The sequence below is a fragment of the Canis lupus genome, chromosome 5 (assembly GCF_003254725.2).
Source record: "Canis lupus dingo isolate Sandy chromosome 5, ASM325472v2, whole genome shotgun sequence".
In the NCBI taxonomy this organism is placed as follows: domain Eukaryota; kingdom Metazoa; phylum Chordata; class Mammalia; order Carnivora; family Canidae; genus Canis; species Canis lupus.
In genome coordinates, this window is record NC_064247.1 from 76,002,812 (window position 1) to 76,109,119 (window position 106,308).

General features: G+C 45.1%; 1 protein-coding gene and 1 long non-coding RNA gene across 4 annotated transcripts; one reads left to right on the forward strand and one right to left on the reverse strand.

Moving 5' to 3' along the window:
• The first annotated feature begins 28,302 nt into the window (after window positions 1–28,302).
• FA2H (fatty acid 2-hydroxylase) lies at window positions 28,303–73,688 on the forward strand. The gene is made up of 7 exons (XM_025426829.3): window positions 28,303–28,647; window positions 51,496–51,588; window positions 61,527–61,669; window positions 62,677–62,783; window positions 68,962–69,134; window positions 70,554–70,806; window positions 72,199–73,688. The coding sequence occupies exons 1-7, from the start codon at window positions 28,378–28,380 to the stop codon at window positions 72,276–72,278; spliced, it is 1,119 nt and encodes a 372-aa protein (XP_025282614.1). The 5' UTR covers window positions 28,303–28,377; the 3' UTR covers window positions 72,279–73,688.
• LOC118354715 (uncharacterized) lies at window positions 58,681–65,782 on the reverse strand. Of its 3 annotated transcripts, XR_007410506.1 has the most exons (4): window positions 65,604–65,782; window positions 62,717–62,842; window positions 61,103–61,351; window positions 58,681–60,124 (listed from the first exon to the last, which is right to left on the reverse strand). It is a non-coding gene; the product is annotated as an uncharacterized LOC118354715 (long non-coding RNA). The 3 variants fall into 3 exon arrangements; XR_004815685.2 differs by lacking the exon at window positions 61,103–61,351; XR_007410507.1 differs by lacking the exons at window positions 58,681–60,124; window positions 61,103–61,351 and adding an exon at window positions 61,580–61,716.
• Window positions 73,689–106,308: the final 32,620 nt, after the last annotated feature.

Below are 106,308 nucleotides of genomic sequence, written 5' to 3' on the forward strand. Positions count from 1 at the left end.
CTATGTCTTACTGGTCTGGCTCCTTCACTCAGTAGCTGTGTATCTTAGAACTAATTTCTTAATATCTTTAATCCTCAGTCACCTTATATGGAAAGTGAGTATAATAATGGCACGTATTCACAGGGTTACTCTGAAGATAATGCAATAATCCAAGAGTAGCTTTTAGCATAATGCCTGGCATGGTGTAAGGATGAAACATGCAGTACAGTCTGATTTTAATTGTTTTTATTATGATGATATGGATATAAAGTGCTCAACATAGTGGCTATTGGGTAATAGATGCCCTAAATCTATACTGTGCAATATAGCAGTCACTAGCCACTGGTGGCTACTGAGCACTAGAAATGTAGCTAGTCTGAATTGAGATGTTCTATGAATATAAAACTCATACTGAATTTCAAAGACTTAATATATTGATTAAGTAATAAAATATCTCGTTAAATGTTTCTATAACCAAACAAGGACACTGCAAAAAAAAAGAAAATTATAGGCCAATATCCCTGATGAACCTAGATGCAAAAATCCTCAATACAATAGTAACAGACCAAATTCAACAATACATTAAAAGGATCATACACCCAGATTAAGTAGGGTTAATTCTAGGGGTACAAGAATGTTTCAACATATGAAAATTAATTAATGTGTTATACCACATTAACAGAATAAGGGATAAAATATCAATAGATGCAGAAAAAGTATTTCACAACATTCAACAATTTTTCATGTTAAAAACTCTCAATAAACTAGAAATAGAAGGAAGTTATCTCTACCATAACAGAGCCCATGACTCTCATCACACTCAATGGTAAAAAACTGAAAGCTTGTCCTCTAAGACTAGGAATAAGACAAGGAAGCTCACTCTCCCCACTTTTATTCAACATAGTATTGGAAGTACTAGCTATAGAAATTAGGCAAGAAAAAGAAATTAAAGTTACCCAAACTGGAAAGGAAGAAATAAAACTGTCACTATTTGCAGATGACATGACATTATACATAGAAAATCTTAAAGACTCCACCAAAAACTGTTAGAACTAATCATTTAGCAAAGTTGTGGGATACAAAATTTATATACAAAAGTATGTTGCATTTCTATACATTAATAGTGAATTATTGGAAAGAGAAATCAAGAAAACAAGCCTATAAAAAATAAAAAAGAAAGAAAACAAGCCTGTTTACAATTATATCAAAGAAGAACAAAATAGGGGCACCTGGGTGGCTCAGGAAGTTAAGCATCTGACTCTTGATGTCAGCTCAGGTCATGATCTCAGGGTTACGGGATGAAGCCCCACACTGGGCTCCATGCTCAGTGCAGAGTATGCTTGGGATTCTCTCTCTCCCTCTCCCTCTGCCTGTCCCCCTGCTTGCTCACTCTCTAAATAAAATCTTTAAAAAAAAATACCTGGGAACAAATTTAATCAAGGAGGTGAAAGACCTGTACATTGAGAACTATAAGGCATTGATGAAAGAAATTGAAGACACAAATAAATAGAAAGATATTTCATGTTCATGGATTGGAAGAATTATTGTTAAATAATTGTTAAATATTGCTTAAGTGTCCATCCAACCAAACCAATCTACAGATTCAGTGCAACCTCCATCAAAATTCCAATAACATTTTTCACAGAATTAGAACAAATAATCCTAAAATTTGTATGAAACCACAAAAGACCCCAAATAGCCAAAATAATCTTGAGAAAGAACGGAGCTAAAGTATCAAGCTCCTCAATTTCAAACTAAACTGCAAAGCTATAGTAATCAAAACAGTATGATATTGTCATAAAAACAGACATCTAGATCAATGGAACAGAATAGAGAGCCCAGAAATAGACCCACACATTTTTTTTTCAATTCATTTACAACAAAGAAAGCAAGAATACACTATTCTTTTCAATAATTGGTGCTTCAAGGACGGTCTTTTCAATAAATGGTGTTGAAAAAACTGAACAGCCACATGCAAAAGAATGAAACTAGATCACTACTTTTACACCATATACAAAAATTAACTAAAAATGGATCAAAAACTTGAATATAAGAACTAAAACCATAATCTCCTCTAAGAAAGCATATGCAGAAAGCTCCTTGACAGTGATGTTAGCAATGCTTTTCTGGATCTGACTCCAAAGATAAGAGAAACAAAGCAAAAATTTATAAATGTAACTGCATCAAATTAAAAAGATCTGCACAGTGCAGGAAACCATCCACAAAATGAAAAGACAACCTTCTGAATGGGAGAAGATATTTGCAAATCATGTGTATTTTTTAAAAAGATTTTACTTATTTATTCATGAGAGGCAGAGACATAGGCAGAGGGAGAAGCAGGCTCCATGCAAGGAACCCAGTTAAGGACCCAATCCCTGATCCAGGGATCATGCCCTGAGCCAAAGGCAGACGTTCAACCGCTGAGTCACCCAGGTGTCCGGAAAATCGTATATCTTATGATGGGTTAATATCCAAAATATATGAACTTACAAAACTCAATAATAAAGAAACTCAATAGTAATTTAATCCAATTAAAAAATGGACAAAGGGAATCCCTGGGTGGCTCAGCGGTTTAGCGCCTGCTTTCAGCCCAGGGCGTGATCCTGGAGACCTGGGATCGAGTCCCATGTCGGGCTCCCTGCGTGGAGCCTGCTTCTCCCTCTGCCTGTGTCTCTGCCTTTCTCTCTCTCTCTCTGTGTCTTTCATGAATAAATAAATAAAATCTGAAAAAAAATGGACAAGGATCTGAACAGACATTTTTCAGAAAAAGACATCTAGGCGGCCAACATGTACATGAAAAGATGCTCAACATCACTAATCATCAGGGAAATGCAAGTACAAACCATAATGAGATATCACCTTAACCTGTCAGAATGGTTATTCAAAAACACACACACAAAACAGGAAATGACGAGTGTTGGCAAGGATGTGGAGGGAAAGGAGCCCTAGTGCACTAGTGTGAGAATGTAAATTGGTATAGTCACTATGAAAAACAGTATGCAGTGTCCTCAAAAAATTAAAAATAGAAATACTATACAATCCAGCAATTCCATTACTGGGTATCTAACCAAAGAAAATTAAAACATTGATTAAAAAAATATATGCACCCCTATCCCTATTTTCTTTCTTTTTTTTAAGATTTTATTTATTTGAGAGAGAGAGAAGAAGCAGCTCCACACAAGGAGCCTGACATGGGACTTGATCCCAGGTCTCCAGGATCAGACCCTGGGCTGAAGGCGGTACTAAACCACTGAGCCACCCAGGCTGCCTTGCACCCCTATTTTCATTGCAGCATTATTAAGAATAACCAGTATATGGAGACAACCTAAGTGTCCCTCAATAAATGAACATATAAAGGAGTTGTGGTAAATATATATAGCAGAATAATACTCAGCCATAAGAAAGAATGAAATCTTGCCATTTGCAACTACATGGATGGATTTTTGAGAGTGTTATGCTAAGTGAAATAAGACAAAGATAAATAGAGCATGGCTTCACCTATTTGTAGAATCTAAAAAACAAGACAAAGCAAAACCCAGACTCATAATACAGAGAACAGATTGGTGGTTGCCTGGGCAGAGAGTCCAAAATGTGTGAAGGGGAAAAGAAGTACAAGCTTCGAGTTATAAAAAAAAAAATAGGTCATGGGCATGCAGAATATAGTCAATAGTATTGTTATAACTTTGTAAGGTGACGGATGGCAGCTAGTCATTGTTGTGATCATTCCTCAATGTATACAAATGTCAAATCACTAGTTCTTACACTTGAAACCAATATGATATTGTATGTCAAGTATACCTCAATTTTTAAGAAAAGGTTTCTATAGTGATTGCATATTGTTTTGATAATATTTTGTATATATTGAGCTAAATAAAATATATTATTAAAATTATTTTGACCTGTTTTTATCTTTTTTAAATGTGGCTACTAGAAAATTTAGGTTTTCATAGGTAGCTCATATTTGTAGCTTCCATGTAATTTTCCATAAAACGTACTTTATTAAGCTTATGTTTAACCAATTTATTGAATATCTACTTTGAACCAGGCCATGCAGAGAGGAATGTTCCAAGTACCATGGGAGAACACAGAGAAGAATTATGCCCAAAGCATCAGGGAGTCTTTCTTGGAGGACATGGTATCTGAGCCGGGGCTCACTGTCTCCAGAGATAAGCAAGAGATTCAAGGGTACTGACTAGCTGTGGGCTTTGCTCCCTTTGGAAGCTTTGCCCACATTTTAAAACCTGTGAAAACCTGAAGCCAGACAAGTTCTATCTGCATATGGCCTTCTAGCCACACAGGAAGTCTCCTTGCTCCTCTGGTAGACACAGCCATTTATGCCCACATTACACATGCCCCCACCACAACAAACAACTCTCTGCTTCCACTCCACATTGGGCGTGGAGCTGACTTAAAAGGAGTTTTTTATAGTCAAATAATACCCTTCCTATTTAGCAGTGAAAAGAGGAGAGATGGTCACCTGGTGCAGTCCTTGAGTAAAGCAAGGCACAAAGGCGTCATGGCAGTGGAGCCAGCAAGGCAAGAGGAATGATGCTTCTGCACCTGTGTCCTGGGGTTTGAGTTGGTTTTAGCCTTGTCATTTGTGTTTAGGGTTGGATTGAGGTGCTACTGGTCTGGAAGCTTCCTAGGGTTACAAGTCAGTCACAGAACAAATCCTCTCTTTAATCCCCAAACCCTTAAGCCAGCCTCACAATTGACTCAGTTTTAGAACATTCTAGATGTTTTTCCTAATCCAAATGATTTTTCCTAACCTCCTTTTCCTACCCCCAACCTACTCCTGGACCTGATTGGCCTCCTTGGGACACATTGCTTAGATATGCTAGAGTAGGTACTAGCAGGATTAATTGGGTTTCTTTTGTTTGTTTTTTTTGCAGGATTTCTCAGAAACTTTATTATGAATTTTGACACTCCAGGAGAGGAACAAAATTTTCAGAGATCCCCACACATACCCAGAGGTAAGGGGGTCTGAGCTGTTTTACACTCTTATCCATTAGTCATTGGCCAGAGGCTGCCCCTGGAGGGTGGAACATAACTTTCCGGGCATCTCTCAGCAAGGAAGCTCTGGCCAAGGACAAGAGAAGAATGTAGGTGTGTGGCTGTTGGCTGCCAATACCCAGAAGCTGGAGGAGAGGAGCCCAGGGCCAGTTAGGGGAGCTGGGCAGGGCACCAACAGATCTGCTAGAGTCCCACTTAGCGAACAACCACATCAAGCCTCAGTCCTCTCAATCGCTCTGTCACAAAGAATCAGACTAGTCTTCGGAGTACCTGACATTGTTCACCCAGACATTCCTACTCCACATCCTCATTATTCCTAAGGGAGAGATAAATTGTCTTAGCGATAACTTACCAAAATGAAGGGGAAATTTCATCTTGATGTTACAAGACCATGAAGGACAAAAGGTTCTTATCAGTGTGCATGCACATATAGAGTAGAGGAAGTTGCTTAAGGAAATGGGCTTTTAGCCAAAAAATGGACTTTTTTGATTTAGAATGAGCAGGTGGGGAGGGCAGAAAATTTCTCATGCCCCGTGATCCATTTTGGAACAACTCAGAGTCTGGTACAGATGGGAGCTCTGCGCCTGATTCCTAGGGGTGGCTCCACTCCCTGAAGCAGAGCAGGCAGTACTATTTGGAACTTCTGGGGTCATGCGATGGGGGTGGTGTGGCCCCAGCTTTTGAGAGGGCAGAAAGATGCACAATCCTCTGGTTGAGGATCCAGATCAAGGAGGAGCTCCCAGTTTCTAATATTTAGCTCTTGTCCAGCTCTCCTCCAGGACAGCACCAGACAACCATTAGTCTCCTTTCCTTCACTTCCTCTAAACCAGTTCACAACTCCCCTTCCCTGCTCCATGCCCTCAAAGTGAGTTGGGGCTCTCTGGGCAATCCTGAGGCCTGAGCTGTTTCAGGGTGCCAATGAGGTTTGCATCTTTATCCCTTTGACTTTATGAGCTTTTGCGTATTGGCATGTGGAGTCTTTTGCAGATTCTTTGGAGGCTGCTGTTTGGCTTCAACATATTTGTTTCTAGTAGAAATTTGGGGAGCAGAAATGGGGGATTTCCTGCCCACTCCCTGGCCAGAAGAATTGGGGCTGGAGCAGATGCAGACCATTATGAGGATTTGTTTCTGATGGTGCTGAGAAACTCAGATGGTCCTAAAAGCATTTAATAGTGACTTTGTGAACTTGGGTACCTGACCAAAGGATATGAATAAAGGGGGGAAGTGCCTTATGAAGGAAAATAAGGAGGCTGAGGGAATCATTAGACCCCAATGTAAGTCCGAGCCCAAGTGGGGACAGAGATGGATGGAAGAATTCTAGACTGCCAGGCATCTGAGGACGGTTTAGCCAAGCCTTCAGAAAGTTCTTGAGCCAAAGCTGGTGGCCACAGGAGTTCTGTGTTCACTAGGAACAGGTCTGCCTCAGTGTAGTGCTGTGTGTGATCACGGTGGAGAACAGCTCACGGCAGGCATGGCCTCAGTGCAATGACAGTGATGGATTTCAGAGCACCATAGCTGGGACACTTGTGACTGTGGTGGGTGGCATGCAGGTCTGGGTTTCCTGCCTACGTAGCTGACTTTTGTCCTCTGGTTTTTCAGGAACTCAGGTTTAGATATACCATTTCCACCCTGTGGTGGACCACTCTGGTCTGTCCAACTTTGTGACTTGGTAGGTGCAGTCTACTACTTCACCTCTTCCAACTTACCCTCCCTGCTCTGCTTTGTGGTGCTGAGCTGAGACTCTGATGTCCATATTTCTGTTTTGCCAGCTGGCTCCACAATGAGATCTGCCAATTAAGGTGCAAAAGGGGACAGAAATGCGGGGATGGGGAAGGAATCCTGTTCACTCTCTGTTCTACCAGCATCCCCATGGTAACTGTGCTTTTCCTAATGGGCACTTTCTACATCTCCCAAACTAGCTTCATCATACTCCCTAAAGATAACAGCCTACTCCCTCGAAATCTGGGGCCCATCTCTGGAGGGTCCATTCCTCAGCCTTTGAGGTACCACATTTAAACTGGTGGGGACTGTCCCCCAGACTTCTGAGCTGTAGCACCCTGGACCCCTCCCTATAATCTTCTACATCCTAATAGACTCTATGTCTCTCCTTTTTTCTCCTAGCCCTTGGAATGGGGAGCTGCGTCCTGAAGTTTCAATGTCTATGTTATGTCTATATTCCCTTTCACCTTTTTGCTGCTCCAGTACCTACTGAATTCCCTATATTGAATTCTCTCTGTTGAAATAACTAGTGTGGTTGCTGTTTTCCTAAATAGACCCTGATTGTTGGTCTTGCTAAAGATTGAAACACTTTTTGGAGCTCAGATCTAATGAGATAGATTGAGGCAAAGATCAAGGCCAGTCTTGATTGGCTGGGAGCCTCACCTGATTTGTGGGGAGCATCTGGAAGAATTACTGTTTCTACCTATTCAAATTCCCTAGAAGATCCCCCAACTCATCTTGTCTCCTCAACCTCTTCCTAGGCAGCATCCCCACAAACCCGCCCCTGGACCTGTGTGGTAGGACCTGTCTTGTCCTCATTTCTACTTTCCTGTGTCATTGTGCATCACCTCCACACTTAGGCCTCACCAGACTTATGGGCACTACACCAGATTGGTTAGTCCACTGTGGGGGACTGCTGGCACTTTATTCATTGCTGTGATGCCACTGACTGGCCCTTTACCCTGTGACTTCTCTTGGTTTGTCTCTGGCCTCCCACCAAGAACAATTTCCTTCCAGCAGGTTCTTTCCATGCCCACCCCCCATCTGTGTGTGACTTATCAAAAATGATCATTTGCTCCAAATTTTTAAATTATCCAGCAACTGAGACTAGAAACCCACTGGGTCTGGTAGGCCTTTCATTTTAATGCTTTTTTTCAACAGGGAGTCCATTAGACAAAAATAAATATTTGCCGCTGGAGTGGTGGGGGCGGAATTGCAATTCAGAGTTCTGTGAACCTAGGCTTCCATGTCTTCCCCTTTCTTACATACCCTATGACCGTCACTCCCAGTGTCCAGAAGTGGTTATGAAACATCTTTCAGTTATAGGTAGGGCTGACTTCGTGGATGTATGACCTGTGTGATTGTGCAAGGCTTGGCACTTGGTTTAATGCTCTGCCATCCTTGTCTTGAAATTCTTAGTAATTTTTGAGCAGCTCCTGTGTGGCTTAGTCAGTTAAGGGTTTGCCTTTGTTTCGGGTCATGATCTCGGGGTCCAGGGATCGAGCCCCACATAGGGTGGGGGTGGGGGTCTCTTCAGCAGGGATTCTGCTTCTCCCTCCCCCTCAGATATCCTCCTGGCTCAGTCCTTCCCTCTTTCACATTTTGGCTCAAATGTCATTTTTCTCAGGGAGGCTTACTCAGAGCATCCCTACTCCCAAAGAAATGAGGCTCCCCACCATGGCTACTTGGTGACTTCATAAGGCCCTAGAGAGCCCCCTAGTCTGCTTTAAGGAGATCTCCCTCATTGTGTCCCTCTCATTTTGTCCTCTAGGCCCAAGTGGGGAAATGGAAATGAAGGGCCTTTGGCTCTGCCCTGAATGAGTGGTAAGATGCTGGGCACTTACTTCCTCCTGGTCCCAATGTCTGGCAACTGAATGAGTGTGCCTGGATGTTATTTTAGGCTCCTGGAAATCTTCACTTTTTCTAGGAGTGTCTCCTGAGACCCTGGTGGGCTGGATGCTGCCTTTGTCTAGTGCTGCTCACAGCCAGCCTCATGGGGTCAGTGCTGAGGAAGCACTGAGCACTGAGCTGTGACAGGACAAAAAAATGTTTGGCATGTCCCACGCAGAGGGACTGAGGTGTCCCTGCACACACGATTTAAGGCACTCAGTTTAAGCTTTGCCCATCTTTACCATCTTTATTTTCACTAAGGGCTTCTTAGCCTTGGGTTTGCAGATAGAATTCATGGAATCCTTACACCTGTATGAGAAAATGAGTTTTTAGTCTACTAACCTCTACGTGATATTTAAGATTTTCTTCCATGATGGATATACACAAAAAATAAACCACATTGATATCAGCAATACCAGCAGAAATTGGAGCTATTTTCATGTCATATTCGTCATTGCAGAGATCTAGAAAAGTTGCTTATGCCGCTTTTTTGAAATTCCTAGATCTTCTTATTTATTCCTATATATTTTATGAGTTTGGAAACATCCATTCAGGGAGGGTGCCATAGCTTCGCCAGGCCTCTAAAGGAGTCCAAGCACAAAAATGGGCAAAGAATCCCCAATCGGGATCATTTTCATTTTCTGGTGCACCAGGTAGCTCTGGGATTTGTTTTTGTTTGTTTGTTTTGTCTGTTTTTATTTTCTTCTTTTATTTGAGTAGAGTTGGCATACAATGTTAAGGTTAGTTTCAGGTGTACAACATAGTAATTTGACAAGTTTGTACATTATGCGATGCTCACCACAAGTGTAGCTGCCACCTGTCCCATTGCATGACTACTACAGTATCATTGACTGTGCAGTATCATCTGCCTCTTTTTGCCTGTGACTTAATCATTCCATACCCCAAGGCCTGTATCTCCCGCAACCCTTCACCTATTTTGCCCATCCCACCACCACCCTTCCCTCTAGCAACCATCATTTTGTTCTCTGTATTTATAGACCTGATTCTGCTTTTGTTAGTTTATTCATTGGTAGTTTGTTTTTAGATTCTACGAATGCATGGAATCATATGATTTTTGTCTTTCTCAGTTTGACTTACTTAACTTAGCATTATGCCCTCTAGATCCATTCCTTTTGTCTGGGATTTGGTTTTGAGGGGAAATGAGACTGACTTCCTCCCGCAGAGTCCCTGGGCAGGTCAGGCCAGGCCAAGTGCGTGGCTTGTTCCCGGCGGCCAGTATGAGTCCGCCACCTAGTGGTGAGGGGCAACAAGGGCAGGCGCCCCACCGACAGTCTGCAGCCAGCCCAGGGGCGGCCCAGCCACCCCCAGGACTCCAGATGGCCACACACAGGCTCCTCCACCACTTGTGCAGGGCCCTGAATTTAAATTTTCTCCCTTGAACCTCCCTTTGGGGGACACAGGGAGCAAGGCAGAGAAGTTGGTGGCATCTCAGCATTCAGCGGTAGTGCTTTAAGGGACCAGCTGTGCACACCAGGTCCTGGGTTAGGCGCTCTGAAAGCGGGAGGAATAGGCTCTGACTATTGATGGGCATTTTGGAGGACTTCTCCCTTTCCCCAATTAGATCTACAAGCTCATTTCCCCGGGCTGAAACTGAGAAGCCCCTTGATATATTCCCTGGATGTGTGGTTGGACTCAGGGAAGCTATAAAGCTGGGTCTGATAGCAGACAGGAGGGAACTACTTGCTGGGCCTCCTCCCCACAAATTAACTGTGTAGACAATTCCCTTCCTAGCAGGACCCTGCCATAGTGTTTGTGTTGGGATTCAGCCCTCAGAGCTACTACACATTGATCCATTCAAGACTTAACCACAAGACTTCCAAAGGAGGGAAGAAAAAAAAAAAAGACTTCCACAAGAGAGAAGAAAAAGAATTTCAATATGGATCTGATAGAGATTAGAGTGAACTAAGGTACTGAATGGGAGTGTGTGTGTGTGTGCATGTGGGTTTCTGTGGAAAACCGCAGAACTCTCAGCATATAAGGACTCCATTAAATTCTAGGATGGCTTCTGGTGGCCTCAGGCCATGTTCCCTAGGATTAGTGTGCCTCCCTGCTCCTGCCCTGTAAAACACCTGCCAAAGAAAGCTCAAGTCTGCTAGGAAATTTTACAGTTTGTTCTAGGCATTTGACAAAAAACATTACTTAGAGCATTTACTAAAAAGGGCTTACAATTAAAACAGTGAATCCTTCCTCTGTCCTTTTGAGATGTATATGTATCTCCTGCAACTAAGGAGTGTCTTCCTCAAGGATCTGAAAGTGATTCTGATAGTAAAGGATAGGGTCTCTGTCTCTGGGTCTCTGCGGGAAAATGGAACCTAACTTCGATAATTGCCAGGTAACAGAGCTAGCCTCATCATATTTACATTGACCAACCCTTTGCCATTTTTTACTAGAGCCTTACTTTCTTTCCCTCCTCTCTCCCTCATCTCCCTTTAAAATATCTGGTCAAGGGGTGCCTGGGTGGCTCAATTGGTTAAGCGTCATGATCTCGGGGTCTTAGGATCCAGCTCCACCTTGAGCTCCCTGCTCAGTGGGGACCTGCTTCTCCCTCTCCCTATGCCTACTGCTCCCCCTGCTGTGTTCTTTCTCTCTGTCAAATAAATAAATAAAATCTTTTAAAATAAAATAAAATACAATACCAGGTCATGTCTGCACAAATCAGAATGGAGCTCAGCCCTTTCTCCTATGATCAGTAATTACTGAGTAAATTCTATTTGCACTGTTTTAATTAATGTTCTGCTTTATTTATCTTTAATAATGGGTATAGCTATGTAGACAGATGTTTATTTTTATGTTTAAAATCCAGTTATTTATTGCCTTATGGATAGCCCATTTTATATTCGCCAGTTTATTTCAGAGTTCCTTATTTTCTTTTTTTTGTATATTTTTTTATTAGAGTTTGATTTGCCAAGATATAGTGTAACACCCAGTGCTCATCCCGTTAAGTGCCCCCCTCAGTGCCCGTCACCCAGTCACCCCATCCCCCTGCCCATCTCCCCTTCCACTACTCCTTGTTCGTTTCCCAGAGTTAGGGGGTCTCTCATGTTCAGTCACCCTCTCTGATAGTTCCCACTCATTTTCTCTCCTTTCCCCTAGACAGAAGTTTATAGGCAGATGTTTATACCTGTGCCTGCCCAGTTGATTAGAGCTAAGGGGTCAGGTTAAGAGGTCATTCCACTTAGCTTATGTCTGCCCTTATTTTTTTTTAATTTTATTTATTTATTCACAAGAGACACAGAGCGCGAGAGAGAGAGGCAGAGACACGCAGAGGGAGAAGCAGGCTCCAAGCAGGGAGCCCGAAGTAGGACTCGATCCCCGGTCCCCAGGATCAGGCCCTGGGCTGAAGGTGGCGCTAAACCGCTGAGCCACCTGGGCTGCCCCTCTGCCCTTATTTTGATAGTGTTTTATTAACTTAAACTAGGTCCCTACTGTATGTCATAAATTTGGGGTAGAGTATGTGGAGAGATCTCCAGAAAGTTATCCTGACCCCTGGAATACTTCTCAAGGTCTGTTTTCTGATAGTCCACCAGAAGTTTCTCTCTGTAGGCAAGGAAATATATATTCTGTATCCAAATCAATTTAACAACATTCCTAGAGTCACTACTGGACTGTGTCAGTCACTGGAAAGTGCTACGATATTCACAGATTTACTAGACCATTGAAGGCTTGTCTCTGGTTAAAGTCATCATTGTGTGTGTATATAAACATAGTGTTACATGTGATTATTTAAATCTGTATAATACCTACTAATAAACTTGGGACTCCACCCAACAAATAGCATTTCTAGCAGCCAGCTGTACAGATCTGCCTAAGTGGATGGCCTATAATCTATAGCACCATCGGTAACCTACCCCTTCCTTTTGGCTCCAAGCTCCACCATTACTTGGGGTCTTACTTCATCTTTTATTGAGAAAGTAACCATGTTAGACATGACTCTATGGCCACACTATCCAAATCATCTGCTTACATGCCAGACTCTCTCTGCCATGGATGAAACATCCTTATTCCTATTACAGGCCATGCCTTTCCTTTGTTAAAACAATATATATAGTCTATAATATATATATAGACTATATATATAGTGTATATATATATATATACACACACGTATGTATCTATATATATTTATATGTATGAATGTAAAACAACAAATATATGATTGGACCTATAACATTATAGAAATGTAATATACATGTGATAACAGTACAAAGGAGGCAGATAGAAGCAAAGCTATATTGGAGAAAGGAAATGATACCAGACAGTAATCACAATTCATAGGAACAAATAAAGAGAAAAACTAGAAATGGTAAATAGGTTACTATAAGTCTATAAATATATTTTCTGTCCTTTCTTTTTTTTTAAGATTTTATTTATTTATGAGAGAGAGAGAGAGAGAGAGAAGCAGAGACACAGGCAGAGGGAGAAGCAGGCTCCATGTAGGGAGCTGACGTGGGACTCCATCCCAGGTCTCCAGGATCACACCCTGGGCTGAAGGTGGCGCTAAACCACTGAGCCACCCAGGCTGCCCCTGCTTTCTTTTTCCAGCTTCTTCAATAGACAAAATTATATAAAGGAATAATTATAACAATATATTATAGGGTTTTAACACATACAGAGATAATTGTATAACAATAATGGCACAAAAAATAAGAAGGTGGAACAGAACTATATAAGAGTAAATTCTTGTATCTTTCTCCAATTAAGTTAATATATATCTGAAGTAGACTCTGATAAATTAAGATGTATCTGTAAGCCCTTGAACAGCTATTGGAAAAGGAACACAGAAATCTGAAAAAGAATTGTTAAAAGAAATAAAATGTTACACTAAAAAATATTCACTTAATGCAAAATAAAGTAGTAAAGAAGGAATAGAGGAACAAAAAAACTCTGAGACATATAAATAACAAAAAGTAAAATGTTATTTAATTCCAACTATATCAAAAATAACATTAAATGTGAATGAATTGGGGCGCCTGGGTGGCTCAGTGGTCTGCCTTCGGCTCAGGTTGTGATCCCGGGATCCTGGGATCAAGTACTGCATTGGGGTCCCTGCATGGAGCCACCTTCTCTCTCTGCCTATGTCTCTGCCTCTCTCCCTCTCTCTCTCTCTGTGTGTGTCTCTAATGAATAAATAAATAAAATCTTTTTTTTTAAATACATAAATAAAAAGACAACTACTTATGATTCCACTTACATGAAGTACTTAAGAGTAATCAAAATTATAGACAGAAAGAGTAATGATGGTTGCCTGAGGCTACGGGCAGGAAGGAATGGGGATTTGTGTTTAACAGATATAGAGTTTCAGTTTTGTAAGACAAAAAGAATTATGAAGATGGATGGTGACAATGGTCATGCAACATTATGAGTGTATTTAATACCACTGGACTGTACACTTAAAAATGGTTGAGATGGTAAATTTTATATTTTGTGTATTTTACTACAATTTTAGAAATTGAAAAAAATGAGAAATGGATATTTGATTTTGTCAGGTGCTTTTTCTGCATTTACTGAAAGGATCATATGGTTTTGCATTTTTCAACTTGATAGTATGGTCATGTTATTGACTGAGTTATTAATGTTAAGCATGAATTCCTGATAGACTCCATTTGGTCCTGATGTATTTTTTAATGGATTGCTGTGTTTAATTTGCTTAAGTTTTTAATTAATTGACTTAAATTTTGTTAAGATTTTTCTGCACTGATGTTGATGAGTAATGCTGGCCTGCGGTGATCATTTTCTTATGATTTGATTTTATTATGATGATTTTTTTAAGGAATCAGTAATATGTATTCGGTGCCCCTGGCATGTAGAGGGGCCGCAGGCCGGGCTAGGTGTGGCGGAGAGGCAGGGAGGGGCTCTGACGGGCCGTTGGCGACGTCTGCCCTGGGCTCAGGTGCGGCCTGGCCGGCGGGCGGAGACCGTCCCTCGGGGTCGGACGCTAACGTCTTCCGCTCCTGCTTCCCTAGGCCTGGCGCCCTGGGGACGGGGAGTCCGAGGACGAGGAAAGGAGCGCGGTGTGGCCGGAACACGGGCGTGCGCAGACGGGCGCCCCCGCCCGGGCCCGCGTGCGTGGAAGCGGGACGACACGCGGCAAGGGCTGGGCAGAGGTGTGCGCGTGCGCGTGCGCGTGCGTGACGTCGGTGCTGCGTCCGTGCGGCATCGCGTTCTTGTGTGATGCGGTCGCCTGGTCGGTGTGACGTCACTGCCTCTGCGCGTGACGTCACTGCCTCGCGCGTGACACCGTCGCGGTGCGGCCCGCGGTCGGCCAGTCGGGGCCGCCCCTCGGTCCTCAGGGGCCGGAGCCTCCTCGGCCGGGCGCAAGCTCTCCCGGAGCGCGGGGCGCCGCGCGGGCCCTGGGCCTGGCTGCAGCGCGGCTGGCCTGTGCCCCCGGGGCCCCTGCCCGCACCTCCCCACCCCTCAGAACTGCCCCAGGGCCCCCTGCTCGTTCTCCCGACGGGTTTTCCAAGGCGCCTGCCCCTCTTCGCTCACAGGCCCTGGCTTCCCTGGACTATAAAACCCGGTTTTGGTATCACAGTAGTGTCGGCCTCAAAGGGTAAGTTAATGGATTGCCTCCTCTTCGATTTTTGAAAGAGTTAGTGTGGAGTTGGCATTATTTTTCCCTTAAATGTTCAGTAAGATAATGAGTGAAGACGTTTGGTGGAATTAACCAGTGAAGCCATCTAGGTCTAAGATTTCCTTTATGAGAAAGTTTGGGGTTTTAAAAAAATATTTTATTTATTTGATAGGGGGAGAGAGCACCAGCAGGGGGAGCGGGAAAAGGAGAAGCAGGCCCTCTGCTGAGTAGGGAAGCTGCTGTGGGGCTGATCCCATGACCCCAGGATCATGACCTGAGCCAAAGGCAGAGGCTCAACCAACGGAGCCACCCAGGCGCCCCATGGGAAAGTTTTAAGCTACAAATGCTCTTTTGTTAATAGCTACAAGGCTATTCAGGTGATCTATTTCTTCTTAAGTTTTGGTAGTTCATGTCTTTCAAGGATAAATTAGTCCATTTCATCTAAATTGTCAAATTTGTTAGGAAAAAAATTGTGATATACCCTTATTAACTTTTTTAAAAGATTTTATTTTATTTATTTATTCATGAGAGACACAGAGAGGCAGAGAGATGCGCAGAGGGAAAAGCAGACGGCCAGTGGGGAACCCGAAGTAAGACTTGATCCCAGTACCGGGATCACGCCCTGAGACCAAGGCAGACGCTCAACCACTGACCCACCCAGGCGTCCCTACACTTATTAACCTTTTTAATAGCAGTAGAATTTGTTTTAAGCTCACCTCTCTCATTCCTGATATTGTTAACGTATGTCTTCTTTTCTCTCCTTTATCAATCTGGCTGGAGATTTATCAATTTTGATGATCTTCCAACTTTGGTTTCATTGATTTATTCCATCTTGAATGAAAGAGGATGTCTTCACATCACCCTGTTTTAATTCTCTGATTGGTGCTTTTGATTCTCTGACTTTCTGTTTATTTAGTGATTTATTATTTGGTGGTCTCCACCAGAATGTAAACTCCTTCAGAGAGAGAACTTACCTGTCCTCTTCACCACTGTATCCAAATCCCCTAGAACATGTCAAATTTCTCCAGAATTTCTCATACCTAATGTTCAGTGATGAGCTCAACATATGAATATATTTGTTAAGAAAAATCCTCCTCTGATGATTCAATATATCCCCTCTTCTTCAGGAGAAAGTCATTGGTATAATATCTATAATCTGTTTTTTTTTAAAGATTTTATTTATTTATTCATGAGAAACAGAGAGAGAGACAGAGGCAGAGGGAGAAGCAGGCTTCCCATGAGGAGCCCCATACAGGACTCCATCCCAGGACCTCGGGATCACGCCCTGAGCTGAAGACAGACACTCAACCACTGAGCCACCCAGGCATCCCTAATATCTATAATCTGGTAAGGAGGATGACTTATGAACAGTCATAAATAATGACAGTCATAAATAAAGACTGTAAATTTGAATGGGGGAAATTAGGGTGGATATTTAAGCTGGACCCTGAGGTAGAGACAAATATATAAATTCATGGAAAGAGAATAACTGCCATCCCCCAAAGAGGGCAACAATGAGCAAACCCTTAGAGGCAAAAAAGAAGAACAAGAAGGAGAAGAAGAGGGTTAATGAATCCAGTCTGTCTGCTCTTCTGATAGATGGATAAGAATTGGAGACACAGATGAAAGGTAGATTGAGACTGATGGCAGAAGCACTGCATACTAGAAGAGGAGTGTAAGTTATAATACGCGAGCTTTAGCAGCACGCTAAAAGATTTTTAACTTGGCAACAGTCAGTATGTAAGGAGTATTTAAGTTGGAAGAGACTTGCATAGAAAGGCTTTTAAAAAGTTGCGCTGATTCCTACTAAGAGAAATGCAAATTGACTACACAATTTCTCCCCTCAGCAAGCATTCTAAAGTTTGACCACCCACTGTTGACTCCCATGTATTACTGGTAGGAATGCAACAGGGTGTCTGTGGAATAGGATTTGACCCTATCTAATACAATTTTAAGTGCATTTACCACCTAACCCAGCAATTTCATCTTAAGGAATTTACCCTGAAAATATTCATCTAAGTCATATAAAAATAATATGTATATGATTACTCATTCTGGAATAATTTATAATTGCAAACTACTGATAATAATCTAAATGTGGGATCCGTGGGTGGCGCAGCGGTTTGGCGCCTGCCTTTGGCCCAGGGCGCGATCCTGGAGACCCGGGATCGAATCCCACGTTGGGCTCCCGGTGCATGGAGCCTGCTTCTCCCTCTGCCTACGTCTCTGCCTCTCTCTCTCTCTGTGTGACTATCATAAATAAAAAAAATAATAATAATCTAAATGTACATATACAGAAAGGAGACTTTTAATAAATTGTGTTATATCCACCCACTGAAATACTATGAAGCTGTGACAGAAAATGAGGAAAATCTCTACAAGTTGATAATGGAGTGATTTCTAAGCTATAGTTTTTTGTTTTTGTTTTGTTTTTTGCTTTTTTAAGTTTATTTCTTTATTTAAGTAATCTCTACACCCAACATGAGGCTTGAACTCGCGACCCCAAAATCAAGAGTCTTATGTTCTTCTGACTGAGCCAGCCGGGCACCTCCATTTCTAAAGTACATTGTTAGCTAGGAAAAAAAAAGGTGGGGATATGGAAACAGCCTGTTGATAAAATGTGTCTATCAATGGATGAATGGATAAAGAAAATGTGTGTGTGTGTGAAATATTAGGGAAAAAAATACAATGGAATAGTATTCAGCCATAGAAAGAAGGAAGTTCTGCGATTTGTGACATGAATGGACCCTAAAGAATTGTGCTAAGTGAAATAGAGAAGTCAAATATTGTATCATCTCACTTCTATGTGGAACATAAAGAACAAACAAACTTATAGATTTGGTGGTTGCCAGAGGCAGGAGAGGGGAGAGTGTGTAAAGTGGGTAAAGGTGGTCAAAAGGTACAAATTTCCAGTTATAAGATTAAAATAAAAGTCCTGGGGGTATAATGTAAAGCGTGGTGGATTGTAGCTAACAATACTATACTATATATTTGAAATTTGCTAAGAGAATAGATCCTAAAAGTTATCACAAGGAAAAAATGTAATTACATGCAATGATGGATATTAAGTAAATTTATTGTTTCACAATATACCCATATGTCAAATCATTATGACATATAACTGAAATGAATACAATGTTATATGTTGAGTTTTTTAAAGTGTAGGAGCACCTGGGTGGCTCAGTCAGTTAAGTGTCTCACTCTTGATTTCAGCTCAGGTCATGATCTCAGGGTCATGAGATAGAGCCCTGAATCAGGCCCTGTGCTCAGCAGGAGTCTGCTTGGGATTCTCTCTTTCACTTTGTCTCTGCTCCCTACCCACCCAGTTTCTCTCTCTCTCTCTCTCTAAAATAAATAAATGAATAAAATCTTCAAAACCTGGGATGCCTGGGTGGCTCAGTGATTGAGCATCTGCCTTCAGCTCAGGTCATGATCCCGGGGTCCTGGGATCGAGTTCTGCATCGGGCTCCCTGCATGGAGTCTGCTTTTCTCTCTGCCTGTGTCTCTGCTTCTCTGTGTGTGTGTCTCATGAATAAATAAATAAAATCTTAAAAAAAAATCTTCAAAACCTGAAAAAGAAAAAAGAAGTATATGTGGAACAGGGTGGGGTTGGGGAGAGAACCAGAAGGAAATATGCCAAATTGTGGACTGTGGCTACCTCTTGTCCGGGAAATAGAATTGGGGGCCTGGGCTGGGGGTGTGATGACTGAAACAGGGCTTACCTGACTCAGTGTATAAACTTATATATTATATAACTCTTTAAAGTCAGGTTTATTGGGATACAAGTTACATACAGTAAAATTCACCCCCCCTAGGCAGTTTTGACAAACACAGTCATGTTACCACCACCGAAATCAAGACTTAGAATATTTCTATTGACTACAGAAAGATCTTTCTTGACCCTCTATAGACAGTCCTCTCCCTCATCCCCAGCCCTTGATCTGATTTTTATCCCTTGCAAAACTTTTATATAGTAATAACCCATCTGTGTAGCACTTGTATAAATAAACGTATTAATCTAAGTAAGGTTTTTTTTCCTCAACCCATTATCCATACATGCTCATTTCAGGAAAAAAAAAAAAAAAGGGCAGGAAATATAAACAAGGACCCTGGTGTCATGACCGAGCTAAAGGCTCAGTGTTCAGTAGCTTAAGAAACTGGCTAATGTCACTGGGTCCAATGTTAGGACCCAAAGTAGATTCAGGGCTTCTGACTCACAAACCAATACTTCCAGCCCTGGTAACCATAAATCCGATTTTTTTTTCTCTGAGCTTGGGTTTTTTTTTTTTTTTTTTTAGATTCTACATATAAGTGAGATCATACAGACACCTTAAACTCACACAGAGCTATATATCAATTATATCTCAATAAAACTAAAAAACAAAGAAACGAAACCCAAACATAAGGCTTCATCTGACACAATGCTGCCTTCAGCAAACCAATCAACCAGACAACAAAAAACCTAGGGCTTGTCCCAGAGTGAATGAGGTATGTATTCAATGACATGTGGAATAAAAAGATATTATCTTCAGATATCCTAATATCAGCAGTTTAGTGTTCAGATGGGTGCTTAAAATGGGTGTGTATGTGTATATTTTCTATGTGCACACATACGCTAGAGGCAAATGTCTGTTTATATTTTACTGGCATAATTATTAGCAGATATCTGTTGATCTTTCCTATATACTAAGTGCTAGAGATTCAAGCACTTCAGGTCTAGTTAGGACCTGGGTAGCAGTACAGGACACTGTATGTCGAGAAGACTCGAGGGGAAGGTGGCCCTTGTATGTAGGGGTCAGACCAACCAGGTGGAGAGATAGAAGGATGTTGCCATTTGAAGGAGTTTGAGGAGGTAAATAGGGCTTGCATCCCAGACTGAATTTGGAGCTCCTCGATTTTGCAAGAGGGAACCTCTGGCAATCTCTGAGTTGAAGATAAATTGGAAGGGGTGGAGCTTGGAGGAAGAGAGAATGTCAGGGACATTGCACTAGTTTCGGCAGGAGGGGAACATCCGAGTTACAGAAAGAAGTTCAATTTCAACAAATATGTACTAAGCACCTCCAGTGTCGGAAGCTCTGTTAGGAGCAAAGCAACAACCATATAGGCAACAAGGCTCCTTGAATTGCTCACACCTAGTGGCAATAGAAGAATGGATATTAAAGTTTAGAGGGAGAGAACTTGGCTCCCAGCCGTCCTCCTCACTAGCTGTGTGATCTCGGGTCTTATTTTCTTCATCTATCAAAGGATAAGATAGAGCCATATTCCTTCTCTTGGGTCACTTTTAACTTTAATGTTTCTGAAATGAAAAGGAAATGAGGGGCACCTGGCTGGCTCAGTCTGAGGAGCCTGTGACTCTTCATCTCCGAGTTGTGAGTTCGAGCCCCACATTGGATATAGAGATTCCGTAACAAATGAAATAAATAAACTTTAAAAAAATTTAAATAAAAAATAAAAGGAAAAGGAAATGAGAATTACAGGAGATGCCTTTTCAAGGAGGAGGCTGAGGCATAGGTTTTGGGTGATCTAGGGTTTTGCCTATGTAGGGATTAGATAAGTGGTAGTATCATTCACAGAAATAAGGCAATCTGGAAGGGGCTACTGATCTACAGAAAGTTGAATTCAACTTTTCTTTGAAATAATTTTTTAAACTTTCTGATTTTTTTTCTTAAAGATTTATTTATTTATTAGAGAGAGAGAAAGAGAACATGTGCATGTGTGCGTGAGCAGGGGGAAGGGCAGCGAGAGAGAGAATCTCAAACAGACTCCCCACTGAGTGTAGGACCTAACCCAAGGCTCCATCTCACCACCCTGAGATCATGACCTGAGCCGAAATCAAGAGTCAGATGCTTAACTGACTGAGCCTCCCAAGTGCCCCTAAGCTTCCTAATCTTTAAAAGACAAAAGGTGTCAGTCGAAAACATTTAAGAACCCACTGTTAACTGATTATGAGAAGCCTAAACATATGTTTATGGAAAAAGTAAAAAAAAAAAAAAAAGAGCAGGAGCAAACACTTACTAGGCTTGTGCTAACCAAAATTCAGCTGGTATAGGAATATTAAATATATGTAAAAGCAGAAATCATTTTAAGAGATGAAGAGGTTTTACTCTGTTCATGACAGAAGATCAAATTCACTGGGAAGGTGACATAACTTTGAATTTTTTTCAATAATGTGGCCTCAAAATATGTTATGCAAATATTTATAGAACCACAGGAGAAATAGACAACCTACAATGATGGTAGAAGATTTTACCAACTTTGGTAATATATAGCTTAAATGCATATGTTAGAACAAAAGCTGAAAATCAATAATTTAAGTATATATCCCAAGAACTTAGAAAAAGAACACCAAACCAAACACAACATAATAGAAGGGAAGGAATATAAAAGTAAAAGTAGCAATGAGGCGCCTGGGTGGCTTAAACATCTGACTCTCGGTTTTGGTTCAGGTCATGACCTCAGGGTCATGAGATTGAGTCCCATGTCAGGGCTCCCTGCTCAGTAGGAAATCCACTTGTTCCTCTCTCTTCCCCTCTGCTCCCTCCCTGGCTCCCACACTCTCCCTCTCTCTCAAATCAATAAAATCTTTAAAAATAAAAAAAACGAGCAATTAAGAAATAAAAAACAAAGGTATAATCTATAAAATCAAGAAAGCCAAAATTTTGTTCTTTGAAAATATTAATAAAATTCATTAACCTCTGGCAATCTTGGTCAATAAAAGAAGAAAGCCAAGTTACCAAATCAGGAATATTTAATAATAGCCAACTTTTATTATAATAGCATAATATATTTATAATATTAGCTATTATGTATTATAGTATTATGTATGATATATATTACATAGTATATATAGCTATATATTCTATATTAGCTAATTTACATTATGTATTTTATATGTAGCTATATATGTTATATATAGCTATATTAGCTATAATATATGTAACATAATATATATAAAATAGCAAAAAGTGTGTGTGTGTGTGTGTGTATATATATATATATATATATATATATATAATCACATATATATATATATATATGGGATCGAGTCCCACATCTAGCTCCTTGCAGGGAGCCTTATATATATATATAAAAGCAAAAAACCTGTGAAATTCCTGTAAATAAATCTAAGAGAAAATGTACATGCCTCTAAATGGAAAGTTGCAGAAAACACTGAGGTAAATTAAGAAGCCTAATATAAATGTAAGGATATACCACACTGACAGATTAGAAGATTCAACAACATGAAATTATTTATTCTCTCTGGCCTATAGATTCAGTGCAATTCCAATCAAAATCCCATCAGCTTTTTTTTTTTCTTTTTTTTTTTTTTTAGTAGGCTCCAAGCCCAGCATGGAGCCCAACATAGGGCTTGAATTCATGTTCCTGACTTCCAGGGTCAGATGCTTAACCGACTGAGCCACCCAGTTGCCCCAAAATCCCATCAGCTTTTTAGAATGAAAATGAAAAACCTGATTCTAAAATCTACATGGAAATTAAAGGGGCCATGAACAGTCAAGATAATCTTGAACAAGAAGAACAAAATTGAGGGATTTATCCTACCAGATTTTGTGATTTATTAAAAGTATATAATACTTAAAGTGGTATGGTATTGGTTCAAGAGTAGACCAAATAGGGACGCCTGAATGGCTCAGCGGTTGAATGCCTGCCTTTGGCTCAGGTCCTGATCCCGGAATCTGGGATGGAGTCCCGCATCTAGCTCCTTGCAGGGAGCCGCCTTCTCCCTCTCCCTATGTCTCTCCCTCTCTCTCTCTCTCTGTATATCTCTCATGAACAAATAAATAAAATCTTTATTAAAAAAAAAAAAAAAAGGGACAGCCCCGGTGGCGCAGCGGTTTAGCGCCGCCTGCAGCCCAGGGTGTGATCCTGGGGACCCGGGATCAAGTCCCACGTCAGGCTGCCTGCATGGAGCCTGCTTCTCCCTCTGCCTGTGTCTCTGCTTCTCTCTCTCTCTCTCTCAATCTGAATTAATAAAATAAATCTTTAAAAAAAAAAAGAATAGACCAAATATATTAATGGCATAGATCTGAAAGCTAAGAAACTGACACCACAGAGAAATGGAGAAAAGACTGCTTTTTTTTCTTCCTTTTTTTTTTTTTTTTTAGATTTTATTTATTTACTCATGAGAGACACAGAGAGAGAGGCAGGCAGAGGGAGAGGCAGAGGGAGAGGGAGAAGCAGGCTCCATGCAGGGAGCCCGACGTGGGACCTGATCCCAGGACTCCAGGATCACAGCTTGGGCTGAAGGCAGGCACCAAATCGCCAAGCCACCCAGGCGTTCCTGCTTTTTTTTTTCAATAGCCATTGTTGAACAAATTGAATGTCCATATGGAAAAAAATGAATCTTGACCCATATCTTATACCATTTCCAAAAATCAATTTCAAGTTGATTAGAGATCTAAATATGAAAAGTAGAACAACAAAGCTTCTAGAAGATAATATAGAAGAATGTATTTATTATTTGAGGCAGGTAAATATTTCTTAAGTAAGATACAAAAAGCTCCAGTCATAAAATAAAAGACTGATAAATCAAACTACTTTATGATAAAACAAAATGCATGTTCTTCAAAACCATTAAGAAAGAAAAAAGGCCATGGGTGTTATGCGCAACTGATGAATCGCTAAATTCTACACCTGAAACTAATAATACACTATATGTTAATGAACTTGAATTTAAACAAAATCTAAGAAAGAAAGAAAAAGAGAAAGAGAAAGAAGAAAGAAAGAAAGAAGAAAGAAAGAAAGAAAGAAAGAAAGAAAGAAAGAAAGAAAGAAAGAAAAGAGAAGAAAAGAAAAAAGAAAGAAAAGAAAAGAAAAAAGAAAAAAGAGGGATCCCTGGGTGGCACAGCGGTTTAGCGCCTGCCTTTGGCCCAGGGTGCGATCCTGGAGACCTGGGATTGAATCCCGCGTCGGGCTCCCGGTGCATGGAGCCTGCTTCTCCCTCTGCCTATGTCTCTGCCTCTCTCTCTCTCTCTCTCTCTCTCTCTCTCTATCATAAATAAATAAAAATGTAAAAAAAAAAAAAGAAAGAAAGAAAGAAGCCACACTTGGTAGAAACTATTTGCAATACCATAGCTGACAAAGAGCTCCTATTTAGAATAAAAGAGACGCACCTGGGATCCCTGGGTGGCGCAGTGGTTTAGCGCCTGCCTTTGGCCCAGGGCGCGATCCTGGAGACCCGGGATCGAATCCCACGTCGGACTCCCGGTGCATGGAGCCTGCTTCTCCCTCTGCCTGTGTCTCTGCCTCTCTCTCTCTCTCTGTGACTATCATAAATAAATAAAAATTTAAAAAAAAAAGAGAGACGCACCTAATTCACTTTTCAAAGACGCTCAACCACCAAGCCACCAGGCACCCCAACTGTGGCATCTTCATATAGTGGAATAGTCTACAGCAATAGGAACATACAAATGATTACTATACTCCAAGACATGGATGAACCTCACAAACATAATGTGAGTAAAAGGAGGTAGGTACAAAAGAGGATACTCTGTATGATTCCATTATGTGAAGTTCAGGGGCGCCTGGCTGGCTCAATTGGTTAAGTGTCTGCCTTTGGCTCAGGTCATGATCCTAGACTCCTGGGATAGAGCCCCATATTGAGCCCCACATTAGGCTCTCTGCTCAGCAGGGAGCCCGCTCCTCTCTCTTCCTCTGCTGCTGCCCCTGCTTATTTTAATGAAGTCATTTACAATAGCAAAAAACCAAAACCCTATAAGGTATACTTAGGAATTAATTTGCATATGTAAGTCCCATATGGGAAAAACTTTAAAATTTATGGAACAATGTTACATATGACCTGAATAAGTACAGATTTAGCTCACATTCATAAATCGGAAGACTCAGTATTGCAAACATATTATCTCCAAATTAATCAATAGAGTCAATGCAATTCCCTTCATAATCCCAGCAGGCTTTTTCATGGACATTGACAAAATGATTCTAAAGTTTACACGAAAAAAAAATCCAAGATAAAACAAGACACTCTTCAAGGAGAACAGGGTATGGATAGTAGGCTTACCAGATCACAGGATTTATTATAAAGCTATAGTAATCAAGACAGTGTGATATTGGCAAAGGGAGAAGCAAACCTGACCATTACAAAAAGCCAAATTTCACTGTATATAAATTATATCTCAATAAAAGAGCAAAATGACCTTGTATGTTCTGGACTTTTTTGTTGCATTGATCTATTTGTTAGTTCTACCCTGAATACGTAGTTTTAAGTCTTGAAGTCAGAAAGTATAAGTGCTGCAACTTTGTTCTTTCTCAATATTGTTCTGGATATTTTAGGTCTTTTATATTGCCACATACATTTTAGAATTAGTTTATCACTTTATCAATGTGAAAATGGGTAAATAAGTTCATATAGCGGAATATGACCCTGCATTGAAAAATTGGTGAGCTACAGTGACCCTCAGCAACAGAGATAAATCTTAAAATGATATTGAGTCAAACAAGCAAAGCTACAGAAAACAAAATACAGTATTGGGTGATTTTCATAAAACTGAAAACAAAGCTAATCTAAATAACATATAGTATAGGCATATACATAGATGTGATAAAATATTAAAACTAAAAAGCAGGGGATCCCTGGTTAGCTCAGCGGTTTGGCGCCTGCCTTCGGCACAGGGCATGATCCTGGAGTCCTAGGATCAAGTCCCATGTTGGGCTTCTTGCATGAAGCCTGGTTCACCCTCTGCCTCTGTCTCTGTCTCTCTCTAATTCATGCTCTCATGAATAAATAAATAGAATATTTTTAAAAAATAAAAAGTAAAAATAAAAGGCAAAGGAAGGATAAGCACCAAGGTCAGGACAGTGGGAGCAATGGAAGTTTTGGGGTGCCAGTTTTTGGAATGTTCCAGCCCCTGGATTGGGAGGCAAATTCATTGAGTTAGACTATTTTTGCTTTGAAAGTTACAAAGACTCTTTTGCTTGCATTCAAAATATTTGTAAAGATTAAAGAATTGAAAATAGCAAAATAATTGTTAGCACACAATATACAGTTGTTTTCCACTTCTAGTGTCCTGGAAGGCAGCCCTGGTGGCCCAGCGGTTTAGCGCCGCCTTCAGCCCAGGATGTGGTTCTGGAGACTCAGGATCGAGTCCCACGTCGGGCTCCCTGCAAGGAGCCTGCTTCTTCCTCTGCCTTTGTCTCTGCCTCTCTCTCTCTCATGAGTAAATAAATAAAAATCTTTTAAAAAAATATTATTAAAAAAAAAATATATATATATATTATTCCCCATTAGTACACACAGATCTACCTCATTCTTCCTAATGGCTACATAGCATTTCATTATCTGAATCCACCGTCAGTTAGTATTTAGTCAGTCCTCTGTTATGATGAACATTTGGGTTGTTTCTAGTCTATATATAAACAGTGTTGCAATTAATATTATTATATATACATCCTTCTACAGTATATCTGTAAGGTCATATTTCTCAAACTGAAGTTACTATGGGAAGAAATGTGTTATAAATCTGAATAGGTGCCTTAAACTTCTTGTTCAACTTTAGTTAATACTTTAAGGCAATGGTGAGAAATGCAAACAAGAGTTTCCACAAAGATACCAACAAGGAGTACCTGAGGACACCTGTGAGTATGTGCCTGACTGCTTTTGCACATGCAAGATATTTGGAACAGAGAAGGTGTGTGTATGGGGTGAGGATGACTATGCATTCACCACTTGTGAAAAGCAACATTTGTGACCTAAGGCCTCCAGGCCTGTTGGACAGCAGTTCCGTTCAGATCCACAGACTCAGCCCAACTCTTGCCTACTCCCTGGATGCCCCAGGAGAGGCCCGGAAGGTGAAAGAAGAGACAGCCATCCTGATCTTGGGCACATCTATTGTTGTGGTAGCCTTTGAGGCATCTGGCCAGGCTTTCTCGCAGTGCTGGCTGGGCATAGGTGCCCAGTCCCAGAACGTAAACAAGAGTGACCCTTAAAATAACTTTTCCTGAGAGAGACAGAGCCCAGCTGGATTCTCTATTCTACCCTCAGGGTCCTCCCCCCAGGGCGAGATTAGTGTTTTGCAAGAGAGGTAGTCACTCAGGGCGCAAAATTTACACCCACACCAAAAAACTTCATAATCAAGATAAAGAATATTTTAATGAAGTATTTTAAAAATTCAGAATTAATGAAAAAAAAAACCCACAATGAACACAACACCAAAATTTTAAGTACTAAGGACAAGATCAAACCCTGCACTTTACCACCTTGCTTGTCTTGCATTATTAGCCCTGGTTCCAATAAACCTTTATTTACAAAAACATAATCTTAAAAAATTCTTTATTATGGGGGCGCCTGGGTGGCTCGTTCGTTGTGCCTTCGGTGGGCTCAGGTTTGGGGATTGAGCCACAGTAAGGCCCGTGCTGGTCGTGGAGCCTGCTTAGGATTCTCTCCCTTCCCTCTGCCCCTCTCCTGCTCACACGCGCTCTCTCTCTCAAAAGAAATTTTTTATTACATATTGCAATAACTATTGTTACTGTGATAAAATGCACATAATGTAAATTTTACCATTTTAACCATTTTTAAGTGTACAGTGTGGCCTTAGGTACATTCACAGGTTGTTGTGTAACGATAGGATTTTTAAAATATTACACTGAAATATTATATATTGTGATTACGGAGTTTGGGGGCGCCCGAGCCCAGAGCCTCGCTCGCCTTACTCTAGTCCTCGCCCGCCTCCCCCACCCCTCGCCCCCTCCTGGAGCTTGAGAATCAAAAACTTCAGGTTTCTCCCAACCGGCAGCACCAGGAGTTACTCCAGGAGCGATCAGGCCACCGAGGATGTCCGTCCATGCAGCCACGCGCGACAGGAAGAGTTGCTCCGCCTGCATCCGCCCGTCCCCTTCGCTCTCCTCTTGCGACGGGACACACCTGGCGGGCGCGCCCTCTACCTGCCTAGGGACACCTGGCCGGCGGCCCGCAGCGGGTGGCCCGCCCGGCTCGGTGGCCCGGGCTTCCCCTCGGCCAATGAGGAAGAGGGAGCCTCCGGGCTCGGGCCGCGTCCGGCCGAGCGGCCAATGGGAGCGCGGCATGCAAATGAGCAGGTGCGGTGGCGGCCGGCCCGTCAAGGCGGCCGGGGCTCGGGGGATGTCAGAGGAGAGCCGCGCGGCCTCGGAGCAGGAGTCCGGGCTTCCAGCTGCGAGCTCCGGTTCCCGCCATGGCCCCCGCGCCGCCCCCCGCGGTCTCCTTCTCCCCGGCCGAGGTCCAGCGGCGCCTGGCGGCCGGCGCCTGCTGGGTCCGCTGCGGGGCCCGCCTCTACGACCTCACCGGCTTCTTGCGGCACCACCCGGGGGGCGAGCAGCTGCTGCGGGCCCGGGCCGGCCAGGATGTGAGCGCCGACCTGGACGGGCCGCCGCACCGGCACTCGGCCAACGCGCGCCTCTGGCTCGAGCAGTACTACGTGGGCGACCTGCAAGGAGACCCTCAGGTAGGTCCGGGCCGGGGTCACCGCCCCCCCACACTGCCCGCCGCCCCCCCCCCCCACTCACCCCAAGCCCAGTACACCTGCCCTCTAGGAGGGCCCAAGGTGACAGCCTGCACTCTCACCTTCACTTCTCCCTCTCTCCAGGTAACAGGTCACTGCCCGCCTCCCGCCCCCCCGGACTTGGCCTTCCTCTCCAGCGTTTCTCCCGACCTGAGCCTCTTCTATCTGCTACTTCTACACCTCCCCAGTTACTCCCTCCTTCCCACTTGTTGCTTCTGCAGCCTCTGCCATCTGACTCTTTGGATCGCCTTTTACGAGCCCCTCACACTCTCAGTCTTTCCTTCCTGTTCCCTTATCAGCCTCTTGCTCTTTGCAGCTATTCTTCGTTTCTGTTGGATAAGAGCGTCCAACCTCAGCTGCCCTCCCCTCCTGCTGCTGCTCCCGAAAGTCACAGATCAGTCACCCTTCTCAGCCAGTTTGGATTTCCTAGTGCTGTCCGAGTCTGCACTAGGACTTCCCTGGGTAGGTGGAGAGGTTGGGGCAGTGTCTCTGATGGACTCTGTCCTCCCATGCCTCCGACCTCCCTGTATTTCTTGTCTTGCATGCTGGCATAAGTATCCAAAAGAGCAAAGTGACAGGGGTAAGCTGGTGTTTGGGGGGCGCGAGGATTAGCACTGTGAACTGCATGTTGCTGGGCAGGGCAGCCTCATGATGCTATGTAAGCCTCCCACCGATCCTGGGGTACGTTCTGTTATCCCCATTTTAGGATGTGGAAACTGAGGCTCAGGGAGGCTCTGCAGTTCGTCCAGTCAAAGAGCTAGTTAGTGGAAAAGCCAAATGTATCTGACTCCAAACTGGATGCTGTGTCCATCACAAGATCTGTGGATGTGGGAGATTGCCCCTGTCCACAGGGCTCCAGGCAGGCTGAGCCAGAGGCAAACTGACTCCTTCCCCAGGTTTGACTGTGGAACTGATGATAGTGGGATCATCATACTTGGGCATTAAGCCAACAGTTGTTTCCTGTTTTCAGGGTGGCCCCAACAAGTGTTTTTAGACTTTGGATAAAAGGACTTGCCTCTCACTGTTCCTGGTGGCTCCCCACAGGACCATCTTGTCTAATACTTCAATCATTTATTCACTCACTCCCTTTGTCCTTTAATGATTGTCAGCACCGAGCTAGGTGCCAACCAATACAGTCTTCATGGAGCTAACAGGGTAATGAGGAAACATTCTAATGTCACAGTAATTAATTACCTGATACTATCAGAATGTGGATTTGGAGGTGAGGAGTTCAAGGAGAGCTTTCTTGAGAAAGTGACATATGCACATAGAGCTAAATGATGACTAGAGGGTTAGCCTGGTGAAGAGCGACAGGATGAGCGTTCCAGACAGAGGGAACAGCATGTGTGAAGAAGGCTCTGAAGGGTAAGGACTTGGCAGTTAAGGGACAGAAATAAAACCAAAGGGGAAGGAGGCCAGAAATCAGCCAGGGCTACATCATGCAGGGCCTCCTAGGCTATGGGCAGGATTTGGTACTTGAGTCTAAGAACGACAGGAACCCAGGGAAGGGATTTGAACAGGGGTGTGTTGTGGTCAGATTTGCATCTTTGGAAGAACACCCTGGCTTCAGTGCCAAGAAGGAATGGAGGGAGCCAGCTGGGTGTGAGGAGACCATGCAGGAGGCTACCGCATAGCCTGGGCAAGAGGTGAAGGTGGCTGAGACCAAGGAGTGAAGAGGGTTTTGAAACTGGGAGATTTCATAGGTAAAATGCCAGGGCTCAGCATTCTGCAGTGGGAGCACAACTAATCTTGGAAGTTGGTGTTTGGTTTCAGGTCATGCTGAAGGTGCAGAGGTTTAGCTTTAGATATAACTACAGCTGAGTGCAGGAAACGAGACGTTGGGACCAGATGACTAGAGATTTCCAGGCTTGTGATGGCTAATGGGAACCATCCTACATTGTAGCTGCGTACTATAAACAGGAGCCTTAGGGTGTGGCTTCTCTCCCCAGATAGCGAGGATCACTCCAGGCCAGCTGCCCTAGATGGCTCCACCTCCCAGCTCTGCTCACCACCCCACATTATGGTTTGCTTTGGCTTTGCTTGGCTTTGCCTTACCTGACCCTCAGGGAGGACTCAGAGAATATGGAGACCATATTTGCTTCCTACCCCTACACTCACCTGTTACCCCAAGAGTCCCCATGTGGCCATGTTGCAGGCATCCTTATATCTGGGCCCCAATCTGAGGATGTGGGGGAAAAACTAAAAACCAGCAACGCATTTACTACACCATGGCTCAAACTTGACCAGTAGCCATACTTACCCAATACTACAGTTGCCTGTCAGCTTCTGTCTACAGATTTCTCTTCTGGAAACTAGTATAGCGTTGTCTTTAAATTGAGGGAGAAAGGTAGCCAGAGGAGAAATCTGGAATGGGATATCCTGTACAGAGAGAAGTCCTCTCCTTACAGCCTGACCGGAGACATTTCTGTCCTCCTTTCTGGCTAAGCCCTTCCAGCAACCTTTATATTGCTTTCTTCACCTCCCTTCTCTCTTCCTGCTAGATCAGAGATGTTGACATCTGCAGAGCTTAGAGCCCAGCTCCTATAATGAAAAGACCAGGAGGGGTGACGGGAAAGGGAAATGTCGGAACCAGCTCTATTTGTTTGGAATTCCTTTCTTTCTTTGTTTTTTAAGATTTTATTTATTTGAGAGAGAGAGAGCATGAGCAGGGCAGGGAGGGGCAGAGGCCGAGGGAGAAGCAGCCTCTCCTGCTGAGCAGGGAGCCCAATGTGGAGCTCCATCCCAGGACCCTGGGATCATGACCTGACCACCCAAAGGCAGATGATTAACCAAAGGAGTCATCCAGGCACCCCTGGAGTTCATTTCTGAGTAGTACTCCTTCTAGGAGTCCTCCTTCCCCAGTGTAGTCCTTGGAGGGGGGCGTCCTAGAGCTCTGCTGTGAAATTTCCAGGGAGAAGCCCTGGTGCCTTTGGTTTCCCCTGTTCCCCAATTTGTCACACCCCCTCACACACTCCTAGGTACTCTTGCACGCACATTCACACTCACACAAAGGCACACACAAACACAAAACAAGTCAAACTCGTTTGAGCCAACATACTGTCAGGATGAAACAAGGTCTGCTGTGGCTGTGGTCTTGGACTTGAGGAAGCTGAGCTGCACGCCTAGAGCGAGTGAGAGAGCTATGGCTGAGCAGAGAAGTTAAGCCTTCTTCTTATCCTGACCCTTGAGGGGGAGGTGGGGGGGCAAGCAAACTCCTCACTCCAAGCTCAGGTAAGAGCAGTGTTCTTCCAACTGTAGCTCATGTTGTTAGTGGGGTGTGAGGCCCATTTATTGAGCTGCAACCATCATTTATTTATTTAAGATTTTATTTGTTTATCTATTTTAGAGAGGGAGAAAGAGAGAGAGAAGGCATGTGGGCAGGGAGATGGGCAAAGGGAGAGAATCCCAAGCAGACTTTCCACTGAGCGCAGAGCCCAACGTGGGGTGCGATCTCACAACTCCGAGATCACTACCCAAGCTGAAGCCAAGAGTTGGACGCTTAACCCGACTGAGCCACCCAGGCAGCCTGCGCAGCAACTGGCATTTAAAAGGAATAAATAAGAAAGGAAAGAACTTTAGGTTCAAATCCTCCCAAGGTCTGTGGGAGGACCAAGTCTGTGTTTCCCAGACTTGGGTCATCCATGAATCACTGTCGAGTTTTTTTTCTGAATTGGTATACCACTTGAACATACTTAATATTTATCATTAAGTAGACTCACTTTTTACACCGTAGCCAATAATACCGGTGCAATCACAAGTTTTACATGCACTTTAAAACAGATGGAGAGCTATTAAGATAATTGCTCATCCCTTGTATCCCCTAGGATCATCTTGGGTACCATCAGTGGAGTAAATATCATACTTTGGAAAACATACAAAGCAGAGCTTCTTTTTTTTTTTTTTAAAAAAAAAAAAAAGCAGAGCTTCTTAAACCTGGTGTTCTGTGGATCGTTTTCTGGGATTGGTGAATGAGATGAAATTGTGTGTAAAATATACCTGGTTGTACATTTGTCTAATAAGAGAGCTACAGCTTTTATCATAGTCCAACCAGAATCCTCCCCTCACTCCAAACCCGCCACCAAGAGGCTAATAACTGTGAAAGGGTGGCTCGTCCTTCCCCCATCTCACACGTGCAGGCCTCGGGAGGTCCTCCCACCTGCAAACATCTGGCCCTGCCTCTGGAGAGAAGCCCTCCAATTGAGAAGACCCTGGAGGAAGGCAAACCCCAACTCCCCAGCCACTGCTGTTGGGATAACTCTGATGTTCTGGGTGCTGTGTCCTAATCCTACAAGGTGCATCCATCTCTGAGTGGCTGAGAAGTCCCCCTCTACTACCACGGGGGGCTTTGCCAGCCTTTGGGGGGTCTGGCCGTGCAGAGCTTCAGGACTTGAGTAATTCGATGGAGTAGAGCATCTAGGTGGAGGAGGACTCAGAGGTCCCACCCCACCGCTGAAGCTACCCTTACCAAGGTCATCGGGACCTTTGCCTCACTGAACGCAGTCACCAGTTCACACCTTACCTCACCTCCTCTGGCAGTAGCTCTAGATGCAATCCCCACTCCCCTTCCTTGATACACTTTCTTCACTTGGCTTCCGGATACCACGTCCTTTAGTTTTCCACCTGCATTAGTTTTCTGTGGCTGATATAACAAATCACCATAAACTCAGTGGCTTAAAGCAACACAGATGTATTCTGTTATAGTTCTAGAGTTCAGAAGTCAGAAGTGAGTCAGCATTTGGAAAAATCCATTTTCTTGCCTTTTTCAGCATTTATTTACTTGATTTTTAAGGTAAATAATAAATAAATAAATTTTATTTATTTATGTATTTGACAGAGAGATAGAGCCAGAGAGCACAAGCAGGGGGAGCAGCAGACAGAGGGAGAGGGAGAAGCAGACTCCCTGCTGAGCAGGGAGCCTGTTGTGAGGCTCGATCCCAGGACCCCAGGATCATGACCTGAGCCAAAGACAGACGCTCAACCAACAGTGCCACCCAGGTGCCCTTATTAATTTATTTTAAACTATGGTTTTGATTTATTTTTTTAAATAGGCTCCACCCCCAGCGTGGAGTCCAACATGGGGCTTGAACTTGCAGCCCTCAGATCAAGACCTGAGCTGAACTCAAGAGTTGGATGCCTAACCGACAGAGCCAGCCAGGCACCTCCTTTTCCAGCTTTTAGAAGTTGCTGGTATACTTGGCTCATGGCCCCCAGGCAGCAATTGCGTCTCTCCAACCCTTGCTGCCTTCTTCTCTGACTCTCCCGCCTTCATATTTCACTCCTAAGGACCCTTGTGATTACACTAAGCCCACCAGGTTAATCCAGTGTAATCTCCCCATCCCAAGGTCCTAAACTTAATCACATCTGCAAAGTTGCTTTTGCCATGTAATGTAACATATTCACGGGTTCCAGGCCTGGGGACATAGACTTGGGGGCAGGTGGGTGCATGACTCCACCTACCTCACCACCTATAGCCCTAGTTAGTTCTCAGTCTCCTTTGCTAGTTTCTCTTGCTTCTCATTTCACAGAGAATTTTGCAAAGTTTAAATGGAACCATACTATGGGTACTCTGCTAGATGGCTTCTTCCACTCAATACTATGTCTAGGAGATTATCTGTGTTTTCCTTACTCTTTTTTTAAATAAAATATTTATTTATTTATTTATTTATTTGAGAGAGAGGGAGCAAGAGTGGGAGAGGTGGAGGAGCAGAGGGAGAAGGAGAAGCAGACTCCCCGCTGCCCGCTGAGCAGGGAGCCCCACATGGTGTTCGATCCCAGGACCCTGGAATCATGATCTGAGCCTAAGGCAGATGCTTAACCGACCCAGGCACCCCTTCCTTACTCTTGATAGCAACTGTCTCCACTGTCTGCTCTGAACTAGAGAGGCCATGAGCTACAGAAAGGAAAAAATGGAGAATAACTGGGGTACAGAGAGGACAGTTTGCACAGACCACACACTGATCCTCATGAGCTTCCTTAGTCTTCCTTCCAGGATATCTCCCCACTTCTGCTCTACTTTGGCCAGCGCCCCCCTAAGCTCATTCTTGCAGCAGTCTCCTGGAGAGGACTCTCCCTGAGACCTTTTCTAAAGAGAATTTTATTATATCACAGCAGTATTCCTAACCTCAGGGCCCCCCACTGCCACCTGCTCTGGGTCCAGCTCCAATGTTACTTCTTTCACAGAGCTTCCTGCCCTTTGCCTATACCTACATTACAGAGTTCATATTGCTCTTCCATATTTACTGTGTTTTCACGACGTATCTTATCTTCTCAACTAAACTATAAACTCTCTGATGACTGGAATCATCTGATTTCATCTGGGTTCCTCTAGGACGCACTAGCACAGTGCCGTATGCCAACATGATCAGTGTTTGAATAAATGAAGAGTGAGCTGCTTGGAAAACCAAGACCTGTGCATAATTGAGAAGGAAAGTGGTAATCTTAGCACATACTAGATTCTTCAAGAATTACAAAGTAAAAAAAAAAATCTCTTGCCAGTTCTTTGTTGGCTAAAAGAGCTGGGAATTTGGTGAAAAGGATGGAAGCTATCAATTGGGTCTCTATTTCTTCCTTTGCCCTCAGTTATTCTCAGCCAGAGAGTTGACCAATGTCTTCCATGTAGGCTACACATGCCCATGAGTCCCCTACAGGGGTAATGTGAAGTTAGTGATGGAAAATGCCAGTCGAAAGCCCTCATTGCTGTCAGGGCTGTGACTGGACCCACATGGTTCCAAGTGTCTGCATGACATGCACAGGCAGGACCCAAGATGTCTGGATTTCCAGTTCTATTTACTCTTTCCTGGGTCTTTTCATGCAAATTTCTCCAATGCATATGGTTTCAGAACAGTGGGTCTCAATCTTCTCTAATTGCTGCTTGTCTAGGATGATATGATATATAAACTTCATACTCAAGATTTTTTATGGTGAAGCACAATTCTCCAAATATTTTGTATTCCTGCCTTGATAGTATATTGCAAGGTATTTAAATAGCGGTACCAGATAAACAAATTTGGGGAACTCTGATGCATATGAATATGTTGTAAAGTCCTGTCATAAGAAAACTAACAGCCAGAAATTCTGTTGACTACACACATAGAGTAAACCATGAGATCTACAACAAACTTGGTTGATAATTACCTACGTGAAGTAGTCTTAATTTCTTCTTTAAAGGGAATAGAATTGGGGATCCCTGGGTGGCTCAGCGGTTTAGCACCTGCCTTTGGCCCAGGGCGCGATCCTGGAGTCCCAGGATTGAGTCCTGCGTCGGGCTCCCTGCATGGAGCCTGCTTCTCCCTCTGCCTGCGTCTCTGCCTCCCTCTCTCTCTCTGTGTCTATCTTGAATAAATAAATAAAATCTTAAAAAAAAAAGGAATAGAATTTAAAAGAAGTAGAGTTCTAGTTCTCTACCTTCTTCAGTGCCCTGTAGAACCTTCCCAACAGTGCTTAGCTCAGATTTCCCACTGGAAGGTGGATCTCTAGTAATAGCTTTGGTTTTATAAGTTCCAAATGTTTATGTTCCATAGTAACCCACTTAGTCACTAAGATCTAGTCCTTAGTCTTCTTTAATAACAAAAGTCTATGAAATGGGCATCATTTATCCACAGGGATGAAAGACGGCCTCAAATTCTTTTAAGTCAATTCAAGGCCACACTTTGAGACTGGCTGCCATGGAGAAATAAGGAACAACTACACTGGAATGAATAGAGACAGTTTCCGTGATCCTGTACACCACTCCCCGGAAGCCAGGCACAAGGCCAGACTAACCTGATTTAGTGGTTGCTTTTTCTTATCCTTGGACCTAAGTAGGAAAGTTTTTGACTCCCAGGAAAAAAATTCACTTGAAATGAATCTACTTTATTTCTTTTTAAAGATTTTTATTTTTTTTTTTTGAGAGACAGAGGTGTGTGTGAGAGAGAGAGAGAGAGATCACAAGCAGGGGGGGGAAGAGCAGACAGAGAAGCAGACTCCTTGCTAAGCAGGGAGCCCAATGAGGGACTTGATCTCAGGACCCCAGGATCATGAACTGAGCTAAAGGCGATGCTCAACTGACTGAGCCACCCAGGCACCTAAAACGAATCTGCTTTAAATGAAGACTAAATTTCATAGAAAATGGGACAGGGATTTCGGAGAGGGGAACTTAATATCTTTCATAATGAAAATGAAGGGGCGCCTGGCTAGCTCAGTTGGTAGAGCATGCAACTCTTGATCTGAGGGTCATGACTGAGTCCCATGTTGGGTGTAGAGATTACTTAAAAAAAAAAAAAAAAAAAAAAGGAAATTAAAAGAAAAACGTAACCAAAAATTGTTCTAGTTTATTTTAACCTGACAACAAAATTGAGATTGCAATCGCATTCAGGTTCTCAAATTGAGCAAATAACAAATCAAGTAGTGTGGGCTTTGTGCACATGTATGGTTTTTCTGACAAAACTGTGTGAAAGCACAGTGTGACATTCCAAACTTCACATTGGCTTTCCACAGCATGATCATAAAGAGTCTTTTTGCAAGAATATTTAAGAGCTGGGGATCTCTCTTGATCCTTTGATAAACAGGTTATTCATTTTTTTTAAGAGCCCCGTCCTTTGCTGGTTGCCTGTGTTTCAGTGTTAAACAGCCTGACTTTGCCAGATCTTTATTTTGCAATGGAATTGTGAGTAAAACAGTTTCCTATCAATTTCACGGACTTCAAGAAATTTTTTGTATTATTAGCATTGATTTTTCAATTTCACTTTGCCTGGAGTTTGCATTTTGTTACGTTGTATGTTGTCAGATGACAGCAACCCCAACCATCACTTTGCCTAGACAGACTACAGAGAGTTGGGGGAGGCAGTGGTCAATGTTTGAGCAGGAGCTAAGCTCATAAATGCTGGGTTGGCTTGTGAATAGTTGCACATTACGGTGATTTTTGCTGTTCTTTGCAACTTGAATCTTTAGGGACTCCGATAAAGAACACTTGGATAATAATGATTCCTCTAGAACTAATAGTAACACATCCAAGTTCGTATAGCGATTTACATTTCTCTAGCTATTTCTCATAGATTTGTATTTGAACCCTTAAAATAGGTGGGGCAGACATCAGTTCTCCCATTTCATACATGAGAAGCCTGTAGTTCTGAGAGATCCTGGAATGTGACAGGTCTCCAGGTACCCAGTATTTCCACTGCACACACATAGGGACAAATCTTAGGCCTGTGCTTAAACCAAGGTGGGTCTTTTTCTTACTGATTTATAATCACTACTTATATATAAAGAGTATTAGCCCATTTTCCATCATACCTATTACTATTTGTCCTTCAGTTTTCATTTGTCTTTTGACTTGTTTAATGTTTTTTCTCTATCTGAACCTTTAAAATGTCCATGTTGTAAAACATGGTTTTATCATTCTTAGAAAGACCACTTCCAATTTAAGATTTTATACATAAAAAATATTTTAGGATCAGGGCGCCTGGGTGGCTCAGTCGGTTAAGCATCTGACTCTTGATTTTGGCTCAGGTCATGATCTCAGGGTTGTGGGATCAAACCCCATGTAGGGCTGTGCACTCAGCAGGGCGTCTGCTTAAGATTCTCTCTCTCTCCCTCTCCCTCTGATCCTCTTCCCACTCACACATGTTTGCACAGGTGTTCTCTCTCTCTCTAAAACAGATAAATAAAATCTTAAGATATTAAGTATCTTGCTAATAATGTTATGCTTTATGTTTTTGTTATTTTTTCTTAAATTTATCTACCTGAAGTCTTTTTGGTTTAGGAACAAAATAGAGATTATTTTAGGTTTATATTTTTCTGAATGACCAGTTGGTTATCCTCATAGATTTATTGAATAATCACATTTCCCACTGGTTTAAAAAATACCTTTATCACACATCGATATTAGAAATATTTTGGTCCATTTGGGGACTTTATTCTGTACCAATGAAATCACTCATTTTCTATTAGGTTTTAGCCTTTAGGTTTTTTTGGTTTTCCCTTCTTTCTGTTCCATTCCAGCTGAGATTCTGCTCCCACCTGCTCCACTAGAGAATGCAAAGGGCAGGGCGGGGCTGAACATCATTTCTGAGCCATGTTGCTGGCCTTGGGGAAACAGTGTGACTTTCAGGGGCTGGGGTTGCCTAACATGCCCTGGACACTGAGATTGTGTGGCCAGAGCAGGGAGGAAGCAGCTCAAGGAAGCCCACGCAGGCGACAGGCCCCAGTCACCAAGACAGGAAGGGAGGGGGGCATACAAAGTGGGTGTCTAAGCGGTCATGGAATGGTAACAATTTCAGCGGGGAATGCAGGAGTGGGGAGGTGTGTGGAGGGAATGCCTGGAAGCAGCCTTGAAGCCACAACTCTGGGCAGGGATGGTCCTGTGTACCCTCCCTGCATTGTGTCCACAGCCTATGGTTGAGGCTAGAGGAGCAGTGAAGCAGCTGTGTTTGCTAACAGAGAACCTGGTGTCTTTCTTGTAGAGCACTATAAATCTCACACTTCTTGTCCCTCTGGCCAAGAGAACTGGATACTTATCCTCCTACCTTCCTTCATCAAAATCAAATAAGGAGCTTCTTAAAAATACATTTCTGGTCTTTCTGGGATGATGGAAATGTTCTACATCTTGATTTGGACATTGGCTACAAGAAGGCATATAATTGTCAAAACTTATCAAACCATATGCTTAAAATTAGTGATTTTAGGGGTACCTGGGTGGCTCAGTTGGTTAGGAGTCTGCCTTCGGCTCAGGTCATGATCCTAGGGTCCTGGGATGGACAATTAATTAGCATAATATGTTATAATATATATTTATGAGTGTGTGTATTTTATATATTTTTCCCCTGGGAGACTCTCCAAATCTATAAAATTAGAATCTCTGGGAGTGGGGTGCGTGGGTAGCTCAGTTGACTCTTCATTTTGGCTCAGGTCATGATCGAAGCGTTGTGAGATGGAGCCCTGCATCAGGCTCTGTACTCAACAGGGAGCCTGTTTGAGATTTTTGTCTCTCTCTACCTCTGCCCTCCTCAAATAAATAAATAAATCTTTAAAAAAAAAAAAACTCTCTGGAGGCAAGACCCTAGAAATCTATATTTTTAACAAGCATGCTGTATGGCTCAGAAGCACGGTAAAGTTTGCAGCCCACTGTCCTAGAAGGCTAAGGGCAGAGGGAATGGGATGGACAACAGGAGGCATAAAAGTTGCTCCATGGGCAGATCTCTCAGGATTACTGAAGAATCAGTATCCCCAAGCTCCTAGCGTGGGGCTTGGCGCAGAGCAGTTGTACAAACAGGCCACCTTCCCTTCCACCCATCCAGAAAGAGGAGGGGCCTGGGGTCTGCAGCCCAAGATCTGTGCCTAAGAGTTGTGTGTCTCATTGGCTGATGACGCTGTATGTGTCATTTAAACTCTCCCAGCTTTGGTTCTCTTATTCCCTGCATCACTATAGGATTTATGTGGCTACGGCGAGATCATGTGAGACCTGAAAGACAGAACATGTAGATTAAACTGAATCAAGATGATTATAAGTCCCCTCAGCCCCAGCTTTTGCTAGGAAAAGGTAGATTCCTGTTGAGCGGTGAGAGATGGATGTTTTCAGAACCTAAGTTGCTCTGTGCTCAGACCCTCTTGAGCAAAGCCACACCCTTCCCTCCTCCCTCCCCCAAGGAGATAGATATTCCCATCTCTCAGTATTGCCCCTCCCCTCAGCTAGGGCCTATGGGGTCTGTTCTGACCTGCTGTCCTCATTCCATCTTTACCTGGACAAGGGCAGAACTGGACCAGGGAACTCACCCCAGTCAGGGATAGACAGTCTCCAAAGATGAGGCTGGCAAAGGCTCCAAGTGGTCCCAGGAGCATACAGGGCCACCTTTCCCTACCACTGCTTCTTCCTCTATTCAAGCACAAATATAGTAGACATCTCCTCATGCTCACACTGAGCTCAGTGCTGGGGATAAAAAGACAACTTGTAGCTTCCCTCATGGGGCTTACCTGTGTGGAGGGAGGGGGACAAATAGGACAATTATAGGTGGTTGATAAGAGTTACAACAGAATATTTTATATATATGTTTTTATATGTGTGTATATATAATAGTCTATAGATGTATTATACAACAGAATAGATGATATATTTTAGAAAGAGGCTGCAACAGAGTGACAGCTATAACTTCTGATAAGAGTAGTCTGAGGTGTCTTCTCTGAAGAGCTGATATTTGATGGATGAAAAGGAGTCATCACAAAGGAGAACTGGGTAAAAAAAAATTCTATGCAGAGGGAACAGCAAATGTAAAGATACTGGAGTATGATAGGACTTGATGACATTAGGAATCCAAAAGGAGGTTCTTTAAAATATATATATTTATTTTAGAAGGAGGGAGAGAGAGAAAGAGTGAGAGCAGGGGGAGGGGCAGAGGGAAAGAGAGAATCTCAAGCAGACTCTGTGCTGAGTGTGGAACCTGACACAGGGCTCAGTCTCACGACCCTGAGATCATGACCTGAGCCAAAATCAAGCACTGGACGCTTAACCGACTAAGCCACCCAAGCACCCCCAAAAGGAGGCTCTTATGCTGCTAGATAGAGCATTGCAGGTGAGAGGGAATGTGGTGTGGGGTGAAGCGGGGGAGGGAAGCAGGAGTCTTGTCTCTGTAGAGCTCATGGTCCTCGGGGATTTAGATTTTATTCTGAGAACACTGGGCTGGAAGATTTTAAGTGGAAGACTGACAAAGTTGGTCTGTATTTTACTATTTTGTTCTGGTGGCCATGTGGAGGGTGGACTGAAGGAGTTCAAGAGTGGAGGCAGGAAGGGAGCTAAGAGGACATCACTGTCGTTGACAGAGGGATGTTGCCTGGACTGAGCCGCCGTTGAGACAGAAGGAAGTGGATAGGAATTGGAAATGTTTTAGAGGTGGAACCACTATAACTTGCTGATGGATTAACTGCTGGGAGTAAGGGAAAGAATTGAGGATGATGCCACGGTGACTTGAGCAACTGGGTGGTTCAATATATGGAAATGATGAATACTGGGGTGGAGACCCAGGTTTGGGGTGAGGTAATCAGAGTCTATTGGTTTGAAATGGACCACATTAGGTTTGAAATGCCAAGGAAATACTCAGAGATTTTCAAATAGTAGTTGAATATATGAGTCCAGCGCCATGCTATCCAATATGGTAACCATTTACCACATGGGCCTATGAATTTTAAATTAATCAAAATTCAGTACTTCAGTTCCATGAGTCACATTTCAAGTGCTCAGTAGACATATGGGGCTAATAGCCTCTCTATCGGACAACAGATCTAGAACATTTCCATTATTACAGAAAATTCTATGGGGCAGCATTGGTCAGAGCTATGGCCCCGAGTTGAAAGGGATTTCTCTCTAGGATCATGGGATCCTAATCTGGTGACTCTAGTCCAGGAAGCTGGCATCCCAGTGCTGTTCACAAATAGCTCCTTCTTGCCCTTGACCACACCAGATTGTGTATTAAGTGATATCCGGAGCTCTATCAGAGAGGCACTGACCACCCGGAAGGGCAACTTACCCTGCGGTTGTTCTTCAAGGACGTCGTCTCCTGGGGCTAAAGCACCTTACAGCGACAAGTATAAACGTAGCGTTCAATGAGCATAAAACAGGGAGCAGAGGCTGTCACTCACTGGGAGACACCTGTTCTACGACTCGTGGTGGCGATTTGGCCAGTAGTGGGTTTGGAATTCGGTTAAACCAGGGGACGAGAAGACACAGGCTCAGAGGCCAACAGTCTTGTGTTCTAGAACTAGCCATACCGCTGCAGACAAGCCAGCCAACCTCCCTGAACTTAGGTTCAAGAACATTCCATGTCCTGGCACAGAGAGAGGGAGTTGTTTTAACCGGTAGGTTGGAATCCATAAAAAGTCGCCGGTGTGAGGCAGGTGCATTTTTGTCGTTGTTCTGTCTGTTCGGTGCCTCCTAGTGTTCTCAGCGCCATACACCTCCCTTTGGGCCTCTAGCTGCTGGGGGCAGCTGGACACAGGGCCTGGGCAGCATCTCACTGCAGAGAGGGTTTTCAGGCCACCCCCAGGCTGCGGGATAAAAGGCCATCTGTGCGGCCGGTCCAGCCCCGGCTTTCCCGAACAACATTCCTTTATGCCCCTCTTGCCGCCCCCGCCCCCGCGCCCCGCCCGCGCACACTGCTTCCTTTCACGCCTCCGGTCGGCGTGTTTGTTTGTGGCGCGGAGGGCAGGCTCTGTTGTTCTTTTCTCTTCTCTCCCCGTCCTGCACCCGCACCCTCTGAGCAAACCCTCTCTGGGGACCCCAGGGTCCGCGCCCTGGAGGAGGGCTGGGCCCCGAGCATCCCGGGAGTGCTCCCCGCGGGCGGAGGAGGGGCGCCAAGAACCCGGGGCACCGCTTCGTCCCAGCAACCCTGGCACTGCCTCGGCCCCTCTGTGCCTCTGTTTCCCCCATCTGCGGAATTCCTCCTGCCTGCCGCTCGGGGAGACTCGCCGTGAGGGCCGGGAGGTGCCAGCCACCCCAAGGGGTGTCAGCGGGGCTGGGGGGGCAAGCACAGGCCCCAGGTGCCCCCGGAAAGCTGCAGGGGAAACTGAGGAGCGACTTGGAGGCCCCGAGGAAGGGGACGGAGGCCAGCCCCGTGGCCACAGCAGACAGCGGCCTGGAGCCTGCCCCCCCCCCCCCCCCCCCCCGGGGCTCTGTGCAGGCTGCCAGCCATCTCGTACCAGGCCTGCGTGCTGACAAGACCCTGGCTTCTGCGGTCTCAGCAGGGGACGCGCCCGACTCCTTGGCATGAGCCCCGGAGGCCTCTCCCAGGGCTTGTCTCTGCCCCTTGAATGCCTTCTCCCACCGCGGCCCTGTCTCCGTCCCAAAGGACACTCCAGGAGGCCTGCTGCTAGTTTGCTAGGGTTGCAAAGTCCCACAGACCGGGTGGCGTGGGTGACAGAGATTTGCTGTCTGTTCTGGAGGCTGAAGTCCCCATCAAGGTGTCCATAGGGTGAGTTCCCTCTGAGGGCTGTGAGGGAGAGTGGGTTCCAGGCCTCTCCCTGGCTCCTGGTGGTTTGCTGGCAAGCTTTGGTGTTTCTTGGCTTGTAGATGCTTCACCTGCATCTCTGCCTTCGTCTTCACTTGGTGTTCCCCCTGAGTGTGTGTCTGTCTTCAAATTTTACCTTTTCATAGGGATATAAGTCACATTGGATTAGGGCCCACTCTAAGGACCTCATTTCAACCAATCAGATCTATGCCCTACCTCAAAATAAGGTCACATTGTGAGATACTGGGGGTCAGCCCTTCAGGATATGTGTTTGGGGTGGCGTAGGAGGGGACATAGTTCAACCCCTTACAGACCTCTGTGCTGGAAAGCGAGGTCCTTGGCACATGGCCTATGTCTTCACTGTGATGCCTTCACCACCACAGATTTTGTCTCCTTTCCAGTCACACAAGGAGAAAGAGATCCAGTAGAAATGAGTGTCTACCAATCCATTTCTGCTTTCTCTTGAAGCCAATCCTCTCTGCTAGACTAGAGGGAGGAGCAGGCTGAGGGTCATCCCTCCTCAAACCTTGCTGGGGCTCTGGCACCCAACCCACCCAGCGCCTTGGTATAGCTGACCCTGTAGGCCTGCCCCATGTGGGTGCAGCCCAGGCTCCACCTAGACCCCCTGTTCTGGGCATCGCATCAGAGGACAGAACCCTGGCTCCTGCCTGTCCGAGCGCCTCCTCCCCTGTGGCTGTATCATGAGGCAGGAGGTCTGCAGCTCACCCAGACATCACAAACTGGCAGACCAAGGACCGCGTTTGTATTCAGACAGGGTGGTTTGGCCCACACCCTTTGTTTGTTTTAAGTGCAAAGAAAATTTTAAAATCAGGAAAGTTCACGTAAAAATCTGGTTTTCCAGCTCTCCTTAGAAATTGGAAGGTCTACGACACTGAGTTCCTTCCTCACCTGACCTGACCCTAAGTCAGGGCTGCTTCCTTGCTTCCAAACCGGGCATGATCCCTCTGGTTCAGTGCAGTCCACTCCATTCAAGACCAAGTGACAGTGACCTTTGGTTACAGCTGTCTGTGCATTGCCTTTTTTTCTTTCATCTCTAGCAAAAGGGTGCTTCCTGGTTTTGTGGGGGGGGTTGTTATTTTTTTGTTTCTTGGTATCTTGTGTTTCCAAAATGAGAGTGAGCATCTTTCCTTGTGGACGTGAACGATATTCCTACTCTTTATTATGCAAACAGAGTGAGTCTGCATTATGAGCCACACCCTGCCTGCTTCACGCATTGGTGTCACCTGCCCAACCTCTGAGAACAGGGCAGGAACTCGGGGTGCCCTGTCAGGGGTGAGCAATTTCTTGTTATGAGTATCACATAGCAAGATGATAATGCAGCCTGGACTAGAACCATGTCCTTCAGTCAAGGGTCTGGAACCTGCAGCATCTAGAACTAGAAGCTGGCTCCATATTCTTTCCCCTGCCCCTGGCTGCCCTCGAGGGCTGCCTCCTGGAGAGATAGGTGTGTTGAGGGCATCGGCAGGAATCTTAGGGAGCTGGCAGGAATAACTCCTGGGTCCTTTATGAGTTTGAGTCTGAGGGTGCTAAACTCAGTGTGTGAGAGGGCAGAGGGTGGAGTGCAGCGGGGGGGACAGTGGTGTCCACAGGACTCTCTCCATGAGAGGAGAGCTGTAGCTTGAGCTGACCGGAGAGGACATGATGCCTCACGACCAGCTAGGAACTGGCATGGCATAGGAAGAATCTAGGGCCAGCACTGCTCTCCCCTGGCTTCTCTCCCTGCAGCTTTGGGCTGTGGCTAGAGCACCCAAGGAGATAGAAACCCCGCCTGTATTGCCCAGCAAGTTCAGAGCTTCTCACCTCAGAGCGGGCAGTGCCTGCCCACCTGGTCTCCTTGGCAGAGCACATTGGCCGTTCTTGAGCACGTTGACCTTCTCCCCCCAAGTACACACACAGGCTTTGGAAGGCACTGGGCAGCTCTTTTTCTACCTGCCCTGCCCACGCTTTGGTGGCCTTTCCAGGCCTGGGTGACTAGAGCCTCAACAGGCCACTGTCTACTCCTATGGTATCACCGAGTAAGCATTCAGTGCTGGTCCTGTGCCAGCTACTGGGAACCTAGAAGTGAACGAGATAGGGGGACCTCTTCCCTCATGTTCTGGCTTGGGAGACAGTCACAGGGAAATGCATAAAGAGAGCAAGACACTTTCAGCCCCAGTACCACCCTGCTCCACTTGTTAGGCTTCTTCCAAACAGCCTTGGACCTGATGACAAAAGTACTTGTAGCTGTGCTCTCACCTGCCTTCCCAGGGTGGAAAGGTCAGGAGGCCCCAGGACGAGAGGGTGAGTCTTCAGCTCCATTCCTGCTGCCCCCATGACCATCTGTGTCCTCGGATGGACCCCCTAAGAAAGCTATCACCTTGCACCGGTGAGTGGCCCACCCCATGTCAAGCCACGTTCGTTCCCACTTGGGCTGACCATTCCCACAAAAGCCCGTGAGAGGCTCCCTGCCGAATGCTCACTTCCCTTACCAAAATACTGAAATGCATTCAACCTGAAGGCAGAACAATTTCCAAATACTGGAAAAGAACACACACGTTCTTTGCCTTCTGACACTGTCTGGTTTTTAAAGATCTCTCTGGCTTACTTCCAGGATCAGGAGAGTCTTTTAAATAATGCATCGTGGAAGTTTCCAAGAAACTTTAAAAAAAAATCTTTTAAAGCTTGAGTTATAGCCCAGTTCCCAGGAGTGACCTTTACACACTTCTGATTCATGGACGGTGTTTGCCTGTGGAATTCAAGGGTGAGCCCGGCTCAACTATAAAATAAACACTGGGGCATGGAAGGCTGGAAAATGTGGCCCAGACCAGTGCATGCAATCCGGTGGCTCCCAGGAGGCCTCATTCCTAGAACCCCCTGCGCCCAGGGTCAGAGGGGAGCGGCCTCCACAGTGGAAATGGGAGCCCTTCTTCCAGAGGGTCTTTGTCCTCTTTGTGTATGGACAAGCCTTTTAGGTCTTTTGAAATCTCACGACTAGACTCCAGAAAAATAGTCAATGAAAGACACACTAGAGGACACTTCCTGGTACCTGTGTGTGTCTGCTCCTGGCGGTGCCAATGTGCTGCTCGCCTTCACTCCCCTTGAAGTCTCCTCCTGGACCAGAGATGTGTACAGTCTTGTGATTAATAACTTGGGCTCCTGCCAGGGGAGGGGTGTGGTCCCGCTGAGGCCACCCAGAGAGCACCTTGCTTATGCAGCCAGTCTGAAATTTATTTGCCAAGAGCATATCACCCACGACATTGCTACCTGCTGGCTCCAGCTCTCTCAAGCTGAGATTAAGCTGGGGCTGCAGAAGGAGAGGAAAGAAGGACGGGAGAAAGTGGTGCCTGCTGCCTCCCCAGCCTCCCTCTTTACATCATCCTCCACGGGTAGTGCTCCCCCAGTGCCAGCCTTCACACAGGCCTGGCCCAGGGTTCAAGGGCCTGGTCCTCAGTGAATCCCTGGCCACTCTGCGCTGGGGATGCAAGCCAGTGAGCCATCCGCAGGACATGGCTCTCTTCCACTTCCCTCCTTGGAATATTTCCACTTGAATGAAAAAATAAAATAAAATAAAAGTTCTGTTTCCATTGTAAGCCAACACCTGTCTGTGAAACTGGGTTTTTAGTCATTTTTAAGAAAACCTTAGGGGCGCCTGGGTGGTTCAGTGGGTTGGATATCCCTACTCTCTATTTCAGCTCAGGCTGTGATCTCGGAGTCCTGGGATCAAGCCCCACATGGGGCTCCACGCTCAGAGGGGAGTCTTCTTGAAGACCCTCACACACACACTCTCTCTCTCTCTCAAATAAATACATAATTTAAAAAAAAAAAGAAAGAAAATATCACTTCACTGGAACAAGTGAACATTTGCTCTACTTCCTGTTACATGTAGTTTTTAGAATCCCACAGCAGCTATTTGAACCAAGAAAAAATTTAAGACATAATTTTAGGTTGTAATCTTTCTGCATCAAAAAATATTTACAAATAGAACCCTTTAAAAAAAAGTGTCAATGTAATGTTGCCAAATGTCCTTCCTTAAGAACTGCCTTTTATTCTGGAAGTATGTGTTTTCTACCTACTTGGTACTGAAATTTCCTTTCATTTATGAAATGCTGCTGATGGTAATTTTTAAAAATATTTTTATTTGGAAAAATAAAATGCTAGCACTACTTTCAGTTCTGCTTATCCCGTTATACTTGGTCAAAGGGCACCAAGAATATATGGCGTAGATTATTGTAGTTTTGACCCTTGTATCTGGGCACTGTTCTGTCCAGACTGGCACTTTAGGGTGGTGTGTCTAATGTCCTGGGCCACTTCTCTCATCTGAGGAGATGTGTTTTCCATTTCTAGGAAGCATGAGCCCTGCAGAGCCTGAGGGCTTTATGCCCAGCAGCCAAGCCCACTGTACTGCAGGAGCCTCAGGGGACCCTAGACATGTTGCAAAGAACATTGAAACACAGCCCCACTCGAGAATTAATAAGTGGAGCATTTAATATTTCCAGGAGCCATCCTAGGCACCCTAAGAAAGAGGAAACGTATCCTGCCCTCTTGGAATCTGTAACACCATTGCACAAACAAGATAATTGCCCAAACATACAAAAACAGCAAGAAGCAGAAAATTATAAATACCAACTGAGGCAGTGGGACATATGGAAAGTATGATTTTTTAAAAGTTGGAAAATGAAGAGATCATATAATTCATACAGTTATTATGAAGATTACAGGCTGGGTACGTAGTAAGCCTTTGTGAATATTAACCTTTGCATCATCCTGGAAGGATGACATTTAACAAGGAAAATACGGGCTAGAGGGAAAAATTAGGGTTCGTCCAAGGGCATAAAGCAGAGGAGTTTGCAAACACAGGGGAAAGAGCCTAAATATAGGGAAGTAAGCCGTAAGCCGACTCAGAGGGGATGATACTATGTTAACTTTTTGGAAGTGGCGTCAGAGGGAAAGCGGGGCTCCTGGGTCAGACTATGATGTGGGCAGTAGGGAACATTCCCCAGAGGCAAGGAGTGAGGCCAGGGTCAGAGAGCATCTTCCAGGCTGATGCTCCAGCACATCGTGGATGCTCAAACGTGTGTGCCGATGGACGAATCTAGGAAAGCAGTGGCTGTGGATCCAAGCCGTGTGGGAGCAAAGATCTAGGAGAAGAGTGGGGGGATGCAGTGATACTGCCCTGAGACCATCAGCCCCAAAGAGAAAGCTCATATGGAGCCAAGGCTCCCTGCCCCTGACACTTGCCCTTGCAGATCTCATTTTCAGGCTTTCTCTGATTGCCACTGCCTGCCACTCTTCCCCCTTCATCACTGTTCTGGGTGTCCGGTCATCACACATCTTTTGGGGCCCTCCAGTGAACAGGCATGCAGGTCCAGATCACCTCCTGGACCGTATCAGCTCTGCACACGATGCCAGCAGCAGCAGTCCATGCCAAAGACTTCAGGGGCCATGAACTAAGTGAATGACTGCAAAGGATGGCCACCGAAAGGTCGGGTGGGAGCTCAGTTCCCATGACATCCCACACCAGGGAGGTGCAAGCCTTGCTGGGTTCTGTCCTGGTCCCATTACATCTGCCATGGAAGGGGAACAGCGGGCCAGTACTTATGCTTGGAGACCCTGTTATGTCCTCAGAGTGTCGTGGACAAAAAGCAGGTGGCGGGGGGTGGAGTGTTGGCTGTCCTCAGATATGTGTAAGGACAGCGGGTGAAAAAGAAAAAGTGCACAGTCCTAGAGGGAAGGAACCAGGAGCGCTCCCTGGAAAACCAGAGGCAGCCAGGTGGGCAGAAGGAAGACTTTTCCAGGGACTGGTACTCTCAGAGAACAGCCCAAACTTGAGTGAGCAGAAACCTGGGGTGGTAGATGAGTGCTCTGTGCCCAGTACCAGGAGGCGATGGCCCTTCTGCTTCCAGTGATTGGACGGATGTGCCCAAACAGATTTGTGTCTGCCATTCAGAGATGTCTGAAAGATGTAACCCCAAAATATTAAATGATCATCCGTGTGGTGACCCCTCCCCTGCCCTGTTTGGAATGGGCAGGCCCCTAGAAGAGCTTTTTGTTGAGAGAGATTGATGGAGTTGCAATGAGTTGGGGGGTTGGTAGGTGCAGAAAAGGATCAGACTATCCTACTTAAGAAAGGATTTGGGGGGAATCCCTGGGTGGCTCAGCAGTTTGGTGCCTGCCTTTGGCCCAGGGCGTGATCCTGGAGTCCCAGGATCGAGTCCCAGGATCGAGTCCCACATCGGGCTCCCGGCATGGAGCCTGCTTCTCCCTCCTGTGACTCTGCCTCTCTCTCTCTCTCTCTCTCTCTCTCTCTCTCTCTCTCGCTCTCTGTTTATCATAAATAAATAAATCTTTTTTAAAAAAAAAGGATTTGGGGTGCCCAGGAGAAAATAACTTTCCAGGAGGGAGGGATAATCAATAGCTCAGTCATTAGGGGTGCTCTGGGGTATTTTGAGAATAGAACAGAGCTAGAAGGGACAGGTTTAATATATGACATTTATATTGGATACTTAGAAAGGTTCATTGCATGATGTGCTATAAAACCCACTCTTTGTCCTTAAGAGGTCACCCTGGTGCTTTTTTAAAGAATTCAGGTACCAGCATAGTGGCCCAGACTAAAAATACTGAGATCTCCACCCCAAGACAGGACCACAGAAGCCTACATTTACTTGGGTAAATGTGAGTTTCCCCAGAAAATGCCAGCATACTGACACCACCAGGTCCTTTTGATCCAAAGGGCTCCCCAAACAGGCTCCTCAGTTCCTGCCAGTACCCTGTGTCCGAAGGCCCAGCCAAGGCCACCAGCACCACAGTTCCCTTTAATCATAGGGACTCGGAGGCCAGGCCTCCCACTAGCAAGTGCTCTCCCCACCTTCCCTGCAGAAAGACGTGAGTTTCACCTACACACCGGCCTGCCCTCTCCAGCCTCGCCCTGTGTGACGTCAGGGCCAGCTGCAGCCATGTGACGTTCCTAGTACATTCCATTTCCTTCCAAGTTAGCCTCTCTGCAACTTCGATTTCACCTTGAGCCCATCTGGGCACTTCTGCCAGTTCCACCATGAACACGGCTCCTGACCCATGCATGGGGCTCCTGAAGGGACCCTCTCCCCACTGATGGGCACACAGTCCTAGTCACCCCAGCCTGTGACCCACAGGCTCTGAATTACCATACCAGGAAGGGAGGGAGCTGGGGTAGTCATCGGAATGGCACAGTGAGCCTGCCAGGTGCCAGGGTGCCACCCTGTGACTCCCTCTGCCTGTCACCTGCCAGGGACCTAGAGAGACAGAGAGAGGCTGGCCGGGGGCCCCCTGGTCCACAGTGTACCCACTGATGACTCTCACTTCCCTACAGCCTCTCTGCCAGCTTCTTGTCTCTCCCATATCATTCTGCCTCTTGTTTTTGCAGAAATCATTCTCTTTTTTTGAAGATTATATTTATTTATCCATGAGAGGCACAGAGAGAGGCAGAGACACAGGCAGAGGGAGAAGCAGGTTCCCCGAGGGGAGCCTGATGCAACACTTGATCCCTGGCACCAGGATCACACTCCGAGCCAAAGGCAGGCGCTCAACCACTGAGCCACCCAGGTGTCCCAGAAATTATTTTTTTAAAGAAGAAGAAGAGTCCAGAGAATAACCCAATTGGTGTCCACCTATTTTCAGATGCACTCAGTGCCCTTGATTCCCACCAGCCACACAGCCTACCCCCTGCCCCAGCACGGAGCTCTCAGCACTCCGGGCTGCCTCACTGTGGGGCGGATCCCTGCTCCCCACCCCTTTACCCCCACCCCACACAGCACTGTGGGTAATTACCTGTATTTTCTCTCCCCAGGGCTCCGTGGAGAATGGCACTGTGACCTCTGTGAACACTCGGAAGTCAGACCCTTTCATGGAGCCAAAGCTCAAAATGGTGGACTGGGACCAGGTAGCTGGCACAGGGCGGGGTGGGGTGATGATCCGGGGCTCCTGGGGCCAAGGCGGCAGGGTGGGGAGCCAAAGGCTCTGGTTATTCATAACATTTTCCCAAGAGGGATGAGGATGGGGAAGCAGGTGCTCACAGCTCACAAGCATGATCTGGGGTGGTGATAGATGTGGGGAAACTGTGCACAAAGAGGTGTACGCAGACCCCGGCCCCGAACACCCCAGAGAGTGGTCTCCTCCAAGGACCTAGAGCTGAGAAGAGCATGATGACCAGTTCAGAGGGTCCAGACACAGGGCAGAGCTGCCCCCCTCCCCAGGTACCAACAATCACTCTCAAGAGTCGTGAGCCCATACGAGCTTGGGAGCCTGCTGAGGCAGGGGAGACAGGCTGGAGCCATTCACAACATTGGTCTGCAGGTGCCTGGGAGACCAGGGGGGACCAGACCTGAGTGTCATCTCCCTCCAGCCTGGGTGGGGGGACTGTCCCAATACTGAAATAGACACTACCACACACCTCCACCCATGTATCCTACCTGTGTTGGACACCGGGGACAAGAGACAAACAGGACAGGCCCTGGCCCCCAGGGAGGGGGGCAGGGAGGACAGACCTCCCCCACCAAGTTATTACAACATGGGGAGATGCGAGAAGCACACCCAGAGAGCACGGGTGGCCGGATGTGGGGAGGACTCCACAAAGCTGTTTTCTGGAGCCCTTTGGCCGGGACCCCAGGAACTCAGAGACAGTGTCTGTCACGTGAGAATTGCCTTGCCTCTGGGGGAGCCCATCAGCCCACAGCAAAGACGCCTTTGGGTGCCCTACTAGAGAGGTCGGGACAAGTTGTTCTGGGGCCCATCCCCCTCAGAGAAGCATGGAAACCAAAAGGGAGATGGGCCAGCGGGAGGGAAGGCTTGTCACACAGCGTGTCCAGAGGGCTTACCGGAACTCAGTGTCCTGACCTCAGCCCCTAGGCTTGGCACAACTGCCAAGATCTGAGGTTGGAGGGGTCTCGGTACAAGTGGCTGACTTCTCTGGAAGTTGCAGGACCTTGAGCTTCTTCTGCAGGTGGATAGGATGTGGGCGGAAACTACCAGCTTAAATGCGACAAGGACCCTGGAGGCTGTGGAGTCAGGGCCTCAACCTAGAAAAGGAGGATGTGCAAGGAGATGAGGACGGGTTAGGGAGGATGGCAGGACCAGAGGGTGAGCTGCAGGGTATCAAGCTTGGGGGCTTAGTAGCCAGCGGATGGTACTAAAGGAGGGATCCTTGGGACCAGCATCTGTGGGCCTGGCCTGGGGATTGAGTGTTGGAAAGAAAACACTCTAAGGAGATTGCTGACCAGGGCTGGATGCATATGGGCAGTCCTGTGGTGCAGAGGCAAGAAGGATTCATCCTGGAAGGGAGAGGGCTGTCATAGAGGCTGGCTGGGGACAAGCAGCTCCTGCATGGCCAGCCCTGCCTTGGGGAAGGGTCCTCTGAGGCTCCCCAGACTTCAGGTTCTAGGATGATCCCAGCCACGTCACTGTGTGAGGAGGGAGAGGAGGAATCCAGTCCTGTCCTGCCAATACCCCATGCGAGAGGGGCAGAGGGGTCTCCCCCTGCACCCCGCCCCCTGCCTCCCCTCCCAGAGACAACTCCTGGCTCCTCGCCAGCACAGCCTGACTCACCTTCCCTGCTCCTCTGTGGTTCTCTTTCACACACAGTTTCTCCTTCCTCCTCCCCCCTCCTCCTGGGTCTCTGGGCTGAGAGACAGCCTGGAGACCTGCTCTGGCAAGGGGTACCCCCCCCGGCCCCACTGGGGACTTGGGGGTCAGCACGGAGAGGACCTGAGCTTCCCAGGAGAGGGAACAGTGCTTTGCTAGCTTTTTTTTATTTTTTAATTCATCTACCACGTGGTCAATCCCAGCCCCTTTTGGGGAGCCGAGAGGCTGGGAGACCCCCCAAGCCCCTGGTCTGATTTACATCTATTTCTGCCCCAGGCCACGGGCTTGGGTGGGTCTGTCGGTCTGGACCTTGAGGAGCTGTGGCCAAGAGGGCTGTAGCTTTGCCTCAGCCGGGGTTCCCCAGGCCTGGGCCGGGTTTACACACCGCTTCTGGGACAGAACTTGCCAAAGTTAACCCTTAGTGTTTTGCATTCAAGGGGAGCCCCTCTGGGTGCTGCCAATGAAGGGAGTCTTAGCTTCCAGAACCCAGCCTCCCTAGCCCCAGATGCTGGAGGAGTCGGCTGTGCTGGAAAGCGTGAGGGGAAACTGAGATGGGGTACCGGGGCAAAGGATGGAATGTTCTAAAAAGACAGCAGAAAGGGCCAGGAAGCAAGGCCAGGGTGCCCTGCCCTGCTTGGAGGTGCAATGCGATCTGACTTTCAGGCTCTGTGTGGGATTTTACTGGAACAATTTCTAAATCATTCCTTCAGTCACTGGGCCAGGCGGGATCTAAGCTTCCTTGTGGGATGAGAAACCACATTGTAGCTCCTCACCCTACACTGTGCCCTACTTGCCTCTCCCTATGTTCTGGAACCCAGCCAGCCTGGAGCTTGCCCCAGTAGAGGTGGCCAGAGCTGCCCTGGCTTCTAGGCACACATGGCCTAATTGTCCCACTACCTCTTTTCACCACTTGACTGTGTCCTTTTCAGAGCCCCGCCCCCAGTCCTCCTCCACCCTCCCAACTTTGGGGGCCAGCCTCCCAGTAACTGGATAGAACTGTTGGGATCTGAGGAGTTTGCAGAATTTCTCTGCCCAGAACCCCCTGGTTAATTCAGTTAGCGTTGAATTAACGCTTCTTTTAGTGAGCTCTCACCACATGCCAGACTTGGGCATGCCTGCCAAACTGGGCAGGGCAGTTTATGTATATTATCTATTATCTGATTTAATCCTTTCAATAGCAGGACAAGATAAAGATTAGCATGATCCTGATTTAACTAATGAGGAAGAGCCTAAGTCTCCTGCCCAAAGCGACTCTGCTAGCTGCCTTAGCGGCCCAGCCTGTGGTGACTGCTGAGCCTCCCGCCCTGCTGTGGATCCTAGAACCCTTCCACCCAGACAGTTGGCCAAGAAGACCCTGCAGCCTGTCCTGGGAGAGGGGCTGGCAGGAGGCAGGGAGGAGGCGGAGGTAGAGTCTTCTCCGTCCTGCTTTGGGTTAAGCCAGAACCGCTCCCACAGAACTGCTCCAGCTCCGCAGGCTACCAATGGCGAGGCCCATTCTCTTCCCCTAAGAAACAGGTAGAGTCATCCAGCCAAAGGTCTTACAAAGCAATATGCAACCCCAGGTCCCTATGCCCACATCCCCCATGCACATAACCCTTGGCATCCGGGGCTGCTCCGGGGAGACCCACGGCCTACACAGATGGTGATGTTGGCTACATGGGTTTAACCATTTGGGAGCCTCAGATAAGTTCTCAGTGACCCTGGATCAGAACAAGGGCCCTCTTGGCCAGCCCACATCTGGAGAAGGGTCATCCTCAACATCGTGGGTACAGGTCATCCTCAACATTGTGGGGTACAGGCCAGCACTCTGTCTCCAGTCACCTTGGGTCTCCTTCGGCCTCCTTTCTCACCTTGACCCTCCACAGAGTAGGCGATGGTTGAAAAGGTCCAGCTGCCCAGAGAGACCCACAGGGACCTCCCACAGGGACCTCCCGGGCTATCCTTGTAGGGCCCAGGTCTCCCGAGTCTCTTCGCTGCTCACCCCCTGGCCCAGAGCTCCTGGCCTCTCTTCCAAAATGCTCAGCAGTGCTCAGAAAATACCTGCCCCCGGGAAGAAAACAGGCAGGTGTGCTAGGTGGGCACCGCCCTCTATATCCCTACAGGGGCGGTGGCCAAGGCAGCCCAGGAGACAGGAGATGTGCCTGGGTGGCCACAGACAGCTCCAGGTCTCTTTATCTGCGAGATGGAGGAAATTGTTTCCACCCCATACCAGGGGGATCTGGAAACGTAGGAAAGGGTATGGAAGGTGTGCTGCTGGCAAAAGACCAGAAGCCTTGCTTTGGGATGGGAGTCAGGGCAGGTCCCCTCTACTGTTCTTCAGCCCTGAGGACTGAGCTCCCACTGACTTTCTGTGTGACACGGCCAAACCTTCTCTCTCCCTGGGGTCTGGCCCTTCACCCTTGCTCCCTGGCCACACTCAACTCTGAACCCCTAGGGGGAGGCCTGAGACTGCCACTTCCCCTGGGTACAAGGAGGAGGCGGGTGGTCCAGAACTGCTCTGTGGACTTGAGCTTGTCCAGCCCATTAGACTGTACAGGACGGGCCTGCAGCCCCCCTGTAAGAACCCTGTGGGACCTCAAAGCTCTGTGCTGGGGAATTCACAGCTGTGGGGGGACTGAGCCAGCTGATAGGAGGCCTCCTGGTTGTGGTTGAGATCTTGGAGCTGGGCTGGCTTGAGTGCAAGTCCTGTCTGCCGTATAGTGCAAGTCCTGTCTGCCGTCAGATGCCATTGAGCATCTGACCTCAGTCTCCTCATCTATAAAATGGGGTCATCTCAGTCTTAAGCGCTCCAAGTCACAGCATATGTAGGATAATGGACATGAAGTCTGAGCCCAAGGGGCCTATGACAAGGACAAAGGGGCTGGGATTCCCTGTCGAGCTTCTTGCCTCACGCCTCTCCCCACTGGGCACTGCTGGTTGGAAGCCCATTGGGAGGCATCCCTGGAGCTATGGGCTCTGTGGTTTTGGTGGACATTTCTTTAAACAATTGCCTTACGTCATGGCTGTGGAGGTGGGAGGAACTGCTGGCACAGAGCAGCTGCCCCCTCTCCTCACAGGTGCCGTGTCTGGGGAAAAGTAGGTTCCCAGCTCGCCACTCCTGAGCTGGGGCTGCCCCCCCGGGGAGAACTCTGTGCCTCCTGGCCCCTGTGCTGCCAGGGGAGGGGAGGGAGGGACTTGGGGAGCAGAGGAGGCCCCCTTCCAACCCTGCCAGGATGCAAGCCCTGCCATGCTCCTTCTGAGCCACAGGCTGCCCTTTCCCCCTACAGGCTTGGCTGCAGCTGCATTCCAGACATAGCCCAGGAGGGCTCCCTGCTCCCGTGGGTCAGGGGCAGAGCTGAGTGGGGGAGGGGAGTAGGACTTTGTCCAAACTTACCCCAATTTGCATGTGTTTCCTGGGGCCTGGCCTGTTGTGCAGGATTTTTGAGTTCATAAAAGGACCCCCACCCCCACCAAGCCATTTCTGGGCAAATCTTCACCTTCATCCACACAGTCAGCTTTAGCTGGGCACCCCTGAGTGAATCACTTGTTGTCTCTGAGCATCAAACTCCACCATCTGTGAAAGGAGGATTTGCTACTGAGAAGGTAGCTATGAGCTGTCCTCTCCTACCACCCTCCCTTCTCAAGACCAATTCCCAGCCAGTTGCCATGTTGGAAGTGACCCAGTAAGTGAGAGGTATTGGATGTATTAGTACAAAGCTGAGACTTTCTCTGTCAGTGATCAGGGCTGGAAGAGAATTGAGAAAAGGCACCTTGTTGGTGTGCATACTCTCTAAATCAAGGTTGAGCATATGGTGAATGTCCCAGCCCCCAGGAGACTGTGGGGAAGGAAGCCTGGGTAGGGGGTAGGAGTGGGGAGAGCTCCCACTCCAGGACCAACCAGTCCCATCTTAATAATCACTCAGGAAACCCGGGTGGCTCAGTCGGTCTGTCTTTGGCTGAGGTCAGATCTCAGGGCCCTGGGGTTGAACCCCATATCAGGCTCCCTGGTTTGTGCTCTGTGGGGAGCCTGCTTCTCCTTCTCCCTCTGTAGCTCCCCCTGTTTGTGCTCTCTCCTGTGCTCTCTCTCTCTCTGTCAAATAAATAAGTAAAATCTTTTTTAAAAAGTCACTTGTCCCCTCTGGGCCTCAATATTCTTCCCTATAAAATGGGGAAGTCAGCAAGTTTGGATTTCGGTACTAGCATGGAAGTCTCACTCTACTTCCCATAGAATAGTGGGCTGAGGCTGCAGTAGTGGAAATGTAGGTGTCAGCCATTGAGGACTGAGGGAGATGTTTGCAGAGGGGCCTCCCTCTTGGGATTCTTCCCAGGGTGATGCTTCAGCCTCCAGAGCGAAGTGGTGCTCCCTGGTACCAAGGAGTGCTGCCCCACAGAAACAGACTGTGGGCTAAATATGGACCCAGGTTAGAGGCAGTGAGAGGTCAGAGGCAGCCTTGCAACCAAATCTGGACAGCAAATCTGCCATTTGTACAGTGGCCAGTGCCCACTAGTCTACTCAGGGAGGAAACAGAGCATGTCCAAATACTAGATGGGCCACAGGACATCAAACAAGAGATTCCTATGTTTAAGGGAGTGGAGGGTTGGGGGCCGGCCCTGTCTACCTGAAAACCAGCTTTCCACATCTGCTCTGTCCTTTTGTTCTGTTCCCTTTGCAATAGGGTATAAGAGTCAGGCTAGAATCCTGGCTTGCTGCTCACCTAGGTGTTCTTCCTGTGTCTCAATTAGGCTTATAAATCCTATGCTGTTTTCTATTCATTTTATGAAATAAGGGCAAAATGGATCAATAGGTAAAAATTTGCACAAACCACTGCTAGGCTGAGAGAGAAGCCTGCCTGGCCATACCCCTGTGTTATAGCTTGAAATGTTCACTGTCTGAGGTAGCTAAGTCTGGATTAAGGGCACAAATGAAAAAAGGCATAGAATGTTGTGTGTAGCATGCAAAAATGGAACATATAAAAACCAGGGGTTTCATTCAAGATAGATGGTGATAAGTTAAGGATGCATATTATCATCCTTAGAACAGCAACCATGGGAAAAATACAAAAGGGCATAGCTCAAAAGGTAATAGAGAATATTTCTAATATAGAATATTTCTAAATATTTGATTAATGCAGACAAGACAAGAAAGGAAGATAGTGGAAATAAGTAGAAAACAAACAGCAAGATGGTAGACCTACCCCAGCATTAAATGGACTAAACAATTAAAAGGCAGATATGGTCTGACTAGATTTAAAAAAAAAAAAAAGCGAAACCCAACAATATACTGTCTTCTTTTTTTTTTTTTTTTTTTAAGATTTTATTTATTTATTCATGAGAGAGACAGAGAGAGAGGCGGAGGGAGCCAGAGGGAGAAGCAGGCTCCATGCAGGGAGATTTTATCCAACAATATACTGTCTTAAAGAGATGCACTGTAAATGTAAAAACATACACAAGAGGAAAGTAAAGGGGTAGGAAAAGATAGACCATGCAAACACCAAGCATAAAAAAGCCCAGTGTGACTCTATTAAAATCAGACAAAGTGGGCTTTGGGACAAGGAATATTACTAGGTAGCAAGATGGCTATTTCTGAATAATAAAGGAGACAACTCACCAAAAAGACATAACTTGGCAATCTTGGGCAAGTTACCCAGCTTCATTTCCCATCTGCAAAATGACAATAATAATAGGACCTGCCTAATTTAGGGGTATGGTGAGGATCGAATTATTTAATTCTTTTCTTTTTTTCTCAAAGTATTTAATTCATGTAAGGTGTTAAAACCATGCCTGGCACATGACAAATGCTCTGTGAATGTTAGTTCTCAAGGTTATTGCAATTGGGACAAAGCCTCAAGCTCTCACCATGACCCTGACTTAGCTTCCTCTGAGGTGGGGCTCTGCAGGCTGCTGCAAGATAAGGTGTAAATACAAGCCACCAGCTGGTTCCTCCAGTTCCTTTTCCTGGTAGTGGTGGTGCTGTGTGTGTGCGTGTGTAGAGACATGAGGCAGAGAAATGGAATGAGACAGCATGCACCCAATGAATCTATTTGCTATAGACCCAGGGAAAAAAGTCAGGGAGGTATGGGGACCGGGTCTAGGAAGGGAGCAGGCACCAAGTGGAGTTTGGATGATTGCCTGGCATAACTGGTACTGAATGGGATGGCTCTCGGCTGCCCTGAGTCATCTCCCAGCCTGAGAAGCAGGAAGGCAGCCACTATGTGGAAATTACCAAGTTCACATGGAAGGAACTACAAAGATCTTTGGGCGTTTTCCCCTGGTCACAGGCACAGAAAGAATAGCCAGTGAATTCCCTGCTTTCCCTACACCCCTGCTCGAAGGCAGTGATAGTGGGGCTGGTTTCATCAGCGACAGGGCTGGGAGATCTGCTAAGGCCACCCCAGCTTTGGCCTGGAGATCTGGACAAGGATGACATTCCTGCCGGGGATGTGGGAAGAGAGGTCTCTAAATCACTGCTGACTCCTTTTCTTCTCCTTTACTCTCCTGACACTACCTCCCTTCTCACACGCAGTGGCTGCCTACCTCCCTTGTTTACAGATTTATTGACATCCACTGCACATTGGGCGCACCTCACCCTATCCCCTATCGTGGATGGTAGGTCAGGGCGCACCAGGCTTGATAGATGAGAGAGCCTAGGAGCTCCAAGAGGTAAAGGCACTTGCCCATGGCTGGTAAATGGCAGAGTCTGGCTTTCAAGATGGTCCCTCACTACAAGTTCATTGTTCTTTATCAGTTTTAGTTTACTGACTTTGGTACAGGTTAATCTTCTTTAATACATTCATCAGAAATCTTCAAGGGTTTCCCATCGCCTAGAGCTGCAGCTTCCAAGCTTTTTTGATCTTTCATTCCTGTGAGTAAAACATTAAGAGCACATTCTCCATTGTATGTCCATTTTAATTATAAATTATTTGCAAATGCTAATGTACTCTTGTATTAGAAAGCATTCATTCATATGTGGTTTCAAGATGAGATAAATATATTACCAAATAGAAAGAGTCTCTAATATTTCCTCTCTGTGTCTGCGGATCAGCCTGTGGATCCCCTAGGATATGCATACGTCCCCACCTTGGAAACAATTGGCCTGAAGGATAAAGTGCTAACTCATGGGCCTAGGATGGGACGCTTTGCCATCTAAAACTGTCAGCAGATTTCTTCCCACTGTCCTGCAGATCAGTGTCAAGGTGCCAAATGGACCACAGTCATTCTCAACGCTACATCTCCCTCTACACCCTTCCCCTCTCCTCCTTTCTAAGTCCTCCATGCTGGGTGAGCTCTAGCACAAACCCCAGGTTTTCTGCAAAGTCTTTCTCTTTGACCCTGAGCATTCGTGCCAATTGTTCGACCTCTGAATCTCAGCCTGCCTGCATCACCACTAAGCTATCTCACCTGGCATGTTTAGATGAATCTTGCCAAGCACTTTATGCAGGTACCATTATTATTACTTCCATCTCATAGCTGGGGAAGCTGAGGCTCAAAAAGGTCAAGTAAATTTCCAAAGACACACACTAAGTGATGGATTTGTACCCTGGCCTGAGGTCTAGACTCAACTCTGATTAAGCACTAAGCTATATAAAGCAAAGATGGTCTCTTACACTCCTGGTTTTGTTTTGTTTTGTTTTGTTTTGTTTTGTTTTGTTTTGTTTTGTTTTCTCTCAACAGCTTGCTAAAAACACATATATAGATGAAATATCAAGAAAATTTTTGAATGAATGATAGTTTGAATGGATGAATGAATGAATCACCCAGGCCAACATCAAGAAGAAAGCCCATGGTAAAGGGGGAAAGGCCTCTTTTATTGCCAGTACAGAATGTATTGGCTCCTGTACCTAGAGTTCTGAGAAAGACTTCAGGCTTCAGGCATGGCTGAATCTGGCTGTGCAGGTGTCATCTCCCAGATTCAGTGTCTCTGACTCCCGGCATGGCCATCCTCTGTGTTAACCAAGTCCTCAAGTAGGCTTTGCTGGCAACTCCAGGGTTCTGCCCTGCCAACGTAGCAACTCCAGCAGGAAGAAAGAAAGAGTGTCTGATGGCTCATTGCTCCAGCTCAGGTCATGGGCCTGTCCTAGATCACATTTCTGTGACCAGGAGGTTGAGATGAGGGGCTTGGTCAGTTCTGGGATCATTGAAATGGAAGGGTGGCTAGTGCCATTCAAACCACAAGAGCTGAGGTGGAGGATGGGGGTCAGGATATTGGAAGAATGAGTGTGCACAGGTATGAATATCAGGTCCACTTGACTTTGTCTCTTGCAGGATTTGGTAGACTGGCGGAAGCCCCTACTGTGGCAAGTAGGCCACCTGGGAGAGAAGTACGATGAGTGGGTCCACCAGCCAGTGATCAGGCCCATCCGCCTCTTCCACTCTGACCTCATCGAGTCCCTCTCCAAGAGTGTCTGGTGAGCCCTGCTCAGGGCCCATGGTGGGCTATTCCTCTCTCCTGATGCTGCCAGTCAGATACAGAAGGGGAAGGTGCAACTGGGTCCCTCCCCCAGAGCCCAGAGCTACCCTGTAAGCTCTTGGGGATAGTGGAACATGCCATAGACACAATCCATTCCTCTGCATGGTTTGTCCATTGAGTGAGTGGCAACTGAACATGTAGCCAGAAACCACTTTAAATGTCACCCTTGTTCTTTTTTTTTTTTTTTTAGCTGCCTCCAACAGCTTTTATTTGTTTATTTTATTATTTTATTTTTTTAATAATAAATTTATTTTTTATTGGTGTTCAATTTGCCAACATACAGAATAACACCCAGTGCTCATCCCGTCAAGTGCCCTGCTCAGTTCCCGCCACCCAGTCACCCCCACCCCCCGCCCTCCTCCCCTTCCACCACCCCTAGTTCGTTTCCCAGAGTTAGGAGTCTTCCATGTTCTGTCTCCCTTTCTGATATATCCCACTTATTTTTTCTCCTTTCCCCTTTATTCCCATTCACTATTATTTATGCTGAGTGAAATAAGTCAATCGGAGAAGGACAAACATTATATGTTCTCATTCATTTGAGGAATATAAATAATATAAATAATGTCACCCCTGTTCTATTCTAGACTCTTTTGAGGATTTTCCAGCCTCTAAAGCCCAAAGGAATAATTTTGCCTGCAATTGGCTTCTTTGCCACAAGAGGTCAGCATCTATCCAGCTGCGCAGAGTCTAGCCACAGGGATGCAGTTCTTTTCTGCCAATAACTTATCTCAGAGGTGGAAGCAAATAGACTTACAGTGTCTCTCTTCTTTTCTCCTCCCTGGCCCCAAAGCAGTGTCCCTTTGGCCCTGTGTCTCCATATGCTTCCCGTACATGCTTTGGTCTCATTTATTCCTTCCTATCATTGAGAGGTGCATTTCTGGGGAAGCTGGACACTGTCGAGCGCCTGTGTATGTCTCTCTCTTTACCCCGATGGCCCTCCTGCAGGTACAGTGTCCCTGTCATCTGGATGCCCCTGATGCTGTACCTCAGTTGGTCCTACTACCAAACCCTCGCTCAGGGCAACGTTCGACTCTTCGAGTCCTTCAGCACAGGTAAGGTTGGTTCCTCTTCGCGAGCAGGAGATTCCAGTGCTGTCTCTGGTCCTGAGTTTCTAAGAACATAGAACCCCAAACAACATCATAAACGTTTGTAAATGAGGCCTCTCTGTAGCAATAGACTTCCAGAGAACAATGTCAGGCTCCCCTCACCCCAACCCCAAATGGATAAAGAAAAAAAAAAAAAGACCAGCAACATGTTAGCAGACACTAAATGGAATCATGTTGTCAGATGTAGCCATAAAGGAGAAGGCTTCTTGCTGAGTCTAATGCTGGAAAATGTGTGACTTGGGATTGTCAAGAAACTGAGTTAAATCATTTCAGTAGGGGCAGCCCTGGTGGCTCAGCAGTTTAGCGCCGCCTGCAGCCCAGGGTGTGATCCTGGAGACCCTGGATCGAGTCCCACATCAGGCTCCCTGCATGAAGCCTGCTTCTCCCTCTGCCTGTCTCTGCCCCTCTCTCTCCTCCCTGTGCATTCTCATGAATAAATAAATAAAATCTTTAAAAAAAATCATTTCAGTAGGTGCACAGCTGAGAGCTGGACCCCAGGTGCTCCAAGAACACAGCACAGATTAGAACGTAGGAGAGAAGGATGGGGGAGTGCCCTGCAGTGTCCCTACAGGCCTGCACAGCAGAGCCCCTGACTTGGAGTACCAACCCCCTAGCCACTGCTGAGCGCTTGGCACACGCCAGGCCTGCTGCTTTCCGGGGACCATCTCTCTTACTCCTCCCAGCATTCCCACAAGAGAGGCACTGTCATCATGCCCTTTTAGAGATGAGGAGATGGTGCCTTAGGGAAGTCAATCGAGTGCTTCAGGGTCCCATGGCTGGGACAGGTTTGGGGGTTGCCACTTTTGCCAGCCTGCCTCCCAAGCTTACTGATTTCCAGGTACCTCTAGGAACAAGTCACCTGCCCTGATGGCCTTCTGACCTGGCTCAGCCTGCCTCTGGGAGGTACTAGCCCCTGGTGGGTGGCTCCAACCGAGGCGAGGTTGGGGGATAGGTGGAAAATGGCTGCTGGGGGTAGTTGAGGTGGGCTTTTCCCTCCTGATCCCACATCATGTTCTTCAGAGCCTCCCTCTCTCTGCCACACACGGGCTCCCTCTCCCTATACTCCGAGGCTTCATTCCTGCCTGCCTCTGCTGGGAGTGGCAAGCTGAGGGTGTGAATGGCTTAGAGGAGAGGGGCCAGGGCCACAGCGACCAGGGTCTCAGTTTCCCCAGCTGGCCCGGGGCAGAGGCGGATGTGGTGGGAGCTGAACAGGCTGTAGGAAGTCCCCCAGAGCCCGGACCCGCTCCCGCTCACTGAGGGTTAACCCACACACCCTGCAAGCCGCGGTTACCCTTTTCTGCCCACGCTGAATAGCTCAGGCACAGCACAGGGCTTGTTGCTCAGAAGGCCTGCTCACTGAATCGCCCACTGTCCACCCGGCGCTCCCCTAACAATCAGCAACAGTGGCAGGGCCGCCAAGGCTGGCAGCCGGAGGGGGAAGGGGATGCCGGCGCTTTGGCCAAGGTCCCTCTGCAGGATTCCTCCAGAGATGCCACTCAGTACCAGCTCCGGCCGGATGGGCCGACAGGGGTGATGCTGGGGTGACAGGGCGGGCAGAGACCTGACCTATAGGAGGGGACTCTTCTGTGTGGCAGGGAGGGTGATCTGAGGGCTGGGTCCGAACACAGCCTCCGCAGAGAGCTGAAATGTGCCATCTGAGAGAGGGCCAGTGTAGAGTCTGTGACCACAGTGCCAGTGATGATGGCACAAGAGAGATGCATCCGCATCCCTCCCTCATCCCCTAGCTCATCAGACGAGCCCCAGGCCCCAGGCAGAGGACATAAGAGCCGCAGAGTGAGGCTAGGGAATGCTCGCAGGGTCCCAATGCAGCTGCTGGACAAAGGATACACCACAACAAAGGCAGAAAGGTCAGGGTGCCAAGAAGCACCTGATGGAGGCTGAACAGGGACACCAGTTCTGCAAACCTAGGATGGCCCCTGGAGCAGTTCCTGGGAGCAGATTAGAGCACGCACCACACCAGAACCATTGCCAGGCAGCACCCTAGGGGTACTGGCCTCCATGGGGACTCTGTTGCAGGACCCCCAGCAAGGGCCAAGACCAAAATCCGTGGCCAGGGAATGTTCCTGTGTGTCCAGTCCTTTCCCTGCTGTCAGGAGAGCTAAGCAGCAAGGTAGGGCTCCTGCGCCCTGTGCAGGGGAGACAAGGGGCTGGGCTGGGAACCCTCTCCCTCGACCAGTGACCCTCCAGAACTCTACAAGGAGAATCAAGACAAGATGAGCACAATAGGAGCGCAAGTTAGAACTTAGATGTATTTTGCCTCATACTTAAATTTAAATGGCTCCATTTAAAAATCGTGGTAGCAACTTATTATATATGAAGATCACTATATCATTAGTATTAATAGATAATATTATATTAGTCTTACTGTATAATATATATCCTTATCATATAGTCACGTATTCTGTGACTCCTCCCTCCTAACAACAGTCTTTCATGACGTGTAGGATTAGTTTTACTGTTGAGAAAATATTGAGATGGTGCAGAGCCAGGATTTGAACCCAGGGCTACAAATCCAAAATACGTGCTCTCTGTACTCCACCAGAGGGTTCTGAGGAACCCAGGGAAGAGGTGTCAGAGCTTCCCTGGAAGCAAGGCCCTCTTGCCTCCCAGAGCAGCCCCGCCAGGGCCAGATGGCCCCTCACATTGCGGTCAGGCAAGCGTCTTGTACCAAACGTGGACTCAGCTTAGGTTGACATCCTGGTGAACATCCACCCACCGAGCTTAGTACAGTCCCCGGGACAGTACCTGGCAGAGCTACTCCTTAGGAGGAAGCCACCTTCTGGTGCAAACTCCTAGGGATCTAGCTGTACATCACTGCTCCGCGGCCCCGGAAGGCCCAGGGTCGGGAGGGGTTGCAGTCAGCAGTATGGTCCCATCTGAGAAGACTTCAAGCCTCTCTTTTTGCTCACCCCCCCCACCCCAGCTTGACCTGGTACAAAAGGTCAAGTTCACTTTGGTCCTTGATTGTTTTGTCAGAATGGGGCTGGGCCCAGATTCTGTTTCAAAGAGCCGGAAGGTCCCTCCCTGCCCCTTTGCTGTCCTGGGCTTTCTTCCTTCCTCAGCAGCCATGGGTGGTCACCCACACTCGGCCCACTGGCCCATGGCCAGTGCATTGGGGACGGGGACGGATGGTAGAACAGCAGCCACAGGGCAATGTGACAAGTGGGACATGAGGGGTGGGGCCGGTGCTTCCAAACCAGCCCAGGTGGGAATGAGGGCATCTGGCTTCTCGCACCAGACACCTGGGCTGAATCTCCAAGGATAAAGGGGCAGGGAGAGGATCCCAGTAAAGAAAATATGAGCAAAATTAGGGATACAGTAGGAGTGGGGAAAAGGGAGGATGAGTACATCTAAGGAGCCACAGGGCTTTGGTTTAGCCCTTCAGTACAGGTGACAGGGAAACGAGGCAGGGACGTGGCTGGCAGCACGGGTCTCAAGGGACTCTGAGTGCACTGCTGGGGATTTGGCCTTTACCTAACAGTAATGAGGTCCCAAAAAAAGGCTTTGAACAGTATATGGCAACAGGGAATTGGGATGGGAGGCAGATGCCTCATTGGGCAAGAGGTGATAAAGTGGTAAGGGGATTAAAAGCAGCAAATGGACCAGATTTTTTTAAATTGAGATGAGATTCACCTAATATAAAATTAACCATTTTAAAGTGAGCCTTTCAGTGGCATTTAGTGCATTTACAACGTTGTGCAATCACCACTTCCATCTAGTTCCAGAACATGTTCATCACCCCAAAAGGAAATCCCGAACCCATTGAGCAGTCACTCCCCATTTTTCTCTCCTCCAGCCCCTGGTAACCACCAAATACAACTTCTGCCTCTATACATTGGCCAATTCTGGACATTCCATACAAGTGGATTCATACAACACATCGACTTTTGTATCTGGCTTCTTTTACTTTGCCAAGACATGTTAAAGAGGAGGAATTACAGAGCCTGGTGCCATCTGGATGGATGCAGAAAAGGATCAGCTAAGCATTAGGTCATGTGTGGATGTCGGAACCCTGGCTGAGGAAAGAACCCATGAGGAGCAACCTAGGAATGACAGGATGGGCAGGAAGAAGAGGAGGAGGATTGGCTTCATTTGGCAGCTGTTGACTTTGGGGCCTGTGGTTAGCCGTATAGAGGTGCCCTGTAGCAAGTGGCTGTCCAGGACCGGGGTGGAGGTGGAAGTCTGGGCAGGGGTTGGGGGGGTAGCCTCTTGGTGTGACTGACTTCCACCAGCAGAGGGTGTGTGGAAGTAGAGAGTCAAGGCTTTGACGCTGGGGACAGAAGCAGCATTTCCATGATGGTACCTGACAAGGGGCATCTAGAGAAGAGGAGAAAAGCTAAGTGACCCAGTGGGCAGGGAGACAAGCTGTGTATTCTAACCATGTGGGTTGTAGAGCTTTGGAGAATCTGAAGCTATGGACTTGCTCCCTTGAAACATCCCACAAAAATCAAAAGATGCAATATAGTTACAATATGAACCAGCAACTTCACTCCTAGGCTTGTCCCCAGGACATCTGAAAACATACCCCCACAAAAACTTGTACACGAATGCTCATGGCAGCATTATTCTTAATGGCCCCGAAGTAGAAACAGCCCAGATGTCCATCAACTGATGAATGGATAAACAGAGGTGGTACAGCCGTACAAGGGAAAAATATTCAGCCTCCTGACACATGCTACAACACAGATGTGCCTTGAAAACAGTCCGTGTAAAAGAAGCCAGTCATAAAGACCACATGTTGTAGGATTCCTCTTATATGGAATATCCAGAGTGGGAAAATCCATAGACAGAAAGTAGATTTGTGGTTTCCAGGGGCTGAAAAGCAGCAAGGGTGGGAAAGACGAGTGACTGCTAGCGGAGACAGGTGTTTCTTTTTGGGGTGATAGAAATGTTCTAGAATTGACTGGTGATTGGTTGCACAATAGTGAGTGTACTAAAAAAAAAAAAAAAGACCCACTGAATTGTATACTTTAAGTGGGTGAATTCTAGGATATGTGAATTATATTTCAATAAAGCTGTTATTTTTCAAAATGGAGAGGAAGTCTGGCCAGAGCAATGGCTTGTGGAGAAAGATACAGCTTAGGTGTGGAGAAAACAGTGACCAGAGCTGGCGTCCCATGAAGCCAAGAATGAATGGGGAAAAGAAATGAGAGCTTCCAAGACTGCAGGCTGTCTTCAGAGGGGTGGGGTGGGTAACCTCACACATGATGACAATCCCATGTCTCCGGTCTTCTGGTCTCTGAAGAATCATCTTCAGGGTTTTTACATGTCCCTCTTACGCTATGACTTCAAGTCTTGTCTGTTAATGTTTCTCTACTTGGATTTTTCTGTCCTTCCTGCCCGCCCCCTCTGCCATCCTTGGTTGCTGACATTTTCCTCAATAATCCTCTGGCTCTACTGGCTTCATTGGGATCATCCTTCCCTCTTTCCTGTGCCACTGATGCAAGGTCCCCGCCCCCCACCAGACGTGTCAGCCATTTGGATTGCTTTAACAGGACATCACAGACCAAGTGGCTTATAAAAAACAGAAATTTATTGCCCACAGTTCCAAAGACTGGAAGTCCAAGATCAGGATGCCATCCTGGTCCGGTGAGGGGCCCCCCTGTAGGTCCCAAACTTCTCATTGTATCCTTACATGAAGCTCAGCGGGGTCTCTTTTATGGGAGCGCAGGTCCTGTTCAGGACAGCTCCACCCTCATGACCCAATCACCCTCTAAAGGCCCCATGTTCCAATACCCTCACATTGGCAGTGAGGTTTCAGTTCATGTAAGAATTTGGAGGCGGACACTTTGAGACCAGCACCGGGGAGAGTTCCAGCACTGGCAACAGCTGCTCCCCTTAGCCCTCCTAAGGGAGATCTCAGACCTCTTGCCAGCAGCCCCATTGTTCCCCGAGAGGACCCCTCCAAGCCTAGCACAGATCCTCACAGCCTCCTGCCCATTTTGACCCAAGAGCCCCATCAGTGTGGCCAGCCCCAGAGCTGCTAGATGTAGAGCAGCAGCTCCCAAGGTGACCAGACAGCGAGATGGGACGTCTGGAGCCACCAGGCATCGCTGCCCATGGGGGGCCGCCCTGACTTGGCCTCTCTCCTGCCATTCTGCAGAGTACTCAGTAGCCATGCCTGAGTCTGTGTTCCCGGGCCTCTTCATAATGGGGCTGTTCCTCTGGAGCCTCTTAGAGTACCTCATCCATCGCTTCCTGTTCCACATGAAGCCCCCCAGCAACAGCTATTACCTCATCATGCTGCACTTCGTCTTGCATGGCCAACACCACAAGGTGAGCAGGGCCGGCTCCGTAACCAATGCAGGGGGGCTGCTGATCTTTGTGGGAGTCGGGGTGGGAACAGGAGGCAATTGGGGCATTCGATGTTGCTCAGAGGGGTGACCGGATCCTAATCTGAACTGGGCGTGGACAGAGTGAGGGTGCGTGCCCGCACACCAGGCCTGCTGCAGGTGCATTTCAGAGTCATCTTTCATCTTCACAGCAACGAGTTCATTTATTCATCTCTTCAACCAGTGTTCACCACCGAGTGCTCACCATGTGCAGGCACTGTTCTAAACAGCATTGAACAAAACAGTAAAAAAGTCACTGCCCCTGTGCAGCTTCCTTCTGAAGATGGTGCTACAGTTCTCTACATTCCACAGAGCGGCACACTGAGGCTTGGAGAGATTAAGTAACTGAGGGACTTGCCCAAAGTCACACCTGGCACAGCCAGGAGGTCATGCCCCATTCTATGAACTCCAGAGTCTGTGCTCTCAGCCATCCACCACCACCCTGGGGCTCTTCGGAGACAGTATGCCACCCAGAGGCTGGGAGCAGAAGCCAGGGCTGACCCAGGAGGCTGCACCCCACCCCCCACCCGCCAGCTGCTTCTCCGTTCCTGCACCAAGCAGTTCTCAACCTCTCCCAGGGCATCCCTTTGTTCTTCCCTCCCTCCTCCCCTCCCTCCGTTCCTGCTTCCTGCTAGGAGCGCTGGGGGGTGGGACGCATCAGCACATTGCTCTGTGGCTATCACCTGCTTTCTCTCCCCCCTAAGCCCAGAGAGGGCCTATCTCTTAGAATACTCACCAAGGCATCTCTAAAATCTTGCCTCTAATACCAGGCCCTTAGCTTTTGAAGCTCCAGAGCCCTGGACTTGGCTCTTTGGTCTGGCTCACAGTGACCACACCCCCTCGGAACCAAGAAGGGTTCCTATTAGGATGTGGGGATGAGGAGAGCAGCGTATCCAGAAACACTCCCAGTAGCATCGACCCTGTGAGCCTGCATTCCCCTCAGCTTGCTGCTGTGCTGCCCTCCCAGTCAACATCAGGCCTCAGTCCAGGGACCCTGGTGGTATTTGGTGCTGGGGCTCCTCTCTAGCACTTTACAAATTCCAGAGCCAAAGCAGCCTCATGAGCATAAAGCAGGACTCTGAGCCATGAACACCCCACCCATGTCACATCCACCACCATGTTCTTGGACAGGCTTCCAGGTCCCATCCTGGTTTGGAAATCCAGAGCAGGACAGTCTTTCAAGGGCTTTCAGGGGTGGTGGCCTGCCCTCCCCAAATCCACTGAAGGTGCCAAGCCCGCCCACGACAGGTTGCTGTCACCATGCTGGGATGTGTGGGGACTGCTCCATCCCATCCGCTGCCATGCTGTGACTCCAGACAGGTGGACCCGACTATCTTCTGACCTTGAACTTCTCTATCCACAGGCACCCTTTGATGATTCCCGCCTTGTCTTCCCCCCTGTGCCAGCTTCTTTGGGGATTGCCTTATTCTACCTTATTCTACGGCTCCTCCTGCCCGAGGCAGTGGGGGGTGTTCTGTTTGTCGGGGGCCTTCTGGGCTATGTCATCTATGACATGATCCATTACTACTTGCACTTCGGCTCGCCACACAAGGGCTCCTACCTGTACCACATGAAGGCCCACCACGCCAAGCATCACTTTGCATTTCAGAAGTCAGGTGAGGTCAATACATCCCTGCCTCAATTTGTTTATTTATTTGGCAGCCACTATGGAGCCCCTCACCAGGGCCAGGCACTGTTCTGGGTACTGGGAATACAGGGCAAGTAAAGTCTGGGCCTCCTACCCTGATCACTGGGAGACAAAGAAACCAGTAATGAGCAAAGATAATTTTTTAAAATATTTTATTTATTTATTCATGGGAGATACAGAGAGAGAGAGAGGCAGAGACACAGGCAGAGGGAGACACAGGCTCCATGCAGGGAGCCCAATGAGGAACTCAATCCCAGGACTCCGAGATCACAACCTAAGTCGAAGGCAGACTCTCAACCACTGAGCCCCCAGATGCCCTGGGCAAAGATAATATTGGACAGTGATAAGTTCCACAGAGAAAAAAAACCAACAGGATGTGGGGCAGGATCCATCCCTGTCTAACCAAATATAATGCAAGCCACAGATGTGATTTTAAATTTTCCCGCAGCCACATTGACAAGTAAAATTAAACAGATATAATTTAGTTTTAATAATATATTTTATTAAGCCAAATACAACCAAAATATTATCATTTCAACCTGTACCCAATATAAAAAAATCACTAAGGAGATATTGTACATCCTTTTTCGTCTATTAAGTCTTTGACATCTGATGTGTACTTTGCGCTTACAGCACATCTCAACTCAAGTGCTAAGTTTTCATTAGAAATACTTGATCTATATTTAGAGTTTATAAAAATTGACTATAAAAGAAGCCCAAAAAAGTAGATTCACATAGTTGTCCTAAATGTGCTTAAAAGTTTTCCGGCAACTCAATCAACTGTACGTTTTTCAAACTGAAATTTAAGTTAATGAAATTAAGAATCTAGTGCCCCCATAGCTCTAGCCACATGGTCAGTGCTCAGCAGCCACACGGGCCAGGGGCTCCCGCATCAGACAGCGCAGCACTAGGGACAGTGGTCCGGGAAGGTGCCTTTACAGCCTGGGGCATCAGCTAAGAACAGCCAGCATCCAACGTCTAGGGAAAGAGCATCCCAGGAGCAACAGGTGCAGAGCTTCTGTTCCAGCCTCTGAAGCAGGAATGAACTTGGCATCTCCAAAGAGAAGGAAGAGGCCAAAGCGTGAGAGAGAAGGGAAGAGTTAGGCAGGACCAGGTTCTCCCAGGAACTCAGTCTGGATAGGGAACTTGGGTATATTCCAATGGCATCCTTGGGGGACTAGAGACACAAATATCGGGCTCTTGACTTTTGCCAGGACGGCCCTGAATGCTGGGAAGACCAGTGGGGATAGATGTTCAAACCTTGCCTGTGCGCTGGCCCTCCCCAGGCTCCCTTCCTGAGGAAACCGCTCCCCCATCTTTACTGGTGCCTCATCTTCTTCCCATTTGTTCCCCTCTCTAGGATTTGGCATCAGCAGTAAATTGTGGGATCACTTCTTCCACACCCTTATACCGGAAGAACCCCACCTGAAGATGCAGTGACAACTCCCAGCCCCCTGGTCCGGCCCTCAGCCCAGCCGTGGCCCCTTTTCCCACCCCCGCCCCCATCCAGACCCTGCAAAGAGGTTTGCTTGGCCAGGCAGGACAGGCTTGGCCAGGCCTTTGTGCTTGGTGGGGAATGCTGGGGAAACCAGGAAGACTGGGGCTGACCCTGAGACTGCCATCCTGGCCCACCACAGGTGGGTCACATCCACTAAGCAGCCAAGTAGGTCTCAGGGACTAGCACTTTCCTGGGTCATCCTGGCCTCTCCACTAGCATCCCTGACCTGAGCCTTAGCCCACAGGACTGCGCAGGACCTGGCCAATGGGGAATTTCCCAAGGGGAATGAAGGAAACTGACCCCTGGGGCCGGGCCTGTGTCCCACCTATGCCTTAGCACCTTGGACTTCCTAGGACACACCCCCACAGTGGAGCTGCCAGCATTAACAGCAACGAGCGGGTCTGCAGGGCCCATGTCCCTCGTCTTCCTCACCTTCCTCTCCTGGGGAAATCTGGTGGCTTTTGCTGTTCTGATGAATGGAGAACACAGAGGTGGATGAAGTGCTCTCGCGAGAAGAGACAACATGATGCCTCCCATAGGCCACCTCCAGTTCCCGGGACAGTGCTTTTGGACCCGCCAATCACAAATGCCAGCTGTACCGCCAGATGCCTCAGGCTGCAACACATCCAGCACCCACACACGTGGCCCTCACATGCCTGTGCAGATGGGTGGGGGGTGCTGATGGGAGCCCAGGTTTCTCTCTTTAGGAAACACCAGCTTCTCTGGCCCTCCCCTCCCCTGCCATTAGAATCACAAAGCTTTTCCCCCAAGGGAGGCTAAAGAGGCCTCTCCAAGGGTAGGAACCCCACCCCACATCTGGCCATTCTTGACCTCCACCTGGCATAGGTAGGCCTCTGCCCCCCTCACTCAGGACCCTTCCAGTACTGCCTCCTTACGCCAAGAAGGAGCCTCACGCGGTGCCTTATCTCCCCTTTTGCTTTCCTGCACCTCCACCAGCAGAAGAGTGCCCGCCCCTTCTTCCTCATAACCAAAACCCTCACTGCTCATAAGAGGGTCTTATTTATAAACTACATAAATGTCCCTAGTCTGGCCCCAGACCAAGTAGCTGCTCAGACTGCCCTATCTAATCCTGCATGTCAGGCTTATGTAAAAAAAAATGCGTCCTCTTTTTGTTCCCTTCTTACCCACAAACCGTTACTACTTGAATTTTTTTGAAAACTCGATGAGTGTAAAGGCTAAAAAGAAGCAGTGTGTTGGATCCTGTGATTTGTATTGTTTACTGTGGAGCTATTTAAAGATTTCAGAATAAATATACAAACTACAATTGTGAAATAAAGATGTAAATAAATTGTATATTTTGAAAAATAAAAACACTGAAAAAGTCAACAAAACTTTGCTGCTGTTTGTTGATGGTGCCTCACCAAACTTCATGGCTGGGGAGGGGCAGCCAGGTGGGGGATGGGAGTAGCTGGCCCAGGAGGGAGGAGTATTTATTTTATCACTGATCAAGCTGTGTAGACCTGCAGAGCAGCATGATGATAAAAAGCAGCCCCTATCCTCTTCTCGGTTTTATTACTGTTTTAAAATTCTCTGTAGGGGTACCTGAGTGTCTCAGTCGATTAAGTGTCTGCCTTTGGCTCAGGTCATGATCCCGGAGTCCTAGAGCCTAGGATCAAGCCCCACATTGAACTCATGACCCTTGAGCCCTGAGTCAGGGTCCCTGCTCAGCAGGAAGCCTGCTTCTCCCTCTCCCTCTCCCTGCCGCTCCTTCTGCTTGTGTGCTCTTTCTGTCTCTGTCAAATAAATAAATAAAATCTTAAATAAAAATAAAATTTTTTGCAGACCACATCTCCCCTTGCTGCTGGCACGCAGGGTAGAGGTTGGAGGGTTGTCACTTGCGCCAATCGCCTTGATGCACCCCTGGGGAGTCATTTCTTCTGAAATTTACCAGATCCCAACTGGGATTCCAACGGACTTTCCTGAAACAAAGGGGGAAGGCTGTAATAACAAATGCCCGCTGTGAGGACTAGAACTTCAGGCTAGCTCAGTCCAGATAAAATAGTTTCTTAAAGATGTCTTCTCAGCCATGTCATTTCCCACCTGGGGAACCTGTCGACATACAGATCCAATCCTCAACACTCAAGGTCTAATTCAACAGGTCCAATGGAGATGGGCTCTGGATTTGCCTGCCCAAAGATACAGAAGCAGAAGAGGAAGGAAGCTAATGTTGGTGAGGCTCTGACAACATGGAGGGAGCCCTGGCCCCTTGCTGCCTGTCTGGGCTCCAGCACCCATGTGGTGGCTTTATCCATGTGGCTCCCAGCCTGAAGCTAAGTGTGGCCTGAGCCGCCCATCCCACATACTGCTGGAATCAGGCCCATGCAAGCAGCAGAAGTCACAACCTCCACTTCCTAGGTGGCGCTGGAAATCTGACCACAGAGCATCACACCCAAGCTAGGAAGAGACAGGAGGAGCAAAGGGAGAGATTAACTAGTTGTAAATGTACAAGTCACCAGAGAAAAGTCTGAGATGGTCAAGTTTGAGCAAAAAATTAATTGGAAAATTGGGGAAAAAAAAACCCTGTATATAAAAAGGTTGACACAGAACTAGTAAGAAACGCCAACATCTAAATGAGTTTATAGGGTGGTACTAAGATTTAGGGGGAAAAAATAGTAAAACCAAGCCATTAATGAAAGTTCTACTCAGTGAACACTGGACAGATTCCCCCAGAGCTTCTAGTTGTGCCCACTAGAACTTTACAGGGGAGTGGGAATTTCCACAGAGCCTTTGGAAGACAGTAAGCCTCACTGTACAGAAAAGAATATAAGTGCCATGAGGCCATTAACCTCAAGCAAGTTGGCATTCACGATGCACTCTCTACTCGGTGACCATCTAGTAGAGTCGGAGAATTTTATTATCAAGTGCAAAAGATGTAAGTGAGAGTCAAAGATTAGATGCTTGAGAAAGCATGGGACATTATCAAAATGCCAACACAGCATGATGGGAAAGCCTGGAGCTCAAGGTACATGATTATGTTTTGGGGGAAGGGGGTAAGGTCGTGTGCTTTTTTGGTTTTAAAGACTTGTTTATTTATTTTAGAGAGACAGTGAGTGCATGTGCGCTTGGGGGAGAAGGGCAGAGGGGGAGGGAGAGGAAGGAGTAGACTCCCCACTGGGCGGGGAGCCTGAAGTGGGGCTCATGAGATTATGACCTGAGCCCAAATCAAGAGTTGGATGCTCAACAGACTGAGCCACCCAGGCGCCCCTGAATATGTTTATTTCTATAGTGAGAGAAGACTCACAGATCATCAAGAAAGTCTAACGCTTGCTCGGGCAAAAGACCATTTAAATTCTGATTCGTGTAGATATCCAAGCTGACTCTCAGTGATCCTCGAAATTTACCTTATTGATTCTGTAGCAACAACCCAGGTGCCCTGGCAGAGGACAGGCCCATAGACATTAGTTTTGTTTTTTGTTTTTTGTTTTTCGCGCTGTGCTTGTACTTCCAGATATGCCATCTTTGAGCATTTCTGGTCTGACCTGAAGAACTGCCCTCTTAACTCCACTCTGTTCCATTCCTCCATTGGCTCTGGCTTTGAACTTTGCACCATTTCTTATTGTGCCCAGCACAATGCCCAACTTGTAACAGGCCCCAATGAATGTTAGTCTTGTCTCTGTCAGATCTCTGGCGGGTTACACTGTTGGACGAACAGGTGCCTCTCCACCTGTTCCCTGGCCTCTGCTGCCCTCTGGTGACACTATGAGGCTCTGCCCCTTGTAACTGCCCTCCCAGTGGCTGTTTCGGAATCAAATGTCTGTGGTTGTAAAATTCTAGCCCTTTTCCACCTTACCTGTTCTCTTGACTTACCATTTTGTCTCATCGACTGTTCTTGAGGGACATCTAGAACCATGTGTATGGATTTCCAGGTCTAATTTTCCAGGAAGATATGATAGTTGCTGAAATTTGACTGGAGCTTTCATTACAGTGAGGTGATAATGGCACAATGAATACATTTTATCTTCTAAGAATGCTACAAGTTGAATGTGAAATTTGGAAAATGCCAAAACTCTCATCTTCACTCCATCCCAAATACCTTATAAGCTTGTAGCAGGGAGAAGGAAGAAATGATTTAAAAAGAAGAAGGAGGAGGTGGGGGAGGAAGGAGGAGAAGGAGAAAGAGGAATCTTGTTTTGGCAAAAACATAAAGGTGGAATCCTGTTATCATTTAGATTAGCCCTAAAATGAGAACATGGATGTGGTAGTAAATTTGGAAGGCGATTGCAGATATAGTGGAAAAGTTGGGAAGGATTAGAAAAGGAAAGTGGGGTGTCACATAAGGATGAGTATGTGAGGTTCCCATGCCGATTCTGCAGGGGCATCCTGAGAAGCATACAGAATACCTACCAGGATTGTCCACCTAAAGGACAAAAGGCTGGAATATTTATCCACCAGCTTCCTCTCCTGTTGGTTGAGGATGGTATTCAGGGGTGTCAACTCCCTCCTCACTTATGAGCTGTCCTGGCACACAAGGCGACCAGATTCTTTAGCTTTGACAAAGGTCCTGGAGCAAAAGCAGGAAGATGGATGAATGCACTTCAAGAGGACTGCAGTTAGTACAAATTGAGCAAGAGCTTGGTAGGAAATATCTGCAGACCTGTGGCTGAAATTAAAGCTGAGACAGTATTCAGACAGAACCTTCCACCACAACTGAAGTTAAGACGAGAGGAAGACAGAAGGGATATGACAAGGATAACCATAGGTATCTGCCACAAAACCCCCCTTCCCAGGACCTTGCCTGCATGGAGAGGAGAAAGGAGAATATAGAATCACAAGCATAGAGAGTCCTTAAGGAGCTCTGAAGGCTGAATTTATGCAAACTGCATGGTCTGAAACACCTCAAGTCAAAAATTTAGCATAAAGTAGTCCTGGCTGGTAAAACCTCAAGGCTCTCAGAAGGATTTACAAATTTCTGTGGAGAGCTGCAACATCAATCATAGACCTCAAAAAACTCCCACAGATAAAATTTCAAGGACTATAAACTCACAACAAAAACAAATCACACAAGGGAAAAAGGCCCCATGAGTAAAAGCTGGTAGAAACGGCATGTCAGAAACATGCTCACAAAGACATCAAACTTTGGAATTATGAGATGTCCTAGTTATTTCCTGTTCTTCAGATTCACTCTGCATTTTTCCCCATCCCATTCTGTACCCTATGCGAACTGCATCAGTGTGTGTTCTCTTGTTTATTGGCTGCAATCTCCTGCAAGAGATTGGCAGGATAGAGAGGAGTGGGGTCCAGGTATTCATTCCTACAGCTCTTTCATTTTTTTCAGCAATATTTTGTACTTTCCCATGTACAAGTTTTTTCACCCACTTGGTCATGTTTATTCCTAAATAATTTATTCTTTGGACTGCTGTCCAAATGGAATTGTTTTCTTAATTGCCTTTTTATATTTTCATGACTGAGTTATAGAAACACAACTATTTTCTGGTGTTAGTCTTGTATCCTAAAACTCTGCTGAAGTCATTTATTAGCTCTAGTAAAAAAAATTTATAGATTATTTGAGTTTTCTATGTGTAAGATTATATCACCTGTGAACAGAGATACTTCTACATCTTCTCTTCTAGTTTGGATGTCTGTATTTTTTTTTCTTGACTAATTGCTCTGGATAGAACTTCTGGTAATATTGAATAGCCATGGTGAGAATGGACATCCTTGTCTTGTTCCTGATCGTAGGGGAAAAGCACCCAGTATTTCACTATGAGGTATGATGTCAGCTGTGAGTTTTTCATAAATGTCCTTTATCATATTGAGGAAGTTCCCTTCTATTCCTAGTCTGCTAAGTGTTTCCATCATGAAAGGGTGTTGAGCTTTGCCAAATGATTTTTTTTTCTTCCTCAAGTGAGATGATTGTGTGGATTTTTCCCCCCTTTGTTCTATTAATGTAGTTAGTGTATTCCATTGACTTTAATATGTTGAACCAACCTTGCATTCTTGGAATAAATCCCATCTGGTGACAGGTTATAATCCTTTAATATGCTCTGGAATTCAGTTTCCTAAATTTTGTTGAAGAGTTTTGCATCTATATTCATCAATGATATTGTAGTTTTCTTTCTTGTGGTGTTTTTGTCTACCTTTGGTATTAGGATAAGGCTGGTCTCCTAAAATGGGTTAGAAAGTATGCTCTCCTTTTCTATTTTTGAAAGAGCTTGAGAAGGATTGTTATTAATTCATTTTTTAAAGATTTATTTTATGTATTTGACAGAGAGAGAATGCAAATAGGGGGAGGGACAGAGGGAGTAAGGAGAGAGAGAATCCCAAGCAAACTCCCCGCTGAGCATAGAGCTTGATGCAGGGCTTGACCCAAAGACCCCAAGATTGTTACCTGAGCCAAAACCAAGAGTCTGATGTGCAACTTACTGAGCCACCCAGGCATCCCCTGTTAATTCATTTTTAAATGTTTGGTAGAATTCACCAGTGAAATCATCTGACATGGACTTCTCTTTGTTGAATGGGTTTTGATTCTGATTCAGTCACTTTACGTGTTATAGGTCTGTTCAGATTTTCTATTCTTCAGTCCTTTAGGTAATTTGTGCGTGTGTCTAGGAATCTGTCTCTCTCATTTAGATCATCTAATTGATTGGCATACACTTGTTCATAGTAATACAGTACTCTTATTTCTTTTCTTTATTTGTGGGAAGAATCTCTAACACTAGATTAACCCTTTTGACAAGTTATTGAGTGTACAATGTGTTACTGTTGACTATAGGTACACTGTAGTATGGCACATCTCTAGGGCTTATTCATCTTACTCTACTGAAACTTCATGTTCCTTAATTAGTAACTCCCCATTTCCCCCTTACCCCAAACCCTGACAACCACCATTCCATTCTCTGAGTCTATGAATTTGACTATTTTAGATACCTCATATAAATGGGGTCATGCAGTACTTGTCTATGACTGGCTTATTTCACTTAGCTCAAGGTTCATCCATGAGGTTGCATGTTGCAGAATGTCCATCTTTTTAAGGCCCAATAGCATTCCACTATACCATATTTTCTTTATCCATTCATCTGTCAATAGACATTTACGTTTTTTTCACATCTTGGCTATCTGAATAGTACTGAAATGAACATAGGAGTCCTAGCTCTTTGAGATCCTGATTTCAATTCTTTTAGACAAGTACCCAGAAATGGGATTGCTCCATCATATGGTAGTTCTACTGTTAATTTTTTGAGAAACCTCCATACCGTTTTCCGTAGTGACCACCATTTTGCATTCCCAATAGTATGCAAAGGTTCCAAGTTCTCCACATCTTTGCCAACATTTCTTGCCTTTTTTTTTTTAAATAACAGCCATCCTGACAGGTGTGAAATAATATCTCACTATGGTTTTGCCTTGCATTTCCCTGTGATTAGTAATGTTGAGCACTTTTTCATATACCTGTTAGCCTTTTTTAGAGAAATATCTATTAGAGACCCCCCTTTTTATATGTATATTTTTTATTGGAGTTCGATTTGGCAAGATATAGTGTAACACCCAGTGCTCATCCCGTCAAGTGCCCCCCTCAGTGCCTGTCACTCAGTCACTCCATCCCCCCACCCACCTCCCCTTCCACTACCCCTTGTTCATTTCCCAGAGTTAGAAATATCTCATGTTTTGTCACCCTCTCTGACACTCATTTTCTCTCCTTTCCCACTCATTTTCTCTCCTTTCACCTATAATCCCTTTCACTATTTTTTATATTCCCTATAAGAGTGAAACCATAGAATGATAGTCCTCTGATTTACTTACTTCACTCAGCATAATATCCTCCAGTTCCATCCATGTCGAAGTAAATGGTGGGTATTTGTCCTTTTTAATGGCTGAGTAATACTCCATTGTATATATAGACCACATCTTCTTTATCCATTCATCTTTCAATGGACACCGAGGCTCCTTTCACAGTTGTGCTATTGTGGACATTGCTGCTATAAACATCAGGGTTCAGGTGTCCCCGCGTTTCACTGCATCTGTATCTTTGGGGTAAATCCCCAACAGTGCAATTGCTGGGTGTAGGGCAGGTCTATTTTTAACTCTTTGAGGACCCTCCACAAAGTTTTCCAGAGTGGCTGTACCAGTTCACATTCCCACCCACAGTGCAAGAGGGTTCCCCTTTCTCCACATCCTCTCCAACATTTGTTGTTTCCTGTCTTGTTAATTTTCACCATTCTTACCAGTGTGAGGTGGTATCTCATTGTGGTTTTGATCTGTATTTCCCTGATGGCAAGTGATGCGCAGCATTTTCTCATGTGCTTGTTGGCCATGTCTATGTCTTCTTTGGTGAAATTTCTGTTCATGTCTTTTGCCCATTTCATAATTGGATTGTTTATTAAAGCCCTTTTTAAAAAATCAGATTACTGTTGTTGTAGAAATTCCTTATATATTTTACAGATTTACCCCTTATCAAATATATGATTTGGAAATATTTTCTCCCATTCCATTGGTTGCCTTTTCACTCTGTTAGTTGTTTCTTTTGTTGTGTAGAAGGTTTTTAGTTTAATATAACCCCACTTTTTTGGTTTTGTTACCTGTGTTCTTAGAGCTGGATAGATGAAGTCATCTGCCAGGATCAATGTTACAAAGATTTTCCCCTATGTCTTCTTCCAGAATTTTTATAGTTTCAAGGGTCATGTTTAATAAGACTTTAATTCATTTTGAGTTGATTTTTGTATATGATATAAGGTTCCAATTTAATTCTTTTGCATGGAGGTGTCTGGGTGGCTCAGTTGGTTAAGTGCCTGCCTTCAGTTTAGGTCTTGATCCCAGGATCCTGGGATACAGCCCTGCATCGGGCTCCTCTCTCAGCTGGGAGACGGCATCTCCCTCTCCCTTTGCCTGCTCCTCCTCCTGCTTATTCTCTCTCTTTCTCTGTCAAATAAATAATCTTAAAAATACTAAAATAATAATAATTCCTCTGCATGTGGATATCCATTTTTCCCAACACTATTTGTTGAAGAAACTATCCTTGCCCAAGTTTGTATTCTTGGCACCCTTGTCAAAGATCAGATGACTGTATATATGTGGATTTATTTCTGGGCTCTCTGTTCTGTTCCATTGGTCTGTATGTTGGCCATTATTCAGTACCATAATGTTTTGATTGCTGTTGCTTTGTAATATATTGTGAAATCAGAAAGTGTGATACCCACAGTTTTTTTCTTCTTTCTCAAGAATAATTTGGCTATTTGTGGTCTTTTATGGTTCCATATTAATTTTAGACCAGTTTTTCTATTTCTGTAAAGAAAAAGACATTAGAATTTTGATAGGGATTGCATTGAATCTGTAGATCACTTTGGGTAGTGTGGACATTTTAACAATATTAAGTTTTCTAATCCATGAACATAGTATGTCTTGCTATTTGCTTAGGCTTTATTAAATTTCCTTCATTAATGCTTTGTAGTTTTCAATGTACAAGTCTTTCATTTCATGAATTAATTTATTCCTAAGTATTTTTTTTGGTGTGATTGTAACTTGGATTGTTTTCTTAATTTTTTTTTCAGATAGTTTGTTGTTAGTGTATAGAATACAATTAACTTTTCTTTTTTTTTAACTTTTCTATATTGATTTTGTATCCTGTGACTTGACTAAATTCATTTATTCTAACAGAGTTTTTCTTTTTTCTTTAAAGACTTATTTATTTATTCATGAGAGACACACAGACAGAGGCAGAGACATGGAAAGACGGAGAAGCAGGCTCCTCACAGGGAGCCCGATGTGAGACTCTACCCCCCAACCTGGGATCTCGCCCTGAGTCTAAGGCAGTCCTTAGGTCACAAAAAGTCACTGTCCTCTAACAGTGTTTTTCTTAATGGAGTCTTTAGGATTTTCTACATATAAGATATGTTGTCGGGACACCTGGGTGGCTCAATGGTTGATTGTATGCCTTCAACTCAGGTCATGAGCCTGGGGTCCTGGGATCGAGTGCCACATCGAGCTCCTCACAGGGCGCCTGCTTCTCCCTCTGCCTGTGTCACTGCCTCTGTGTATCTCTCATGAATAAAGAAATTTTTTAAAAAGTAAGATCATGTTGTCTACAAACAGGGACAGCTTTACTTCTTCCTTTCCACTTGGATGCTTTTTATTTCTTTTTCTTGCCTAATGGCTCCAGCTAGGATTTCCATTACTATGTTGAACAAAAGTGGTGAGAATAGGCATCTTTGTTTTATTCCTGATCTGGAGGAAAAGCTTTCAGTTTCTCACCATTGAGTATGATCTTAGCTGTGGGCTTGTCATAGGTGGTCTTTAGTAGGTTGAGATAATTTCCTTTTATTTCTAGTTTGTTGAGAGTTTTTATCATGAAACAATGTGGAATTTTGTGAAATGTTTTTTTCTGCATCTATTAAAGTGATCATATGTTTTTATTTTTATTTTTTTAATGTGATGTATCACAAAAACTGATTTTCAAATGTTGAACCATTCTTGCATCCCAGGAATAAATTCTACTCGGTCATGGTATATGATCCTTTAAAATGCTGTTGGATTTGATTTGCTAATATTTTTTTTTAAGATTTTATTTATTTATTCATAAGAGACACAGAGAGAGAGAGAGAGAGACAGAGACAGAGACAGAGACACAGGCAGAGGGAGAAGCAGGCTCCATGCAGGGAGCCCAACGTGGGACTCGATCCCAGGTCTCTAGGATCATACCCTGGGCTGAAGGCGGCGCTAAACCGCTGAGCCACCCAGGCTGCCCGATTTGCTAATATTTTATTGAGGAATTTTGCATCTATATTCATCAAGGATATTGCCTCTAGCTTTCTTGTGGTATCTTTGGCTTCAGGGTAATACTGGCCTCCCGCCAAGGAAGGTGCAGAACTTGGGAGAGTCCCATTGGCCCCTGGAGGAACTGGCTTGGGGGTATTGTCCAAGCAGAAGCAGCTCCAGACAGAGGAACTCCAGGTTGTCAGTGGGAAATTACCGAGATAGATGGTTCCAGTTCCTAACGACGAATGCCCTCTTACTTTTCTGGGGACCATTTTATTGACTGACTGATTGATTGATTGATTGATTGATTGAAAGTAGCCTCCACGCCTAGCCTGGAGCCCAAAGGAGGCTTGAACTCATGACCTTGAGATCAAGGGTCAGATGCTTAACCAACTGAGCCACTCAGGTGCCCCTCATTTATTTATTTTAATCCTGGTTGTCTCCACTAACTTACTCTTTCAAATAAGCTTTAGGATCATTTGTTTTCAATTACCAAAATATACCATTGGGAGTTTTATTGGAACTACATTAAATCGGGTTTACATTTAGGAAGGATTGCCAGGTTGGTCTTTTTGATTGTTTGTTTTTGTTTTTTACATTTTTAATTTTTTTTTCCAGCGGAGCGTCAGGTTTAATGGTCACTCTAAGGGATATCGTACATCTTTCAGAGCCCAGCACACACCCCTGCCCCTCCTTCTGCTGAGGGAACAGCCAGGTGTCCTCAGACCCAGGCTCTGTGAAGGGGGGCTTGCCCCCGAGCCCCAGCTATATACAAGAGCTGGCCCAGAAAGGGCACAAGCCCGCAGTTCACTGGCTGCTCAGAGCTGCGGGGGAGCCCGCCCCCGGGACCCAGCCCAGCCACCCCGCAGAACCCTATGCACTGGGAGAGTGCTGCAGACCTGGGCGGAAAGCTGGAGCTGAGCCACACTGCAGCACTGGGGCGGAGGCTGCTGGAGGCCGGGGAGCAGGCAGGACCCCCCTCGACCCAGAACCTCCTCCAGGACAGTGCAGACGCGCCCCCTCCACCGCTGCCCAGGTGCCCCCGACATTTTTTAAATTTAAATTCAATTTGAGGTTGGTCATTTTTAATCTCCTTTCCTTGAACTTTGTTTTGTGTAGTTTTCCTCATACCATGCTTGTAAAATTTGTTTTGCATTGCCCCTTTGATGAGTGGAATATTTTTTCCCATTATCGTTTATGGTTAGTTATTGCTGAGGTATAGCTTTTGGGTGAGGCTGGAGCTAGAAAGCTGAAATACACAAATTCCTCGAGCAGCACTTTCACATCTGCTTGTGTGTCCACTGGACCAGAAAAAGGTGTAAATCCCAGTGCCCTAATGAGTCCCAAGTAAATGACCTTGAAGGAATCTGCTTAGCAACTGGGAATAGCTGGGTAGCCCAGATCTACTGAATCTTTTGAGATAGGCCCTAATACCTATTACTTCCTTTGCTATATCAGTATAACTATGGCAACTATGATACACAAAAGTGTATCAACCAGGTTGCTTATTTGGTTTCACTTCTGCTAGTTTCTTACTCAGGTTTTAAAGGCAGATTTGGGTTTCAGACCAATTACCTTTACCAAACTGTTATTCAATTTATAAAATGGCAATAATACTTGTCCTACTTACTTCATCTAGCTGTTGAAACTAGTTTATTTTAAATTTAAATTCAATTTGCCAAAATACAGTATAACACCCAGTGCTCATCTCATTATGTGCCCTCCTTAATGCCCGTCACCCAGTTACCCCATCCCCTCCACCCACCTCCCCTTCTGCAACCCTTTGTTTGCTTCCCAGAGTTAGGAGTCTCTCGTGGTTTGTCTTTCTAATTTTTCCCCACTCAGTTTCCCTCCCTTGCTTATTGTCCCTTTCACTATTCCTTATATCTCACATATGAGTGAAACCATATGATAACTGTCTTTCTCCAATTGACTTATTTCACCTAGTATAAAACCCTTACTATGGAATAACAGTTCCATCCATGTTAATGTAAATAATAGGTATTCATCCTTTCTGATGGCTAATAGTCCATTGTGTATATATGTGTGTATGTGTATGTGTGTGTGTGTGTGTGTGTGTGTGTTTATACACCACAATCTTTATCCATTCATCTGGATCATCATGGTTTCTTCCACAGTTTGGCTACTGTGGACATTGCTGCTATGAACATAATAGGGGTGCAGGTGTCCTGTTATTTCACTGCATCTGTATCTTTGGGATAAATACCTAGAAGCACAATTGCTGGGTCATAGGGTAGCTCTATTTTTAACTTCTCGAGGAACCTCCACACTGTTTCCAGAGTGGCTGCACCAGCTTGCATTCCCACCAGCAGTGCAAGAGGGTTCCCCTTTCTCCACATCCTTGCCAACATTCGTTGTTTCCTGTCTTGTTAATTTTAGCAATTCTCACCAGTGTAAAGTGGTATCTCCTTGTAGTTTTGATTTGTGTTTCCCTGATGGCAAGTGATGTGGAGCATTTTTTTCATGTGCTTTTTTGGCCATGTGTAGGTCTTCTTTGGAGAAATATCTGTTCATGTCTACTGCCCATTTCTTGACTGGATTGTTTCTTGGGTGTTGAGTTTGATAAATTTTTTATAGATCTTGGATACTAGCCCTTTATCTGATATGTCATTTGCAAATATCTTCTCCCATTCTGTAAGTTGCCTTTTGGTTTTGTTGACTGTTTCCTTTGCTGTGCAGAAGGTTTTTTGTTTTTGTTTTTTTGTTTTTTTGTTTTTTTTATCTTAATGGAGTCCCGATAGTTCATTATTGCTTTTGTTTCCCTTGCCTTTATAAATATATCTTGGAAGAAATTGCTGTGGCCGTGTTCAAAAAGGTTACTACCCCCCCCCCAAAAAAAGGTTACTACCTGTTTTCTCCTCTAGGATTTTGATGGATTCTTGTCTCACATTTAGATCTTTCAACCATTTTGAGTTTATCTTTGTGTATGCTATAAGAGAATGGTCCAGTTTCATTCTTCTGCATGTGGCTGTCAAATTTTCCCAACACCATTTATTGAAGAGACTGTCTTTTTTCCATTGGATGTCTTTCCTACTTTGTTGAAGATGAGTTGGCCATAGAGTTGAGAGTTTATTTCTGGGTTCTCTATTCTGCTCCATTGATCTATGTGTTTTTGTGCCAGTACCAAACTTTCTTGATGATCACAGCTTTGTAATACAGCTTGAAATCAGGCATTGTGACGGCCCCAGCTTTGGTTTTCCTGTTCAACATTCCTCTGGCTATTCAGGGTCTTTTCTGGTTCCATACAAATCTCAGGGTTGTTCCAACTCTGCGAAGAAAGTCCATGGTATTTTGATAGGGATTGCATTGGATGTATAAATTGCTTTGGAGAGCATAGACGTTTTCACAATATTTATCCTTCCAATCCATGAACATGGAGTGGTTTCCCATCTCTTTGTGTCTTCCTCAATTTCTTTCATAAGTTTTTAGAGTACAGATCCTTTACCTCTTTGGTTAGGTTTATTCTAGGTATCGTATGGTTTTTGGTGCAATTGTAAATGGGATCAATTCCTTAATTTCTTTCTTCAGTCTCATTGTCAATGTATAGAAATGCAACTGATTTCTGTGCATTGATTTTGTATCCTGCCATGTTGCTAAATTGCTGTATGAGTTCTAGCAATCTTGGTGTGAAGTCTTTGGGGTGCTCTGTATACAGTATCATATTATCTGTGAAGAATAAGACTTTTACTTCTTTGTGATTTGAATGCTTTTTATTTCTTTTTGTTGTCTGATTGCTGAGGCTAGGACTTCTATTACTATATTGAACAACAGCAGTGAGAGTGGGCATCCCTGTTGTGTTCCTGATCTTAGGGGAAAAGCTCTCAGTTTTTCCCCATTGAAAATTATATTCACTGTGGGCTTTTCATAGACGGCTTTTATGATATTGAGATATGTTCCCTCTATTCCTACACTTTGAAAAGTTTTAATTAGGAAAGGATACTGTATATTGTCAAATGTTTTCTCTGCATCAATTGAGAGGATCATATGGTTCTTGTCTTCTCTTTCATTAATATGATCTATCACATTGAGCGATTTACAAATGTTGAACCAGCTTTGTATCCCAGAGTCGTGGGATAAATCCCAGTTGGTCGTGGTGAATAATCATCTTAATGTAGTGTTGGATCCTATTGGTGAGTATCTTGGTGAGAATTTTTGCATCTGTGTTCATCAGGGATATTGGTCTGTAATTCTCCTTTCTGGTAGGGTCTTTTTCTGGTTTTAGGATCAAGGTAATACTGGCCTCATAGAATGAGTTTGGAAGTTTTCTTTCTATTTCTATCTTTTGAAAGAGCTTTAGTAGAATAGGTATTATTTCTTCTTTAAATGTTTGGTAGAATTCTCCTGGGATGACATCTGGCCTTAGACTTTTGTTCCTTGGGAGGTTTTTGATGACTGCTTCAATTTCCTTACTGGTTATGGGTCTGTTTAGATTTTCTATTTCTTCCTGTTCAGTTTTGGTTTCCAGGACTGTATCCATTTCTTCCAGGTTGCCTAATTTGTTAGCATATATTTGCTCATAATACATTCTTTTTTTTTCAAGATTTTATTTATTTATTCATGAGACACACACACACACACACACACACACACACAGAGGCAGAGACATAGGCAGAGGGAGAAGCAGGCTCCACACAGGGAGCCTGATGTGGGACTTAATCCCGGAACCCAGGATCACGCCCTTGGGCCAAAGGCAGGCACCAAACCACTGAGCATCCCAGGCATCCCTCATAATACATTCTTAAAATCATTTTTATTTCCTTGGTATTGGTTGTGATCTCTCCTCTTTCATTCATGATTTTATTAATTTGAGTCTTTTTTTCTTTTTAATAAATCTGGCTAGGGGTTTAACTATCTTATTATTTCTTTCAAAGAACCAGCTTCTAGTTTTATTCATCTGTTCTACAGTTCTGGGTCTCTATTTCATTGAGTTCTGCTCCAATCTTTATTATTTCTCTTCTCTTGCTTGGTTGAGGCATATTTGCTGTTCTTTCTCCATTCCTTTAGATGTAAGTTTAGCTTGTGTATTTGAGATTTTTCCAATTTTTTTGAGAGACGCTTGCATTGAAATGTACTTCCCTCTTAGGACTGCCTTTGCTGTAACCCAAAGATTTTCAACAGTTGTGCTTTCATTTTCGTTCATTTATATGAATCTTTTTAATTCTCTAATTTCCTACTTGACCCATTCATTTTTAGTAGGATGCTCTTTAACTTCCAAATTTCTTCTTGTTATTGAGTTCTGATTTCAAAGCATTGTGGTCTGAAAATATGCAGGGAATAATATCAATCTTTTGGTATCAGTTGAGACCTGATTTGTGACCCAGTATGTGATCTATTCTGGAGAAGTTCCATGTGCAGTTGAGAAGACTGTGTCCTCTGTTGGATTAGGATGGAATGTGCTATATATATCCATGAAATCCATCTGGTCCAGTATGTCATTCAAAGACCGTGTTTCTTTGGTGATCTTCTGCTTAGAAGATCTATACTTTGCTGAGAGTGGAGTGTGGAAGTCTCCTACTATTAATGTATTATTATCTATGTGTTGCTTTACTTTGGTTATTAATTGGTTGATATAATTGGCTGCTCCCACATTGGAGGCATAAATATTCATAATTGTTAGGTCTTCTTGTTGAATAGACCCTTTAAGTATGATATAGTGTTCCTCTTTATCTCTTACTACAGTCTTTAATTTAAAATCTAACTTATCTGATATGAGGATTGCTTCCTCAGCTTTCTTTTGAGGTCTATTTGCATGGTAAATGGTTCTCCACCCCCTCATTTTCAGTCTGAAGGTGTCTTTAGGTCTAAAGTGAGTCTCTTGTAGACAGTATATAGATGGGTCTTGCTTTTTCATCCAGTCTAATACCCTATGTCTCATGACTGGAGCATTTAGCCCATTCATGTTCAGAGTAACTATTGGAAGATATGGATTTAGTGTCATTGTATTACCTGTACAATTCCTGTTTCTGCAGATTGTCTCTGTTTCTTTGGGCTCCCTCTTCGCTTACAGGGTCTTCCTTAATATTTCTTGCAGAGCTGGTTTGGTGGTCACATATTCTTTCAGTTTCTGCCTATCTTGGAAGCTCTTTATCTCGCCTTCTATTCTGAATGAGAGCCTTGCTGGATAAAGTATTCTTGACTGCATGTTTCTGTCAAATAATACCCTGAATATATCATGCCAGCCCTTTCTGGCCTGCCAGGTCTCTGTGGATAGGTCTGCTGTTAATCTGATATTTCTATCCCTATATATTAGGAATCTTTTGTCTCAAGCTGCTTTTAGGATTTTCTCTTTATCTCTGAGATTTGCAAGCTTCACCATTATATGTCAGGGTGTTGATCAGTTTTTGGTGATTTTGGAAGAAGTCCTCTCTATCTCTTGGATATGAATGTCTGTATCCTTCCCCAGATCAGGGAAGTTCTCAGCTATGATTTGTTCAAACATACCTTCTGGTCTTCTCTTTCTCTCTTATGTCCTCTGGAATCCCAATAATACACATGTTATTCTTTTTCATATTATTACTTAATTCTTGGAGCCTCTCCTCATGGGCTCTTAGTTGTTTTCCTCACCTTCCTTCCTTTTCATCAACTTGTATTCTATGTTACTTGCTCTCTCTTCCACCTCATTTACCCTAGCTGTTAGAGCATCCAGTTTAGACTGCATCTCAGCTAGGGTATTTTTAATTTCACCCTGATTAGATCTCATTTCTGCAATAAGAGGTTCTCTAGAGTCTTTTATACTTTTTAAAGTCCAATTAATTATTTTTTATAATTGTTATCCTGAATTTTATCTCTGACATATTACTTAAATCCATTATTAGATCTGTGGCAGAGAGTGTTGCCTCTGGTTCTTTCTTTTGTGGTGAATTCTTCCTTCTGATCATTTTGTCTAGTGCAGAATAGCTTGCAAGGAGTAGTCACTTTTCTATTTGTAGAGTTTCAGCTGTTCTTTCTTTACATCTCAGGTTGAATTCATAGGTGTTCAGGATGGTTTGAAAGTTGCCCAGGTAATTTGGGGAGACCAGATGAAACGAGGACCCCTACTCTTCCACCATCTTGCCTCTTGCTGAAATTAACTGGTTTCAAAGTCCTTTGCAAACTTTTCCATGGCCTTGTGCTTATTTAAATGCAACCTCTCTGAACTTCAGTATCTTCATCTATAAAATGAAGGTAACTGTGGTAAGTTCATGGTTCCAAAGCTTTTAGCATGTGGTGGGTGAATAGAGAGATTTATGATCATCATTATAACCATTCATTACTGAACCCAGTTGCCTTTAGTTGCAAGTACAGCAAACATGATTCAAATCGGTTTAAACAATAAGGAAGGTTATATGTGTCATATCCTCTGTCCTTTTTTCATCCCAGCTGCTGTCTTTGTCTTGTCAACATGTAGAAGATCCTCATATATTATGGAAATCAATCCCTTATCAGCTTTAGATATTTCAAAGGTCTTTTCTCATTATATTAACTGTATTTTAACTTTTCCATGGTGTCCATTATCAAACAGCTTAAATTTTGATGTGTTTTAACTTACCAGAATTTCACCTTAATATTTGTGCTCTTTTTTTAACTTTTATTTTTTTTAAGATTTTATTTACGAGAGAGAGAGGAGAGAGAGAGAGAGAGAGAGAGAGAGAGGCAAAGACACAGGCAGAGGGAGAAGCAGGCTCCATGCTGGGAGCCCAATGTGGGACCTGATCCCGGGTCTCCAGGATCACGCCCCGGGCTGCAGGTGGCGCTAAACCGCTGCGCCACCAGGGCTGCCCAATATTTGTGCTCTTAAGGTGCCCTTCCCCACCCCTAGTGTGCAAATGGAGTCTAAATTTCCTTCTCTTGATTTTATGGTTTTATTTTTCACATTTAGACTTTAATCCTCCTGGAATCCATCTTTGTATGTGATAATGTGCAAGGCCTCATTTTATTTTTATCCATAACAGTCCATTTTCTTGACACTATCCATTAAATGTCCTTCCCCATTGATTTGTGTGCCACATTTACTGTATATGAAGTTTCTATTTAGACATGGATCTGACTCTGATCTCTCTAATCTGCTCAACTGGTCAATTTGCCTGGCTTTGCACCCAAAACACAGTGTGTTTTGTTTTTGTTTTGTTTTTTATTATAACTTTGTAATCATTCTCAATAGCTAGTAAGACGTCTTCCTCCTGACTCTTCTTTCTCAGGTTGACTCAGTTGAGTAAGCATCAGAGGAAATTTCATCACACTCTTCAAAACACACACTGAGATTTTCATTGTGATTGTATTATTTTTAACAGCTTTCTGAGGATATCATTTACGTACCGTAAGATTCACCCATTTAAGTGTACAGTTTAATGGCTTTTAATACATTAACAGAGTTGTGCTACCATCACCATAATGTAATTTTAAAACATTTTTATCATCCCCAGAAGAAACCCTATGCCCATTAGCAGTCATTCCCCACTTGTTCCCATCCTCTCCATCTCTAGCCCTAAGCAACCACCAATTTGCTTCTCAATAGAGTGGCCTGTTCAGGCATTTCATATAAATGGAGCAATACAGTGAGTGGCCTTTTGTGTCTGGTTTCTTTCACTTAGCATGATATTTTCAAGATAAATTTATGTTGTAGCATGCATTGCACATGCTAAATCTGTTGCCAAATATATCCAAAGGATTCCACACTCTGTCATCAGTGACCGAGCTCAACATGGCACCAGTTCTCACCTCAGGGATGCTGATAGTCCCTCACACATCACCCAAACATAGGCAGGCATTACACTAAGGGTTCTCTCAGGCACCTTCTAGTCCCGAAATCCTAGTTTCCCCTTTTACCCTCATAGAATAGTGAGGCATACGTTCAATAATGAGACCAGAATCATGAAGAAATTTGATTATCCCAAAATCCTGTGACTATTTGGGATTTGCATTGATGAAATGGGTAAAGGGTGCTTCTGGGGTTGGTCAGGCTTCTTTCTGGTGGTCTGTCATATGTCTTATGTGTTATAGTGCATTGCATTTTTCAAGAATAACTGGAAAAGGATAGGATCTATACCGTGTTATTATTATCACTCTCTTTAAATTTTTTTGCATTCTAGGATACAGGTTCCCATCTTCTTTCAGGAGAGGAGGACTTGAATTTGGCTTTAGCCTAAGGACTAGTTTGCACTAACTTGGCCAAGTCTCTTCCTGCCAGTCCACTGGAAGCCAAGGGGGTTCTTGTTCAGTGCTGGCCTGGAGGATGTTTTGTTATATATATTGAAACATATAGGGGATCCCTGGGTGGCTCAGCGGCTGAGCGTCTGCCTTCCACCTGGGGCGTGATCTTGGAGACCTGGGATGGAGTCCCACGTCGGGCTCCCTGCATGGAGCCTGCTTCTCCCTCTGCCTGTGTCTCTGCACCTTTCTCTCTCTCTCTCTCTTTCTCATGAATCAATAAAATCTTTAAAAAATAAATAAATAAATAGGGACACCTGGGTGGCTCAGTGGTTGAGCGTCTGCCTTCGGCTCGGGGTGTGATCCCAGGATCAGGGATCGAGTCCCCCATCAGGCTCCTTGTAGGGAGCTTGCTTCTCCCTCTGCCTGTGTCTCTGCCTCTATGTCTCTCATGAATGAATGAATGAATGAATGAATAAATAAATAAACAAACAACCAAACAAACAAATAAATAAAAACATATAATGTTTTGTTGCTATAAAACATTATAAAGCTTTAAAAAAATTATAAAGCTGACTGGCCAGGAGTGCCTGGCTGACTCAGTTGAGAGAGCCTATGACTCTTGATCTCAAGGTTGTCAGTTCAAGGTCCACGTTTGGTATATAGATTACTTAAAATCAAGAAAGAAAGGAAGGGAGGAAGGAAGGAAGGAAGGAAGGAAGGAAGGAAGGAAGGAAGGAAGGAAGGAAGGAAGAAAGAAAGAAAGAAGAAAGAAAGAAAGAAAGAAAGAAGAAAGAAAGAAGAAAGAAAGAAGAAGAAAGAAAGAAAGAAGAAAGAAAGAAGAAAGAAAGAAGAAAGAAAGAAGAAAAGAAAGAAAAGAAGAAAGAAAGAAAGAAAGAAAGAAAGAAAGAAGAAAGAAAAGAAAGAAAGAAAGAAAGAAAGAAAGAAAGAAAGAAATTTTTTTTAAAAAGCTGACTGGCCTGAACAAGGAATCTCCCTTGATCGTTATTAGTGCAGATCAAACCTAAAAACCAAATTAATCTGTCCCCTTACCAAGAACCTCATGTGTCAGTTTCTTTTTAAATTTTCTATTTTAATGTGGCTGCATTTTCTCTCTTCATATGGCCTCTTCTGCTGATTATTATTATTATTATTATTATTATTGCTGCTCTTGTCTACAGAGAGAACAGAGCAACTCTTATCTTATTCCCTCTGGAAGTTTCTCCACAGCCTCCAGTGACCTGATTTGGGAGCACAGAATTCCAGCCTACAGGAAAGCTTCCAGTGTTGTTTATTCTCCGAACCATGGTTGAGGGGACTGACTCACTTTGTATGTGGCAGTTATTTCTGGCTCTACACCCAGTGTGGTGTCCAATGGGGGGCTTGAACTCATGACTCTGAGATTAAGACATGAAATCAAGCGTTGGACACCTAATCCACTGAGCCACCGATGCGTCCTATGTGTATCAGTTTTTTTTATCTCAGGCCCATGACCTGAGACCTCGACTTCTGGCCCGAGCCCCTCACCAGTCCCCACAGCCTGAGCATCATTCATTCCTCCCACACGTCTTTACAGAGCTCCTTGTGAGCACTGCGTGAATACAACAGACTCTATCTTCTTGGGGATACAGTTGAGTGGGGGAAACAATATGAAAATAACTAAGAGAGGAGTAGAATTATGAAATGGCAAATAAACAAATACTACAATGAAGAGGTTTGGGAAAAAAAAAAAAAGAGGTATGGGAATTCTGTGGGTACTTGACCCATTCAGGGAGGTTGCGGGGCAAACCATGTGAGACAGAGATGGAGAAGCACAGCAGAGCCAAATCTGTCCTGTAGAGAGAGGGAGGAGGGCTGCAGAGAATAGGGCCTTTGAGTGAAGCTAGGCCTTCAAATGTTTGGTCCCTTTCCATGAGTGAACCTGCCCCAATTCTCCAACATCATGGAATCCTCTGAACTTGGGACCCTGAGGAACTACTGGTTTAGGAAAGGGACCTCATATTTGCTGTGGGCATTGTCCTGATCCTGAGGGCAGCCATAGGCTTGTAAGGTAACAGGTGGAGTGAAAGGATGCTAAGAACAGAATAAGTCTGTCTCCCCTACCGATAATCCTAGAGATGATGTTGCCTCCCTTTCCATAAGTGGTTTTGATTACTTATTCTGATTATGACCCCTTAGGCAGGAGGGAAAAGGAGGCTTAACCCAGGGAGCACCAGCTCACAGAATTGAGGGTGGAATTTAATGTCTGTGGCTGTTCTTGTGGAGTTAGGGCTTGCTCTTAAGGTTGCCAGATTTGGGATCCCTGGTTGGCGCAATGGTTTGGCGCCTGCCTTTGGCCCAGGGCGCGATCCTGGGGACCTGGGATCGAATCCCATGTTGGGCTCCCAGTGCATGGAGCCTGCTTCTCCCTCTGCCTATGTCTCTGCCTCTCTCTCTCACTGTGTGCCTATCATAAAAAAAATAAAAAATAAAAAATAAATTAAAAATAAATTTAAAAAAAAGGTTGCCAGATTTAACAAATAAAAATACAAGATACCCAGTTAAATTTGAATTCCAAAGAAGCAATGAATAATTTTTTAGTATAACTATGTCCCAAATATTACATGAGACATACTTTTGCTAAAATTTCAGATATACACAGTTTCAGATAATACATAATTTTTTTAGTAAAAAAAAAAATTTAATGATTATCCAAACTTCCAAATCAACTGGATGACCTGTATTTTATCTGGCAACTTGACCTACTCTCACATGCATATTCTATGGTGCCTCTAGCCCAAGGATCCCAAAAGGCCAGTCACACATAGACCACTTACATGGATTTTAACATATCCACCATAGTGCCAGTATGATGATGAATATTTTTCTTTAAATGAGCTCACTTTGGGGATGCCTGGATGGCTCAGCAATTGAGTGTCTGCCTTGGGCTCAGGGCATGATCCTGGGATCCAGGATCAAGTCCCACATCGGGCTCCTTGCAGGGAGCCTGCTTCTCCCTCTGCCTGTCTGTGTCTCTTCCTCTGTGTGTGTGTGTGTCTCATGAATAAATAAATAAAATCTTTTTTTAAAAAAAGACTATGAAAGTAATAAGCATAACAAAACAGCCCCATGGGTAACTGAGGCAGTTAACTATTTAATGCCCACAGTGGGCCCCACAGGCAAGGTTGCCAGACTTAAAAAAAAAAAAATGATCTCACTTTTTAAAAACCTAAATAAAGTAAAAGAAAATGGTATTTTCTATTACTACTATAATTTGGAAAACAGAATAAGTGGCCACAAATGAAACCAAAACCATGTTATTAAATTCTGGCTGGATGATGCTGCCTGCCCAATAGTTCAGACCCACATTGTCTTTGTGCAAAGGAAATATTAGCAGATTTAAAGAGGTTTTAAAGACACCTGACACCAAACTGAGACTTTCTCCTTGAAAGAGAGACTAGAATAAATTGAAGGGAGAACAATTTTCTCTCAGTATCTCATCTTACTTGCCACTTATCCCATATGTTTGACAATACTGTCTTGGCTATTTACTGAAATAAAGTTTATTCTTCTTGACTCTCTACACTAGTATGTGTTTGTTTGTTTGTTTGTTTGTTTGTTTTGCACTAATAGGTTTTATGGGAAGTAATTTTCAGGGCACCTGGGTTGCTCAGTGGGTTGACTCTTGGTTTCAGCTCAGGTCGTGATCTCAGAGTCATGGGATCAAGCACTGCATCAGGCTCCACACTGGGTATGGAGGCTGCTTGAGATACTCTCCCTCTGCCCCTCTCCCCACTCATATTGTCTCTCTGAAATAAATAACAAATATATTTTAAAGATTTTATTTATTTATTCTTGAAAGAGAGAGAGAGAGAGTCAGAGACACAGGCAGAGGGAGAAGCAGGCTCCATGCTGGGAGCCCGACTTGGGACTTGATCCCGGGTCTCCAGGATCATGCCCTGGGCTGAAGGCAGGTGCTAAACCACTGAGCCACCCAGGCTGCCCAATAAACAAATATTCTTATAAAATAGAAGTAATTTTGGACTGCAAGAGACACTGTTAGTACCCCATCCAGGGAGCCTCTCCGCTAGCTCTGCATGCTCAACCCCCAAACTGCATGCTTTGCTGCTAGCTGAAGGCTGCCATCTACAGAGGAATATCCAAGAGCACTGAAGACCCTTTGCCTTAATGGATTTTATGTTCATAATTTCATATTCGTCTGTCGCTGTCCCAGGCCCCCTCGCCTTCAGCCCATGGCCATTGAACATCTGGTGTAAGTACATAAGTCCAGCTCCTCTGCTTCATGCAGAAACAAGCCCTGAGGGGTAATTATCCCCCAGAAGTCCCTAGTGGATTAGGCTGAGGCTAGAACTTCACCTGAAATTACACCGCTTAATATTTTCTCCTCCTCTGTGCTGCATCCCTGACTCCTTTGCCAGTTTCCCCTGGGAATGGAATACCTTCTTGATAAATCACTTGTACCCAAAACCTTGGCTCATGATCTGCTTCTGGGAGAACCCAGCCTAAGTCCCACAAATTGGGATGCAGGATCACCATTAATTCAAAGCGCTTACCACCTACCAAGTTGATGGAAACCTCAGATTCACATTCTGTTTCAACTAGAAGGCTTGTAGGCATGTTCCAACTGTCCAGCTGTGCTTTAGAACTCTTTGATCTGTCCAGTGCTTCCCAGGCAGAGCCCCAGACAGGCACCTTCATCCTGCCCTGCCTAAAGTGACCTCTAGTATCAGGTCGCACACACTTCACAAGGGTCACCACTTGTCCAATGGACACTTAAGTCGCATCTTAGGTCTGCTGAATATCATGCACATAACTGTCCAATCTTGTTGCTGCAACCTGCTTTCCCCATCAATCCATGGATAGTTACCAAGAGGAAGGCATGATGCTACCCAACCTTGTTATCCTGTAATGACTGTCAAGCCCCCCAAGAAAGTCTGTGCAGAGGTCACTGATGCTCCTTGCCTTTCATTGTGTCAGATTGCACCATTTGGAAACACCTGCAGAACAGCATAGCAACATCAGGAGCTTGAGCCTGCTGGTAACTGGTGGCTACAAAATGAAGGTGAGTGTGGCCTTCCAGGGGACTCTTCGACTTTGATGTGTGTGACTAATGCTGGGAGAAGGATGCACATTTCCCAGAAAGGCTGTGCCTGTTTGTTTCACTGCCTTCACCTTAGAACTGGGCTCACCTCTACACCTGCCTGGACAGCTTTCCATGTGCTCACCACAGGACAGACTCAATCCTGCCTGCTGTTCTGATGGCAGTTCTTCCCACACTACCTACCTAGCAGGGATGGGCTAAGAGTCATTTCCACTGAAATGTCTGGACACTTCTGTGTCCCTGCAACACCCTCCAGTGGATCTTCTTAGGCATACAGACTCACGGGACTACCATAAACCACATTTGGCATGCAGGGTCACATAGAAGGGCATCATGCAGGATACACAGCTTGCCAGCACATCCCTCTCTCCTGTGGGGGTCCCTACAGCTGTCCCCACTGTCATCCAGGAGATATTCTCTTTGCTCTTGCCCCAGGTACTGCAGAAAGAGGCTCCCCTCAGGTGGGTGTGGGGCCATACAGGCCTAGAAGACATCTGACCCACAGGAGTCAATATTCTCTTAGAACAACTCTGTGGGCATAGCTTCAGGTGTCCCCACAAGGTGTGTGTCATAATAAGAGTTGCCAAAGTACCCAGCATCCCTATCATTTCTTTATAGTTCCCATACCCTCCACCCCCACTCCCCCATTCATAAGCAATTTACCAATCAGTGATCTTTTTTCCTCATCAGTAATATTACTTGGGAGCATAGATAACCATCATCTTTATCAGGTTCCCAGGAGGATGGAGCTTAAAAATTACTTGAAGGTGAGATCCTCATACAGAAGAAGAATAGGTTTTGTTAACCTGATGTCTACAATTCCCAAATGCTAAGAGAATATTTTCTTTGTCATCCACAGATGGCTTGTTTTCTTCTAGCCTTATGAGTGTCAGGGACAGCCCTTAAATAACACAAGGCAGGTCTTTCCTGACTTTTTTTCAAAGATTTTATTTATTTATTCATGAGAGACAGAGAGAGAGAGAGAGAGAGAGAGAGAGAGAGAGGCAGAGACACAGGCAGAGGGAGAAGCAGGCTCCTTGCAGGGAGCCTGACGTGGGACTCGATCCCGGGTCTCCAGGATCATCCCAGGCTGAAGGCGGCACTAAACTGCTGAGCCACCTGGGCTGCCCTCTTTCCTGACTTTTAAATGCCTTTGTCCCTTGCCAGTGTGATAGAAGTGATTTCAAAACACCGTGTCTACCAGTGTGATAGAAGTGATTTCAAAACAGCGTGTCTACACCACTACACCACCGTGTCTACACCACAGTGTCTACACCACCAGCTTTGTCCTCACCACCCTGGAACATGTGCTACTCAGCCCTTCATCTCTGATATCTAGCACAATACTAGATGTTTATAGTTTATAGATGTCAGAGGATGTCAGTGCTTAGTAAATGTGTGAATGAAAGGTGGATGAGCCATCTAAGTGCCTACTCCTTTTCCTGGGACCATGCCTGCCTTCCTTCCTTCCTTCCTTCCTTCCTTCCTTCCTTCCTTTCTTCCTGGCTGATTTTGGGGCTGGCAGCCCTCTGACTGGTGCTGCTAATAACCAAAAAGAACATTAGTTGTGCTGTGGCTTTTTGAAAATCATGGTGTTGGCCAAGAAGGGTCAACAGGGTAACTCATAGTTGTCAGATAACATCCAAAGGAACAGGCTGGCTGTCCTGTAGGGTCAGATAGAACAGAGGGGATGAGGAGATGCCCTCTGTCATTGTTTCATTTGCTTCTGAGAGAAGGCAACCCACATAGTGGCTCTCTGTACCCCTGGTCACCCTCACTTAATGGAGTTGAGTCCTCATCTGAGGAAGCCCTGGATCTAATATAGTCATACTAGAACAACGACAACTCATCAAGTCTTATGGGTGCTTTATAGCCACTATCTTAACCAATCCACATGGCCCCATTTCGCTAGAGAAGAAACCTCTTTGTGTTCCTCGTGGCTGCTATACTATAATAAGTAAAATTCATAATTCCAGCCACTAGAGTGGCCACACAGACAGTAAACACCACTGGCAATACACCCCATAGATAAAAGAGTGTTCCTTGATAACCATGTGTAGCACCAAACTCCTGCTTTCTATCCCCCACCCAAGATGGTGCTGTTTCTGCAAGTCCCTGCTCTATCTAGCTTGTAGGATTTCAGTTGAGCAAATCACAGACTTCCATCAGTTGAGAAATTAAGAGGAAAAAAAGCAAATAGAGTCAATTCTGCAGCATACTTCTCACCTCAGATACTGGAAAATGTGTATAATAAAAATGTCATAAAAGCTGAAATCTACAGGTATGTCCGTGCACTTGTGAAGATTCTGATTCAGGTGAACAGGGCAGGAAAACCCAAGTCAAACCCCACCTCTGAGGACCACCATAACTCAACTCTGTTGAATGGAATTGGTTGGTGATCAGAAAATTCAGAGTTTTCTGGAAATAGAAGAGCATGGAAAAAGGGAAATTGGTCATGGTTATTCAGTTTCTTAGTTTTCTTTCGACTTTGAAATCGTTCCCTGGGAAATCATCACTGAGAAGATCCTGTTTGAAGGTAACAAGTATGAAGGCTGGTTCAGATGGTGCTGGCTTTGGGTTCCCCTTCTAGTAGACTAGAAATTCCCATCAGTGCTGTCCTGGGAGCTTTGTTCTTCAATGTGGGCAACTGCCTGGGCTGGTTGAGGGGGGTCACTGGAAGCTCTTATTTCTTCAATACTTAAAGTCTCTAGTTCTGATGCCAGCCATCACCATCCAGAGAGATCTGTCAGTGCCAGAACAACTTTGTAAGCCTCCCATGCTATTGTTTTCATGCCAGGCTGTGATTCTAAGATTTTGCCACCTGGTGTCAGTGGACTGGCACCAGAAGCCACTGGTTGATAACTGCCCTTCACAGTTACAGGGGATTACTGATGATTACTGGGCATATGAGTCCTCCAGGCAGCCCTCTGTTAAATGCGGTGGGGGGCAATTTTCTGGTCTAAAGAGCAGGAGGCACAGGTGTTATTTCACATTTGTGAAAGATTTCCTTTGAAGTTTGCAACCAGGGGTGGTTTTGCTTCTTGGGACATTTGGTAATGTCTAGAGACATTTTTTATTTTCACAATTTAGAGGAGGTAGGGTAGGGTTGAGCATGCTACTGCCATCTAGTAGACAGATGCTACTCAACATCCTACAAGGCATAGGAGAGCCCCCCTACAACAAATTATCCAGCCCAAATATCATTAGTATAGGAGTTTAGAAACCCTACCCTAAGGTCATTGTTTAGTCCAAAGTAGGTTGGAAAGTCAGTATATATATGTATATATATATATTCCTTCCCTCCCTCCCCCTTTGTCTTTCTTCCTCCCCTCCCCTCCCCTCCTCTTCCTTCCTTCCTTCCTTCCTTCCTTCCTTCCTTCCTTCCTTCCTTCCTTCCTTCCAGAACCTTGGATAATTTCCCCTACTCAGACTTTCATCTCACCATGTTATTAGCTGCTTATCCTTAGTTCCCTTACACCATCCATCTCCCTAGGACAGTCTCCTTCTCCCACTAGATCCACATCTCTCAGGCTTTCCACAAAGCTCCAGACACAAAAGAGCATTCCTGGATTGCGGAAGTGTTTCCATTAAAGTTACTACAGAATTCAAAGGCACAGAATATGTTTTCCTTATCTTTATAGTGATATATATCATACTGCAGCAGTGTATAAAATGTATATGTGAAGTTTCTTTTTTTAAAAATCCAAGTAAGGGGTATTTGGGTGGCTCAGTCAGTTAGTGTCTGCCTTTGCCTCAGGTCATGATCCCATGGTCCTGGGATCGGGGCTCCCCATCGGGCTCCCTGCTTAGCTGAGAGTCTGCGTCTCCCTCTCCCTCTGCCAATCCCCCTGCTTGTGCTCATGCTCTCTCTCTCTCTGTCAAATAAATGAATAAAATCTTAAAAATATATATATAAAATAAAAAATCCAAGTAAAGGAATATCACTCATCCATTCATTGGTTAAGGAATAGAAATAAAATTGCCATTAACTCAGAAACCACCTATGTGTTCCTTGCCTTTCACAACGCTCTCCTTTCCTCCAAAGGTAATTGCTGTCCTAACTTTGGTTGTAAAAAATTTATTTATAGTTTTACAACCTAGATATATTACACTATTTGGTTTCTCACATATGAGGACTTTTGATAAATGATATCATATTATAATCATCTAGAACTTGCTTCATTTGCTAACCATTATGATTCAACATTCATCCTTGCTAATGTGCTAGTTTTAATTCATTCATTTTCACTGCTCTGTAGTAAACCATTAAATGACCAAACTTATGACTTACCTATCCCACCACTGATGAACATGTTAGTTGTCTCAGTACTTTGTTCTTAGGAACCACACCCCTTTAAACATTATTGTGGGGCAGCCTGGGTGGCTCAGCGGTTTAGTGCTGCCTTCAGCCCAGGGCGTGATCCTGGAGACCCCAGATCGAGTCCCACATCAGGCTCCCTGCATAGCCTGCTTCTCTCTCTGCCTCTTTCTCTCTCTGGTCTCTCATGAATAAATAAACAAAATATTTTAAAAAAAAAAAACATTATTGTGTATACATTCTGGGGCACACATGTGATAGTATCTCAAGTTACAGACCTAGAGGTGGAGAATACTGATTATTGCAGATGGAATGACTTGAGGAAGGAGATAAAGAAACAGTATCTAGCCTTTTGAGGCAGCTCTCCAAGGACGTCATCACTATCTACAGAAGTCTCTGACATGACAACTGTCTTTCAAGGCCTTCTGATAGGTGGGTGGTCCACTGGGAATCATTCTAACAGACGGTAGCTCATTCCTCAGCCTTCTCCCATCCCTACTTTTTGGAATGAAAAATCAAAATCATGGCCTGGCTTCTATCAGGAACCTCCTCTTTGCCACAGAGCAGAAGAGCAGACTCATTGGTGCTTCCCAAAGAATTAGCCTTTAGGGGAAGCCTGGTGGCTCAGCGGTTTAGCGCCGTCTTCAGCCCAGGGCGTGATCCCGGGTCTCCAGGATCGGGTCCCACATCAGGTTTCCTCCATGGAGCCTGCTTCTCCCTCTGCCTGTGTCTCTGCCTCTCTCTATCTGTTTCTTGAATAAATAAATGAAATCTTAAAAAAAAAAAAAAGAATTAGCCTTTAGGATGGACAAGAAGCTGACAACATTTTCTACTACGTAGCTGACTCTCCTTTGTCTTCTTCCTTACTCTTCCAGGCTCCAACATGTGAGTTTACCCCTCCCACAAGTTAGTTGTATTTTAAAAGTTGACCAAGTAAGAAGGAACCTGATGAGTGCAGATGGTGGTTTAGGCTCCAGTCAGACCAAGGGGAATGCAGTTTCTACATTATTGTGCAGTGTAGAAATGTCTTTGTGTTTTTAGCTGGGCTCTCAGCTCCCTGCTACTGTCTAACTTTCTGTTTATTCATTCACAGAAATCTTAAAGAAATGATCTTTTACAAAGCTATATATTGAAAGGGAAACTAAGGAAACTAAGGAGTGTCCCTGGAGGCATGAGCTGGGCGTCCTTCTGTCTCATATCCTTTGGCATGGAGTTATTTGTGGGTGCAGAGAGGCAGCATTTCCTTTTTACAAACAGAAAACAATTCCAGTCATGCAGAGTCCATCCCACTCCAAAGGATAGGGTCAAAAATACATTTCTGTTAGTAACCGTGATAGATATTTTACAAAACATATCCACACCACTTGGCAATGTGACTTTCCTATCAGGAAGTGGGGTCAACAGCCTCATCATTGGAATCTGGGCTGGCAATGTGACTTGCTTTGGCCAATAGAATGTAGAAGAAATGACAATATGCCAGTTCTAAGCCTAGCCCTTCAGAAGGCCTCACAAGCTTCCAGTCCTCTTGGAATCCTGAGCAGCCATGAACAAACTGGGCTAGTATGCTGGAAGATGAGAGACCACATAGAGAGAGACAGCCTGATGCAGCTGAGGTCATGAGACTGGCCAGACCAGCAGCTTTCACATGAGCAAGTCCAGTTGAGACCAGAAGAACCACACAGCCAAACCAGCTCAAATTGCCCACATTCAAAATCATGAGCTAAGTGAATTGTTGTCTTAAACCACTGTTTTTAGGTGCATTTAGGTGCATTACACAGGGTAGTAACTGAGCAAACATTGTTCAATCTTTCTTCTTGCCCATAGAAATGGGTGCCAAACACATCTGGATACATTTGGCCTTGTATCTCTGACCCGAACCTAATTTCCACTATCATGTCAAAGAGCTCTGCTACCAGAGACTGCAAACTGGTTGCCTAAAGGGTCTAGGGAGGAATCTAAATGAGTGAGTTGAGCCTGAAGGGGCTTCAGTGAACAGATGAACTTTATGAAGAAGGACAGCCTCCAATCTACTCCAGCCTATTTTTATTACATAGGAATGGGATTCCAGTGTTTTCAAAGCTTTCTATTTTGCCCCCAAAAAAGCTGAAAATTCATATTTTCCTGTAAATTGTTCATATTTTTAAAAGATTGGCATCTAAGAATTATTTTAATGCTGAAGAGGACAAACACAATATGCCGGCCTATGAGATTTCAGATTTTAAGCTCTACCAGACTCAGATGTATCTCCTGTGCCTCCTGCACGTGGCCCATTTGTTCTGAATTTTTACACCTTTGCTCATGGGATATGCTTTACGTAGGGTACACTAACACCTCTACATGTTGCTTTTTTTTTTTTTTTTTCCAGGACTCATCCCAACTCTTTCAACAGCAAATGTGCTGGGCATTGTTCCAATCACTGAAGAAACAACAGACAAAACACATTTGGAGCTTATATTCTAGTAATCATCTCTGGGGAATAAATGGCTTATTTCTATTTTTTTTAACTTTTTACTTATTCTTGATCTTTTAAAAATCCAGAACATATTTTTTCTATAAATAAAAACATGAAGAAAAATATGACAAGTCAAACACCTAAAATTATCATTTTGGGGATGTCTGCGTGGCTCAGTCAGTTAAGCATCTAAAACTGGATCTTAGCTCAGTTCTTGATCTCAGGGACATGAGTTCAAGTCCTCTGTTGGGCTCCAGGCTGGGCATGGAGCCTACTTTTTTTTTTAATTTTTAAAAAAGATTTTATTTATTTATCCATGAGAGACATAGAAAAAGAGAGAGAGAGAATGGCAGAGACCTAGGCAGAGGGAGAAGCAAGCTCCATGCAAGGAGTCCAATATAGGACTCAATCCTAGATCCCGGGATCATGTCCTGAGCCAAAGGCAGAAGCTCAACCGCTGAGCCACCGAGGTGGCCCTGGAGCCTACTTTTCTTTCTTTCTTTCTTCTTTCTTTCTTTCTTTCTTTCTTCCTTCCTTCCTTCCTTTCTTTCTTTCTTCTCTTTCTTTCTTTCTTTCTTTCTTTCTTTCTTCTTTCTCTTCTTTCTTCTTTCTTTCTTTCTTTCTTTCTTTCTTTCTTTCTTTCTTTCTTCTTTCTTTCTTCTTTCAGATTTTATTTATTTATACATGAGAGACACACATAGAGAGAGAAAGAGAGAGAGGCAGAGACACAGGCAGAGGGAGAAGCAGGCTCCATGCAGGGAGCCCGACCTGGGACTTGATGCCGGGTCTCCAGGATCACGCCCTGGGCTGAAGGCGGCGCTAAACCGCTGCACCACCGCGGCTGCCCAGGAGACTACTTTTTTTTAACAAGTATTCTTTTCGAGAGCTAATCAGGTACTACTATTTTTATCTTTAAAATCCTTTGTTGTCTTTGCTGTAGGAGTGCAACAAAAGTCTTTGTTGTAGATTTATTATTTATACTCTGGCAGACCCACAGGCCGAGGGGGAGTCACTGCACAACTAATGGAACTTAATCTTCAGCGTCCTACTCTTGCACAGGGTATCTTCTAAGGCCCTGTACCTAATTTTTTCTCTAACATTATTTCTTGAAAAATTTCAAATGCACTGAAAAGTCAGTAGAATTATATTCTGAACACCAGTAAACCCCTCACCTAAACTCTACACCTGGCAATGTACTATATTTAGCGCATACTTACCCAAATACCCAAGCCTCTTTGTATACTTTTTTTTTTTTGAGAGAGAGAGAGAGAGTGCATGCGCACATACTAAGCAAGAGTAGGGGAACCAGAGGGACAGGAGGAGGGAGAGGAAGAGAATCTTAACCAGGCTCCAAACCTGGTATGGAGCCAGTCACGGGGCTAGATCTCACAACCCTGAGATCATGATCTGAGCTGAAACCAAGAGTTGGACACTTAACCAACTGAGCCACCCAGGAGTCCCTAATCCATTCTAATTTTCATGCATTTAAAAGAAAATATCAAATATCAGTACACTTTGTTTCTAAACACTTCAGCATTTCTTTCATGAACTGGGGTTCAATGATTGTTTATGGGGTTTTGTGGGGGAGGGTGGGCAGCTAAATTTTCCATGTTGTGAAATGCACAAATCTTAAATATATCACTTGATGAGTTTTGCCAAATGTATACACAAACGAGTAATCCAAACTCCATCAAGATAATAAACGTTATCATGCCAGAAAATTCCATTATGCCCATACAACCCACTCCTGCCCCACAATTCTGATTTTTAACAGCATTTTTGAGGTATTATTGTCACACAAACAATAATACTTAATGTGTACAATTTGGTAAGTTTTGATGTATCTTTATACCAGCACAACCAACATAACAAATATACCCATCAAATCCCAAAGTGTCCTCATGCTCCTTTAAAATCACTGCCTTCCACTCCCCCCACCAGGCAACCACTGATCTGCTTTCTTTCACTATAGATTAGTATACATTTTAAAGTTCTATATAAATTAAATCATATGGTGTACAAAAGTTTGCTTTCTTTTACTCAATATAATTATTTTGAGATTCATCCCTGTAGTTGCATGTCTTGATAATTCATTCCTTTTGACTGTTGAAAATGTTTGCAATGTATGGATTTAACATAATTTATTTTTCACCTGTTGATGAAAAGTTGAGTTGTTTATCATTTTTGGCATTTACAAATAAGGCTGCTATGAACTTTCAGGTGTCTTTATTTGAACATATGCTTTAA

Excerpts from the sequence above, each read along its gene's own strand:
- FA2H (XM_025426829.3), top strand. The coding sequence starts at position 28,378 with ATGGCCCCCGCGCCGCCCCCCGCGGTCTCCTTCTCCCCGGCCGAGGTC. Across the intron at positions 51,589-61,526 it reads AAATGGTGGACTGGGACCAG|GATTTGGTAGACTGGCGGAA; the intron begins GTAGCTGGCACA and ends TGTCTCTTGCAG. Across the intron at positions 69,135-70,553 it reads TGCATGGCCAACACCACAAG|GCACCCTTTGATGATTCCCG; the intron begins GTGAGCAGGGCC and ends CTCTATCCACAG.